This window comes from Quercus lobata, chromosome 11, assembly GCF_001633185.2.
Source record: "Quercus lobata isolate SW786 chromosome 11, ValleyOak3.0 Primary Assembly, whole genome shotgun sequence".
Classification (NCBI taxonomy): Eukaryota; Viridiplantae; Streptophyta; class Magnoliopsida; order Fagales; family Fagaceae; genus Quercus; species Quercus lobata.
In genome coordinates, this window is record NC_044914.1 from 19,281,676 (window position 1) to 19,425,854 (window position 144,179).

Here is a 144,179-nt window from a genome sequence, read left to right on the forward strand (position 1 = left end):
GCAATGTGTCCAAACTTGCTATAAAGACACATCATCTCTTCTTAAAATTATATATAAATATATATATATATATAATTTACTAATTTCATATATATTTTTTGGTATTTGCTGTTCACACTTGGCCATTTGATAATGAACAATATAATTATATAAAATAATATAATAATAACAATCACTTCCCCATAAAGTTTGCATAAAACCTTAAAAAAAAAAGTTTTATATAATTAATTAAAGGAATTCCACCTAAATCCAAGCAAGCTTTTATTGAACAATTTGATCCTTGATTCTACATCTAAGATCAAACTTGTGCGCACATCTACCTTTAACCAATGTCAAAGGTGTACTAGCTTAGACATATTCTTCTCTTGGACTTTACCAAGATCCAACTTGGCTTTGATACCAATTGTTGCGCAATACCAAAAGCTCTAACACACAGAGATAAGAAAATAAAACATTCACAAGAGACAACAATATTTAACATGATTTGGCCAATTCCATGCCTATGTCCATGGGCAACACCAACCAAAATATCCACTATATCAACAAAATGGATTACAACGATATTAATCAATACTTACAACTCACACAAACCTCACCAACTTAAACTCACATCTTGTGTTTCCGAAAAGTTAAATAACTTTATTATTATCTCATTGAAATAAAATTAAATTTGGTATACTTTTGACTTTCTTCCTCCAACTTAAAAAGTAACATTAAAAAAGTCAAGATTTTTCAACTTTGTCTAGTTAAAACTGATAATCTCAACGTTTTAACTTTTTACATACTACATAGCACTCTGTATATTATATCATATAAAGGCGGAGTTTGGATCCACATTTTGCGTCCACGTTTTTAGCAATTGCGCGTTTTTTTTTTTTCCTTCTTCTTTTAAATCAACGCCTGGTGCACTGTTCATGGGACATAAACAGTACACCAAGGCATATGAACAGTAAAAAAAGGGTGAACAGTAATTTTTACAAATTTAAAAATTATTTTACTACAGTATTTTCAGTTTTTAGTTTTCAACAAAATAAGTTGTATTCAAACGGACCCAAAGTTTAACTTTATACATGTTTAGAACTATCTTTTTTGATCCATTATGTGACGATTTATAAAAAAATTCATATGTATTATTTAAATAAACTAAGTCATGTGATTAAAATTACACATAAATAGTTTTTTCAATAGTCATATAATGAATGGAAAAAATATAGTTCTAGAATAAATTTGGAGCCCAACTTTTTTCTATTATGTATAACGTTATTTTAATAGCTGATAGATGGCATAAAGAACTTAATATTTTCAACAATTTTGAAGTATGAAATTGTAATACTTTTTAATCCATGTGAAAAATTATATTCTCTCGTTTGACGTAACCAGAGGGTTTGGGTCAAGAATCAGTTGGTTGGGGAGATATTGGGCTACGACTCTTCGTAGCAATGAGTCAGGCCAGCTAGGTTACTGCCTAGGTTAGGACATTACCATGATCTAACATTTCTACTCGAACTCGGGCTAGCCTACCATTAACATGAAATTGGCAGTCCAAGACTCCAAGCCCAATTCTACGTTACACCATGTATATTTGGTGCAGTACTGTATGTGCTTAATTTGCTAAACAATTTGAAGTTTCTCTTTACTTATGTTTTTCAATGGGAAGCCTCGGAAAATCATTAATTATTAAGTACTTTCGAAACACGAAGAATGGTATTTTGAAAATACCTAAAAATTACTAAAAAGTCTTTCGGATATGAAAAAACAAGAGCTGGTCAAATGGTATTTTTGCTATAGGCAAGATTTAGGTATAGTACTTAGGTGTTGTTTCTTAACTTCTCCTCTTAAGGTTCTGCTATGTGAATTTTTTCTCATGGGATGAAAGTGTATTTTATAGTTACATAGTCACATGGCTGAATCTTAAGAGGGGTATTTTTGTCTTTTTACTATATAACAATTTAGCTTTCTTTGTTTAACATGACCGACATTTTATAAGCACATAATTAATAATGGCTTTCATGTTAAACTTATGGATATGGTGCAGTTACTCGAACATGACTGATGCTATGAAAGAATCCAAGGAGGCATGTTCATATTTCTTCCTTAATTTATTTGGTTTCTGTTTATTTATTTATTTATTAATTAACAACAATGTGCAACGTAGCTGGCTATGATTAGTGTGGAACGTTAGCACTTAGCACTATATTCTTGAACACTTGGTTTCATGCAGTTTTTCAAGCAAAAATTGTAAAGTTGCCAATTGCTCCTTACTTTTTGCAGGTGTCAGAGCAGGACAATTAATTCTACATATGTTGAAAGATATTTAGTGATTCTCATTCTAACTAAATATAGTAATATACTTAAAAGATTAATTACAATTTTAAAATCTTTTTTATGCTTTAGAATTTTCAATTTTTTTTTCTTATATAAAAGTTGTGAAAATATATTTGAAATGATTTAATTTATCTATATTTTTCTGATCAAAATTGCTCATTTTTACAAATTTGTTCATTTTTTTCGTATTTTATTTAATTATTAAATACTTTGCGACATCATTATAGTTCAACGTTTGGTCAAAACCTAGATTCAACCTCTCTTTTTCGATTTTTTGAACAATTCGGTTTTTAAGACATTGGTGAAGTTCTCCATCAAATTTCATAAGTAAGAGACATTTTTTTAAGCATTTATATACCGGTTAAAGTGACTCGTGTCTGTCTTTCTGATATGATAAATTGATAATCATAAGCTTTTATTTATATTTAGAAGAAAAGGTAAGATGATAAACATAATTCATAAGTTAATAACAGTTGGTTCTCCAAAAAAAGAAAAAGAAAAACGTAGTTCTTCGATAGAATATAATGATATATAACGTTATTCCAGCTGCTTGTGGAAATTGGTTGTGGATTATAGAGGCATAGGGAATTTCTTAATATCTGTGGTCATTTCTCAATGTCCCTCGTAATCTTATCTACCCAGTGCCCTAGTTTAGTTTAGGAAACTAATTTACTTCACAAATTAATTACAAGCTTCCGTAGCACGAATAGCTGCCTGTAGCCAGAAAGGAAAACATTCGAGAAACAAGTTACTGGGGCTTTGAGCTCCTTCTTCACATGGAAAATTCTGCATCTTAATTATTAATCCTCGAAAGTCAATCAATAATATCTAACGAAGCTCCGCATCTGAGAATAAGCGTCCTAATATGTGTTGTATATTCTATATATAGATATATACATGGATAGGTTGTAATAATGTTGTTTGAGTTTGAAAAATATTGTTTCATAAAGTTGTTAAAGTGAAAATTCAAGTCCTGAAATTTTCTAAGTGAAAATTCGAAATTAAGCATTTTCGATCAATCAAAACTTTGGCTCGATAGATCGAAAATGGTAAAGAAAAATCCTGGAGTCTTTGGATGTCTTGATCACTTTTTCGATTCCTATTCGATCGATCAAAAAGAGCACTCGATCGATCGAAAGGAACCTTCGACTGATCAAAAGTCAAAAATCAAGATTTTCTGCAAAATTTTTCTAGTGACTGTTCAGAAAGGTTGAAGGGATTTCAAGCCTTATGAACTGTTTTATGTAACATTTTAACTCTTCATACGTATCTTTTGATGAAATATAACTCCATGGGTATAAATAGAGGATTATGATTTTAACTCTTCATACGTATCTTTTGATGAAATATAACTCCATGGGTATAAATAGAGGATTATGATTTTAACTCTCCATACGTGCCTTTTGATGAAATAAGGAACTCCACAAAATAGTAAGTTAGAGAGAAACACAAAAAATCTTGTGGTTATTCTCCAAAATTGTTATCTATAGAACCCAACATCTTGGTTGTATCATGAGTCAAATTTGCGATAACCTTTTAGTAACAATAGTGTGGGGGGGCAAATATTGTCCAAGGAAAACGATATTGTGCCTCCAAGTTATTTATTTTCTGTTTATCTTTTGTGTTAACCTTGTTCTTCCATTATTATTTTGTATAATACTCCCAACAATATGGAGCTCGACTATGGATTTTTCAGCATATTTTATGTATAGTTATAGTCAAAAGACTAAATAATTTGAGACGGTTCAATTTGGTGTGACCACTAAAGATTGGGTTTAGTCTCGTGCAATGAGAGTCATGAGACTTCTTATTTTTTTTGGTTTAGTATTATAATTTTTCATTCATTTATCTCTTTTCGTGCACTAATATGTGGTGAATTTAAGTTTGCTGAATGCCTAGAGATTTTTCTGTTCAAAATAAAGAGAACGAAGAAGAAGTAAGAAAAAAAATAGTGTGTATGTTTAAATTAAAAAAAAAAAAAGGAGTTTTCGAAAAAAAAAAAAAAAAGGATAAGAGATGATGAGGAAAACAGGCTATTTAAATTTCAAAATAATTAAAAGACAAGAAAATTGTAAATTGTTGAGAACCTGGGTTTTGTGGGAGGTTTTAAATTGTGAGTTTTTATATTATGAATTTGTCCCTCTTAATTGAAAACCGGTAAGAGAGTTGAGAGGGAATATTTTAGGATATTCAAGACTTAGGGTACACAGCTTAAACGGCTTGGAAGCCAACTTAGAAGCCCCTTAAATAGGTACTAGCATAAAGTAAGATAATTTCTTTATTTTATTTTTAAAAAATCAATACCTTCTTTTTTTAGAGTTTAAATGAGTGTCAAAATTTATTCATTTTTTTACTAAAAAAACAACTCATTAAGTGATATTCCCTTAACAAGTTGGATTTTTAACTAAGCTCTAGCCTTGTAGTCATCTCATCATATTATCTAAAAATTTTCGTAGTAACTAATGGTCAACTATCAGCATCATACTTTAGAATTTATATTAGATTTAAATTTATCAAGATAATATTTTTTACTATAAATTTCACAACAGTTGAGACTTAAAGTTATAATTAATTTTTATATAAGCTCACAAGTGACACCACTTTATTATATATTAATTATAACTTAATTTTTGTGAAAATAAATTGTAAAAAAAAAATAAATTATGGTAGTAGACTTATTATCCAATAAATATAGATGAAAGATTCATATTATTAATATCGATAAAATACAGTTAACATTCTAACTAATTTGGTCACTAAACGTACTTTGATCCTTAAACCGTTACTCATTTTCTTTCCTTTCTCATAGTGATTAGAGACTAAGTTAGTTTTGAAAAATCTTGAATCTAACTGGCATTAGTCCTAATCTTAAGGGTGTTAACTAAATTTTACCCTATTAATATTTGGTAAAATGTTCTGGCATGATTATTTTTGCAACTGTACTTCAACTCCTCCTGGTGAGTACTTACATATATGGTGAGTACTTACATATATGCCAAGTGTAGTCAAATGGAATTTTTATGATAAAGGGTTTTTTCTTTAACCCTGAATAAATGTAGCAATGGGTTTCAGATTTTCAATTGTAAATCAATTAGAAGGTATATTAAGAACTGTTGCACATAGGATTAAGCAAATTGGAACCCACATATTTAAGAGTAATAAATTAAGCTCTAAAATTTCAAAAAGTGGCAATTTTAACCCTCCAATTTTAGAGTAACATATTGAGCATTCAACCTATATAAAACCTCAAATATGTCATTCAACTTAATTGAGTTGAGATGTAGGGTGTATTTAGATACCGCTTATTTTGCTGAAATTAAAAAATTATTACTAAAAGTATGGTAAATAAAGGTAAAAGTTAATTGAAATGGTACAGTGAAGCCTATGAATAATGCCAAAAAGTGCAGTAGGGCCCATGAATAGTAGCAAAAATAAGCTGAATAATGAAATGATTTTCATTTTTCATCAACACCCAAACGCACACTTAATGTTACTTTTTGAAATCTCATGGTTTAATTTGTTACTTTTGAGACTATAGGGTTTAATTAATTATTTTTTTAAAACCTTAGTATTTAATTTGTTACGTTATAGGTTTTAATTTGTTACATCTCCTAAATTTTAGGGTTTTACATGCAATTTTCTCAACCAAAAAAAAAAAAAAAAAAAACCCTACTTTCTATTTTAATGACGATGGGACAATGATAGTTAAAAATATAAAGAAAGAGTAGTGTTCAAATATTACAATTAAAATTTGATACATCTTACAAACTTATATGTCAATCTTTTAAATATCATACAAAAAAACAATTAAAATAATAAAATTCTTTTGATGTTTTAATATTTTAATATTTTAACATTTTCTATAATGAAATAAGTTATTTTATTTGTCTTTATAGTTTAGTGGTGTAATAAGTGCTAGTTTGGCATCTAGTTTTGGAAACAAACTTTTTCCAAGTATAGCTTCTTCTTAATTTTAAAAACTAGTACAATTAAAGAATCAACATAGAGAGTGGTTTTCGGTTTTATAGTCAAACGGATGGTATAATAAATAAATAATTATGAAATTATAAAAATAAATAAATAATTTTATAACTACTCCTTTTAGCTAAAAAAATAATTTAAATAATACTGTAGTAAAACATTAAACATTAAACATTCACTTACCAACTTTTGGACAGCACATAACAGAATTCAACCAAAACAAAACAAAAAAGCATATACAGGCAGCCGCAAGCTTCTTTAAAGCATACCTTAAAAAAAAAAAAAATTCTTTTTACATTTATTTTTCAAACATTCTATTTTCAAAAAGCTTAAAAAAATGATAACAAAGGGATAATGTGTCATCAAAATAATTTATATGTATATTTTAGGAAAAATAATTCAAGAACAATACTGTTCCGTAGACTACAAGAAAACATAAATTTTGATATTTATTTTGCAGTTCAAAGGTTGAGCCCCTCCACAGGTAAAAGCGATCAATAGTTTTTTAATTCACAGCAAAAGTTGTTCTCCAATATCGATTTTCTTAACATTCCCATCATGTTTTAAAGTTTCCCTCCAACTATATTATTTTATAGTACCTTTGGCAAGTCATCACAGCAGTGACCAACCAAAACTATAATTCCAAGGGCAAGGGGAACCTAGCTTTCACCGAAACCAGTACTTCACAAATCTGGCAATGGAAGCATTTGGCTTCTTTTTGTATCTCCTTCTCTTCGGCTTCGCATGCTCAGAAACCAGTTTTGTTTACAATGGATTTCACCAAGCCAACTTGAGTTTAGATGGAGCTTCTTTTGTGAGTTCCAATGGCATGCTTTCCATAACAAACGATTCATTGAGGCTTCTTGGGCATGCCTTCTATCCATCTCCTCTACAATTCAAGAAAAATAACGCAAACAACTTATCCACAGTTGTGACCTTTAGCACTAACTTTGTTCTTTCCATCATTCCCAAGTACCCTGATCTTGGAGGACATGGTCTTGCTTTCATTCTCACTTCCACCAAAGAACCAAAGGATTGTCGTGCAAACCAATATTTGGGTCTTCCAAATGTTACAGGCAAGACGGAATCTTCTTCTTGGGTTTTAGCCGTGGTGTTTAACATTGTCCAAAATCCTGATTTCCAAGATATCAATGATAACCATGTCCGAATTGATATATCAAGCCTAATCTCAAACATATCTGAGCCAGCAGCATACTACAACTCCACAAGAAAAGAGGATAACTACAACAATTCCATCATACTCAAGAGTGGAAACCCAATTCAAGTGTGGGTTGATTATAAAAGCCAAGAGATGTTGATCAATGTATCAATTTCTCCTCTTGGCTTGCCAAGGCCTTATTGGCCTTTGATATCATTCCCCATTGACCTCTCTACAGTGATTGATGATTACATGTACATGGGGTTCTCTGCTTCCATTGGTGTGCTTGCAGCAGCACATAATGTGCATGGTTGGAGCTTTAGAATTGGGGGGAGGGCACAAGACTTATATCCAAAGGAGCTCCCATCTCTTGTGACAAGTTCTGAAGAGGTAGTGCACAGAAAGAGATTTGTGTTAGCCATCACTTTAACTATTATTATTTTTGTGATATCTGGTGTTGCTCGTCCTGCACAGAATTAAAAGCCAAGATGAGATTTTGGAAGACTGGGAAGTTGAATATGGAGCTCGTAGATTCAAGTATTCTGAACTCTTCTCTGCCACACGGAGTTGGAGAGAAAAATATTATTGGGTCAGGAGGATTTGGGAGAGTTAACAGGGGGCTAGTCCCTAGCATTGGAATAGAAGTGGCAATAAAGAGGGTTGCTAATTATTCATGCCAGGGAATGAAAGAATTTGTTGCAGAAATAACGAGCATGGGATGCCTTAGGCATTGAAATCTTGTCTAATTACATGGGTGGTGCCGTAGACAAGACAAGCTCCTTCTTGTTTATAACTATGTACCAAATGGGGCCTCGACAAGCTTTTGTTTGATAGTGAGGAGCAGAGGAAAATTCTATCTTGGAAGCAAAGATACAAGATCCTCATCGGTGTTGCACAAGCATTGCTCTACCTCCATGAAGAATCTGAACAAAGGGTGGTTCATAGAGATGTTAAGCCAAGTAATGTACTTATAGATGCAAACCTCAATGCAAGGCTTGGGGATTTTGGCCTGGCTAGAACTTATAAACACTGTATCAATCCGCAAACAACTCACATTGTGGGAACACTAGGGTACATAGCCCCTGAATTTACAAGGACTGGGAAAGCCACAACAAGCACAGATGTGCATGGTTATGGCATACTTCTGCTAGAAGTAGCATGTGGAAGGAGACCGATCGAGCCAAAAAAGAACCCTGAGGAACTACTGTTGGTGGATTGGGTAAGAGAACTACATTCTCAAGGAGAGATCATAAGAGCAGTTGATCCAATACTGGATGATTGTGACCCAGATGAAGTTGAGCTCGTGCTTGTTCTTGGTTTGCTCTCCTCTCTTTCACATCCTGACCATGGGCCTAGTATGAGAAGAATTCTTCAAATCCTACTGGGAGATGCTAGCCTTCCACCGCTACCACCTGCCATTCACCTCGAAGAGTCTAGGATGATGGAATTCAGTTCGAATTCTCCAATGATTCTGATCCTTCTAGTTATGGCATGACCTAGCCTCATCATTGAGCAGCAGTTTCAAAAGCTTTGACAAAATTGTTGCTAGTCCACATGCACCGGTTATTTTATTAGTATTAAAAAGGTAAAAATAAACTCAAGATACTATCAATTTCAAAAATAAAAACTTACAACATAACAATGAATGTGATTGACCACATCATAGTGTAGTAACTAAAGTTCCTACGTACTTTTTTTAATTTTGTATTTAATTTTACTACACCAATTTGTCGTTGCTAAAAGTTAATTTCCTACCACTTTTTAACAGTGGAAAAAAATTCCCTCCATCTCATTAGCAACAACCTATTAGCAATGTCACTCATGTGATCACTAATGTGTGCCCAAGGCCGGCCCTTCCACTAGGCCAATTAGGCCATTGCCTAAGGCCAAGTGGAAGAGGGCTCCAAAATTTTGAAAAAAAAGGGGTAGTAGAAAAAAAAAAAAGTTTCAAATGAAACTCCAAAAAATCTGATACATCCTTGTGACCAAAGAACAAAAAATCTGGAACATCCTTGTAAACATTGATATCCAAAAAAATTCTTTGGTCTAAACAAAATCAATTATTTCAAAAATATCATCCTTAACCTATAGACAAATCAAAAATCAACTGGATAAAATACAAATCCGGTCAAAAAAATTACCCACAAAACAATCTCAAATCAATACAAATCAAAAATCTCAAATCCCTAAAATTTGTTCATACCTTTTCTCTTTCTCAGTCTTGCTCTCCGCATCTCTCTCTCAGCTCTTGCTCTCCACATCTCTCTCTTAGCTAGATGATGATAGTTTACAAAAAACTATTTTAAACTTGAATCTTTTCTCAAACATGATGTTTATTATGATATTGATGGTTTAGATTTATTTTCAGAGTTAAAAGTTTTAAAAGAAATTTTACAAATAAAAGAGTGTACTCCAATTGACATACTAAATTATATAAAAATGTTAGATTCATTTCTAAATGCATACATTGCTTATAGAATTTTACTAACAATACCTTTTACAAAGAAGTTTTTCAAAATTAAAATTAATAAAATCATATTTAAGATTGACAATGTCTCAAGAAAGATTAAGTGGATTAGCTATATTATTGATTGAAAATGAGAAGTTGGAAGAACTTGAATACAAAAATTTAATTAGTCAATTTACAGCTCAAAAAGCAAGAAAAATATATTTTAAATGAAATATATTATAATATAAAAATATTAAATAAATATTAATTTAATTAATACATAAATATTAAAAAAAAAAAGACTCCATTTTTGTTCTCGCCTAAGCCCCCAAAATGTCTAGGGCCGGCCTTGTGTGTGCTTATTAGTTACAACCATAAATTATTGTCGCAAATATGTGGTTAACTGTGACGACTTTTTGGTCGTGGCTAAAGACTAAAATTCCTAGTGAAATTTGGTTTTATTTTGAAAAAATGTACAAAAATTATTTAATAAATCATTAAAGAATTCATTAACAAAAATCCATATTGGGAATGACTTCTCAAACCTATTTAAAATTATTTCCAATACATTTGAAATCAATCCAAATTCTCTTAACGGAATTTATAAATAACTCAAGTATAAATCTTAATGAAAATTTTACTATTTTCCAAAAATTGGGGTTACATTTCAATTTTCAATAACTTTTCATGATAACCAAATTTTGACAACTTATTTGAAAAAGATCTATAAAATGCCAACAAACAAACAAACAAAACAAACAAACAAACAAAGAAGAGGGTGTTTGGGTTGAAACTTGAATGATCAAAAAGAAGTTTCATCAAGCATGACCAAATTTGGCTTTGTCCCACATCGCCTAGTTTGCTTGGTGTGCGTGAGTATATCAACAGCTCCGTGATTCTAAGTGTCACTAGCAATTTTGGAGTTGACGTATTGTTGTATGTTTGTGTTTTTTTTTTTTTTTTTTTTTTTTTTTTTTTTTTTTTTAAGTATGACCAAGTTTAACTAAAAAAACAAAGAACTAGACTGTTTGGGTTGAAACATGAATGATCATAAAGAAGTTTCCATCAAGTATGACTGAGTTTGATTATCAAAAAAAAAAAATGTATGACTGAGTTTAACTAGGCTTATGTTTATATGATCTAGTGGTAGACTCAGGTCAGTTTATATACTATTTTACTTGCTCACTAGTCATCATGTTGCATGTCCAATCGGCGGCGAAAATGGCCAAATGGCCATCAGATTCTAACTATTTAGTTAATAGACCCATTTTGAAACTATATAGCATATTAGCAATTCGAGTTTGAGAGTCTCGATTTTGGAATCCAAAATCGAGTCTCTCAGACTCGATTTACAAACAAATTTTTTTTTTTTAAAAACTTTGAGCCTCACCTCACCGGATCGGATCAGATCACAGAGGGAGAAAGAGTCAGATCAGATCAGGGAGAGGGAGACTAGATCAGAGAGAGGGAGACCAGATCAGAGGCCGCACGACCTGGGTCGCGCGACCTGGGCAGCGCGATGCCGCGGCCAGGCCGTCGCGCGAGCCCCAGGTCTCGTGCGACCTGGCCGCGCGCGAGCCCCAGGTCTCGTGCGACCTGGCCGCGCGCGAGCCCCAGGTCTCGTGCGACCTGCCGCGCGCGAGCCTGACTCGCGCGGCCAGGCTCGCGCGCGGCCAGCTCGCGCGCGGCCAGGCTCGCGCGCGGCCAGGGGGCGCGCGGCCAGGTCGCACGAGACCTGGGGCTCGCGCGACGGCCTGGCCACGGCGTCGCGCTGCCCAGGTCGTGCGGCCTCTGATCTGGTCTCCCTCTCTCTGATCTAGTCTCCCTCTCCCTGATCTGATCTGACTCTTTCTCCCTCTGTGATCTGATCCGATCCGGTGAGGTGAGGCTCAAAGTTTTTAAAAAAAAAATTTGTTTGTAAATCGAGTCTGAGAGACTCGATTTTGGATTCCAAAATCGAGTCTCTCAAACTCGAATTGCTAATATGCTATATAGTTTCAAAATGGGTCTATTAACTAAATAGTTAGAATCTGATGGCCATTTGGCCATTTTCGCCTCCAAAATCGGCCAGTCAGTTCAGAGATTCTAAAAGTTTTGTGGTTTAGTTGGTATATTCTTATGCATAAAGTGCTTGAGAGTTCAAAGCAATGTATACATTTATAATTATTAAAATAAAAGATTATGTTAACGAATGCTCTTAGAGCAATTGTTAATAAATCATAATAAGAAAATTTTGACACTACTTTTATAAAAAATATAAAAAGCTATCAAACATTTATTGTTTTATCATTCTTTTTTTCGGGAAACGCTAACAAGTGCCTCTGGAGCATTAGTTAACAATCCAATTAAAAAAAGTTTTTATAAACAAAGAAAAAAATTAATATTTTAACTTTTTTTTTTCATTTTTCATAAAAGTGATGTCAAAACTTTCCTAAAATGGATTGTTAACAAATACCTTAAGGACACTCGTTAGCATTCCCTTCTTCTAATAAAATATTTCTAAAAATAACTCCTAGATATGATAGTTAAATCTGTAAATGGCCCGTGGATGCTATTTCCAAACCGCCACCCCGTATTTCACCATTTGGCACTAGAAAACTTTATACCTCACAAGTTTCAATAGCAAACCATCCAACTTCAAAGTTGACACTAGATAACTCTTACTTCACAGGCTTCAAAGGGGCATGGAATCTGTTTACATGTAATCTAAAAGGAAATCAGTGCGCTTTTTTCGTCAAAAAAGTGAATGGTGGGTTTGAGCTCATTTCTACTTGAAGATAACTCCGCATCCCAAGAATACCAATATGGATCAGCATGGAGAAATGTGGATTTTTTTCAGTCAATGGTTAGAAACTCAATTATATTTCATTATTATCTGTGTAACGTAATCATCTACATGACACAACTTGCTCTCGTAGTTTATTCATTAAAAAAAGAGGAGAAAAAAAATGCTCATAGTTTTGCGCAAGGAACTTCTCTTAGACATCTAGTTTTGGGCAAAATTTGGTAAATAGTATATTTTTCAAAAAAAAATTCGATGACTAGTACGCATTTGAACTTATTTAGTTAGTTGGACTGTTTTTGGAACTAGAGTTTGTGAAACTCGAGTTCCAACCCAAACTCGATTTACTCTTGGATTCATCTGACTTGGATTGAAAAAAAAAAAAAAAAAAAAAAACAACATGGAACTCAAGTTCCATTTAAAAAAAAAAAAAAAAGATTAACTGCAAGGAACTCGAGTCTATCAAACTCGAGTTCCAAGCGAGAAAAAAAATAACTCCAAGGAACTCGAGTTTGCTAAACTCCAGTTCCACCTTTCTTTCTTTTTTTCAATCCAGGTTAGATGAATCCAAGAGTAAATTGCAAATTCCAAAAACAGTCCAACTTAATAAATTGTTTCATCCGCATGCTATTTTGCTAATATTTTTCCAAAAATATGTTGTTCAACAAATTTTGCCTCTAGTTTTGCGTAGCAATATGACCATGCAAGCAAGCAACCCATAATTCTTCTTTTTGAGTATGGAAAAATGTGTGTTCCTCGATTTTTTCCTTGTCAAACTTCCAAGAAACTAACAAGTCCCTAAGAAATTCAACTCTTCCCATGTGGTCGCCAATAAGTAGTTTATACCAATAAGATCAAGGTTCGATTACAACCTACAAATTAATCACGTAGAAAAGGTAGCTGAAAACTGTTTATATGGTTAGAAATATCATTTCAAACATTATCTGCTGCAACTAGTCTACTACAATCATTCTTTTCATTTCAATTTTCTACACTTTCTCTACCTCTCCAATTATCTATATATGTCCAAACCTGTCCCTTTCCATTATAGGACAAAGGCTGTGCTTAGTTTCCTTTCTTAGCCAGGTATTTTATTCCAATCCAAATTTTTGATACCAAATAGCTAAAACTAGAATTTACCTTCACACGCCCATTTATACATTAGGAGGCTTCCCAATCCAAGGTGTACTTCCCACACCAAAAACAGCTTCAAAAATCTGAAATGGAAGCATTAATTGGCTTCTTTTTGCATCTCTTCATTCTAGGGTCAGTAAGTTCAGAGATTGATTTTGTGCATAATGGATTTCTCCAAGCGAATTTAAGCTTAGATGGAGCTTCGTATGTGAGATCCAATGGCCTATTGGTCATAACAAATGATTCCACCAAGGTCCTTGGGCATGCTATCTATCCATCTCCTTTACAATTCAAACAAACCAAAAACAACAATAAATCGACAGTTTTGACCTTTAGCACTAACTTTGTGTTTTCCATTGTTCCTAAGTACCCTGAATCTTGGAGGACATGGTCTTGCTTTTGTTCTCATGTCCACCAAAGAACTAAATGATTGCCTTCCAACCCAATTTCTAGGCCTTCCATATAATAATACTACTAATCAATTCTCCACTCCAACTCTAGCAGTTGAGTTTGGTACTGTCCAAAGTAGTGATTTCGAGGACATTAATGATAATCATGTAGGAATAGATATATCTAACCTGGTCTCAAACATAGTCAAGCCAGCAGCCTATTACAACACCACAAGCAAAAATGATAAGAATACCATTTTTCTCAGGAGTGGGTACCCGATTCAAGTGTGGATTGATTATAACAGCCAAGAGATGTTGATCAATGTATCAATATCTCCTCTTGGCATGCCAAAGGCGGATTGGCCTTTGATATCATACCCGGTTGACCTCTCTTTGGTTATAGATGATTACATGTACGTGGGGTTTTCTGCTGCAACTGGTGCAATCTCAGCCACGCATAATGTGCATGGCTGGAGCTTTAGGATTGGGGGCAGGGCTCAAGACTTAGATCTGTTGAATCTCCCATCTCTTTCGAATGCAGGTACTGAAAAGGTTGTGCAAAGAAAGGGATTAGAACTACGTACCACTTTAGCTAGTATTACTATTGTCATTTTGGTGATAGCTGGAGCTTTTCATGTCCTACACAAAATCAGAAATGAGAATGAGATCTTAGAAAAGTAGGAAATCGAATATGGAGCTCATAGATTCAGATACTCTGAGCTCTTCTTTGCCACAAGGGGGTTTGCAGAGAGAAACCTTATTGGGTCTGATGGATTTGGGAAAGTCTACCGGGGGGGTGATCCCTAGCACAGGGCTGGAAGTGACAATAAAACGGGTTGCTCAGGATTCAAGTCAAGGAATGAAAGAATTTGTGCAAAGAAAGGGATTAGAACTACGTAGTACGTAGCACTTAAGCTAGTATTACTATTGTCATTTTGGTGATAGCTGGAGCTTTTCATGTCCTACACAAAATCAGAAATGTGAATGAGATCTTAGAAGAGTGGGAAATCAAATATGGAGCTCATAGATTCAGATACTCTGAGCTCTTCTTTGCCACAAGGGGGTTTGCAGAGAGAAACCTTATTGGGTCTGGTGGATTTGGGAAAGTCTACCGGGGGATGATCCCTAGCACAGGGCTGGAAGTGGCAATAAAACGGGTCGCTCAGGATTCAAGTCAAGGAATGAAAGAATTTGTTGCAGAAATTACAAGCATGGGACGATTGAGGCATCGAAATCTTGTGCAATTATATGGGTGGTGCCAAAGGCAAGATGAGCTCCTCCTTGTCTATGACTATGTCCCATGTGGAAGCCTCGACAAACTTTTGTTTGAAAATGACCGCCAAAAGAAGAAGATACTCACTTGGGAGAAAAGGTACAAGATCCTCAATGGTGTTGCACAAGCATTGCTATACCTCCACGAAGAATGTGACCAGAAAGTGGTTCACAGAGATGTAAAGCCCAGCAATGTTCTAATAGATGCAAATCTTTATGCAAGGCTTGGGGATTTTGGCTTGGCAAGGATATATGAACATGGGAATAATTCCCAAACAACCCACATTGTAGGTACACTAGGGTACATGGCGCCTGAACTCACCAGGACAGGCAAGGCTACAACAAGTACAGATGTGTACGGTTATGGTATATTAATGCTTTTAAGTAGCATGTGGACGGAGGCAGCTTGAGCCTCAAAAGAATGCCGCAGAACTGCTACTGATTGACTGGGTTAGGGAACTACATTCCAAAGAAGAGATTACCAAGGCTGTTGATCCTACACTAGATGACTATATCCTTACATGAAGTCAAGCTCGTACTTAGTCTTGGTTTACTTTGCTCTCATCCTCATCCTAACTGTAGGCCTAAAATGAGAAGAATAGTGCAATTTCTACTAGGAGATGCAAGCCTACCTCCCCTACCCCTTGACATTCACCTTCAAATTCCGAGGGCAATGATGGAACACTGGAATGTCTCCCCAGATGATTCTGATCCTTCATATAGTAGAATGACGACATCTAAGAGTAACAGTTCCACCAGCTTTGACAGGAAAGTTTCTGTTAATCAAGGTACCAGGGTTACCTTCAAGATACTACAAAATAGAAGAATGAAACATGACTTTCTGTTCTTTTGATTCACTGTACTGTGTACCTGAAATGGCTAAAGAGATTTCTTGACAGTAGTAGGAAACTAAAGAACTCATGTCATTTGTGTATCTGAATTTCACTCTGCTTCGTTTTGCAGCATCTCCTTTCTGTAATATTTACTGTCATATTTTTTGCTTTTGAGCAGAAATCTACTGTAATTGATCAAATAGAAGGGAAAAGGCAAGCCGAAACTAATAACCAATTTGAATCTATTACTGCTAACAATTTAGGCCTATTTGAAGGTTAAGAATGTAGGGTTTATACTCTTATTTTATAAGTGATCGGTAGGATAATAAAAAAAAGGCTTATTTCAATTTACGCCCATTTGAAGGTTAAGAATGCAGGGTTAATTGTTTAATTTATACTCTTATTATATAAGTAATCAAGGCAATGGAAGGGTTGCTATTACCTTTAGGTGAAGAATGCAGATGTTAGAATCCATACTGGAATATATAGCCATGCCCATTGATGCAACTCAGAGCATCACGGTTGGGTTGGAGGCCAACCTCAGAATGGCATTAGGGTTTTGGGCTTAGCAAGCTGCACACACAAAACTAACCCCTGCGCTACAAATCAAAGTTCCAAGATGCAAATGAAGAAAATAGAGCTAATTCAAATTGGTTTTTTTTTTTTTTTTTTTTTTAGTGCACAGATAATTAGAGTAGCTAAATTAATTTGATTTTCTTCTGTCATGGACAAGCTAATATACGCTATGAGACGGTAAATTCATGATAAGTGATGATAGAACACTAACAGATCTTGTATACAAAAAATGAGTTCTACCATATCAAAAGCAGTGACCATTGCCACCATCAATGTTAGATCTTTTACTGGAAGTTTGTGGCATCCAATAAAAGGCCCAATTTTTTACATGGAGTATGTCAACATGTGCTCCTAGGGCAATCCTTAAGGAGGATAAAACAGTCCCTACTACGTTGGGAAGAAAGTGGCTTTGACTGCTAAGAAAAAGTGGTTTGACTGTATTGAGAATTCTACCTTGACAATTGCCGTTAAGACACTTAAAAACAGGTTAGGACACTTAATAACAGGACCCTTTTTACATCCGCCCAAAAATTTCAAAGATCTAAGTGTTTTTGAACTTTTAGGAGAGAGACATTATGTTTCTACGTACTCTTAAATGACTAGGCAACCATAAGATGAACTCATCAGTAGTTTCCACCCTAATTTCTATTTGAATTGATGCATCATGATTTCAGTCTGACCTGTGAAGCTAACCAACTCCCTCATTTCCTCCAACCATATTATTAATCTAAAAATTATGTGGGGCCTTCTACCTTGCTTGTCACCTTCTCCCTACCAGTCAGCTAGAGCATATTATTAAGAAATTTGTGTGCATAAATTTTGGCGATAGACAATAACATTACATATTATTAATCTTCTTTTCTCCTTTTTAGCTTTCTGTTTTTTTTTTTTTTTTCATGAAAACTAAACCACATTGTTTTGTGCACTTAACAGTAACACTAACGGAGATAGAGAGGAGAGGACCAAAACGAAAAGTTTTGAAAAGTGTAAAGGTGACATTTTGGAGGGAGCACAACCAAAATTATTTTAGATTTCATTTTTGAATTTTTAAACTAGATTTCGTTTTGAGGAAACCCTTAAAAACACCTATATCAAGGAAAAAAAAATTAAATTCTAAAATTACAAAAACTACATGAAAATATCATAAGTAACAAATGAAAAATAGACCCCTGTTTTACATTAGATTTTTTCCAGTTCTTCTTTCCATTCCATACCAACCCATCCTCTCTGCATCAACATTGCTCAAATTTATAACACAGGGACCAAATTAACAACAATCTAAAACTTGGTAGGCCTATTCTTGCATTTTCAAGGCATACAGCCTGATCATTACCCTATAGATTGGCACTCATAAAACAAGATTGGCACTCATAAAACAAGGGGAAAAATTGAAAAAAAAAAAAAAAAGTGTTTAAAGTTGCATCAAAAGTGAAAGAATCACATAAAATTTTTGGGTTCATCAAAGTTACAAATATGACTAGTCATCACAGAATAAAAACAACCTAATCTGCACTCATTTACTCCCACATGTATAACTTCATTTTCACTCATAATTGAGATCATAAGTGAAATATTACTGATATATTATTATCCAATAGTGAAATTCTATAATCTAAGAATCATATGAAAGGGAACGCAATTAAATCAGCATTAACATTAACATTGAAGGTGAATTAACCCATAGCATAATAAGAAGCAAACTAAAGATATTTCATATATAGTATACTTATAAAAATTCTTGTAATGACTACCGGATCATTCTTCTTTCAGAATTATATAATGGAGAAGCGTCAACAGTAAACTAACAAATGAATAATGTCATCTCACACATCTAATGTCATCTCCTCTATCTCCATTTGCTGTCTTGAAACTTCCGACGAACTTTCTTTACTGCTATCTACATTTTTCACGATTCCATAAACAAAATACTTATGTTTAACAATGATTTGAGGAGATGTTCTAAGGTGATTCATCGGAGGAGCGAGCTTCCAATTGCCGGAGTTGTTAAACATAAGTATTTTGTGACAGAATCGTGAAAAATGTAGATATAAGAGCCCAGTGCAGAAGTTCTCGGAAGATTCAAGACAGCAAACGAGATAGAGGAGTCTTTATAGATTCTATTTCTCTTTCCCTTTCCTGAGGAAGAAGATGAACGCATATGCTCATAGCTAGCTTTCTGTTTCTATTCCTGATTTAGGGTTTTTGGCTTTTCGATTCGATTGAGAGCGAGATGTTTCGAATAGGAGGAAACTATGCCGCTTAAAATGGTGTAATGGGTTCGGTTCGGTCGGTGTAAAAGAAGAATTTTTTTCATCAAACAGAGACATTATTGGAAGACAAAATCAGTACAAAAACTAACAAGAAAAGCAACCAACACAGACTCTGTTTTCAACACAGAATACAGAGCAACACAGGAAAAAAAAAAAAAAAAACATAAAACACAAACTAAGATTAAGGAAACATCACAAAACTATTTCCCTTTGCTTTCCCATATTTTCTCAGCACCCAAACACCAAGCAAACACAAAAAATATACTCAAAATCATGTATATATATAGAGAACATACCAAAGTAAGGAAAAACCTATTTCCCTTTGCTTTCCTACATTTTCACCAAGCAAACACAAGAAAAATATACTCAGAATCAAAAAGATTGTATTTTCTTTTTTTTGGTTAAACGTTTTTGGGATTCTTGAACTTAGTTTCTGAGAGACTGGAGAACGGTTACAGTTTGAAATGAGAGAGAAGAGATAAAACGTAGGGTTAGTAGGGTTATATACAAACCCAAAACGACGTAGTTCCGTTAAAATAAGGAGAACCTGGGTTACAAATGTGAAACACGTGTCCTTGCCATTAGGATAACAGGATCTAGAGAAATGATATGTTTACAATATTTTTACAACAAATCTTAAATGACAAGTTGTTAGTGAGTCATTAACAATAGTTATTATTTATTATTTATTATTATTATTGTTATTATATTATTAAAATATTTTTTAGCAGATTTAATTAATTCTTGCCAAGCTGGCTTTGTCCCAAGAAAAAAGACATCCTAGCAGTGATAAACTGATAATAATAACATCATCGTAGTGCACCATTTATTTCAGTAAAAAAAAAACAGTTCTCCTAGTGCAATCAATTATAAGATCATTCTTACCAAAAAAAAAAAAAAAAAATTATAAGATCATTGTTTAAGATGTATCATCAGTGAGCTCGATGTTTTTATTTTATATTGTTTAGAAAATAACTTTGAAATACATTTTTTCAAAAAATAATTTCAATAGATATCAAATTGGTTGGTAATTCAACTATAAATAACCCATTTAAAGGTAATTCGACATGTAAATATCAAATATGATAGAGGATGGGAAATGGTCAAAAGATTAAGATTTGGACCGATAAATGGCTTCCTAGATCCTACCCTATTGACCTTTAAGGTCACTTCTCCTTTAAATTTGGTAGAGGAAGATGCACGTGTATGTGAGTTGATCAATTGTGACCGTGGGGAGTCGAAGGCTCAAGTGGTCAAGTTTGTATTTATTTCACATGAGGCTAAAACTATTCTGGATATCCCTATTAATTCAGCTCTTTCGGAGGATTTTGTGATTTGAAATGCTATACCTAATATTAAGTTCTTAGTAAGGAGTGCATATTTATACTCTTATTTTATAAGTGATAAGTAGGATTATAAAAATAAGGCTTATTCCAATTTAGGCCCATTTGAAGGTTAAGAATGCAAGGTTAATTGTTTAATTTATACTCTTACTATATAAGTGATCAAGCAAATGGAAGGGTTGCTACGAACTTTAGGTGAAGGATGCAGATGTTAGAATCCATACTTGAATATATAGCCATGCCCATTGATGCAACTCAGAGCATCACGGTTGAGTTGGAGGCCAACCTCAAAATGGCATTAGGGTTTTGGGCTAAGTAAGCTGCACACACACAACTAGCCCCTGCGCTACAAATCAAAGTTCCAAGATGCAAATGAAGAAAATAGAGCTAATTCAAATAGGTTTTTTTTTTTTTTTTTTTCCTAGTGCACAGATATTTAGAGTAGCTAAATTAATTTGATTTTCTTCTGTCATGGACAAACTAATATACGCTATGAGATGGTAAATTCATGATAAGTGATGATAGAACACTAACAGATCTTGTATACAAAAAATGAGTTCTACCATATCAAAAGCAGTGACCATTGCCAGCATCAATGTTAGATCTTTTACTGGAAGTTTGTGGCATCCAATAAAAGACCCAATTTTATACACGGAGTATGTCTACAGGTGCTCTTAGGGCAATCCTTAAGGAGAATAAAACGATCCCTACTACATTGGAAAGAAAGTGGCTATGACTGCTTAGAAAAAGTGGTTTGACAGCATTGAGAATTCTACCTTGACAATTGCCGTTAGGACACTTAATAACAGGACCTTTTTTATATCCACCCAAAAATTTCAAAGATCTAAGTGTTTTTGAACTTTTAGGAGAGAGACATTAGGTTTCTACATACTCTTAAATGACTAGAGGGTCTGTTTGGTACATGTGTTTAAACACGTTTTCAATTTTTAAACAGCATTACACGTATTTCCATATACTTTTTCACCTATACGTATTTCCAAAAAAATTAAAAACTGTTGTTTAAACACACATACCAAATTGATCCAGGTAACCATAAGATGAACTCATCAGTAGTTTCCACCCTACTTTCTATTTGCATTGATCCATCATGATTTCAGTCTGACCTGTGAAGCTAACCAACTCCCTCATTTCCTACAACCATATTATTAATCAAAAAAATTATGTGGAGCATATTATTAAGAAATTTATGTGCTTAAATCTTGGCGATTGACAATAGCATTGCATATTATTAATCCTCTTTTCTCCTTTTTAGCTTTCTTTTTTTTTAAATTTAATTTCTTTTCATGAAAACACTAAACCACAATGTTTTGTGCTCTTAACAGTAACACTAACGGAGATAGAGAGGAGAGGACCAAAACGAAAAGTTTTGAAAGTGTAAAGGTGACATTTTGGAGGGAGCACAACCAAAATTATTTTAGATTTCATTTTTGAATTTTAAACTAGATTTCCTTTTGAGGAAACCCTTAAAAACACCTATATCAAGGAAATAAAATGTAAATTCTAAAATTACGAAAACTACATGAAAATATCAAAAGTAACAAATGAAAAAATAGACCCCTGTTCTTCATTAGATTTTGTCCAGTTCTTTCCATTCCATACCAACCTATCCTCTCTGCATCAACATTGCTCAAATTTATAACACAGGAACCAAATTAACAACAATCTAAAACTTGGTAGGCCTATTCTTGCATTTTCAAGGCATACAGCCTGATCATTACCCTATAGATTGGAAGTCATAAAACTAGGGGAAATTTTGAAAAAAAAAAAAAGTGTTTAAAGTTGCATCAAAAGTGAAAGAATCACATACAATTTTTGGGTCATCAAAGTTACAAATATGACTAGTCATCACAGAATAAAACAACCTAATCTGCCGCCATTTACTCCCTTATACTTCATTTTCACTCATAATTGAGTTCCTAAGTGAAATATTACTGATATATTATTATCCAATAGTGAAATCTATAATCTAAGAATCATATGAAAGGGAAATAGGAATACAATTAAATCAGCATTGACATTAACTTTGAAGGTGAATTAACCTGTAGCACAATAAGAAGCAAACTAAAGATATTTCATATATAGTAAGCTTATAAAAAATTCTTGTAATGACTACCAGATCATTCTTCTTTCAGAATTATATAATGGAGAAGCGTCAACAGTAAACTAACAAATGAATAATGTCATCTCACACATCTGATGTATTCAGCAGTATTTTGGATCAGGGTCACTTCGTTGAATCCGTGGATGGCTTTGTCATGACTTCGTGTGAACTAATCTGCTCATGTATTTGTCTGAATTTCTCTTTAAGCCTCTTAATCTGAGAAAGCACTAGCACATTGGTCAAACAAACGAGAGGAAAAGGGCAAATGCCAAGATTGACAGTCAAGGAAAAAGATAAGGAAAGATAATTGCAATACCCTTTTCAGCTCAATCTCTGTATCTCGCTTCTGCAGGCCTAATGAGTGTTGTCAGTTAGTGATGTCAAAAATATTATCCAAGTCGTCTTCAAAAGCAGATTCCAAGTCCTCTCGGAGGAGTGCAGGCAACTTGTCTACAACTGGCATTAAAGGGAAGCAGTTGAACTGCAAAAGATACACAAATAAGAAATAATGGGAAAAGAAAAATGAGGCCTAGAAAAGAATGCATCAAGATATTTTAAAGAAAATCAAATCATTTCCCCCCTCTCTGTGTTGTACATTTAGTTTCACCAGCAAGTTGTGATAAATCAACAAATACTTTAGCTAGTAAACAGCATAGTTGGGGAAAAAAACTAACTACATAAGGACAGAAGCATGACATGTAATAAAATGCAGAAAATAAAAGCAAGCAAAACTGACAAAATAAAATAAAATGTTAGCATTCAGAAACAGGCTTGAAATGTCCATCATCCAATTAGCACCGTCTCCCTCATCACTCAGTTGTTATTATTTCCATTGAATTAATCTAGCAATGACCAGAAATCAGGATATATATAACCAACGTTTAACTCTGCAGATGCCAAGAAATATTCTCTTACGCCATGAAATATCTGTTGTACCAAAGCATAAACAATCCTTTCAGATGATGGAGCAAGCCTCCGATTCCAAAGTGTACTATCTAGAAGATCAGCCAACTTGTTTCTGATGTCTGGATAGAAGAGCTTGAGTCAGTACCCAAGGCCAGATGACTGAGCTTTACATCTGCCCTTGGCTTAGAGTCCTGCTTCTCATAGGCAACGGATCCCAATGATGAATCAGGGGAGAGACCAGCAAACAAAGGATTACCACCTGTGTTGGACTGTTCTGTTCCTCCAAAAGAGTCTAAAAATTGACGTAACCCACCCCGATTCTAAAAATTGACATCAACAATGACATGATTAGTAGAGAAAATTAATTGCAGAAACTAGCTACATTTCACATGTTCTTAACTTTTAATATAGCTATTGAGAGTCACATCGCAACAAATAAATCATGTTTTATTCTGTTTTCTTTACCAATCAAAAGCACAAACATATCCTCTCCATATGCACTATACAAAAGCCTACATTATATACACATGTGAGATGTATACTCTTTCTTTAGCATATGAAGGCATGTGCAGACATGCAACGGCAATACTCTTTTCTTTAGCATTTGAAGGCACAAATATATCCTTTCCATGTGCACTATACAAAAACCTTAAATTAAACAAACACATACATATACATAAACATATAAACTTTAAAAAAAAAAAAATCAAAATATATAATATAAAATAAACAAGCAAACAAAATTACTACATCACTAAAGTGACTAAAAAGAAACAAGTTACTCATGCTTATGTAAAATCCAAGAAATGGTTATATACTAAGCATAGGCTAGTATCAAAAGGAAAGCAAAACCATTTGAAATGCAGCGCCGCACAGCACAAGAGGGGTTGGATTGGCTATTTTCATGGGCATTTGAATGCCTTGTAAATAAACGATATTAACCTTATTGTGGAGGGACCAAGTGATGTAACGGGTGGTGCTTATTAAATCCTCCATACATCTGCAGCAAAACATTTTGAACAATGAGAGAAGATATCAGGGGCAAACACAACAGATGATTTTTAATAAGCATCATGCACACGCAATATCCTAAAACATCTTATGAACACCTGAGCATATGGGAAACGTGGAAAAGACAGAACCTAGGATATTCTTTGATAAAAAAAAAACTTTCATATGTACTCTAGCGGAAATAGGAGGAACTTGCTTGATCAAAGAAAATAGGCAACCTATATTATAATCACTACTGCTCATAGACGACATTAAAATTCCATATTTTCTGTTTATTTCAGAGAAAGAATGATGGATTAAAAATGATATTGATTTAATGATTCCATTCATCTCCAACAATCAAATGAGACCCAACAAAAGGGTAAATTTTTAAGTATGAGTACTCAAGAAAACATAACAAAAACAAGTCACTCCAGTGTCACTTTCAATAAAAACAAGTCAGTGGTAATCTCAATCAAAATTCCCCAAACCCCAATTCTTCAAAACTGTCCTGTACACTAAAAACTTAGGCTTTTCTTTCATATCTCTTCCTCTCTGTACACTATATATACTGTGACAATGAAATGATAACAAAATAGAAGTTGGTCAAGAAAAACTTGAATAAACAATCCCAATTAATCAAATACTACATAATAAACCTATTTATAGTATATACTCTACAAGAACATTTTGTGGAGAAGAACGAGCTAACTCATTGCAAAAAATTTGTGGCCCTAAGCAATTGCCTATCTTGCCTAAAGGAAGGGCCAGCCCCGCACAATAGCAAGCTCAAAATGAGCTTAATTCAAGCTTCTTTGGAGGACAACAAAGAAATATACCTTTCTTAAGCCAAATATTCTTCCAATTAATATTTGCTTGTCAATCAAGTTTAACCACTACATATATACTGTGCAGCCAGGTAATTTAGTAACTACCATCCAAAATTTACAACTATAACTAGTTTCCAAAATTAGAACTGCTTTCCTCAAATTTATATTTCGAAAACAAATTAAAAGACTCAAGATTTAAGTTGCTGCTATAGGAGTTGCTCACACACCGGCATGGAGGGTCGGGCCATCCCAAATTCGTTTAGCAATGACTCATTGCAACTATTAAGCAACGTTATTGCAACACCTTGAATAAAACAATAATATACCTAATGCAGCATAGTTTCCTCGGACGAGAACTTTCTTTACTGCAGCGAGCTTCGAATCGCCAGAGTTGTTTAACATGAGTATTTTGTTGACGGAGGAAACTATGCCCCTTTAGGTATTTTGCAATAATGTTGCTTAACAGGTACAATGAGTCATTGCTAAACGAATTTGGGATGGCCCGACCCTCTAAGGCGGTGTGTGAGCAACTCCTACAGCAGCAACTTAAATCTTGAGTGTTTTAATTTATTTTCAAAATTCAAACTTGGGAAAACAGTTCTAATTTTGGAAACTAGTTATAGTTGTAAATTTTGGATGGTAGCTACTAAATTACCTGGCTGCAGTACAAAAAGTTCTTGTCGGAAGTTTCAAGACAGCAAACGGAAATTGATTGATTCTGCCTCTCGAGGAAGAAGATGATGGTGTAGAACGGATCTCCGGAGCCAAAATACCAAACCATGACATCCTAATCTTGCAATAACCATCATCTTTTTGAAAACACGATACATTCACCACGCATATGCCCGAGGAAACTAGGGCTGTCCACGGGTCGGGCGGATCGGGTTTGGGGTCAAACCGTCACTTGACCTGCTTAGGTCGGGTGAACAGATTTCTCACCCGTTGTTGACCGAATGGTCAGATGAAACCGTTTGTCTCGATTCTTCAGTTGGGCGGGTCGGATTCGTCGGGTGATCGGTTTGAAGGAAAAGAACAAAAAGAGAGGAAAAATCAACCAAAGAAAAAGCTTGAAATGGCAAAAACTGAGCTTGGAACGGAGATAAGGAGAGAAAAGAGAGAAGATAAAAAGAAAAATGAGATTTTGAAATCATACTTGAGAGATAGGACACCCAACACATGTTAACAAATAGGAAGCTAAACTCATCGGCAAACAGGAAGTGAAACTCGTCGGCAATGGTCATGGATGGTAGGGAAGAGTCAAGCTACGGTTTGAACTTTAAAGAGAAATTATGAATACGGAGCCATTAATATTATTGTTTTCATTTGGTTATTTAAGATAAAATTGCATTCAGCCCAGCAACTGCAATAGGACAAAGCTATTAATGCTCACGTGAATAGCTATTGCCTAACATTGATTCAAAGTTCAAAGTGACGTGAATAGCTACTGTCAAACAATTTTTAAATAGTTAATTTTGTGGTGAAAAGCTATTGATATTGAATAGCTACTGACATAATAAAACTTTTTTTATAGTTAATTTGTGATGAATAGCTACTGTCCACTGACGTGACAAAATACAAAAGTCTATTTAATCATGGAGAAACTGGGTTGAGATCCGTGCAATAGCTAGGGTATTATTACATGGTATGCAATAGCTACAATATCAGCCATAAATTAAATCTAATGTTCAGAAAATTGACATATCATATGTACAAGCTGCCAATCCGCATGCTTCAAATTTCTCCTATTTCTCTCCTCTTTTCAGTTTTCACTTCAGCACCTGTTTACACCCCAAATTTGAATTTTAGAAACTCTCTTCTTTCCCTCTCTTCCATCAAGGTTTTTCTCTCTGCCTCCCTCTCCCTGACGCTCTTCTCTGCTCTTTTCTCAACCCTGACTGTGCCTCTAGCACAACCATTACTCCGCCTCGCCGATTTGACAAGAGTGGGCTCGGTCTCGTCAGATTACTCCAAAATCCACTAATCTCTTTCCGCCTCTACCACCCACGCTCTACTCTGAGCTCTTCTAAAAGTAGTAGTGGGTGTCAATTTCAACGGCTTGTTGTTTGTCTACGTTGAAGTCCGATCGTTAGGTTTTGGTTTGGATCGGTTCTTGGAGCACACTACTTCAGTTGTTCCAGTCATTTCTAAAATTCATTTTCAAAAAATCTATTTAGCGGCTTTTTGCGTGTGTTTTTGGGTTAACGGAAAATGTAATGGTTGCAGAATTATGCATATAGTTCTAAGTTTGGAATTTTATGAGTTTTAATTAAAATCCAGTTCTTATATTGCCTGCACCTAATAAGATGCTTGGAACATATATATGGGAAAGGCCTAGTCTTCTTGGACAGACGAGGCTTACTTTTTCTGCAAACCATTGTAATTTCGTGTAACTTTTGCCATATAGTCTACACCCCCTCTGATTTTCATAGTTCACTGTGTTTTATTTTGTAAGATGCTAGAAGACATTTACATGATAGTATGATACTGATAGAAGCTCTTAAATTTCGAACTGTACGGATGTAGATGTCTCATTCCTTTTGCAATTTTTGGTGAAAACATTTCAAACATGCATGAACTATGTCACATTTTCAACCTCACTAAATTCCAACCAGCCCCATATGTAGATGAAAGGTCCCATATATAAACTATTTATGAACTTTGCCACTATTTCAATTCAAGCATTGACATGATGTTCATATTGCATGTTTAATCATTTATTAGCTTTTTTGTGAATATCATTATCAAGTGAAAGAGAGAGCCATTAATGCATTGGTGTTGTTCTTTCAAATCATAAAATAGATGAGATGATCCAGATGTTTGAAGCCTATATATAACATCTGAAGGGTAATTTTATTGTTGAATTTCGAAGGGTTATTATTAGGTTCCTAATGATGAAAGTTTGAACCTTGTGGAGCTGTCTGTTTGAGTGTTTAACCAAAAAATGAATGTTCAACACATTGAAAAATGCTTTTGAGGAAAAATTTTGACAGCATATATTTCATCTTAGGTTGTTAAAAAAAAGCATGCTTTAGATAGTTAGCAGCTGCATCCAACATGAAAAAAGAAGAAACTAAATAGAGTTTTTAACTTGCAGTTGGAGGTAATTATGCAAATTTGACTTTAAAGACTTGTAGATAGGTTGTTAAAAAAAAAAATGCTTTTATTGTCTTGAATGATCCGTATTGAGTGTCACTTGGTTGTACAGATTTTCAAGTTCAAAATTATACAAAATGGACTTTTTTAAATTTTCACTTGTCCTGGCATTCCTAGAAATTGCTATAGATGTAGACTACAGGCCATGAAGTTTGTTTTTGTAGTGTCTAAATGAAATTGGTTCTTTAATCTTAGTCTTTATTTATTTAATTTCTAGGCACTTTGGTTACATGTTTTTTATAACTTACAGTACTTTCACAACTCGACTAACAACCATCATAGATCATTATTGTGCTTTGAAACTAATTTTCTTATGTTCATGATGGTTAGGACTTAGGAAATTGGGTGTTAATCGTTACCATACTTTAAAGACTTCGCTCTTACCAGTTACCAACTTATCAACAAAAATACATAATTCTTAGTTTTCATGACGATGAAGCTTTTAACTTGCATTCCTTCTTCTCTTGTCCTTCAGAGATAGACAAGTTCTACACAGACAAGTTTTAGAAATGTACCCTTCTTGTGCGTGGAGTTGAAGTTTCCAACAAGTTAATTTTCAAGCACACAAGACTTTTTTTTTTCCTCTTTTCTAATGGAAATATGTATCATGATGGTTGAAAAAGTTATTTATTATCAGCTATAATATTATTATAACCTTGTAATCAAAGTGTATACTTCAATAAAATTCTTGTTATTATGGCTGAGCGAAGTGTACAATTCAATATAATTTTATTTTTGTTTTCTTTTGAATCATTGGATGGTAGGAATGACTTTAAAATTTGACCATTCTCTTCAGCCATTAAGGATTAATTCTTCTTTTGGTTTACAAAAGTGTAGTAAAAAAAAGAATAAATATGAGAACACAATTCAAAAGTGCTGGCACTATCTATTTTAGGCAATTCTTTGCCGATGGATGTGTATATTTTATTAGAACTCTTATTATTATTATGTTCTTGTAATCAAAGTTTACATTTCAATAGCATATCATTCATTCATGGATCAAATCCTTTTCTTGTTTATCTTTCCTCTCATGTATCAATTTGTGACTGTAATGCAACATCAAAATTGTTCTACTAGTTCAACTTGAAGCATTAGAAATTAAAATTAAATCACACAATCAATTGCATTTGCTAAATAATATCAATAAAGGATAAAAACATGTTAGTACATTCTCTTGGTTTGAATTCTACATTCTTGAAAGATTGTTGTATAAATAAATAAGGAAACTTTTATGTGTTAAAATTAGAGAATACATTCAATGTTTCACTAAAACTGAAAATTAGCCTAGGCTGACTTCAAGATACACGGCGCTTCAATTGATCATGGAATGCTTCAAAACCTTTTCTCACAAGATACATTAAACTTTTAGCCAGCTAAAGCTAAATTTTTTTCCTGTTAACAAGAATCAAACCACAACACTTCTCTAATTTTATTACTGCAGCCCCAAGAGAGAAAGCCTCTTATACAAATTAAATTTGCTGTAACATTGCTTATTCAGGAGTTGATATGCCAAAGTTGGTTTCCAAATTGTTTTGAGGAGTTCTTTTACACGCACACCTCACCAAGCAAAACACAATAGTCAGCTAGATCTTATAGAGATACACATAGCTTTAAACCAATGGCCTTTCATGCTTTCAAATCATCAAGATTAGCATTCACAACAACTGCCCTCCCAAGTATGGAATGAGATCCAATGAACAGTATCTACAAGGAAAAAAACGTTAGAGAGAAAAAATTAAGATATTCATGCCATCAGTTTAGGTAAACTAACAAGTAATAACACCCATAGTGACACCAAGGAATTGTAAACGGTAATAAAAACTTAAAATAAATAAAATTAATCCCATTTTATTTTGAAGACTTGTTATACAGAGTCTCATACTAACTGCCCTCCCAATTTATTGTGTGACATATCTAATTTGTGCCTCAAATTAAAATGCAATAAAAAGAAGAGAAAAGATAAATTTAGTATAGATTTGGCAGCCAAAGCATGATACTATAAGTCTATAATTGACATAAATGGATTACTTGGTTGTCCTTAATAGAAAAATCAGCTACTCCATAAGTGTGAATCGAAGATATACATGAGACCGCAATTAATTTCCTGTATAATAGCAAATGAAATCACATTCTGCTATAACGTTACCTAAATCACCAGCGTGATTCAGTTTATCATTAGAGCTCCATGATCCTTCTTTAGTGGATTGAAAAGGGGCCTAACATAAAAATTCTTTAAGTCATCAATAACATTCTCCAAAGTTACTATACATTACTAAGCAATACAGTTTTCAAAGCACCCAACTAAAGGTATTTCATGTCTTGCGTCTTGACTATATGTGTACATTCCATCTGAAACTTGCAATTTTCAATCTACCCTACAAATATAATTATAGCTAAGCTATACATAAAATATAAAACACTTTCTCAATGATATCATTTAACATCATTGCAGATTTATGAAAGATATCATTAATTTTTTTCAACCAATCAAATAATAACAATAAGAATAAGAAAAAGAAGACTATCTCCCTGTTTGGAGCATCTTAAAAATCAAATTATTATTGGAAATCCATTAACAACAAATAGAATGCATCTTGAAGTTAAGCACTAGCAGCTAAGGATTCTTCGAAAATTTATTTAAATACAAAACAAGAAAAAGGAAAGGGAGAGAGTTAAAACCATTGCACTATTCATAAGCTCAAGTGTGCAACCTCAGGTGGAAAATCTGCTACTGATTGTGTGAAAAAAAAAAAGTCCACAGTCCCTATTGTAGGGATGTGAGAATACCACATGAGAGAACAATTAGTACCTAAATATGAATAATTACTACCAAGAGAAAATTACTGTGAAATAAATCATATTTTGTTATCATTTCTAGTAAATTTTTCGCTATTCCAATGCTATTAGTTTACTACCAACCAAGAGCACTAAAAGTTTTCAATGTCTATTCCCATCAAAAAGCATGAAGGACTAAAGTAAGACTCACCTATTAGATATTTGCTAAAACAATTTAGGGCAGCCAACAGACCACTTAATGCAGTTAACAAATAAATGGTTTTTCATTTTTGTGCTATTTTGAATACAAAATCATAGCTTTTATGAGAATAATTTGTCTACTGTCTGCCTAAGATAAGTTCTAAACAATAATACACTAACTTGAAAATCCAATTTCCAGACACATAACATCACAGTTTTTTTTTTTTTTTTTGATAAGTACATAACATCACATTAACATAAAATTCCAAAAAAAAAAGAAGGTAGAATATAAAGAGATAAACTAAAAACTCTATGAAACATTTTAACAAACACCTTCAGTGCCTACCCAAAAACCAGATTTAAAAGTGCCAATAATAACAATTATTGCTAATATCAGAAATCCAACAGCTGGTCTAATTTAGCTCATGTAAAGAAGTTCTTGCACACTACAGGCTAAAAACATTTGAGAACTAGAAGCATAGGATTTGACCACTATAGTCTATAACATCAAACTTGTAAAATAGATATTTTAGCTATCTCCCTTGTAGCACTGATTATCCATTTTTTTGATTCTGCTCTCCTCTTACCCAATGATGTGTCTATTTTATATAAGTAATTTTACTTCGATTCGATGTATACAAAAGAGAGAACTCACCTCCTTGTGATTGCGAAGTCCGATGTAGGAAGCGGCCTAGGAATCGCAGATAAATCTGGTTGGCACCAGCGGCGACTGTACCAGCGGGGATTTTAGGGATTTTTTGATGAGAAAAAGACCAGTGTCGTCGGAATCGCCGATCTGGCCAGTGGCTATGCTGCTTCAGAGAGACATTCACTCGAGTTGAGACAGCTTCACACTTGGAGACAGAGAAAGAGGAAGAGTGTGAGTGTGATGCAGCGTAGGCATGTAGAAACAGAATCTGTAACACACAATTACTACAACTCTTCCACGAAACCTAAGTTCCACAAGAATACTAGGCTAGTAGGCAAAATAATAGATAAAACATCTCTAACAAACTTTTATTAATCATCGCATAATAATAATAATCAACTCCTCTATAAAGAGTATTTATAAGAATAGAATTTCTCCTACTCCTTTTAGGAAAAGAAATAATAAACCTACTTCTACTTGAAAAAGGAAAAACAATTAAAATCCTAATTCAACTAGAAAAAAGAAAACAACATAAAATATTAAAATATTTTATTCTTCCTTAACCAATCTGCATCATTCTCTCGGGGTTGGGGAAAACTCGTCCTTGAGTTTTGTGGCAATCTTCCACGATCAATTGGAACCCCGAATAATCCTCTCCATCCTATTCTTCTGTGCAAGACAAGACGAATCAGTATGCTACTTATCAATTTTTTCTCACTCATAATAAATCTTGATGTACGGATTTTTATTCTTGACTTCTTTTGCCACGGCGAGATATGTGAAGCAAGTACTAAAAAAGAATCCATGCACACATCCAAAAGCTTCATATTTCCTCATCGACAAAGATTACTTAAAATCACTCGTTCACGTCTCTTGTTGACTTCTATCAATTCTTGTTCAATAAAATCCTCCCAAAAGGGATCAATAACCTTTTGTTTTTGAATGTCGAAAGTCTCATCAACGATGTGAGTTATGGGCTCATCTTGTATGTATTTTTATCAAGCTCAATCTTTTCTCCTTGACTAAAATCTTCAGGATAGTCATCATAAATTGGTGGAGAATCCCAATCTACTAGACAAACTCTTTCAATGTATTCATCATCCTCTTCGATATCGTAGCCCTCCTGCTCAATATCAAGATCCTCCTCCTCCTCCATAAAACATGGATTTGGATGGTAGTTTTGAGGTTGACTTCCAACGGCTAAGGTGGTGAGCTGCTTTAAAAGCGCATCAAACCACTCCTCTATTCGTTGAAAGAACGCCTCTAATTGCGCATCGCGTGCAACCTCATCGCATTCATACACGTCATCTATGGCAACAGGTTTTCCCCCACGTACTCCTCTTTGTGCCATCGTAGGAACCTAGCCTGGCTCTAATACCAACTGATGCAGCGTAGGCGTGTAGAAGCAGAATCTGTAACACACAATTACTACAACTCTTCCACGAAACCTAAGTTCCACAAGAACATTAGGCTAGTAGGCAAAATAATAGAGAAAACATTTCTAACAAACTTTTATTAATCAACGCATAATAATAATAATCAACCCCTCTATGAAGAGTATTTATAGGAATAGAATTTCTCCTACTCCTTTTAGGAAAAGAAATAATAAACCTACTTCTACTTGAGAAAGGAAAAACAATTAAAATCCTAATTCAACTAGAAAAAAGAAAACAACATAAAATATTAAAATATTTTATTCTTCCTTAACCAATCTACATCAGAGTGTTTGGGGGTTTGGTTTCAAATGGTAAGTTTCAGTTTTTTCTTTGCTTTTGCTGATGGGTATAAGTTGGGGCTGCCGTGACAACGGGTTGAAGAAGAGGCAGTGATCAAGGAGGAGGGCAACTGCGCAGGAGAGAGAGAGAGAGAGAGAGAGAGAAAATTTTCATTTTATGAAATTATGAACTCATACCCATCAGGTAAGTAGAAACAGTGGGCAGGCTTTGAAAATTTTTTAGGGTGAAAATCTTTTTCTTATTTGGTGAGGTGTCAAAGTTTTGAGTCATTAGATTAAATGAAGGGTTGAGATTTGTGCTATTGCACACCATGCAATACCTAGGGTATTGCATGGGATCTCATTCCGGAGAAACTTACCCACCCACGTGAAAGTGAAATTAAATCTGCAAATGGAGTAGTAGTTTTGGTCGGGTCGGTTGCTAAGGTTTTCAAACTTTTAAATCGTCACTCGAACCGAAACTTCGGTTTTTGTAATAGTTAGACCCTTATCCGACTGACTTAGGATCCATTTGGATACAACTTATTTTGCTGAAAACTGAAAACAGTGTAGCAAAATGATTTTTAAATGTGTAAATAGTACGTGGGACCCATTTTTAATATTTTTCTGAATAAAGTGGTTGTGAGTCCCGTGAACAATGCATAAACAGTGCATAAATAGTGATGAACAGTGACTTTGTCCCCTAAAGCTGAAACGCGTGCAAAAAAAAGAAAAAAAAAAGGAAACGGGAAATGACTAAACGCAGACGCAGAATAAGTTGAATCTAAACACTACCTTAGGTATCTAGAACCGACTGTTGGGTTTCGAGTCGAGCGGGTTCAATCGGTTTGGTCAGGTCATCCAACCGATTGGACAGCCCTAGAGGAAACTATGCTACTTAAATAGACTCGTGTGATTCAAAAAAAAAAAAAAAAGACTCGGGTGGGTTAGGGATTGAGAATTAGAGTGAGTCATTAACAATAGTTATTATTTATTATTATTATTAAAAAAAAAATTAGCAGATTTAGCTCCGTTTGGATTGGCGTCTGCGTTTTTTGCTTTTTTTTTTTTTTTTTTTTTTTACCAGCGCCTCTTGCACTATTCATTGGATATGAATAGTGTAAACAAGCAAATGAACCGTATTTTTTATGTGAACAGTAACCGAAAATTATTTTTTTTATTGTTTTCAATTTTCATCAAAATAAGCGATATCCAAATGCACACTTAATTAATTCTTGCCAAGCTAGCTTTGTCCCAAGAAAAAAGACATACTAGCAGTGATAAACTAATAATAATAACATTATTGTAGTGCACCATTTTTTTCAGTAAAAAAAAAAAAAAAAAAAAACCAATCTCCTAGTGCAATTAATTATAAGATCATTCTTACCCAAAAAAAAAAAAAAAAAAATTATAAGATCATTGTTTAAGATGTATCATCAATGAGCTCGATGTTTTTGTTTTTGTATTGTTTAGAAAATAACTTTGAAATACATTTTTTCAAAAAATAATTTCAATAGATATCAAATTGGTTGGTAATTCAATTATAAATAACCCATTTAAAGGCAATTCAACATGTAAATATCAAATATGATGGAGGATGGAAAATGGTCAAAAGATTAAGATTTGGATTGATAAATGGCTTCCTAAATCCTACCCTATCGACCTTTAAGGTCACTTCTCCTTTAAATTTGCTGGAGGAACATGCACGTGTATGTGAGCTGATCAATCGTGACCGTGGGGAGTCGAAGGTTCAGGTGGTCAAGTCTATATTTTTTTTCACATGAGGTTGAAACCATTCTGGATATCCCTATTAGTTCAGCTCTTCCGGAGGATTCTGTGATTTGAAATGCTACACCTAATATTAAGTTCTTAGTAAGGAGTGCATATTTTATTATTTTTTTGGTAAACAAGGAGTGCATATTTATACTCTTATTTTATTCCAATTTAGGCCTATTAAGTTCTTAGTAAAGAGTGCATATTTATACTCTTATTTTATAAGTGATCGGTAGGATTATAAAAATAAGGCTTATTCCAATTTAGGCCCATTTGAAGGTTAAGAATGCAGGGTTAATTGTTTAATTTATACTCTTACTATATAAGTGATCAAGGCAATGTTGTCCGTTATTCAAGCTATCAATGATGGGGTCTTTGGTGGTGAGATTGGTCACATTGTTCAGAATATTTGGGAAGTCTCTTCTTGTTTTAACTAGTGTTCCTTTCATCATCTGAAAAGGGAAGGCAACAGAGTTGCCCATGAACTTGCAAAAGTTGCTAGGATCACTATAAGTCAAAGGTCTGGGAAAGAACTATTCCAAGCCTGTTGAGCATATTGTGATTGAGTTATTCTGCTTATAAAAAAAATTTTCAGGAAAACGCCGCTATAGGCCCGAAAAAGTGGTAGATTGCTGTATAGTTCAAAAAAAAAGTTTCTGAGCAAATTATTTCCAAAATTGATGGTAATGGGCCATTTTTGCCGATGTTAGAATCCATACCCCTGCGCTACAAATCAAAGTTCAAGATGCAAATGAAGAAAATAGAGCTAATTCAAATTGGTTTTTTTTTTTTTTTTTCCCCCTAGTGCATAGATATTTAGAGTAGCTAAATTAATTTGATTTTCTTCTGTCATGGACAAACTAATATACACTATGAGACGGTAAATTCATGATAAGTGATGATAGACCACTAACAGATCTTGTATACAAAAAATGAGTTCTACTATATCAAAAGCAGTGACCATTGCCACCATCAATGTTAGATCTTTTACTAGAAGTTTGTGGCATCCAATAAAAGGCCCAATTTTTTACATGGACTATGTCAACAAGTGCTCTTAGGCCAATCCTTAAGGAGAATAAAACGGTCCCTACTACATTGGGATGAAAGTGGCTTTGACTGCTTAGAAAAAGTGGTTTGACTGTATTGAGAATTCTACCTTGACAATTGCCGTTAGGACACTTAATAACAGGACCCTTTTTACATCTGCCCAAAAATTTCAAAGATCTAAGTGTTTTTGAACTTTTAGGAGAGAAACATTAGGTTTCTATGTACTCTTAAATGACTAGAAGGCAACCATAAGATGAACTCATCAGTAGTTTCCACCCTACTTTCTATTTGCATTGATCCATCATGATTTCAGTCTGACTTGTGAAGCCAACCAACTCCCTCATTTCCTACAACCATATTATTAATCAAAAAAATTATGTGGAGCATATTATTAAGAAATTTATGTGCTTAAATCTTGGCGATTGACAATAGCATTGCATATCATTAATCCTCTTTTCTCCTTTTTAGCTTTCTTTTTTTTTAAATTTAATTTCTTTTCATGAAAACACTAAACCACAATGTTTTGTGCTCTTAACAGTAACACTAACGGAGATAGAGAGGAGAGGACCAAAACGAAAAGTTTTGAAAGTGTAAAGGTGACATTTTGGAGGGAGCACAACCAAAATTATTTTAGATTTCATTTTTGAATTTTAAACTAGATTTCCTTTTGAGGAAACCCTTAAAAACACCTATATCAAGGAAATAAAATGTAAATTCTAAAATTACGAAAACTACATGAAAATATCAAAAGTAACAAATGAAAAAATAGACCCCTGTTCTTCATTAGATTTTGTCCAGTTCTTTCCATTCCATACCAACCTATCCTCTCTGCATCAACATTGCTCAAATTTATAACACAGGAACCAAATTAACAACAATCTAAAACTTGGTAGGCCTATTCTTGCATTTTCAAGGCATACAGCCTGATCATTACCCTATAGATTGGAATTCATAAAACTAGGGGAAATTTTGAAAAAAAAAAAAAGTGTTTAAAGTTGCATCAAAAGTGAGAATCACATACAATTTTTGGGTCATCAAAGTTACAAATATGACTAGTCATCACAGAATAAAACAACCTAATCTGCCGCCATTTACTCCCTTATACTTCATTTTCACTCATAATTGAGTTCCTAAGTGAAATATTACTGATATATTATTATCCAATAGTGAAATCTATAATCTAAGAATCATATGAAAGGGAATACAATTAAATCAGCATTGAAATTAACTTTGAAGGTGAATTAACCCGTAGCATAATAAGAAGCAAACTAAAGATATTTCATATATAGTAAGCTTATAAAAAATTCTTGTAATGACTACCAGATCATTCTTCTTTCAGAATTATATAATGGAGAAGCGTCAACAGTAAACTAACAAATGAATAATGTCATCTCACACATCTGATGCATTCAGCAGTATTTTGGATCAGGTTCACTTCGTTGAATCCGCGGATGGCTTTGTCATGACTTCGTGTGAACTAATCTGCTCATGTATTTGTCTGAATTTCTCTTTAAGCCTCTTAATCTGAGAAAGCACTAGCACATTGGTCAAACAAACGAGAGGAAAAGGGAAAATGCCAAGATTGACAGTCAAGGAAAAAGATAAGGAAAGATAATTGCAATACCCTTTTCAGCTCAATCTCTGTATCTCGCTTCTGCAGGCATAATGAGTGTTGTAAGTTAGTGATGTCGAAAATATTATCCAAGTCATCTTCAAAAGCAGATTCCAAGTCCTCTCGGAGGAGTGCAGGCAACTTGTCTACAACCGGCATTAAAAGGAAGCAGTTGAACTGCAAAAGATACACAAATAAGAAATAATGGGAAAAGAAAAATGAGGCCTAGAAAAGAATGCATCAAGATATTTTAAAGAAAATAAAATCATTTCCCCTCTCTGTGTTGTACATTTAGTTTCACCAGCAAGTTGTGATAAATCAACAAATACTTTAGCTAGTAAACAGCATAGTAGGGGAAAAAAAACTAACTACATAACGACAGAAGCATGACATGTAATAAAATGCAGAAAATAAAAGCAAGCAAAACTGACAAAATAAAGTAAAATGTTAGCATTCAGAAACAGGCTTGAAATGTCCATCACCCAATTAGCACCGTTTCCCTCATCACTCAGTTGTTATTATTTCCATTGAATTACTCTAGCAATGACCAGAAATCAGGATATATATAACCAACCTTTAACTCTGCAGATGCCAAGAAATATTCTCTTATGCCATGAAATATCTGTTGTACCAAAGCATAAACAATCCTTTCAGATGATGGAGCAAGCCTCCGATTCCAAAGTGTACTATCTAGAAGATCAGCCAACTTTGTTTCTGATGTCTGGATAGAAGAGCTTGAGTCAGTACCCAAGGCCAGATGACTGAGCTTTACATCTGCCCTTGGCTTAGAGTCCTGCTTCTCATAGGCAACGGATCCCAATGATGAATCAGGGGAGAGACCAGCAAACAAAGGATTACCACCTGTGTTGGACTGTTCTGTTCCTCCAAATGAGTCTAAAAATTGACGTAACCCAGCCCGATTCTAAAAATTGACATCAACAGTGACATGATTAGTAGAGAAAATTAATTGCAGAAACTAGCTACATTTCACATGTTCTTAACTTTTAATATAGCTATTGAGAGTCACATCGCAACAAATAAATCATGTTTTATTCTGTTTTCTTTACCAATCAAAAGCACAAACATATCCTCTCCATATGCACCATACAAAAGCCTACATTATATACACGTGTGAGATGTTATACTCTTCCTTTAGCATATGAAGGCATGTGCAGACATGCAACAGCAATACTCTTTTCTTTAGCATTTGAAGGCACAAATATATCCTTTCCATGTGCACTATACAAAAACCTTAAATTACACAAACACATACATATACATAAACATATAAACTTTAAAAAAAATCAAAATCAAAATTTATAATATAAAATAAACAAGCAAACAAAATTACTACATCACTGAAGTGACTAAAAAGAAAAAAGTTACTCATGCTTATGTAAAATCCAAGAAATGGTTATATACTTAGCATAGGCTAATATCAAAAGGAAAGCAAAACCATTTGAAATGCAGCACAGCACAAGAGGGGTTGGATTGGTTATTTTCATGGGCATTTGAATGCCTCGTAAATAAACTATATTAACCTTATTGTGGAGGGACCAAGTGACGTAACGGGTGGTGCTTATTAAATCCTCCATACATCTGCAGCAAAACATTTTGAACAATGAGAGAAGATATCAGGGGCAAACACAACAGACGATTTTTAATAAGCATCATGCACACGCAATATCCTAAAACATCTTATGAACACCTGAGCATATGGGAAACGTCGAAAAGACAGAACCTAGGATATTCTTTGATAAAACAAAAAACTTTCAGGTTCTTCACAATCGCTATAATCAATGTACACCACCATCAATAGAATTAAAAATATGCATGAGTACAAAATACAAATTACATCCTTGTGGATAGGGGTTATTTTAAGTTACCTCCTTAGCTATTTAGAAACTGTCACTAAACCTCCATATAGGTTAAAATGATCACATTTTTTTCCCAATTGATAGATCCCTCATCATGACATGTCACATGATGGAATCTAATCCTTAGAATGGGCGGGAAAATAGCTATTATACTTTCAAATCCAACATCAGTAGTTATTTTTCTAGAGTTGGCCAAATGGGGTGGGTGGACCACTCTAATTTTGAGATAACCAAATCGGCTGAGTTCCAAGAGTTGTCTTAGGAGTGGACAGTATGTTTTTTCACAACATATATGACACTGATCTCTAACACTCCATAATGATTTTCAATGCAAAAAACAACATTTTTGCAGTGTATGTCCATAAACAAAAACTTTAGAAAACACTGAAAGAAATGGATGCAATGCCTTACATTTTACGTTAATATTCCCAAAGACATGAAATAGAGAAATTGACACGAAATTAATTCCTGGCAGTGAATACTTGGAGAATGGATAAAAAGGAAAATTTTCTCATGCTCAAAATTTCACTGTTGTCTATAAGTTCATTAGCTGTAAAGGATTTTATAAATGCAGACATCTACTTTGATGTTTTAAAGCAGATATTATTTATCGAGACAAGGGCCATTGCTACCTTCTAACTATGAGAATAATGTATTGGCATGTTACATATATATAAAAATTCAAGACTAATCAAAATAATATAATTGTAAAAGAGGCAACCGGTTACTTTTCATGGCAAGCTCTTTCAGTGGATTCAGCAAAGTTGTTAAAGGCAGTAGCAACACGTCTGAGAAACACTTCATGGCCACTTAAATACTCGCCATCTTTCTGTTGAAACCAAAGAATACAGGATGAGTAAATTATAATATTATAATTTTGGACAAATTAAAAAATGATATTTCTGTGGTCTATAAACATAAGGGACAAAAGCCATCAATCCACAAACAGACAGAGCCCATACTTGAAGAAGATAAACAGAGATAGGAAGCAATCTCTTCAGAATGTGCAGCAGTCTACCACCCAACTGCAACAGAAAGTGAGAAATATTAGCTTTCGAGAGAAGCAACAATAAGGGAGCTAAAAACCAAACCTTGTGATTTGTGAGAAAGAAGAAAAATTATGCAAATTATTCAATGAATGCATGCACAAATCTTTATTTGAAAGGGTAATTATCAAGGAATATAGTCAATCTCATCCACAAATAACATGAATAGATGTAGTAGATGGGGATCAAAACAAAACAATAAGAGATATTGGTCAAGAAAATTTTGACTCACTAACAATTGACAAATGCCAAAAAGTTCTAGTTCAAATGGATTTCCTTCTTCCATAAGGAGTGTAGGTTAATGTTAAGGGTTCAAAACCTACTTCAAAATAGTAATAGTAACAAAATTTTGACTAACATTAAGCCATCGAATAAGAAGATCCTAAATTATTTGAAGGTTTAATAATCATCCACATGCCCTTTTGGACGTTAATTCAATGACAAGAAAAAATTTAATCTTATCTGGTACATCTTGCTGAGTAATCATGATCATCAAAACAATATCCTGAAAATATTAAGTCATTATAACACTAAATCCCACAAAGAATTCAAGTCTGGTTTATGAATTTAATTAATTAGATTACTCTGCCAGGTAATTTTACTTCCCACTCAAACAGGTACGCTAGGAGGGATACTATCCCCATACTTTCTTCAGTTTTATCTTCTCTTCTTCAATAAATCACAAAATCTATAAATACAAAATTAAAAAATTGAATAATATTCATGATCTCAGCTATAGCTAAGGAAAATTTTTATAGATCCACCATAAGACGAGATATGCTATACAGTAAATATTGGCAATTAAGAAACAAGAAATCCATAAAAGGGGTACAGCAGTCTATAGCTGTTATGAAGAGAGCAAGCCCACCCTTTTTCTAAAGACAGGTGTCACTCTCACAAGGCACCCCCTTGGGATATGTTACTCTCTCACCCTCTGGACCTTCTCTTTCGAATATCTTAATCTACTACTGAAATTTCATTGATGAATTATACTTTCAAAAACATAATGACACCAACAGCTTTATTCCACTGCGTGTGACATTGCTCACAACACCACAAAAGTCAAGAAAAAGAAAAATATTGAAAGGTAACAATACTGATCACCTGATGAAGAAAAGGTTCAAATGTGTCCCTAGCCTTTGCAACAGCTATTACACAAGCAGTCCTGATTTCTCACAAAAAGAAGGAAGAAAGAAAAGGGACAGGTAGAAAAATTAAAACAAATATTTATAAAAGCTAAAATATTAGGAACCCATTGGTAGAACTCACTCTTGAAAACCGGCTTGCAAGGAGAGGGTGCCCAAGAGTTTGTAAACACATGGTTAAACTTATACTTAATCCATGTGGGACACTAGGATCATAACATATAAAAAAATATCCCACATACATGATGAAATTAGAAAACCATCATTACCTTGAGTAGTTTGTTCCATCATGAATATCTTCTACACCACAAGCATTTACAATTTCTTCCCGCGTAATTGGAGGGCATTTAATGCCCCCAACTACAAAACGAAATTCAGCCATGGCACGATGATACTGTGCACCCCCGTAAAGACGCATTCCCGCATTCTACACACAAATGAAACCCTTCTATATGAATTTTCTTGAAAATCTAAAAAGTTTGTGAAACAATAAATCTTATCATTCGATATATAATAGTTCACTAAATACTTATCCACATATTAGTATTTTTTAGAAGAAAATCTCTTTATATTTAGATTAGGGGACCCATTTAATTCTATAAATTAGAATGTTACATATGCAGTACTCCATCTCACATTGGACATGTATTGGGTCAATCTAAACTATACAAGTAATTACGAGAAGCTACAATTGTGATTAGTCCTTTTGGATAACATATGTGGCAAACAAAAGCCTCATGGATTTGAGTGGAGGGAGATTTCCCCTACTCAGGATTTGGAATGGAAGTCACCACTGACTGGGAATGTGATAGCATCATGCAGGCATGTACTGAGTTTCGCAACAAGTATATATTAGGTCGACTTAAGCTATATAAGCAATCACGGGAAACTCCAAATCATGACTAGTCTTTTTGTGGAATCACTCAAATGTGGCCAGTATATCCTCAGGTCGTGACAAGCTACAGGGTAGAATTTATAAAAGCAACTCAACTCACTCAACATAGCCTTAATCCCAACTAACTGGGGTCGGCTACATGAATTTTTTTATGATGCTCGACCATGTTAGGATCAATCTTCCTAGTTACATCCTTAATAATCATATCTTTCCTCATAACTTTCCCCCACATCATTTTTTCCCTCCTTTTGCCCATTTTGCTCCTCCAAATTAACATAAAAAGAATAGACTAAACAAGAATTCAAGAAAAATAAAATATGACACAAGTAAAATACACTATAAAAGAGAAAGGTACACAGCTTTTCAGCTAAGTAACATGTGTTGAGTTATGTGGCACTGAAATATATAAAAGCTTCAGCTCATAAAAATGTCTAATGGCAGACAATAGTATGCCTTACAGGTATTAGCTTGTGAGGAAAATGAACACCATCAGAAGCAACAAATGCCCCTCCATTAATTCTCTCGTCTTGTAGTGTTTCACCTATAATAGAAAGACACTGATTATCAGAATTGAACAAAGCAGAAGGAGAAGAAAATGACAAAACGTTCAAAAGTAAAGTGTAATTTCAGTTTCAATGACAACAGTGTAATGATAATATCAATAATATGATTTGAGTTGTCCATGGTAAGCAACAACAAGATGATTTACCAAATTTATCTGGAGGAGCAACAACTGTCCCTTTCAATAGCAACGACAACTGAGTAATAAAGCGTAGTTAGTTCAAATGGATAATTGTGAATAGGGATTTAATATTGTAACGTCAGCAATGCCAATATCAGAGATAGATATGTTAGTGCATGTGGGTGCAAATTATGTCAATAGTATTGAAAGTGTTTTTTTTCCACATTTCATTTGTGGTGCTGTTTTTCATTTTTTTTACTATTTTAGTTTTTTTTTTTTTTTGCTTAATATATACATTGTGTGTTGTATGGAGGAACTCTTTATTAATATTTTTCATATTATGTGGACTTTAAAGTACTCTTCAAGTACAAATCCCACCACAAACTAAGAATTTCCTGAATAATTCATGCACTGTCTTTCCATTGCCAGACTCTATCCTTGTTCAAGAATATGAAGCCACCTACAAAAATTAGATATTGGCACGTGACAGGACTAATAATTAATATGACTACTAGAGACTGATAGGGCCCTAATTGAGACCTTGGTCAAGAATAGATCATGAAATGCTCGTCCTTTCTCCTTTAATTTCACTTCATCCAGGGTGCTGCACATAAAAATAAGATAAAATAAAATTAATTAATAGATAGAAAGAAAGAAAACTATAATAAAAGATTCATTTACAATTATTATTGGTAAGTTACACATGAACCTAGTGAGTCTTGAACCCACCACCTCACCTTCCACACTGTTATTATAGAAGGAGGAAGCTCCATTTAGGCAAAATTTAAATCTGTCTAATATTGCCTTCAAACAAACAATTATTAAAAAAAAAAAGGTAAATTTCAGTAACTTACCTTAAGGTTTGAGCTAATGCCAATCAAGTCCAACACATTTCAAAATTGACCAACTTGGTCCTTAAAGCCAATTTAGTCCTTAAACACTGTTAGTGCCGTTAATTATTCTAATCCCGCACTTCTCTCTCTGATTCTCTCTAGATCTCTCTCTCTCTCTCTCTCTGATTCTCTCTTCTCTCTTCTCTCTCTCGTCTAACCTTTGCAGAAGCCATGAGCTTCAAATCTTTAGTGATTTTCTAGGTATTTTTAATGATATTAATTCGCTCTCAGAGTTCACAGATACCACAATAAATTTGGGTTGTTTGCGAAGGTAAACAAAATGAGAGTGAGATATGGGTTTTGGTGGAATTAAGACACGAGAAAAAGTTAAAAATTGAAGGTTTTGTAGAGACCCACATAGTTATATTGGAGTAAGCAACAGCTTTTGTGGGTTATATTAATAAAGATTTGATTTTGTGGGTGTCATTTTGGATCACTGCAAAATCTGCTGTTTGGAGGGTTTTAGCAAAAAGAAAGTGAATCCATGTTAGCAATTGAAGATTTTGCAGAGACCCAAATAGTTATATTGAAGAAATCAACAGCTTTTTGATGGGTTATATTAATAAAGATTGGATTTTGTTGGTGACTGAAAAAACCTGTTGTTGGCACAAAAGAAAGGTGTAGGGATAGTGAAGATTTTAGCAACTTAGCTCGATGTTCTATGGCTGGGTTTGGTATACACACAGAGAGAGAAAAGAGATGGACGAGAGAGGAGAGAGAACAGAGGGGTGAGAATAATTAATAGCACTAACAGTGTTTAGGGAACAAATTGGGTTTAAGGACTAAGTTGGTCAATTTTGAAATGTCTTGGATCTAATGGACATTAACCCAAATCTCAGGGTAATTTAACTAAAATTTACCCTAAAAAAAAAAAATGTTTTATGAGTTAAACTTGAGACCTGAGTTCCCGATTAATTTCATTCAGCTTTCTTGTTGTGTTGTTGTACTCCTTTTCTAGAAGTGGAATGATCAGTGGAATGCTATCCATATACCTTGCAAGCATAATCTTAGCAAATATTTAGCCACAGAATATTGCAGGAAAACTAAGAGTACTTTGACTAGAATAGGGGCAAAAAATAAAATGTAAAAGGAAGAAATATATGTACCTTTTCCACAGCAATTCTTCCAAGAATAATCTGAGTTTGCTTACACCTATTCTACTTATTTCTGCCTTTGACAGTGTCCTGCCCAACTTCTCCTGCAAAGATGTAACATCTTCCACCTCTCTCAAGGATATTGCCTGCATTATAATATTCACTCATGTTTTGGAACAACATTAGAAATAAAACAAACAAATAACCTTTAACATATTCACATATCAATATTACAACAATAGACACCTCACATGTACAAAACAACCAACAAGCATTCTGTGCTCAACTCAACTAAATGTCAACCCCAGTTGATTACTAAATCTTTTAACAACTATTTGGGTTGGTTACATGGATCATATTTTCTGAAACAGCTTTAATGATCACAGCTTTCCTCACTAGCTTCGCAATGTCTTTTTTTGCCCGTAACTATCTTCAATGTATTTATTGGTAATAGTTGCACAGGAATGAAGCATCACAAGTGAGTCTTGATATTGTATCTTACCCTTTACTTTAAATACCCGACTAGACAAAAAACTAGAAAAAGAGTGATTCCCTGTATTCTAATCAAACCTAACCAACTAGGGTTTAACCGGTGGTCGGACCAGTTACGTCATAAATAATTCAACTAAAATAATAATTTTTAATACTATAAATAAAATAAATTAATACTCCCTTTTTCCCTTTTTGTTGATACTCTATTTCATTTAAAATGTCTCAAAATATTTTGTGAGCTCTCACAACATATTTTGAGAGATACATTTCATTTTGAACTTATGAGAGAAATTTGTAAAAAATAATTTCTTGTCAATTAACATGTAAATTTTCAATGTGGTTATTGGTAATAGTTGATTGGGGGACTTGTTGATTTGTAAGAACTTATTGAGAGTTTCATATTAGGAAAATAAAAGAAAATGCTATCTCTATTAATACCACATTCCATCACGAGTTTTGAACATTAAATGTTTAGACTAGCTTTTTTATAGGTATAACATTCTTTTCAATGTTAAGTTTGTTATGCAGCTCATTTACTCCCTCGATAAAAGAAGCAATGCATATAAGCTTAACTTCTTCTTTTTCTAGTGGGATGAGTCAAAAAAATTATAATTATTAAGACAAAAACAGGTTCTAGTGGAGGTTTGACCAGTTGAATAGTTTTGAAAGATGGTTGGCTTTTTTTTGTTTACCTATCAAAAAAAAAAAAAAAAAGAAAGATGGTTGACTTTTTCAGTTTGAGTGTGGATAGGACCAGCACACAGTTAAGTCGGTCGAACAAGCTGGTTCGGTTCAGTTTTTAGAACTATGAAGCATGCTATTTTCCAAATGAATATGGGTTATCATGCAACTAGAAGCATCACTCCCCTTCTGTTAGTAAACTGTTGAAGTTTTCAGGAAAAATTAACCTAATTAAGTTGTTCTTATGGCAAATCTTGAATTTGTTGAATAATGCTTCATTCAGACAGCATACTTGACTAAATAGCATCGAAGCAGATAAAGAAGCCAACACTGACAGAACAATTATTATAACTATCATGCATAAGCAATTTGAATGAATTTGATGCAAAAAGACCAACAGAATTCTTTTCTTTTTAGATAAAGACCAAACAGAATACTGAAAATGTATATGTCTAGCATAACTGGTTTAATAGCTTAAGGTGAGAGAACCACCAAAAATCAACTACAAAAGTAGAGGAAATTTGATGATAACATCAGGCAGACTATAGGAACATGGAAAAACTTCCGCAAGTCTTAACACTACCATTCAAACATCAACAGATTAGAGTTGCTAGATAAGGTGAGTAGTTGTAGGCTAAACCTGTTTAAACTCATCATTTGTTCTGTAAACTGAATCATGTTCAGAACCAACTCTTCCTGAAGGCACAGATGTGAAGAAGGGAGAATCACCCAATATGAAGCCATCAAGTGTACATGCAGGCGGTGAAAGGAAGACTTCCACATCTGAAGAACGTGCGAATTGGGGTATTTTCGTATCAAGCTTGGTCGAGACAATTACTGTTCTTGAAAGCTCAGGATCAATCTGTAAAATATCATTAAAACTTTCAAGCTTTTAAACTTGTTTATCGATATATACACTTTCTATATGTGTAACTGAAAACTAAATTCAAATTTGTAATTGTTTGCAGGATTGCAAAACTTTTGCCTGAAGGTAGTAGACTCAGGTAGGAATAGGGATAATATCAGGGTTTTTCTTTGTGACTTGCCCCAAAAAATAATTGCAAACTCAATAACTCCAGGCAAAAGAAGACTGTTGTCATTCTATAATACTAGCCCTAAGACTATTCTGCACTTGTTATTAGATTTTCAATTAAATTGTCCATTGGGCTGCTGTGATGAGTAGATGCAAGGTGAACTGAACTAGTTTAAGATGGGAAAAGGAGATTGATTGGTGATAAAACCATTTGAAGAAGAAGGATGCAAGATGCAGGAGCAACCAAGTCCAAAGCAAAGTGAATCCACTAGTTCGCTTGGTTCTCTCACTAACTAGCATGGGTCCAGTTTCTGTGTCATAGTTATGTTTAGTTTCATACTATTCATATTAGCTACTCTTTGGTCCATGCTCTTTTAAAGATTCCTGTGACTAAATGTTTAAAGAAGGATGAGATCTTATTGATTAGTACAAACAGTCTCTTAAATAGTCATTTTAGGCAACATTGTGTCATCTATTTTATGAAAATTCATCAGGCTATTTCTTGCACTGTTAAGCCTAGAAACTGGTCTTTTCTAGTTCCAACTTCAATCTTTCTTTCTATATTTTCCTATGAAGATGATCTGCTGTCCTAGAGCACTCTCTCACACTGTCCTAATCAAACTAAGTGCAAAGTAAAGTATACAATTATAGGGTAAAGTAAATTAAAAAATGAAAAAGAAAAAAGAAAAAGAGAAATGGACGTACTTGCATAACAACCCTACGTGTAGTTGCATTGCTCCAGTCACAACAATCTTCAAGACATAATATAATGAACTCTTTGTGCTGCATTTTAGCTCGCACAAGGGATTCCACTGCACGAGCTTGACTCTGCCAAGAACAGAACGCAAAAACAATTACCCTTACAATCCAAATTTTTTATTTAAAAAGAAAAACAGTGGTTGAGTGTATTGCGTTAAACCTGTAGCGCTCGATTCTTTCGACCTGGAGCAGGAGCAATTAGTCCAGGAGTGTCAATAATGGTAAGGTTTGGACAATGCTTATATTCCACTTTAATGATTATTTCCTTAGTTGAGAATTGACAAGGGTCGCGTTCCAACCTCATATTTTCAGCTTCAATGTAGGCCTACAGAACAATAACAAGAAGAAAATCACACTCTCACGTGGATAACCAATTCAAATTGGAGAATTCTAACAAATTTTAAATAATAATAATAGTAAAAAGAAGGCAAATAACACATTATATTATAAACTTTCACCATGTTCCCCCAAGCAATGCACAATTGACACCCTCGTTTCAAAAAATTGTACCATTCTACTCCAAACGATCTAAACTAAGAGTTAAATTAGACCAAAATTGCGATTTTTCATTGCAACCAATAAGGGTATTTTCATAATTACATCCAGTTTCCATCTCATTTAACTCCCAATTTAGACAACATGAGGCACATTGATACAATTCTTTCAAATCAACTGTCAATCATGATAGATTTCACTAGACGAAAATTAATAAGGCTATTTTCACCAAAAGTCTGTAGCTCAATTGGTTGACATGTCCTCACCCCTCCCCCTCCCACATTGGTACAATTATTTCAAATTGGGATGTCAATTGTGCAAAGTAATAGTTTACATGTGGGTGAAAATTTTAGAATAAAAAACTATAGTTTCCGTCAAGACCCTTGTAGAATTCAAATCATCCCTCCAACATTGTAACTATTGAATTATCAAAAATAAAAAATATAAAAAGAGAGATAGAGAAGAAATGTGACCTGAATTTGTTGAAGAGACTTTTCATCAGCAAGCGTGGAGTCGGAATCAGAGACAAGGCGGCAGAGAGGGAGGCTGCAAAGAGGGTTATACTTCATGTGGAGAGTAATGGGGCGCCTGGTCTTGGTGCCGCCGCCGACATGGTTGAACTGGAAACCCATGAGTGCTTCCACCAGTGCGCTCTTCCCGTCCGTCTGATGACCCACCACCAACACCGCGGGGGCCTCGAATGGGGTCTCGAACTCTTGAGCCAGACTGTGTAGCTCGTTGTAAGCCTCGTACAGCCTCCATTGCCTCTCCACTTCCAGTTCCAATTCCGAGTCCTCCATTGTAGCAGAAGAAGTAATGCCTAAGGAGTCTGACCCATCTTCTTCACTTCCCTCCATTCTCATTTTATCACTGACACGGAGTCCAGACTCAAAAGTGTGTTTACTCAAGTTTTTACTGTTTCGAGTTTACTCGTGGAAGCAACGTACCATATCCATCGATATCCACTTTTTCTTTCGGCCCGCCCGATATATCCACTTTTTTATCTTTTCTATTTTTAAATTTTAGGCAAAATCCATGGGAAAATGGCTATTTGATTTGATCCGTTTATTTTTGGAAACCACAGTGTGATTAATTTTTTTAATTTATTTTATTATTTAACTTATTTTTATCTCTATTTATGAGTTTATTGTACTTTTTGATACTATACATAAGTTCATTGTATTATTTCAACTAATTTTTATCTTTATTTACAATAATTTCAATAAAAAGTTTTCAATTTTAACAAAATAAGTGAATTTCAAATAGACCTTACATATTTTGCCACTTAAAATTCTGCATAGTACAAAAACCAAGATATTTTGCAAGATAATTTGGAAAAATGGTTGTTTGGCTAAATAGTTTAAAAATAAAGGGCTGATAAATGAGAAAACGTTCTGTCCCAAGCTGGTAAAAAAGAGGTTATTTATACCACCAATCAGAAGCTGTCACGTCATATATTTAATGCGGCCTCAGTACACTCTATCATAAGGATTGTAGCTCAAATAAAACCAAAATCATCAAACACGTTTTGTTCAAAAGCCCTTACTTGAAGAAACAGCACCCGCACCAACGCCTCTTTTTCTCTGACCAATGGAGCCCCTCCCTGCCGCTGGAGCCGCCACGACATCGTTCTGAGCTAGTGCCCACGCACCCAAATACTGCGTGGACAACTAGGTGACGATACTGTTCGACAGTTGGACAACCAGTTCCTGGATCATCAACATTTTTCTAGATAGTTCTTAGTCTGAACGGATATGTGGACATCAACAATTATGTCTGGTTTACAATGTTACCTTGTCTCTGTTCTTGAATGATTTTTTTTTTTTTTAATTATTATTACTGATTCTGCTAGCCTGTTACTGCCATAATATCTCTTTGTTTAACAAAAAAATAAATAAATGATACATAGCATATTTACTTGATAGCTTCATTTAAATTTCACCAAGAGACTTCTACTATTAATGAGAAATTTCTATTGATATAAAAGAAGATTTACAAAGAGACAATATAACTAACTGCACTATTGAAAGAATTGAATCCACCAGCATTGTAGCTACTAACAAAGCTTTCTAATGAGTTATGATGTCTTTTTTTTTTTTTTTCTTGTCCAAAGAAACTTAAAAATAAAAATCAGGTAGCACAACAATCAGCTCCCTTCAGTTGGCTGGTTGGCTCCAGGAGGTTGATAGCTGCCCCTATTTGAAATTCATTGAGAACTTTTCTCAAGCACTTGGCGTACATTCCTTTTAAACCCAAAACAGAGCCACACATTGAAAGAGCAAGCTACCACCATTACAAACAACCAAAGAAATATCATACAAAATCACAAAAATGCAACAAGACTATCCCATATTTTGGTTCTCAACGCAACAAGACAATCAACACTGTTCTGCCATGCATCACAAACTACCCGTTGAATCCCAACCACCCAATAAGTTATCTATCCACTCGTGCCACCACCAGCACCACCAAAATCTGAGAACCAGATTTGGGTCAAGTAGTGCTCCGTATCTGCACCGTTGCCCACTTAAAAATGGTCGGAGAAGTCCATGCCCAAAACCCAACTCCGGATACTTGAAGACCACGAGGATTTTGAAATTTATTTGAGGTTATGAGTTTCTATAAAATCTGGGTTTTCAAGTTGAAAGGAGAACCATGATTATGAGAAGGAATAGAGAAATCAATTTGAAAGTCTCTGATTGTGAAATATGGAGGGAAAAAGAACGAAAACCAACTTTGGCTCTGGGTTTTTGCTTTATATTTGTGTTTGTGGTTTAAATTTTTGTTTTTTTTAGCTCTGTTGGTCAGAGGAGAGGAGGCATTTGTGCTGGTGCTGTTTCTCCAGGTAAGGGCTTCTGAACAGATCGTGTTTGATGATTTTGGTTTTATTTGAGCTACAATCTTTTGTGATAGAGTGCACTGAATTCTCATTGAATATATGACGTGACAGCTCTTGATTGGTGGTGTAAATAACCTATTTTCTGCCAGCTCCGGATAGAACGTTTTCTCCTCTAAAAATACATGTAAAAACACACGTAGAACTTGACATCAATAATCTCGAGTTCCAAAACAGGAATATTTTGCTAAATACTTAAAAAATAGAGATGTTTTGCAACAAACTTCAAAATAAATGGTGTTTATCCATTTTTCCCTAAAGACCATTTTGGTAATATAGTGTCACCATAATTTGGTCGCATTTTGATAGTAGTTAATTTAGTCCATGCTATTTTTAATTTGTAGTAATTTGTTATATAATGTCAACTCATTAATAGAAATTAATTGCAAGTTGATTGAAAATTGAAAATAGTACTGTAAGGACGCGATTTTGTAATGAACCTAAACAGTATTGGGTTCGCACGTAAAAAGGCCCAGACAATATGATTTGTAGAGAGTGGGTGTTAAGAACTAGATTAACTGTGGTCCCTCCTAAAAAGATTCACTCTCAAGCACGTTCAAGGTCTAAAGTTGATACAACGAACGTCTTCTTTAGTGACCAGTGCAATTCTTTTTCTCTCCTCTTACTTTCTTCTTTTTCTGTTTATGTCTTTTTCTCCTTTTCTTTTTTTTTTCTTTTTTTTTTTTTTTTTTTTTTGATCCCCCTTTCTTCATGCTCTTCTTTTAGTTTATATACTCCCCTTTGCGTTTCATCCTTACCGCACACGTGTAGGTTAGGTCCGGAGGATTTCTTTCTGTCCCATCTGGCACCTCCTGGAACTTCCTATGGGCAGCTGTAAGGCTGCTTCCTTACTGTTCAGGTATCACCTCCACATTAATGCGGCCAGAGAGTTGGTTGAGAGGTCATTAATGCGGAGGCAGCTGGAGTTACAGATATTTGTTTGCCTTATCTCTTTCATCCTTAGTCGGTTACTCTATCCTTTACGGTGACCTAATTCTGAGATCTGGTCGCAATAAGACCACGTCCCGATCGTCCTCGGACGCGATCGTCCTCGGACGCATACTGCCGAGGAGTATGGTGTCCTTAGACGGATACACATCCTCGGATGGGCCACGGGCCCAACAATCCTGAATCAATTCTGAACCCTATGGGCCTATTGATCGAACGGTCCCCACAATAGCCCCTCAAAATCCTACTTTTCAACTCCTCGGGAGAGAAGGTGGATTTTGACGTCATAAGCCTGCACCTGTGCGTATTTTGGGGCATGCCCCTGACGCTTCAGCACCCCGATTTTGGCAGCATTAAATTCTGACAACCCCCTTGTCTCCCACATTCGACGGTGGGATCTAAATCAGACGGTAGGGGGCTTCCCTTGTTTTGTGAGCGGGAATTTCACCGCTCACAATCCTCACATGACTATAAAGGCGCTCCCTCATTAAACCTGCACCTGACCTTCGATGATTATGTGGTTCCAGAGCTTATACATTGAATCTGCTTTCTTCTAGTCTTCGCTATTCTCCTGGCGACTACAAATAATCGTACGTTGTCCGAGGTCCTTCCTTTGAACCTGTAAGTCCTCTTGAAGTTTTTACCACTTTTGTTTAAAGCCAAAAAGTCTTTTCTACTAAGTTTTTTAGAAAAATGGGGAAACAGAAGAATCCCTTTCGATGTCTCGTTGAATCCGAGGAGGGTATTAGAAACTTCCGCTCTAAGTACAATATCCCCCCAACGGTAGGGATGAGGTATGCAGCCCAAGGGGAGTGGGTTGATGCCAGGCAAACTGGGGAAGTAGTTATCCCCATGATCGCCTTTATTGAGGGCGGGATGACTATCCCCATGGGTAGTATCACTAGGGGTTACCTCAACTTCTTTAGGCTATCCACCACCCCATGTGCTCCCAATATGTTTAGGGTCCTGGGAAGCGTAGACGATCTGAACCAGAGAATGGATCTAAAGCTAACCCATCATGACGTGAATTGGGTGTACAACCTTCACCGCCCAGCTAACCAGGGCTATTATCTCAAGTCGAGATATCCTGAAGTAAGGCTAATTCAGTGTCTCCCCACTTCAAATAAGAACCTAAAATAGGATTTCCTTATTTTTTCTGGGGAATGGCATGATGGTCTACCTTGCCCGACAGTAGAGGGAACACCAGGTGGGTGCGAAGTTATAGACCTATACTATTTAGCTTGCGAACACATTTTACTTACCTTTATTATTTTCGTGTCTTACGACTTTAACTTTAGAATCAACGATTTTGCAGATAGACACTACACGAAGCCCAATCTCAGATTAGTCAATAAAGCGAGCCTAGACAGGTTATTGAAAGCTGAAATATACGTGAACGAGGCTGATGGTCAGCTCCGGGCAGCACATTTAATTCTTGGCTATACCCCCCTTTCTTTTGGCTTTCAGGCGCCGAAGTGCGTGATTAGAGCACGTGATCCTCGGCTTCACCGTATCAATGTTGCCTACGAAGGGTTTGTCGTTCCAGAGGGTATTCCACTTCCCAAATACACACCTCGCACAGAGCCTCTTTTCGTGGCCAGCATCTCGACGGGACCTTCTACACCCTTACCTTCCCTTAAGAAAAATGGAACCAATAGGGGAAGGAAAAAGGGAAAAGACGAGGAAACTGTTGTAACAGTATCTGAATCCTCGGAAGATTTCGGGATTTTTGATCAGCCCACAAGCCCCGAGGAAAATCCTGACGAGATGGGAATACAAAGGAAACCCCAGAAAAGCTTGATGGAGCTGATGGAAGGTCAACCAGGGAAGTCTGCACCTGTCAAAACAATACCATCCCAGGCTTCATCTCTTCCAGCCAGGTCTCCTCCTCCAGCTCCTCGCCACCCTCCTCGATCATCTCCACAACCAGCGCCGCCCAGCGCTGCTGAGCAGAAAAAACGCAGGGAACAGAAGGGTAAGGAGGTGGCAGACGCGAGCAAGTCTCATCCCATTCGAGAGGAGGATGTCCAACGAGCTGCAAAGCAGCAGAAAACTAAGCACCCCGCTACGCGGGGCCAAGAGAAATCTGATTCCCCACATCCTGAGTCACAAGCATGGCTGTCAGCTCCTATGCTCGGTGGGGAGCCCCTGCGAGACGATGCCTCTATAAGGGACTTTAACGGCGGTATTGGGTGTCATGTAGCCTCGGCCATAGAGGAGGCCTTACTGCTCCCGAAAGATATGGCTGAGATAAAAAATATGAGGAAAAATCAAATCATCCTTGACAACAAACGATACTTGGGCATGGTGAGAAGCTGTCTTTTACACTGTTTCATTTTATAACTGTTACTCCCTAATGCGCACTTTTCATTGACTATAATGCTAACTCCCCCCCCCCCCCATTTTTTACAGATCATCCAAAATACTTTCAAGCTAGATGAAATGCTCAATGCTTGCTCCAATCAGCTAGATGGTGAAAGGAAAAGAAGGGTAATGGCTGTACAGACCTTGTCCAAATCTGAACAGGATTTAGTCGACGCAAGGAAAAAACTACAGATCGAAGAAGAAGCTCGCAAGAGTGTTGAATCGACATCAGAAGGCTACCAGAAGCAGGCCAAGGAACAAGCAAAGCTTCTGCGCGAGGCGAATGCCGAGCTGAAGAAGACTCAGGAGCAAGTTCTTGTTCTTAAGAAGCATCTAGAGGAAACTCAGAAACTAAGGGAGCAAGCTGAAAAGCTCAAAGAACAAGCCGAAAAAGCGAGAATCAACTCCGAACAGGCAATGAATGAAGCCGAGTAGAGGGGCTACGAAATTGGGATAGCTGAAACTGAGAAAGTTTTAAGAGCCGAGGTTCCGAAGGTATGCCGCATCTACTGCGCGAGAACTTGGAGCGAGGCTCTTAACCATGCTGGGGTTGAAGCCTCATCTGAACTACGTAGGCCAGAGAACGTATATCACCCCGAAACGATACGCCCCTCAGCTCCTCAACCCTATCAGGCTGATACTCCTCCTCAAGTTATTAACCTTAACGAGGAGGTTTTGCCTCGCAATTCCCCTCCTCGCGGCCAACCGGGATCGTTTGAAGCGGGACTAGCCCCTCCAGGAGCTTCCCCAAACAAATCCACCACTGCTTCGGAGGCAGAGACGACCTCACAGGGTTTTCAATAGGAATTGGACTCCACAGTTCTACCAACTGGGGGCATTACCAAAACCAAGGATGGAATCGCAACCTCGGAGGCAAATCTACCCTCAAGCCAGACCCCGCAGATCCAATTGAAAGTAAAAAAGTAGAAACTGTTTTGTAACTCTAAATAGACACTTAATAGAGGACTTTTTCGCTTACTTTCTTATCGTTCTGACGGTTCCATGTTATCTTTACACTCATTTACTTTGTCGTCGTAATTTTGTATGGGTTCATTTCAACCACCTTTTTCATTGTACGCCAATCTTACGTCCGAAGATCTCTCTTTCTGACTCCTTAATGAATGTTCATAGGGCATTTATTTTCGTCCAGTTTATGATTTAGAAAACTCATCACAACTCTATTATCATTCAATAATTCAATACGCCACTTAGAAGGTCAATTTCTTCCGAGTTTGCGGTCCGAGGATTTGGCATAACTTAGCCTTTGTTCCATGTTTTAATATAAATCACGGGATGTTAATTTCCACTAAGTTTGCGATTCGAGGACCTGGCATAACTTAGTTTCTGTTTAACAATTCAGTATGAATGATAGGATGTTAATTTCCACTAGGTTTGCGATCCGAGGACCTGGCATAACTTAGTTTCTGTTTAACAATTTAGTATGAATGATAGGATGTTAATTTCCACTAGGTTTGCGATCCGAGGACCTGGCATAACTTAGTTTTTGTTTAACAATTCAGTATGATAGGATGTTAATTTCCACTAAGTTTGCGATCCGAGGACCTGGCATAACTTAGTTTCTGTTTAACAATTCAGTATGATAGGATGTTAATTTCCACTAGGTTCGCGATCCGAGGACCTGGCATAACTTAGTTTCTGTTTAACAATTTAGTATGATAGGATGCAAGATTTTACAGGATGCATAATTGACGTAAGTTAAAAGAGAATATTTGAATTGAAACTTCTTTACTAATAATAATACCTTTTGAGATTATTTACATTCCACGAATGGAGTACAAGTTTTTCATCTAGGTCCTCTAGATAGTAAGCCCCTATTCCTGCTATAGAAGTAATCCAATATGGCCCCTCCCAGTTGGGTCCCAGTTTTCCCCAATTTGGATTCTTAGTGGCCCCCAGGACTTTTCTCAGCACCAGATCTCCTATGGCTAACGGCCTCATCCTCACATTGCTATCATAGCCCTGCTTGAGTTTGTGCTGGTAGTAAGCTAGTCGAACCATCGCGCTCTCCCTTCGTTCTTCAATCAGGTCTAAACTTTTTCCCAACATCGCATCATTATTACTCGAAGAGAATGCACTGGTCTTTAACGTTGGGAATCCAGTTTCCAGGGGAATGACGGCCTCGGCCCCATAGGTCATGGAGAAGGGAGTTTCCCCCGTCGAACGTCGGGGTGTTGTCCGATACGTCCAAAGCACATGTGGCAGTTCTTCCACCCATTTTCCTTTCGCGTTATCCAGTCTCTTCTTAAGCCCGTTGACGATGACTTTGTTAACAGCTTCAGCCTGCCCATTGCCTTGCGGATAAGCTGGAGTGGAATATCTGTTCCTTATTCCCAGTTCTGAACAATACTTTCTAAAGGCATTGCTATCGAATTGGAGCCCGTTGTCCGAAACAAGAGCTCGTGGGATTCCAAATCGCGTAACAATGTTCTTCCAGACAAATTTCTTCACATCTACGTCCCGAATGTTCACCAAGGGCTCAGCTTTTTTTGTTGAGAAAAGCTAATAATTACTAGTATTAATTGACCAATCTATATATATGTGGCCATGTGGGGATCAAAAGCAACCACTATGGGAATAATGATAACAAAAATGACTTACACAATTAATTTATAAAAAGAATGGCAAATATTCCACAACGGGAGATCTAAATAGCAAATTGAAAGACGAGAAGGACCAAAAAACCTTTTATAGATACAAAAACAAGATTCCCAAAGTACAAGAGATAGGATTAAAGACTAAAAACTCTTAGACATATTTCTCTATTATAGCTCTCTATCTCTCTTGTTTTTCTCTAAGCTTTCTTACTTGATTTTTTATGAATTCCCCTCTCCTATTGCACCTCTCCTTTTATAGGCATTTTTTTCTTCCCTTTCTCCACAATTGACTTGTTTCCAACTGGATTTGGGGATACTTGTTCCATCACCCCTTTTTTTAGTCATTTTTTTCATCATGAAATAGGACTTTTTAAAGGGTGTTTTCACTGTTCAGGCCAGCCAATCGGCATCTAATGTGGTAGAGATTAGGTAGAAACACCTCATTAACGTGGAGGTGATTACTCCAGTGGTCCTTATCTCTTCATGGTGTTTCCGAAGGTGAGTTTGATAGAGGGTGTCACCTCGGTCCAGAGGGGAACTGGTCATCCATGATTCTTGAAGTATTCACTATAGGAAAGGTTCTGCTTAGTACCTCGGCAATGGACCATGGCAGCAGAAGTTAGCCCGGATCTCCACGAGATCTTTCCCAGGGAGTTGTCTTTTATTCCCCAAACCACTTTATTCATACCCATGCCTTTGGGCCAGTCCATCTTTCAAGAAATGATCTATTGGGCCTTTGGCTCGCGGCCCGGGTTCATATTCTACCTCCCACAATAATAATAATAATAATAGGTGAAACCGAGAGAAACTCAAATTAGAATTCCAAATTAGAGTTCCAATTTTGCGCCATGTATCAAAAATTATTTATTCTTAAAGAGTTTTATTTCTTAATTTTAGAATCTAATGTGAGACCACATCATAAATATTCATCTAAGTGAATTATCAAGTACAAAAACCAAAGAGTCTAGAATAAATGAATGGTAAAAAAAAAAAATGCTTCACAATAATTTTAAAAAAAATGGACAATTTACATTTTATACCTAATAATATCCTTACAAATTTTTTTTAAAAGTTAACAAAATATAAAAATGACTATCAATAGTATTTAAATTATATATATAAGAATTATATTATTCATCTTATTGTATATCTTTAAGTGTATCTATGCATATGTATAGGGTTACAAACTAGTATATATTAATAGCCAAAACTTAGAGAAAATCCAATTAGATTTTAATTAGTTTCTTAATTTTGCGCCACGTTCCATATTTAATATTTTATTTTGTATCAAGTGAATTATTGAGTGTAAAAATCAAAGAGTTCAAATCCAATTAGATTCTAAATTGGATTTCAATTGGAATCCAATTTTTCACCACATGTCTATCTAGGTTTTCAATTTTTAATTGTATCTGTGCATATGCACGGGACTATACACTAGTAAAATAGTAAAGACCATGTTTTCAAACTTCAAACTTTTCTTTACAAACACATAGTCTTTAACTAATAATAAATAAAGAAAAAGATTAAAAAAAAAATTTACCTTTTAAATTGGTGAATTTACACTTTCATTCTTTTTTTAAGTTTTATTTTTATCATTTTTGTCCATAAATAATCTATTTGTTGTCAATGGTAATCATCCGTCCATCCCATTGACAACTTGCCATTAAATCCTCTAAAACAACATAGTTTTTGCAAATTAATTTTAAGAAATTCTCTCTCAACTCTCTCATTTCTTTTTCTCTAAAAAAAAAAAAAAAAACTCTCATTTCTTTTATTCATAATGAATATAGCTGCGCTTTCTTTGTTCTTTTCCTCAATTTTTGTTGATGAGAGAGAGAGAGAGAGAAATACAATTGTTAAAGTGACTGTACAGAGAAGAGTTTCAAAATAATACACAATGTTTAATTATGAGTAGATTGATTTTCTCTTGGAGAAAAATTGGTTGCTGATCTTGAGTAACGGTAGGAGAGCCAAATTTGGCACTAAGTAATGGTGGAAAATGTTTTCCTCCAAACTAGTTTGGAGATAAATCCTCCAAACTTGTCCTATATCTTTCTATTGGATATGAATTTTAAAAATCTAAAGCATGTTCTTATTATATTTTTCATACTTACAAAATTTCAAGAAGATCAAAGATCAATAGTTATATAATTAATGACATGTTTAAATTTCAAGTTTTTTTGTTAAAAAATTATGCATAAAAAATAAGTTTATTGATTAAATAGTAAATAACATTGGATTTAAATGAAATTTGACATGTGTATTAAGAACATAAAAAACATGCAATTCGGCAATTAGATTTTCAAAATTCAAATCAAATAAAAAGATACAGAAAAAGTTTGAAAAGTTTCTTTCCAAACTAATTTAAAAAGAAACCTTGTTAGTATTGGTAGAGGATTTGTTTAATTTATCTAGGAATGATTGATTTCCAAATTTGTTTCTATGTTGTTCTTTCCTTTTGTATATTACTGAAATCCATATCACCAACTATAATTAACCAATCAATTAATCCCAAACCAAACAAAATATTTGTATCACTCCAATGTATGAGTCCAAATCTTCACTCTCACTTTCCCTGCTCCACTTTATGTTTTACCAATAAAAACCTACAACAATTTCATCTATTTAATTAAATTCTACTATTATGCATTATCATATTTCATCTATCTAAAATACAATAAAAGAATCCACCACCACCCCACCACCAACTTTTGCCGGAGCTGGCTACTACTCTATCAATATCACCGGTCATGGACAACCACTAGATTACTTCTCTATTTTTGCTTTTTTATTTTCTTTTCATTTTCATTTAGTTCTCTCTTTTATTTCCCCATTTTTATATTATGGTCAAGTTGGTTTGTCTTTGGTTAATTCGATGAATTAGTTTCTCTTTGTTGTTAGGATTTTATGATTTAAGCAAGACTTAGGTACAGTATTTAGGTGTCATTCTTTAGGTTCCCCTTTTAAGATTTTGCCATGTGATTTTTTTTTTCATAGGAATAAAGTGTATTTTTTAGTTAAATAGCCATATGGCTGAATCTTAAGAGGAGAACCTAACGAACAACACCTAAGGTACTGTACCTAAGTTTTGTCCTTAGAGCATTCGCATAAGTGGATGTAAAAATTTTGTAAATTTTGCCAAAAAAAAAAAAACATACTTTTTCTATTTTACACCCCCATTTTTACAAAATAATCACATCAGTTTGTCTAGTCTACACATTTATTCAATAAAATATTTATCTTCACGCTTCTCTCTAGAACCCTCTCACAGACCCATCACAACCTAAACCACCATCAACGATTAATCCACGCCCACCATCAACCCACCTAGCCACCATCATCAACCCACCAGCATTAACCCACCATCATCAACCCACCATCATCCAGCACCATTGTTAACCACCATCATCAAGCACCATCACCCCAAAACTGATCAAACAAAGAATTAAAAAGATCAAAACCCCAAAAACCCACTAATCAAACAAAAAATCCCAAGACTAATCAAACAAAGAATTAAAAAGGATCAAAACCCCAAAACCCACTGATCAAACAAAGCTTTGGCGGCGATTAGTGGTGGCACGGTGAGAGCTTCGGCTAATGAGCTTCGGAGATCGCATTAGTGAGTGAGCTTTGGCGACATAGTGAGAGTGAGCTTGCTTCAGAGATCAGTGGCGGCTTGCTTCGGAGATCAGTGAGGTGAGAGTGAGGGACCAGAGATAAAAAGAGAGAGAGGTCAGAGTGAGAAGCACTAGAGAGAAAAAGAGAGTGAGGTGAAGGAGAGAGAAAAAATTAGTAAAATATTAATGCAAATCTATTGTAACCGTGCATATATGCACGGTTATTGTAGCACTTTTGCATTTATGTACAATTTTACACTCGTTGATGTGGATGTATTTTTGGTTAAAATGAACTATTTTTTGTATTTTGCAATATTTTGCAACCGTTGATGTGGTTGCTCTTATGATTTTTGCTTGGGTTTGAAAGATGGGTTTTGGCATGGGTCTCGTTGGTCATTTTTTATTATCAATACTAAAAGCTAGTTTTACCAAGAAAGACACTACCACTGGCTTCCATGTTCGTTCTTAGCAGTAGCTCTATTCCAGTACCTAAGGCTGGAGGAATGGAGTCGTTGAAGTTAAGGCATGAAAATGAAAATGGTCTGGGTGGAAGCTTTATAGCACTATTTCCTGAAGTCTCATTCGCTGGCATAACTCAGATATCTCCAAGTCCTCATTCTAGAATCTAGATATGGTGGATTTGGCGTTTGAGTGGGCCGCGAGATGTGGGTTTATAATAGTAAAAAACCAAACATTGATAAACTAGAAATTAGATCAAGATAAGGAATCAAACTCTCAATAAAACAAAAAATAGAATAAAAGGAGTGATGAATCAGAAAGTCATCCATGGAAAAAGTGAAGAGAAAATTCCAGAACAATCCAGACCAGCGATATTTATGGTGTCGGTGGCCAGCACCGATAAAGGTTGATGGTGGGCAGTGGTGGTGGACTGGTGGTGGGAGGAGTTGGGTTTATTTTATTTTATAGGGAAATTATACTTTGCCAGGTTGTCCAAAAAACACTCGGTTTTAAAATTAGCATTTTACCCACCTTAGGTTAGCTTTATTTGTCTTTCATTTCTCACCTTTATTAAAAATAAAAGTAAATTTTTATTTTTGTTATCCTTTTATGTCTGTCTCCTCTCAAAATATAAAAAACTAAAACATTAAGAAAAAGGGAGATTTAAAAGCTAATTTTGTAAAAATTAAATCATAATTTTTACATCTTGTTTTCTTTTCTTTTTTTTTTTTGGTAAGAATACATCTTGTTTTCATGCATTAACTTTTAGATCTTCTAAGTGTGAGTTTGGATAGTGGCAAGTTACACGTTTTGCGCATTTGCATTTTTTTTCTGGGTCCCGTACACTGTTCATGGGATCCGCAAGTACGAAATCTGGCAAAATCAACTTTAAAACTGGGTCCCACTGTACTATTCACACATTTAAAAATTATTTTACTATAGTGTTTTAAGTTTTCAGTTTTTAGCAATAAGTGGTATCCAAACAGACTCTAAATGACAAAAACAAGCAGAGCCAAAAATGGGTCATATTTGTAGTCTTTAGCCCTTACGGAACAGAACACTAACAGCCCATCCAAAAAAAACCAAGAGCTTTCAAATTACAATCTTTCCAAACTAGCTCCTAGTGGCCCACACTTTATGCTTAATAGGTAATATGTATAAGCCAGGTGAAAATGGCCAAATACCACCATTTTGCAAAATTTGTAGCAATTTATCACTGTTTCGAAACTAATTAGCAATCTAACACTTTTCTAGTACTTGAGTTTGACAAACTCGAGTTTTAAATGGTACTCAAGTTTATGAAAGTCGAGTTTGTAGAAGTTCTACCACCGTGGCATAGGTTGAGCTGGCATTTGGGATTAAAAAATGCCACTTGGTACTCGAGTTCCTAGGACTCGAGTACTGTGTTAGTGTGGTACTCGAGTTTCTATAACTCTAGTATGGCTCGGGTATAATAAGCGAAATAAGTGAAATCATCTAGGTTCATACTTGAGTTTCATGGAATCGAGTACTGTGTTAGTAGTACCCGAGTCCACTAAACTCGAGTTTGGCTTGTCTATGATGTAGTTATGTTGCTGAAAATGGAACCGTCAAAATTTATTGTAGGTTCCGGCTTGGAGAGCTTGCCAATGTTCTCAAAGCTTGCCAATAAAAGTTGGGATGGTGGATATATTGTAAAATGACATTGTATAATTAATAAAGTAGCTTTTTGGGATGATAAAATAGGATAGGATGACATTTCCTGATGCGAATGCTCTTAGTGGTGCTATATCTAAAAATATTTAGCAATCAATTACAGCAAACTCTTATATATACCGGTGCACGGGTGCGGATTCGAGTTCAGGTGCGGGTGCAGGTGCGATGCAGTGACTCAGTAATTTTTGAAAAGTAGGGTATGGGTGTAGCGAGATACGTTTATTTATAAATTATTAAATATAATTTTTATTAATAAATTATATATATATATATATATAATTCTTAAGTTTTTATACTGTAGGAGTATTGGGCCCAAGAGCTCATTTTCTATATATATATATATATATATATATAATTTTTTTTTTTTGAGAAACATTTTCTATGTATATATTAAGCCTAAGGCCCAAGCCAAGGACGAGGGGTTGTTCGAAGAGGATTAAACATTGTTAAGGGAGCCCATGTTAGTAATTAAAGAAGTTAGTTTTTATCATAATAACACAGGAGGTTGGGCCGAGGATGAATGCCTCCTCGGCTGACCAAAGCTGAGGTTCGTAGAGGTTGTCTGCCGTCCAAGGGAATGTTTTAGGAAGTTCTGCTAGTATCAGTAATCGTTGCAAAAACAAAGGACAGAGGGGAGTCCTAAAATATCTAAGGAGAAAGCTACTACCACCGCATTAAATTCTTTGTAGTTAACTCTCACATTAATGTGGAGGTGATATCTAAACAGTGGCTTTTAGCCTTACAGTTACTACATAAAGATTTTAGGAAGGTGCTGATGGGACAAGTATCAAACACCAACCATCTGGTTTGCACGTGGAGGGTAAAAATGAAAGGATAACAGAGTATAAAAGGAGAAGGAAGTAATGAGACAAGTGATGGAGAAATCTAGAGAGAAACACTGTAGCAATCAAGAAGTAAACTTGTAATCAAACCTAAGAGAAATATATAAGAATTGATCTCCTCGGACCGTGCCGAAGACGATTTTCTTTAGTTGAAATCAATCTATCTTTCTATTTTTGTCATTTGAATTCACTTTATTTGTCATCCAACTCATTTTAACCCAGTTTTCTAACCCCTTCTCTATAAATTCATTGTTTTGGACTTTTTGGGTCTGGGTCCATCCATCATTTGGGCTAGGGATCCAAATCAAGTCCTTACATAATAATAATAATATTATTATTATTATTATTATAAAAATGTTTTTGTTTATAAATAATATTAATTAATTTTGGCTAGAGTTTAATTTGAGTTAATTTAAATTGCATTGAGATGGGCTTAGAGCATTCACAGTAAAACATCTAAATTATTTAGCTTTTGGTAACTCAAAACACTACTTTATTTATTTTAACAACCCACTTTATAATACACCCACAACAAAGCTTTTATTTTAGCATTCAACACATTAAAATAATACTAGCCTCTGAGGGTAAAGATTAATAATTTACATTTATTATAATTTGGAATTTCTACTTTTTCCAATTAAATAAAAAAAAAAAAAAAAACCTAAGGGTAGGATTTTTTTTTTTTTTTTAAAGGAGGATAGAAGAAACAAATACATCATGATGAAGTAAAAAAAAAAAAATGAATACATGGGGTGGGTTTTGTAAATTAGAGGAGTTTTAAAACTAACAAAAGAGTAATCCTATTTTATAGGGAATTAGTGAGTAGAAGTAAGAATTTAAATCAATGTAAAAGTGGGAGTTTATTGGAAGCAGAAAAACATTTCAACGTAGAAGTAGGAATTTATTATTTTTATCAATTTACTATTTTAATCCCATTTTTAAGTTTTAGGTAGGGGTATTTTTGACAAAAAAAAGTAATAATTAACTTTCTTTTTTCAATTTACTATTTTAACCACATTTTTAAGTTGTTGGTTAATTAATTTAGGAGTATTTTTGACAGCAAAAAAAGTAATAACTGACTTTCTGAATCCTCTTAATATATATATATATATATATATAGATATAGATATAGATAAACACCCCAATAAATTAATATATTCAATACAGTAAAGTCCCATCGCAGTCCACCCAAAACCACCATCACCGGTACTACAACCTCTGCAAATCAGAACCCCCACCATTGCTCTACCAGTCACAACCACTACAATGGCAACCACAACCCACCACAGAAGGGAAAAAAAAAAAAAAAAAAAAAAAAAAACCCACGAACCTAAGCTCCCAAAACCCATCCACCTTCCTGTTCCATCACCATCACAAGATCTCAGCCACCACCAAATCCAACCCTTCAAATCAAACCTAAATGCCGACAACCTTGGAACCCAAATCCGACCCCTGAAATCTAGTAACCCACAACCCTGAAACCCACCAAAAATCTTCGATCTCAACAGCCAAAATCCACCAAATGCCAAACGTCGATATCCAAATGCCGATCTTAACAGCCACCGATCTCAAACACCGAAACCTAAACGCCACTGCTCACCGATCACCACCACAAAAGAGAGAACAAAAAATTATAAAAAGAGAGAGAGAGATATCTTCAGCCATAGCTTAAGAAAAGGAAAAAAAAATGCAGAGGAGGTTGGCAGAGATATGGAGAAGAAGAAATGAGAAGGTTGGGGAGGAAAAAAGAGAAAAGAGAGAGAGAAATGGGTTGGTCAGAGAGAAGAAAGAGAAAAAAAGAGAGAAAAAAATTTAAAGAGGAGAGGAGAGAGAAAGATATAAAATATATATATATATATATATTTTTTTTTTTGAGCTACAATGGGCTGTCAAAGATAATAGCCCACTGGAGCAATAAAGCAAAACAATTTAGGAGCTGTTTGGATGGCTTTTTTTCATCACTCAATTTCCGTTACTCAATTTCTATCACTTATCACTCATCATTCATCATTCATCACTCATCATTTATCACTCATCGCTCATCACTTTAAAATACCCTACCTATTTGGCACCATCACTCACTTGTTATCACTCAATATTTTTCAACTATTTGTGGGACCCACACATTGACCCAATGTTAGTTGGCTTTTCTCTCTCTTTTTTTTTTCCCTGCCTCTCCCTTTCGTTTTCCCCTGTTTTTCTCTGCTTTTCTTTTCATCCATGTTAACACATTTTTTAATCAAGCCCACCATGATCCTTATTTTCATGTTTTTCCCAGATCTACAATATAACCAAAAAAAACCCAATGCTTTTCCCCTTCATTTTCCCTTGACCCAATACTTTTCATGCTTTTCCAAAAACCCAAAAAAAAAAAAAAAAAAAACCACCACTGTAGCCGGCACTACAACCCACAGTGACAACAGCAACAACAGCAACATCAATAGCAGTGACGACTTCGACATCAACAGCGACGACAACTTTGACAACATCAACAGTGGTGACAACATCAACAACAGTGACAACTTCGACGAACTTGAGAAGGAAAAAAAAAAGAATGGAAACCCAGTGAAAAGGAAAGAAAAGAAGGAAAAAAAAAGAACCCAAGCCCAGAAACCAAACCCAGAAACCAACGTGAAAAGAAAAGAAAAGAAGAAAAAAAAAGAAAAGGAGAATAGAAAAGAAAAGAAGAAAAAAAAAGAGCCAAACCCAGAAAGTGAAAAGAGAAGAAGAAGAAAAAAAGAAAAGAAGAAGAAAAAAAAAAAAAAAAAAACCACACCCAGAAAGTGAAAAGAAAAGAAAAGAAGAAAAAAAGAAAAAGAAGAAGAAGAGGAGCAGGTGTGTCCTAGACCCGTGAAAGACAAAAAAAAGAAAAAAAGAAAAAAAGAGAAAAGAAGATAAAGAGAGAGCAAAAAGTTTGGCTGTGGGACCCATGTGTAATTTTAATTAGAAAAATGTCATTGAAAATAGAGTTATAGAAACTGAAAATAGTTAAAATCTGTTTTCAGTTTCCATAACTCATTACTCAAAAATTAGAGAATTGAGTGATGAAAATAGAGTTATGGTGGTGCCAAACGGACTTTTAGTTATGGGTCTCACTATTTTTGAGTTATGAGTTATGAAAATTGATGATCCAAACACCTCCTTAGCAACTGGACAAATTGGCTCCTTTGCTGTATGGGGTGTTTTCAGTGTTTGGGTTGTTAAAACTTAAAGTGACTAAATAGTCATTTTAGCAACCTCACTGTGTGTCATCAGTAACACATAATGCTTCTAACATTGTGAGTGGGGTTTTTTTTTTTTTTTTTTTTTTTTTTCAAATAACATTGATTTTCAAACAATTTCATTAGTTAGCACATTTTCAAAACTATTTAAAAAACTAACATCTCGAGTGTAATAAACTCCATTTTGGAATGCTAAACTCGAGTCCAGCAGACTCGTTTTCTATCAAATTGAAATCACGCCTTACAGACTCGATTTCGATACTCAATCAACAAAAGCTCGATTTCGGTACTCACTCAACAAAACCAAAAACAATGAAGAACATAAACACCAAAGAACATTGAAGAAACAACCAAATCAACAAACCCACAACGAAACCAAAAGTCCAAGCAAACCCACAGCAAATTCAACAAACCCAAGCAAACCCACAACGAAATCAACAAACCCAAGCACCTGATCAATGCCGTGATTGTGGCTTGGATGCTGACTTGGAACTTAGAAATCAAGCTATCGTCAGATTCTTCTTCTTCTTCTTCACTTATTCTGAATCTTTTGTGTATTTCTTTTTAAATTGTTTTTGATCGTGGGGTTCCTCTTCTTCGGTCAAATCCTCCATCTTCTCTGTCAGATTCTTCCTCTTCTTCTTCTTTCTTCTTTCTTCTTCTTCTTCTTCTTCACTTGGTCAGATTTTTCTTTTTGCAATACTGAACTCGAGCTCTATAGGCTCGATTTTAAGGTCCTTGAAAGCTCAAAATCGAGTTCATTATACTTGATTTAGCACTCCAAAATCGAGTCTAATATTCTTGAGTTGTTAGATAACAAAATAGTTTCAAAAGTGTGCTAACTAACAAATAGTTTGGCTTTTAATGTTATTTTCCAAAAAAAACCCTTGTGGGTGCTCTTAAAACACCAAGTCCTAAGAGTCCGTTTGGTACATGTGTTTAAAAACTGAAAATTGTTGTTTAAAAATATATGTGAGAATACGTGTAGGTAAAAAAGTGTGTGAAAATACGTGTAATATTGTTTAAAAATTGAAAATTATTGTTTGAAAACACAAACCATACACCAAACCTCTAAAACTCTATTTTCTATTTCTTTTTGTTTTCCTTCCTCTCAAGTCCCACCTGCCAACTCACACGTGCCTTGTCATTGCCTTGTCAATAGGGGTGTCCAACCCAACCCGTAACCCGACCAATCCGACCAACCCGCCCGAACCCGAACCGGCAACCGTTCGAACCGACCACTCTGACGGTCGGTGACGGGTTTCTGACCCCAAGACCTGACGCCGGCAGGTCGAGTGGCGGGTTTTCTTCTCCAAAACCCGAGCCACCCGACCCGACCGACGTTATATATAAATCTGGCAATATCCGGCGACATTCAAGCGAGATTGGGTGAGATCCGACGAATTCGAGCGAGATTTGGTGAGATCCGGCTACATTTGAGGAGATCCAAGCGAGATTTGGACCATATTTGGTGAGATCCGGCGAGATTCGAGGAGATCCAGGCTGATTTCGGCGATTTTTGGTGTAGATCTACTGGATTTTTGCAGATTCCGACGACATTCGAGGAGATTCCGGCGACATTCGAGGAGAATCCGGCGACGTTTGCAGGATCCGGCGACTCTCAACACCGACCGACCCACCCGAACACCACCCGAACCCAAAACCGACCCGACCGAGTGACGCCGGCGATCGGTTTCGGGTCCCTCCGCCTTTCACCCAACGCCGGCGGGTCGGGTCCGGGTTGGGTCCAAAACCGACCCGACCCGACCCGTGGACACCCCTACTTGTCAATGCCTTGGCAACTCAAATCATTTTCTTTTAATTCCCAATGCTCTCCTTTAGTTCTCCACCGCTTCTTGTACCATTTGTTATTTCAATTTCTTTGCTTTCCACCACCTTCTTTTTCGTTATTTAGAGCCAGGTGATCCGAGCTCTCTCGTCTAACACCAACCCATATTCGGTCATCTTCTTCATCTTTATTGCAGAACCATTTAGCCAGTTAATTTTTGTAATTATTTTATTTCATTTTCTACCTATCACCTCCATCTCTCTTCCTAATTACTTTATTTCATTGCCGTGTTTTTTTACTTAAAAAAAAAAAAAAAAAACCTTATTTCAGCCCGTATTGGACCAATTGGGGGTAGTTTTGGCCTGTTTCAGACCGAATCGAAAAAAAAAGAATTTGCCTTGGACGCACGTGCAGCCTCATTGACGCTGCACGGCGCATCCGTGTGTGTCGGAAGCCCGTGCTTCCTATATTTAGGGTGCGTTTGGATACCGCTTATTTTGCTGAAAACTGAAAACTGAAAACAATTAAAAAATATTTTCCGATTACTGTTCATTAATGAAATCATTGTACATTTGCCTAATTGCACTGTTAATGTCTCATAAACAGTGTAAGAAGCGCTGGATTAAAAAAAAAAAAAAGAAGGCAAACGCACGAAAATAATTCCTATGTATACTTTTATTGTAGCAACCGATTATAATTGAAAAATAATTTTTTTATTACATTCTCTCTCTTCTTCTTTAAAATATTCACTCTACTCACTTCTCTCTCTTCTCTTTGTCTCTCATCTCTCTATACTCTATCTCACGTCCCTTTTTCATTGTGGTCCGACTTTACAGTGGTGGTCCTTGATCTTTACAGTGGTGATCGTGTTCCAATCTTTGCAGCAGTGGTTTTCCTCATCGTGGTCTACTCTTCGTGGAAATGCTTTCGATCTGGTGTCGGTGTGGTGGCCCGATCTGGGTTTAGGGGTTGGTAGTGTTTTGAGTGTTGGGTGTGGTGGTTGTTGGTAGTGTTTGGGTTTTTGAGTATGGTGGTTGTTGGTAGTGTTTGGGTTTTGGCCATGTGGCTATTGGTAGTGTGGTGGCTATTGGTAGTTTGGGTTTTGGTCCTTACAAGTGATTCATTGACTTGAATGATCCGAACAGAAAACATAAGTAAATTTATATTCATCACTCATACTAAAAAAAAAAAAGAAAAAAACCTTTAATAACATAAAAAAAGAAAGAAATTTTATTAAGAACCTACCAACAATATGCTAAGAATGTGACATAATTGTCACTATAGTAACTCCTTTTTTTACACAAATTCTCCTTCTAAAGCATCACCAAAGGGAACCTAATGGATCAAAGTGGACCGAAATGAACCGAATGGTACAAAATAGAGTGAATGTATTGAAGTAGAGCAAACTGAACCGAAATGCTAGTTGATGTAGCTTAATAGGAGAGTAGAACCAATAAATGCAACACTTTAACTTTTAAATATTACTAGTTGCAAACTTGCATGATATGCAAAAAAAATTGATGATTTGTCTTTCTGTAAATGAAAAATGAAAATAGTAGATAAAATTTATAAGTGTTAATCCTAAACTTTTCTTAAAATGATGTGATTATTTTTTTAATAAAGTATGATTGATACAAAATATTAGATTTTCTAAAAAATAATCATACTTTATTAAAAAATAATCACTTCATTTTAAGAAAAGTTTAGGATTAACACTTATAAATTTTATCTACTATTTTCATTTTAAGAAAGTGTAATGTGTGGTTGGAATTTGTTTTTAGTGTTCCTTACAAACAGTTCATCCTCCATACTCTTGAATGGCCTAAAAAGGAAGTAAATACAATAATTTTTTTTAACAAAAATAAATGAGGTCATATTGCTTTGTTGTATAGTTCATATTATTTTAATGTGTTGTATGTTAAAATAAAAATTGAGATGTTGGGTATATTGTAAAGTGATATGGTATAATAGATAAAGTAACTTTTTAAATGATAATTAGCCATTTTTATGCAAACCTGGATGTGAACGCTCTCATGACATTTTTTTATTTTCTATAAATGAAAAATTATATATATATATATATATTCTTTTTTATTCAAGATTTTCATTTACTCCTATAATGAGCCAATTTTCTAACAATAATATAGTTGAAATTAAATTTTCCAATCATGATAGTCACAAAGGAAGGAGAAAAGCAAAATTTTCTTACCATTCAAAAACTTCAACTTCTAGCCCTCTAATCACCCTCAAAAAAAAAAAAAAAAAAAAAAAAAAATCTTCTAGCCCTCTATTTTAGTGTTGTCTTAAATCCCAAACCACTACATTATCATTGAATATTATAGTACTATCTATCTTAGAAGTATACAAAAGTATAACAATGACATTTCTTATTGAATACATTGCTTATCTCAATACATTCGTAAATAACTTCCAGATTAAAAATATACCAAAATGAAGATGTTTTGCAAACAAAACACAAAATGTCATTATGAATTTTTATTCAACAATGATCAAGCTTCTATATGTATCATTATAAAAATTATTTTTTAAAAATAAAATAATCAAAATCCAATGAAAAAGTCAAAATATGTCACTTCTGATTATTTTTGTTTGACTAACTATTGTTTTTGCCTGATTAAGTGCCGCTATAGATTACTTTAAAAACAACTATTTAGAGTACTTTTTTCACAAAAACCACAAAATTTTCCATCCAAGAGGAAATTAAAAAAAAAAAAAAAACTAGCAAAACCTCATAGTTCAACATCTAAACCGATCACTATATAAAAATATTAACAAAAGTAAAATAAAATCACTTTCCAACCAACAACTCTTAAATGTGACTGCACTTTATTAGTAGGAAAAAATTCCCAAAACAAAAGCTTATCTAGAAAAATCAATCACACAAATAATTGAACTTAACAAAGGATTTAGCCTTTTGAGAGAGAGAGAGAAACTAACAATTAGATAGCATGGTCACACACAAAATATATTTCATCTTAAAGTATGACATAACATATGCCAAAAATCAATTTTGATATCTTATACTTGATAACGCCTTAAAATGTATATTTATTATATATTTATGTGAGTGTTATCTCCTTATTATTATGCTGAATTTGTATAATTAAGCTATGATTTGCATTAGTCTCTACTATTTATCTTTACATAATTTCTTAAATAAGATGTCATTCATTGTGTGTGATTTTCTACTTTCAAGAAATCATATGAAAATATGAGCTTACAAGAGTTTGTAAGAGAATGTAGGTTAAACTAGAATTAAAGAGGAGTTAAAGGACCGTGCTTAAATGTCTAAGGAGGTGCAGTTGGAGTACTTGGTTCGTTTTTCATGTTTGAAAGCTTCAAATTAAGGAAAGAAATCAAAGAGGCATAATTTGAAAAAAAAAAAAAAAATCAGATTTGAGCATTGATCAGTATTTTGAGCGTATCTCTCTTCTAAAATCTAATTGACTTAAGCTAGATGGGTTGGAACAGTGAATTAAATATTTACAAATTTCCAATTTTTACTTTTTCGAAATTCACACTTTTTGAAGGCCGAAATTAACTCACAAGTTGCTGCTGAAAATTTAGACGAGAATTAAATAGTAAAAAGTTTTATTTTCTTTGTATACTTTTAAGTTAAAGTTTTGAAGGGGGGCTCTAGAGAATGAATTTTGGAGAGAGAATAAGCTCTCAACTAGGGCTAGGGGTTATGTTTTTTTATATATTGTATGATAATCAATTGTGATTCTTTCTAAGATTTTAGACAACATATTTGATTGTTCAATTAGATTTCTTTTGATGTTTTAGTTCTTCCATGCTTTCAATAAGTTCAATCATGTTTTTTATTTATTGTTTAGATGAATTTCTACTAGTTTCAAATATAAATCAAGTTTTTAAAGTGAATGAGTTTTTCTGAAAAACTATTCTAATCACATTATTAATCTAGGTTATCATACGTTTTTGAACTGTCTCAATTCAACCGAAACATTGGTTTTTCATTATCTAAGAACAATCAATTATGAAATATATTTTTTCTTAGATAAAAAAAAATTCCATATCAATATAGGGAAACACCTTGATGCCTTGGTATTTAAAATATTGATTTAAACCAATTGTTATTTAATTTTTAACAATCACCAAGCAAAAATTATTTTTTCATCTTCACCAAAAGTGTTGTTAAATTACACTGTCTTTGAATTTACCCCACTTCTTATGGTTCGACCTTGGTACTCCGAGAATTACATTGCTACAATCTCCTGCACTTGGGAGTGAGTAAGCAATACTTCCTATGACAAATGGAATTCACAAAAATAAATAAAAGCTAAGTCTTCAATTTATGGTGAAAAAATTACATATGAAATAAAAGGAAAAAAGCTGTAAAGGACTTTATAGCATCCTTTTGTCAAGGACTTTAAGAGCATAAAATTTGAACTTTATAAATTTGATCTTATAGCTATGACTTTATAATTTATAGAGGCACTCTCTTCTACTTAGAGAGAGAGAAATGGACCGAAGTGGTCAAAATGGACCAAGTTGGACCAAATAGATCGAACAAAAGTATGGTTGCAATTTGTTTATAATGTAATGTGTGGTTGGAATTTGTTTCTAGTGCTCCTGCAAATAATTTATCCTCTATACGTCTTAAATGACCTAAAAGGAAGCAAATTTAAGTAAATTTATCAATTATAATAGAAAAAAAATGTGTGACTTTAATAATATAAGAATAAAGTAATTTTATCAAGAACTTACCAACATTATATTGAGAGTATGACATAATTGTCAATGAAGTAGCGTCTCTTTCTACACAAACCTCTTATCCCAAAGCATCACTAAAGTGGATTGAAGTATATCGAAATGGACTGAAGTGGACTAAACGCTATGCTGATGTGGCTCAATAAGGGCGTAGTAACAAAAATGCTATATTTTAGTTTTTAAATATTATATAGATTATATAGATTCTCTCATGCTAAAAAGTTATTCTCTCATTGAAGTTGCATTGGCCATAGGGTATAATATTGAAAAAGTAACCTTTTATGTATTTATTCTTTTCAGTACAAACTTATAACTGAAATGAAATAGAGAAGGAAATTAAATAGAGGTTCCCATTTTCCACACTCATGGTACAATTCAGACCCCAAATGCATGACTATAGAATACAACATCCAGTCCAAATATATACATGTTCTATTACACAATATTACTTAAATTCAATTAATTTAAAGCAAAGAAACAGCCTGGATAAAATGAAAATGGTGTACGTAGTCAATACTTTACAACATGATAGAATGAAGTGCAGAAGCATCAGGCAAGAGTTTCATAGCCTCAGCTTAAATAGCAAATTCCCAAGCAGTAACATAAGTAAGTGTCATGGCCCAATTAAACCAAGCCTTGTTAACATTGACATGACTGGTTTCAACTTCAAGCCTTTCTTCCAAACATGGCTGCAGTCATGAGGGCTGTCCAATCTTCAAATCCCATCTTTGATCCAATTCTCCTATGCCACATGCTTGCCTCACCAACATCATAACCTTCTTCTTCCATAGAATTTTTGAAACTGATTAAATCATCAAAGGTCTTCAAGCAAAATTGAAATGATGTTCCAAACCCTCTTGTTTCTCAAATTCACCACCCATAATAAAACCTATTTGGGAAGGCTTTTGGAACCACTGCACATGGAAATCACTCTCATCTCAGACCTCCAAATAATCACTCTCAACAAAATTTGTAACAAATATAATATCTATAACTGCTATTCAAGAATTTACAAATAGAAAAAATGGCAAATGAGAAGGGAAAAATAGTCGCTCAAAGAAAATTCACTACATAACTATGAATTCAAATGGAAACATGAAAACTTTCCAACTTTTACATGTGTTTGTATCTATATCACGCAATGAATGCATTCTATAGCTCAATTGAAGTGCTACTATCTCCCCACTGGGGAACAAGATGGAGAGATCTCTAATGCACATCACTCATGTCTTAATTATCAAGCCAACCAAGAAGAAAGAAATGAATGCATTCCATGATCATCAATAGATTAAACATGTGTATTTCATGCTTATACGTTTGCAATATGATGTGCATATCTTGCAGTTGAACGCATTGCAAGGAACCCCCAGCCATTTATAGCATCCACCCATATTTATTCAGCTTCATGAAGAACAGAATGTTCACTAGTCATGTTATATTTCTTTGGATGTTGTTTTAAACTCAAAATCCACAGCAGCAACTCCAACATATTTCAGTGTAAGTTTTTCTATACAGTTAAAATTACCTACAGTAATAGGAAATAACTATATGAGAGTTAAAATTATTAACCAAAGACTAAATCTCAAGTTGACCACAAACTGGAGTACAGTAGAGCATCAGAAGAAAGTTGATCTTGAAATTATGAACAAACGATAGTGCTTACTTGATAAAATAAATTTGACGGTCTCCTACAGGCATGCACACACACACACAAAGAGAGAGAGAGAGAGAGAGAGAAATCAAAGGTTTTTAATTAACCTAAAAGAGTACATATCAAATGAACCAAACAAACCACATAGTGCTCACCATCAGACAAGAGTGTAGAGAGCCATAATAGGCCTAAGCATAGGTACATGTTCGAACAAATATAGAGACAAAAGTGAAGGACTGTAAGCCTAACATATAAGTGCCATATATACACTCTTCTTCCATATCAAACACAACCTCTCTTTCAAAAACATTAGTCTACAATATATTTTGGCGTATGATAAATGATAACAGATGGAAGATACACTATAACTACTACAAATGAGAAGTTAAACAAAGATAACACTAGGTTTTACCTATGCCTCAATTGCATATGAGATCAACTGAAATGTCACTCCTCAGAAAATAATAGCAAAAGAGTTTCTTAGATGAATAGGATAAATAATTAAGCACATACCTAATGGACAGGTTCTTCCCTTCCAAACTCCAGGATGTGAGCAATTTTTTGCATTTGTCCCTTGTTTCCTGTTGGCACCCTTTCAAATGTTTTCTTTGTGATTGTTTCTGCATATTCAAATTGCAAATAAATTGTCCAAAACATCAGCAACAAAAATAAGGGGGGAAAAAAACTAAAGTAGATGCTATGGCCATTTATGTAAAAGCAAGATATGGATAATTAAGAATTTTATAAGATTCTTGTAATTAGTATCTAGTTGAAACTCCAAAAAGAGCTTTGATTCTGAGGCAATCTTGTCTCTCTCTCTCTTTTTTTTTTTTTTTTTCCTCACTATCTTGTTTGCATTATTCTGCAGATTTTTTAACCATATCTAGATATTCCTTAAGCCTAATCTCAACCTCGAAATCCAGATACCCAGTCATTAATGCGCTAAGATGCCTGATACCCCAAATCATTGGAAAAGATCTGCTAATTTATATTGCTACACCTAACCAAGAAGAAACAAAGTTTAGAACACTAGGGACAACAGAAAAGGAGATACCATTGTATGACACCTAATTCTAAAGGACAATGCAACCTCCATTTTTCCCTTGTTAGTATACCCTCCATAATTCAACTCATTTTCTTATACCCGTATGAACAATGCCAAGCAAAGATTGTAAGCTATAAAACCTTAGTTTCCAAATATAGACACAATAATTCATTGTTTTTCTTAACATGGCAACTCCAATAAACCAAGAAAATATTTGAGACTCGCATACATGGCAAGAAAGTAAAAATGAGGGCGATTGCATTTTAAGACATCACAAGCATAGATAATACAAATCTTAAAAGAGAGAGAATAAAAAAGGAAAATTCTATAAACTAAATAATGATATGCAAATCTTCACAGCTCTTACCCTTTCTTATGATATAGTCAGAGAACCCTAACTACCTATGAAGCATTTCGATAAATGTTTGGTGATAAGATATGCATCAAGTGATTGTCAACTCACCTATATCATGAAGCTGTAAAAAATTAGCATACTGAAGTTGTCAAAAGTGATTTTCAACCAACCAAGTAAATCCTACAACAAGAGCTTGTTTGCTAAGCTTGAACTCCACTTCATTGTCAATGGTAGCTCTTCTTTGATGCTAGCAACTGCATTTCTGTATGAAATACCAGAGTTAGCCAAATACTGCTCAACCTTTATCTTCCACATCTACAATATGGTAAAAAAGATAAAGCATTTGGCCTAGCATTATGTTTGTATTAATTATACCATTAGCATAGAACAAACAACCAAAGAAAGGAAAGGGAACAAGAAAGAATTCATGCGATATTAATATATAAAGGGATCATGATTCACGAACCAAAAATATTGCTGTTACTCAAGCTGTTCAAGGGATGACTTGGGTTTGTTCCACCCATAGAGCCAACCAACACAATTTGCTTCACTCTCGCAACCTTGGCTGACATATAAATCATATGACTCAGAAAAAAGAAAAAAACTGCAGTAAATAGAAAATTTTTTTTTTGAGAAACAGGACCAAGTCCACTGATATTATTTAAGAAACTGAGCAATCTGCTGAAACAAACAAGTCTACATCAAATGGAACATACTCCGTCCAAACTATCAAAGGGAAAGAAAGCCTTGCACTCTGGGCTAAAGCATGCGCAACCATATTGCCTTGCCTAACAATATGAGAGAAAGAAAAACTCCTACGGGAGGTTACATGAATTAAAATGTCTCTAACTAAATGACCAAAGGATGAGGAAAGTATGTCACCATTTTGTAGCGCCTTTATTCCAATTTCTAAGTCACCTTCAAAGTGGCATTGTTGAAGGCCAATTTCCGTCGCAAAGAGTACTGCCTGTCTAGTTGCAACCATCTCCAAGCAGTAAACAAAATTTGACTAAGTGAAAAGGAGGAAAGCAATACTCCACCAGCGTCTATTTGGTTTTTCTGTCCAATCCAATCAACTTATGAAGCAAAAATATGCCATGAACAGTAGGACGAATAACAGAAAACAAAAACATATCGCCATCCAAAGATCAGCAAATGTATTAATGACCTGTTTAGGATATGCTCCATCTTCGAAATAGAACCCAGGGCTTCGACCTTTGCTTGGATCAAAGTCAGGTTTCATCTTCAGCATAGTGCTTATGAGAATTACAAGAGCATCAATACCTTGGATTGTAGGAACTATGCTGCCTGCATCCCTTATAGCAATCTGTTTATGCACTTAAATCAATAAACCAGCTAAGTAAATCATCATATGTGATAAGTGATAACAGATGGAAGATGCACTACAACTACTACAAATGTGAAGTTAAACAAAGATAACACTAGGTTTTACCTATGCCTCAATTGCATAGGAGATCAACTGAAATGTCGCTCATCAGAAAAAAAAAATAGCAAAAGAGTTTCTTAGATGAATAGGATAAATAATTAAGCACATACCTGATGGACAGGTTCTTCCCTTCCAAACTCCAGGATGTGGAGCAATTTTTTGCATTTGTCCCTTGTTTCCTGCTGGCACCCTTTCAAATGTTTTCTTTATGCTTGTTTCTTCATATTCAAATTGCAAATAAATTGTCCAAAACATCAGCAACAAAAATAGGGGGGAAAAATACTAAAGTAGATGGTATGGCCATTTATGTAAGCAAGATATGGATAATTAAGAATTTTATAAGATTCTTGTAATTAGTATCTAGTTGAAACTCCAAAAAGAGCTTTTGATTCTGAGGCAATCTTGGCTCGTCTCTCTCTCTCTTTTTTTTTTTTTTCCCTTCCTCACTACCTTGTTTGCATTATTCTGCAAATTTTTTAACCATATCTAGATATTCCTTAAGCCTAATCTCAACCTTGAAATCCTTATACCCAATCATTAATGGGCTAAGATGCCTGATGCCTGATACCCCAAATCATTGGAAAAGGTCTGCTAATTTATAGTGCTACACCTAACCAAGAAGAAACAAAGTTTAGAACATTAGGGACAACAGAAAAGGAGATACCATTGTGTGACACCTAATTCTAAAAGACAATGCAACCTCGATTTTGCCCTTGTTAGTATACCCTTCATAATTCAACTCTTTTTCTTATACCTGTATGAACATTACCAAGCAAAGATTGTAAGCTATAAAACCTTAGTTTCCAAATATAGACCCAATAATTCATTTTTTTCTCTTAACTTGGCAACTGCAGTAAACCAAGAAAAAATGTGAGACTTTCAAAATCAAACCATATAACCTACTCTTTTGAATATATATCGCTTATTTTAATTTGTAATAAAAAAAATGAAAGGCTTGCTGTAATCATCAATTCCCAACCATCCCCTTAAATCATCTTCATTAAAAAGATTTGTCCATTTCATATAGATGAATTGCATAATATGCATCTAAAATAAATTCCCAATTAATGGAACTTCTAGACTCATATAAATGGCAAGAAAGTAAAAATGAGTGCGGTTGCATTTTAAGACATCACAGGCATAGAAAATACAAATCTTAACAGAGAGAGAATAAAAAAAAGGAAAATTCTATAAACTAAATAATGATATGCAAATCTGCACAACTCTTACCCTTTCTTATGATATAGTCAGAGAATCCTCACTGCCTATGAAGCATTTCGATAAATGTTTGGTGATAAGATTTGCATCAAGTGATTGTCAACTCACCTATATCATGAAGCCTTAAAAAATTAGCATACTGAAGGTGTCAAAAGTGATTGTCAACCAACCAAGTAAATCCCGCAGCAAGAGCTTGTTTGCTAAGCCTGAACTCCACTTTATTGTCAATGGCAGCTCTCTTTGATGCTAGCAAATGCATTTCTGTATGAAATACCGGAGTTAGCCAAATACTGCTTAGCCTTTATCTTCCACACCTACAATATGGTAAAAAAGATAAAGCATTTGGCCCAGCATTATGTTTTTATTAATTATACTATTAGCAAAGAATAAATAACCATAGAAAGGAAAGGGAACAAGAAAGAATTCAAGCGAAATTAATATATTAAGGGATCATGATTCACGAACCAAACATATTGCTGTTAATCTAGCTGTTCAAGGGATGATTTGGGTTTGCTCCCCCCATAGAGCCAACCAACACAATTTGCTTCACTCTTGCAACCTTGACGGACATATAAATCGTATGACTCAGAAAAAAGAAAAAAACTGCAGTAAACAGAATTTGACTAAGTGAAAATATTCCATGAACAGTAGGATGAATAACAAAAAACAAAAACATATCGCCATCCAAAGATCAGCAAATGTACTAATGACCTGTTTAGGATATGCTCCATCTTCAAAATAGAACCCAGGGCTTTGACCTTTGCTTGGATCAAAGTCAGGTTTCATCTTCAGCACAGTGCTTCTGAGAATTACAAGAGCATCAATACCTTGGATTGTAGGAACTATGCTGCCAGCATCGCTTACAGCAATCTGTTTATGCACTTCAATCAATAAACCAGCTAAGTAAATCATCATATGTGAAGAAATTGTATCTAGAATGACCATTCTTATAAATAAGAAAAAGAAGGTAATTAGCACTTAATTGATGAAAACTGCAGAGTCCAAAAGTGTTAAACAAGAACCAATTATGAGTAATGAATGAAGGTAGATGCTCTAAGCTCTCATCCGTTTGTTTTAGTTTTTCTGTAGAAAATTTCTAGTTTGAATTTATACTGGATCAGACCACCAGCAGATTCCATATATACATATGATAAAGGCCTTCTGATGATTCTCTACTTCCCCAAGATAGAGGTTGGGTTAATTGAAGACTTATTAATCTGTTTATACTTTATATAGTTGCCAAAGTCACAGATTATGCATATATATAGTCTGTGAAGTCTGAAAGTGTAATCATGATACATGAGAGAAATTGAAATTACTAACATTTCTCATTCAAGGAGAAGAAAGAAGAGCAGAGTAACAATCGAATTCATGTTTGTACAGGAATTGAGACTAATAATTAAACTTGTACCGTAAAAAATTGATAACGAACCAGATACATCTGCTCCCAACATTTGTTCAGGATATGAGTAATTCAGTAATTCATATTGTGCTTCCAAAATTTCTGTGTATGGAATTGCAAATAAATTTCCCAAAACACTAGTATTGAAGAAGATAAAGATGTTAAAAAAGAAAAGCAAAAAAAAAGTTGAAAAAAGACATTGAATTACATACCAAAAATTCCCAAGCAAATCATCCATATCCAATGCTGCATTGGAATAAAATGGGACGTGAGCAATCTTGTACCAATCCTCGCCATTTTCCTCTTTGCATCTTTGCTCTAATTGGGGACAATTGAAGATTCTCAGCATCTGTAAAGAGGTTAGGCGACTCATTCCTTCGGGTAGTGATGTCAGATTGGGGCAGTTTTCAATTACAATCTTTCGAAGTGATGTGAGGTTACCGATCCATTCCGGTAAAGTCAAGAAACTGGGACATGCAGAAACTTCGAGCTTTTGGAGAGTGGTAACGTGTTGAAGATACGCCGGGAGAGATTCCAGTTTTGAAATTCCTGTGAAAACCAAATTCTGGAGGCACGTAGATGTAGGGAGACGACATTCTGTGTCGTCACTGAGCTGATCAACCAACTCGCAGTATGCAATTGTCAAAATCTTAAGGGAGGGGAGATATTGCATAAATCGAGATAGAGATGTTAGCCTGGGGCACTGCGAAATCTCCAATCTCTCAAGAGAAATCAAATTTTGCAGCCACTCCTCTGGCAGAGACTCTATGTCCTGGATGTTTTCCAAAGTCAACCAGTGCAATCCGGAGAGAGGAGAGGAGGAGGAGGAGGATGGTAATAAAGAAGCCTCTACCGTATTCATCGTCATCGCCATTGTCTATTGCGAAGGCTTCCAGCTGGCATTTCTCAAAATAAGCTGATAAAGATTTGGAAACAGCGGCATGCAAGACAGTTTATCGCAATCCAGTATATGCAAGAATAAAAGACGAGGAAAGTAAGGTAGTGATATCTGTTGCTGATATTGGTGACTTGATGATGTTGATGTTGTTGCCACATCACCGTTATCAACGATATCCCTCCTCCACCACTTCTTTAGATTAGGACAATACTCGAGAATGAGTGTATCAAGGGATGGGAAAAATGTTGTCCCTGATGATCCCATTGAAGCAATGAAATCTTGGTCTGATATGTACTCCAGACCATCCATATTCCGAACATCTAGTACTTTGAGAGATGGGAGTTGGCACAAAGGTGGCAAATGTTGGCACTTCTTACAACTCTCTACATATAATTTAACTAGATTTGTTAGCGATGAAAGCCAACTTGAAAATCTTACACCCCTGTATCCCTCCACTCTCAAAAGTTTTAAACTTTGGTGTGGTTGGAGACCATCTAACAAACTTTCATCATCATGATCAGCTTCTATGCCAACATCATCGTTCGGATTCCATGCTAATTCCAACTCACTGAGAGCTGCTTCTCCTTCAAATTTGCAACCTTACCCTTCGAGGTAGCATCTATCACCCATGCCAAATTTTTAATCTCTATTTTTCCTCTCAATTCATTTAGCTTGTTCAATTCATCTAATTCACCGTAGTGCTTGGAGGAGCCTACAAGGTCCTTACGCACAACAAATAAGCTTAATGTTTGAAGACAAGTCAATTGTCCTAATCCACATGGCACATGAGTCAAATTCTCACAACCATTTATGTGAAGGTGCTTGAGCCTGTCCAACTTTTGAATGTCTTTTGGCAATTCCCTGAGCTTTTTACAAAGAATAAGCTTTAATGTTTGCAAATTTACCAGTCTAGTAATAGATGTAGGGAGAAATTCAATATAATTGTAGGAAAGGTCAAGGTAGCTCAAGTGCATCATCTTACCTACAATTTTTGGCATTTTTACCATTTGTAAGCCATGTAGGTCGAATACACGCAAGTATTTAAAAGTCGAAATAAGTTTTCTAAGAGTTGATTCTTCCACTCTTCCCTCAATGCTGGCCAAATGTACCAAAATAGATGTACCGTCAAATACTGATTGTTCACGGCTTGCTCAATCAAAACTAGTCAAATAAGGATAACTTGTCAAAATAAATGTGCGTATCTTGTTTGCTTTAACCAACAAGGTTAAATTCTCCTTAAAGAATGAAGAACGGTAAGATGGAAATGATAGATGACAAACTTTTTCATTGACATTTTTTGCATTAGAATCAAACAGTGTACACTCAATCCTTGAGATTGATTGTGCAAGATCATGGATTAAATCATGCATTTTAAAGAACATATTCCTTCCTTGATCTTCTACTGCTTCTTGGAAGAAAGACCTCCAATGTAGATCCATGAAATACTCATTAGCAACATCCTCTAATTGTAGATTTTCTTCTGATGATTGGATAAATCCTTGTGCTATCCATAGTTGTATCAATGTAAACTTATCAATCAAATAATTTTTGGGAAATAATGAACAATATGCAAAACAACACTTTAAATGTGATGGGAGATAATTGTAACTCAATTTTAAAACAGGTATAATACCATCTCTTAGCTGAATTACATTTGGGAGTTCATTCTTAATATATAACCATTCAGCTTCGGTTTTTTTGAAGTATAATACTCTTCCTATTGTCTTTATAGCAAGAGGCACTCCACAACATTTTTCTACAATTTCCCTTCCAATTGCTTCTAGGTTAGGATTGACAATCTCTTGCTTTTTTCCCAATGTCATTTGCTTAAATAATGACCAAGATTGATTCTCTAATAGGCCTTTTAAAAAATATGGTGAGACTGTGCTAGTAATATCTGCAACTAACTCAGTCCGTGTAGTTACTAGTACCTTACTTCCCTTTGAACCACCCAACAAAAGTGTTCTCAAACTACACCATTTTTCTTCGTCCTCATTCCACACATCATCCATCACAAGTAAGTACTTTTGGTTAAGATTTTTGCGAAGCACATCTTGCAATTGATCCATTTCTAGGTTTTGAGGTTTTTTTTTAGTTGCGGATTCAATTATCTTTTCAACAATGGCTTTTACGTCAAAGACATCAGAAACACACACCCACATCTTTAACTCAAAATAAGCCGTGACCTCCTCATCGTTGTATACATATTGAACTAGTGTGGTTTTCCCTAGCCCTCCCATTCCCACTATGGAAATGAATGAAACATTCTCTTCCGTATCAAAGTCTAACAATAGATCTATAATGGCCTTCTTATCCTTCTCTCTCCCAATAACTTCTTCTTTACGTACAAATGAGTGAGTTTCCCTCCCCCTAGTCACAACCCTTGTCTCTACAGGACGATCTTCCAACTTTAACTTGAAATTTTTCCTATCTTTTGCTATATCATCAAGCCTCCTTCTCATAGCCTTTATTTTGGGAGCCATCTTAAGACCAAAAGCAACTTGGTTTGAACTTGAAAAGAAAGTACTTACCTCACTGTCCATCACTTTTTGCTGCAATACATGAGTGGAGAACTCGCTCAACAAGTCATCAGCATCAAAAACTGCATCTCTGAGCTTCAAGAGCCAGTCCTTGACTTGGTGGCTCTCGTCCTGCTGCTCCTCTGCATCATGAAGTACAGCACGAATAGTGGAAACAGTGCGATTCATTTTTTCGAGCTCAACTTTGACACCCCATATCGATCCAATCTGTTGGAAAATGGAGGATCCCGACCGTTCAATGATTGACCGCACAACGCCATGGAGGATTGCATCGGCCATTTCTTCTTGTTGGATGAAAGAAAAAGCTGAAAGACAGACAAGAAAGCTGAAAGCAAGGATGAAATGTAGGAAAACGAAGATTAAAGTTGCTGTGAAAAATTATTTGCCTTCAACAGTTTTGTAAATGGCACCACTGCTCAATAATGGTTTTTGATTTTGCGTGCAAAAGGCGAATAAAGATTGCCCCACTACCGTCTACTCCATAATGGTTCTGCGTAAGAATAAAGAGCAATCTTTCTTTTCTTTTTTATTTTAAGTTTTCTTTAAAAAGTAAATATATAAAGATTTTTTTTTTTTTTTTTGGGGGTGGGGTTAAAAGGAGATAATATATAGCAAACTAAATGGCCACGGAGACCAAAGTAGCGGCTACAAGCCTACAATAATACAAACCATTCATATCTGAAGCAAGTAAGGAATCAAATAGTTTAGCAAAAAAAAAAAAAAAAAAAAGTAAGGAATCAAATTCTACAGAGGTAGGGGGAATCAAAAAGAACAAAATCTTCTTGCATAGAGCATCCTTTTTTACCAAAAGGTTGGCACGTTTGTTTGCTTCCCTAAACACATGAGCCACCTTGGCCTGAGGAAGCCTGGCTAGAAGAGTAGTTTTAGTGTTTTCTAGATTAAGAGCACTCATAGTGCTGGTATATTAAAAAAATGACGATATTTTAGTCAATCAAGTGTAAGATACACCAAAATCAAATTATGTAAAGTTATGTAAAAATATATGATTGTTATAGTAATCGAATAAATTTATACTGACACCATTCATTTTGAATTTGATTTTTTATTCTTTTTTTACATACCCTGAGAATGAAAAAAGAGTGAATGACAATTCTTATGGGCGAAAAAAGATAAAAAAAAAATTTTTAAAAATCAAGAAAATTTTATATTTTAATGAAATGTAGTATAAAATAAATAATTTGAAGTAAAGTATTTTGAAAAATGAGTATGTAAAATTAAAAAATGTAAGTTCTTATGTTAAAATAGACACAATTGTGGGTCACGAGATTTGATTTCTAAGACAGTGAGAGAAGGAATTCATGAAGAGTGGCTTAGAATTTTTTTTATATATTTTTTTAATTGTGTTTCATATCCTAGGAGTGTTTTTCTAATGGAAGTGGATGAGATGAGTTATGGAAGGGTAACGGAAAGTGAGTAAAATGACACTTTTTATTTTTGATAAGGTAACATTTTTTCAAACCACAAGTAAGCACTTTTAAAACAAGCCAAAACACATGCGAGTAAAATGTAGTTAACCATTTATTCTCTATTTCAAATGCTTAGAGGTTTAATGTTTTATGAACATATTTCTCTCCATTTTATTTCTCTCTACTTCATTCATTTCACAAATGAAAGAATGTGAAATGGACGAAATAGATCACTTTCAAACGAGGCTGGTTAGCTTCTCAGAAAATGGCAAAGTTGTCCCTAATTCCAGCCTCAACATTTTCATCATAGGAATTGTATCAAATGAAAGCGAGAGAGACCGCCTTTGAACCGCTGAAAGAAAATAAAGTTTAAAGGCAGGGACATAAAGCAAATAAAAATATTTTTTGGGCCCCAAACACTGTCCAATAGAACTCTGACGATGCAATATAATATATGATATGGGACCAAAATCTAGCGAACAGTGTCCCAAATCGCTCTAAAATTGTACATATCCAGTTATCTGCCGAAAGATGAATAGATTAATCTTCTTTTGGGATGTGGCTTGGCATACTTTAGTGTGGTATTGGTATGACACAAAGGTATTGTAGGGAGTTTAAACGAAATTTTCAGATATGTAAGATACAAAAATAGAGAAAAAATATACGTTAAAGAAAAATAATCGCACAAGATAGTATTTACGTGGTTTGATAATTTGCTTACGTCCACGAAGTTGCAGAAATTTCACTATTCTTAGGAAAAAATACAAAATACGGTAGTACAGTTTTCTCTCTAAAAAAAACATTGTGTGCAATGGACCTTGACAAAGTTAATCTGATAACTCCCAATATCAATCTACCAAGAAGAGTCCATTCATCATCTTTCATAGTATTAGGTTTCTTCCCCAAAAGTAGCAGATGCAACTTCTTCCCATAGAGGTAGTCCTCAATCTGCATCCTCCAGAATCCAAAGTCTGTGCCATCAAATTTTTCCATTCTAGACGCCTTTCCTGTTTCCTCTACCATTGCTTCCGCTCAAACTTAACCCTAGGCTCTGATACCAATTGTAGGGAATTTAAACAAAATTCCCAGATCTGTGAGATGCAAAAATAGAGAAAAAAATAAATGCCAAATAAAAATAATCACAAAAGACAGTATTTACGTGATTCGGCAATTTGCCTACGTCCATGGAGTTGTAGGGATTTCACTATTCTCAAGGAAAAATATAAGATACGGCAGTATAGTTTTCTCTCTAAAAAAACAACATAAAACCCTAATATCAAAAACGATAGTTTTATATTCTGTACACAGAATTCATAATGGGCTACAAAATGAGCGCTATGATTTGGGCCTATTGGCCCAAACCTCCGCTCTATGGACTAAGTCTCAGAAAATCTCTCATTAAAAACCATAAGAATATTATTTCGGTTTGGGCCATAATTTGGATCAAACACAACTAGACTCCACAAAGCCCAATAAAGTATGGGACCATAATCAGGTCACTCTTTCTGAGCAGTGGTGCTAGCCACTACAAGATGCTCCTCTTTTCATACCATTCTTTTTTAATTCTCTCTTCTTTTCACAAAGCCTCATGTACACTCTTAAGTCTTAAGACTCTTAAAAGGAATCTGTAGTGGAATTATATTGGTCCACTGTAGTTCACTTTATCTACAAACAATTGGCAATGGCATGCAATTACAAACTTACAGTATATGGTTCTTTATGCCTGGAACCATAGTACATACCTTTTTGTAAAGTTGGTCCGAGAGAGCATAGATTCCTATCCCACAACCTTGAAGAATATATTGACATTTCAAGATTGAAGTTAGAGTAATGTTAAGAACATCCAATTTTTTATTTTATTTTTTCAAGAGAAATCAAATTTTGCGGCCACTCCTCTGGCAGAGACTGTGTCCTGGATGTTTTCCAAAGTCAACCTGTACAAGCAATGCAATCCGGAGAGAGGAGAGGAGGAGGAGGAGGAGGATGGTAATAAAGAAGCCTCTGCCGGATTCATCGTCATCGCCATTGTCTGTTGCGAAGGCTTCCAGCTGGCATTTCTCAAAATAAGCTGAAAAAGATTTGGAAACAGCGGCATGCAAGACAGTTTATCGCAATCCAGTATATGCAAGAATAAAAGACGAGGAAAGTAAGGTAGTGATATCTGTTGCTGATATTGATGACTTGATGATGTTGATGTTGTTGCCACATCACCGTTATCAACGATATCCCTCCTCCACCACTTCTTTAGATTAGGACAGTACTCGAGAATGAGTACATATAGGGATGGGAAAAATGTTGTCCCTGATGATCCCATTGAAGCAATGATATCTTGGTCTGATATGTACTCCAGACCATCCATATTCCGAACATGTAGTTCTTCGAGAGATGGGAGTTGGCACAAAGGTGGCAAATGTCGGCACTTCTTACAACTCTCTACACTTAATTTAACTAGATTTGTTAGCGATGAAAGCCAACTTGAAAATCTTACACCCCTGTATCCCTCCACTCCCAAAAATTTTAAACTTTGGTGTGGTTGGAGACCATTTAACAAACTTTCATCATCATGATCAGCTTCTATGCCAACATTATTGTCCGGATTCCATACTAAGGCTCCGTTTGGATACAGCTGAAAACTGAAAACTGAAACTGAAAACTGAAAAACACTGTAGCGAAATAATTTTTAAATGTGTGAATAGTATCGTGGGACCCATTTTTAATGAAAAAGTTGCTGAAAAGTGAAATTTGTGGGTCTGTGAACAGTACACGATGTGCTGTGATTGGTACAAAAAAATTTGAAAAGTCAAAGTTTGCGGCTACTGTTCATTGAACAGTGTATGAACAGTAACCGCAACACCCAAAACGCCCCAAAATGTGTGAAAAAAAAAAAAAAAAAAAAAAAAAAAACAAAACAAAACGCAAACGCAGGATTGGGCAGAAAACGCCCAATCCAAACGCACTCTAATTCCAACTCATTGAGATGCTGCTTCTCCTTCAAATTTGCAGCCTTACTCTTCGAGGTAGCATCTATCACCCATGCCAAATTTTTAATCTCTATTTTTCCTCTCAATTCATTTAGCTTGTTCAATTCATCTAATTCACCGTAGTGCTTGGAGGAGCCTACAAGGTCCTTACGCACAACAAATAAGCTTAATGTTTGAAGACAAGTCAATTGTCCTAATCCACATGGCACATGAGTCAAATTTTCACAACCATTTATGTGAAGGTGCTTGAGCCTGACCAACTTTTGAATGTCTTTTGGCAACTCCCTAAGCTTTTGACAATGAATAAGCTTTAATGTTTGCAAATTTACCAGTCTAGTAATAGATCTAGGAAGAAATTCAATATAATTATAGGAAAGGTCAAGGTACCTCAACTGCATCATCTTAACTACAATTTTTGGCATTTTTACCATTTGTAAGCCATGTAGGTCGAATACACGCAAGTATTTAAAAGTCAAAATAAGTGTTTTAAGAGTTGATTCTTCCATTCTTCCCTCAGTGCTAGCCAAATGTACCAAAACAGACGATGGAGTGTCACCTACTGATTGTTTATAACTTGCCTCCACAAAACTAGTCAAATAAGGATTACTTGTCAAAATAAATGAGTGTATCTTGTTTGCTTTAACCAACATGGTTAAATTCTCCTTAAAGAATGAAGAATGGCAAAATGGAAATGATAGATGACGAACTTTTTCATTGACACTTTTTGCATTAGAATCAACCAGTGTACACTCAATCCTTGAGATTGATTGTGCAAGATCATGGAATAAATCATGCATTTTAAAGTACATATTCCCACCTTGATCTTCAATTGCTTCTTGAAAGAAGGACCTCCAATGTAGATCCATGAAATACTCATTAGCAACATCCTCTAATTGTAGATTTTCTTCTGATGATTGGATAAATCATTGTGCTATCCATAGTTGTATCAATGTAAACTTATCAATCAAATAATTTTTGGGAAATAATGAATAATATGCGAAACAACACTTTAAATGTGATGGGAGATGATTGTAACTCAATTTTAAAATAGGTATAATACCATCTCTTAGCTGAATTACATTTGTGAGTTCATTAATATATAACCATTCAGCTTTGGTTTTTTTGAAGTATAATACTCTTCCTATTGTCCTTATAGCAAGAGGCACTCCACAACATTTTTTAAAAATGTCCCTTCCAATTGCTACAAGGTCAGGATTGACAATCTCTTGCTTTTTTCCCAATATCATTTGCTTAAATAATGACCAAGATTGATTCTCTGATAGGCCTTCTAAAACATATGGTGAGACTGTGCTGGTAATATCTGCAACTAACTTGGTCCGTGTAGTTATAAGTACCTTACTTCCCTTTGAACCATCCAGCAAAAGTGTTCTCAAAACACACCATATTTCTTTGTCCTCATTCCAAACATCATCCATCACAAGTAAGTACTTCTTTTGGTTAAGATTTTTGCGAAGCTCATTTTGCAATTGATCCATTTCAAGGTTTTTAGGTCTTTCATTAGTTGCAGATGCAATTATCTTTTCAACAATGGCTTTTACGTCAAAGACATCAGAAACACACACCCACATCTTTAACTCAAAATAAGCCGTGACCTCCTCATCGTTGTATATATATTTAACAAGTGTGGTTTTCCCTAGCCCTCCCATTCCCACTATGGATATGAACGAAACATTCTCTTCCATATCAAAATCTAACAATAGATCTATAATGGCCTTCTTATCATCCTCTCTCCCAATAACTTCTTCTTCACGTACAAATGAGTGAGTTTGGTCCCTCCCCCTAGTCACAACCCATGTCTCTAAAGGACGATCTACCAACTTCAACTGGAAGTTGTTCCTATCATTTGCTATATCATCAAGCCTCTTTCTCATAGCCTTTATTTTGTGAGCCATCTTAAGACCAAAAACAAGTTGGTTTGAACTTGAAAAGAAAATTCTTACCTTATTTGTCATTTTATCACTGTCCATCACTCTTTGCCGCAATACATGAGTGGAGAACTCGCTCAACAAGTCATCAGCATCAAAAACTGCATCTCTGAGCTTCGAGAGCCAGTCCTTGACTTGGTGGTTCTCGACCTGCTGCTCCTCTGCATCATGAAGTACAGCATGAATAGTGGAAACAGTGTGATTCATTTTTTCGAGCTCAGCTTTGACACCCCATATCGATCCAATCTGTTGGATAGTGGAGGATCCCGACCGTTCAATGATTGACTGCGCAACGCCATACAGGATTGCATCGGCCATTTCTTCTTGTTGGATGAAAGAAAAAGCTGAAAGACAGATAAGAAAGCTCAAAGCAAGGATGAAATGTGGGAAAACGAAGATTTTTTTTTTTCTTTCTTTCTTTTTTTGAAAAGAGTGGGAAAACGAAGATTAAAGTTGCTGTGAAAAAATATTTGCCTTCACCAGTTTTGTAAATGGCACCACTGCTCAATAATGGTTTTTGATTTTGCGTGCAAAAGGCGAAGATGCCCCACTACTGTCTACTCCATAATGGTTCTGCGTAAGAATAACGAGCAATCTTTCTTTTCTTTTTTATTTTATGTTTTCTTTAAAAAGTAAATATATAAAGAGTTTTTTTTTTTTTAGGTAAATATAGCAAACTAAATGGCCACAGAGACCAAAGTGGGGCTTTGGATTTAGCGTTTCTGTTGAATCTTGCGTCACGTTTTCCTTTTTTTTTTTTTTTTTTGCTTTCACACGTTTAAGGGAGAGACAAAATTTACTGTTTATGATACAAAAAATACTGTTCACGTACTATTCATGTACTGTTTACGTATTGTTCACGGGTCTCACGACACTATTCACACATTTAAAAATTATTTTGTTACAGTGTTTTCAGTTTTAGCAACAATAAATTCAATCCAAACGGACTCAAAGTAGCAGCTACAAGCCTACAATAATACAAACCATTCATATCTAAAGCAAGTATGGAATCAAACTCTACATGGGGGGTGGGGGGGAATCAAAAAGGAAAAAATCTTCCTGCATTGAGCATCCCCTCTTTAACGAAAAGGTTGGCACATTTGTTCGATTCCCTAAACACGTGAGCCACCCGGGGGGGGGGGGGGAAATCAAAAGGACAAAGATTTGGGTGCATGGAGCATCCTCTCTTTAACGAAAAGGTTGACACATTTGTTCACTTCCCTAAACACGTGATCCACCCGGGGGGGGGGGAGGGGAATCAAAAAGGACAAAATCTTCCTGCATGGAGCATCCTCTCTTTAACGAAAAGGTTGGCACATTTGTTCGCTTCCCTAAACACATGATCCACCCTGGGGGGGGGGGGGGGGGAATCAAAAAGGACAAAATCTTCCTGCATGGAGCATCCTCTCTTTAACGAAAAGGTTGGCACATTTGTTCGCTTCCCTAAACACGTGATCCACCCTGGGGGGGGGGGGAAGGGGAATCAAAAAGGACAAAATCTTCCTGCATGGAGCATCCTCTCTTCGCCAAAAGGTTGGCAGATTTGTTCACTTCCCTAGACACATGAGCCACCCTGGCCTGAGGAAGCTTGGCTCGAAGAGTAGTTTTAGTGTTTTACATATTAAGAGCACTCGCATTCGCATAGTGCAAGTATATTAAAAAAATGACAACATTTTAATCAATTAAGTCTAAAATACACCCAAATCAAATTATGTAAAATTGTATAAAAATACATGATTGCTATAGCAATCGTATAAATTTATACTGACACCATTCATTTTGAATTTAATTTTTTATTCTTTTTTTACATACCCTGAGAATGAAAAAAGAGTGAATGATAATTCTTATGTATGAAAAAAGATAAACAATTAAAAAAATCAAGAAAATTTATATTTTAATGAAATGTAGTATAAAATAGATAATTTGAAGTAAAGTATTTTGAAAAGTGAGTATGTAAAAAAAAAAAAAAAAAAAAGGTAAGAATAGACACAATTTTGGGTCACAAGATTTGATTTCTAAGATAGTGACAGAAGGAATTCATGAAGCTTAGAATTGTTTTTTTAATTGTGTTTCATATCATAGAACTGTTTTTCTAATGGAAGTGGACTAGATGAGTTATGGAAGGGTAACAAAAAGTGATTAAAATGGCACATTATATTTTTGGTAAGGTAACATTTTTCAAACCACAAGTAAGCACTTTTAAAACGGGCCAAAATACATGTGAGTAAAATGCAGTTAACCATTTATTCTCTATTTCAAATGTTTAGACGTTTAATGTTTTATGAACATATTTCTCTCCATTTTAATTCTCTCTATTTCATTCATTTCACAAATGAAAGACTGAAATGGACGAAATAGATCCCTTTCAAACGAGGCTGGTTAGCTTCTCAGTAAATGGCAAAGTTGTCCCTAATTCCAGCCTCAACATTTTCATCATAGGAATTGTTTCAAATGTCAGTGAGAGAGACCGCCTTTGAAGTTTGGACCGCTGAAGGTAGATGAAGATGAAGGGCAGGGACATAAAGCAAATAAAAATAATTTTTGGGCCCCAAACACTTTCTAATAGAACTCTGACGATGCAATATAATATATGATATGGGACCAAAATCTAGCGAACAGTGTCCCAAATCGCTCTAAACTCGTACATATTCAGTTATCTGCCGAAAGATGAATAGATTAATCTTCTTTTGGGATGTGGCTTGGCATACTTTAGTGTGGTATTGGTATAGCAAAAATGTATTGTAGGGAATTTAAACGAAATTCCCAAATATATGCAAAAATAGAGAACAAATATAAGTCAAAGAAAAATAATCACACAAGAAAGTATTTATGTGGTTCGACAATTTGTCTATGTCCATGGAATTGTGAAAAAATACAAAATACGGCAGTACAGTTTTCTCTCTAAAAACCAACATTGTGTGTAACAGACCTTGACAGAGTTAATCTGATAACTCCCAGTACCCGTTTGTCAAGAAGATTCCATTCATCATCTTTCATAGTTTCAGGTTTTTCCCCCAAAAGCAGTAGATGCAACTTCTTCCCATAGAGGTAGTACTCGATCTGCATCCTCCGAAATTCAAAGTCTGTGCCATTGAATTTTTCTATTCCAGACGTCTTTTCTGTTTCCTCTGCCATTGCTCCCACTTAAATGAAATTCCCAGATCTGTGAGATGCAAAAATAGAGAAAAAATAACACCAAAGAAAAATAATTACACAAGACAATATTTATGTAGTTTGGCAATTTGCCTACATCCACAGAGTTACAAGGATTTCACTATTCTCAAGAAAAAACACAAGATGCTACAATACAGTTTTCTTCTAAAAAATAACATAAAACCCTAATCTCCAAAACAACAGTTTTATATCCTGCGCACAGGATTCATAATGGGCTACATAATGAGCGCTACGACTTGGGCCTATCGGCCCAAGCCTCCGCTTCATACACTAAACCTCAGAAAATCTCTAATTAAAAACCGTAACAATATTATTTCAAGTCAAGTCATAATCTGGATCAAATACAACTAGACTTCACAAAACCCAATTGGTATGGGACCATAACCAGGTCACTCTTTCTGAGTAGTGGTGCTAGCCGCTTCAAAATGCTCCTCTTTTCATACCGTTCTTTTTTAATTCTCTCTTCTTCTCACAAAGACTCATGTACACTCTTTTAAGTCTTAAGATTCTTAACCACCAATACGGCAAATAAAAGGAATCTGTTGTGAAATAATATTGGTCCACTGTAGGTCACTTTATCTATAAACAATTGGCAATGGCATGCAATTACAGACCTACAGTGTAAGGTTCTTTATGCTTGGAACCATAGTACATACCCTTTTGTAAAGTTGGTCCGAGAGAGAATAGATTCCTATCCCACAACCTTAAAGAATATATTGACATTTCAAGATTGAAGTTAATGTTGAGAACATCCAATTTTTTATTTTTTATTTTATTTTTTCAGCTAAAATATTGTATTTATCCTTAAAGTTTTCATAAATTTCATTTTTTTGTCCCTAAATTTTAAAATGTTTGTTTTTCGCCTAAAAACTTGAAAAAAAAAAAAAATCACTTTCTGACCATAAATTTTAGGTGGAAATATTATTTTCATCCTTACATTTTGGCTTCATTCTTATTTTGGTCCCTACTTTTTCATTTTACCGATTTTAATCCTTAAAATGAAAAACGTGTTTTGTAAGGGTAAGGGCCCAAAATTGTATATTGGGCCTTGGGCCTTGGGCCTTGACTGAGGGCATTGATTGGTCCGAGGACTAATAAACAGTAGTGAAGGTGTCAAGCTCAGAGTCCCATAAGTAACGTACAGACGGAGAAGTCGAGAGAGGTGGGCTGAGGAGGAGTCTCTTCTCGGATAGACCGAACACAGATCAAACGTATGTCCTATCACTCAAAGTGACCTTCCAGGAAATTCCGCTGAAGTAGACGTGCATAATGAGCGTACTAGAAGAATAGGAGCTAGGAAATACCTAAGAGAAAACTGCTGCCACCACATTAAATATTTTGCAGCTAACTTTCTGGCCACATTTATGTGGAGAAGACCCCTGAACAGTGCTGTCTTGGCTATCCAAACTCATAGAAGGCTAGAGAAGGTGTCCGATGCGACAAGCACTCGAGTAGGAGCCTGGATGATCAACAAATGGAGGATCAAGATCATGAAAAGAGGGATATATAATGCAAGGGACCCCTGGGGAAGAGGGGATTGGAAAAACAAATAGAAAAAGACTGTAGCATCAAGAACTAATCCTGTAACCCAACCTGAGAGAAATATATAAGAACTGACCTCCTCGAACTTTGCCGAGGATGATTTTCTTTAGTATATAAACTTGTTTATTTTCATTCTCTTGCCATTTGAATCTATTTTGGTGTTTCTCTAATTCATTAAACCCCAGTTTTTCCAACCCACTCTACAAATTCATTGTTTTGGACTTTTTGAGCCTGAGTCCATCAACATTTGGGCCAAGGGCTCAAATCAGGTCCTTACAATTCTATTTTAGTCCCTACCGTCATCTCACTAATGAAAATTGTTTACGTGGCAGATAGAGTGCACTGTTGGCATACTAAATGCTGACATGGCCATCAAAATTTAAAAAAAAAAAATTTATTTGACATTTTTAAAATGCCACGCCAGATCCACATTAGCATATAAATTAAAAATATTAATTTATCAATTTTAACTAAATAAAAAAATTAAAAACAGAATTAAAAACCAAAAATCACATGATTGAGATCTAAAATTATCTTGAACAAGAACAAGACCCAGAAAATTCAAAACCCAAACTTGAGATCTGGGTGGACTTTAGAATCGTTTGAAGAAAACAAAAGTAAGAAAAGAAAAAAAAAAAAAAAGTACCTAAATTCTAAAACACACACAGATTCAAACACACACAATAGACAACTTGCAATCTTGCAATGGCAGTTGGCAATAGTATTAAGCTATATAACACTAACTGATTAGCCTTCCAGTTTCAAGTATTGGAACCTAGAGTGTAACAATTTAACTATCAGAATGAGTGTTTCTAGAATCAAACTAGCTAGAGCATTAAATGAACAGTGGAAACCAAGTAAAAAAAATCAGATAAATTGGTTCTGTAGAATCATTTAAACACACACACGCAAAGCCAAAACCCAGAAATCACATAGATTGGTTACAACAAAAGATTTTAAAAAAAAAATCTGAATGTGAGATGAGGGGAAAAACCAATATCGAGCAGAAAAATAAAAACCAGATCGGCATTTTGAATAACAAACTTTGCAGCTGAAACCACATTGTTCTTCCTAATCACCAACTCTCTTGCTAAACTCTGACACCCAAAATTTTCAAAACTCAAAGAATACAAACCCAAAAAATTAACACAATTAACACAAACCCAGAAAATAACCACAAGATATGGGCCACAACAACAAGATCGGAGGAACAAAAAACCAGCACTCCCAATACATCAAAACCCACATACAACAACCCACAACTGCCGCCAGCCATACCGCCACCAGCAACTAGACATGGCAAAACGGGTTAGACCCGTTTTGACCCGACCCGTTTGACCTGCAACCCGTTTGACCCGTAACCCGATTGACCCGTTTAAAAATGACCCGTTTTGACCCGCGACCCGATTGACCCGCGACCCGAACCCGAACCCGACCCGCACGTTTTGCCACGTTTACCAATGTTGAGTAGATTTAGATTGAGGTGTAATTTTTATAAAATATTTACTTATTCTTTTTTACTTAATATGTTATGTACTCCATTATAGTTTGTTATTTTTTACTTGCCACCTTTATTTTCTCTTCCTACTTTAAATAGATTGAAGATTATACCAAGATTAGTTTCTAGAAAGCTGAAACAGGAGTTGCACCAAATTTGTCAATTCAAGTGTTTAGTGGTAATTGGTAACAATATCACTAGTGAGAATCTAATCACAATTAAGGAACTCATAAACAATTGACAGATTGCATCTATTTCCAAAAAAAAAAAAAAAATGTTTGAAAAATACGGGTCAACTCGACCCGACTCACGACCCGACTCAACCCGCGACCCGTTTGACCCGCAACCCGATTGACCCGTTTTAAAAATTACCCGTTTTGACCCGTGACCCGTTTAACCCGCAAACCCGATTGACCCGACCCGAACCCGACCCGACCCGCTCGTTTTGCCACGTCTACCAGTAACCGATCTCAGCATCTCTCTCTAACCTGGATCAAACCGATCTCAGCCTTTCTCTATCTCTAACCCAGATCAAACCCATGAAATTAAGATACAAAACCTTTGAGAGAAAAAGTTTCAGTAGAGAGAGAGATACATAAATTGGAAAATGAAAGTGTGGCCGTGTGGGGGTTTTATTTTGGATTTAAGTTTGTGTTGTTACTTCTCACTCGTTGAGATTAAAGAAGCTACTAACAATTTTGACAAACATTTATTTTTCATTTTTTAAATATAATATGTTTTTGGGCTTTGAATTTTCTAGGTTTGTGTTCTTCATGTCTTGTTCAACTTAGATCTCAATTCATATTATTTTTGGTTTTTAATTCTGTTTTTAATTTTTTTTATTTAGTTAAAATAGATAAATTAATGTTTTTAATTTATATGCTGATGTGGATGTGACGTGGCATTTTAAAAATAACAAATAATTTTTTTTTAATGGCCACGTCAACTTTTAGTGTGCCAACAGTGTACTCCGTCTGCCACGTAGACAATTTCTATTAGTAAGATGATGGTAGGGACTAAAATAGAACACGTTTTTCATTTTAGGGACTAAAAACGGTAAAATAAAAAGGTATGGACCAAAATAGGAATGAGGCTAAAATGTAAGGACGAAAATAGTATTTTCACCTAAATTTTAAAATAAATACTTTTTCATCCCTAAATTATTGAATTTTTTAAACTCCGTTTGCCACGTAGACAATTTCTGTTAGTAAGATGATGGTAGGGACTAAAATAGAACACGTTTTTTTATTTTAGGGACTAAAAATGGTAAAATAAAAAAGTATGGACCAAAATAGGAATGAGGCTAAAATGTAAGGACGAAAATAGTATTTTCACCTAAATTTTAAAATAAATAATTTTTCATCCCTAAATTATTGAATTTTTTAAAATCCTTTTTTTGTCCTAAAAAGTTAGGGAGCCAACTTTAAAAAGTTTAGAAATGAAAAATGAAATTCATCAAACATTAAAGATGATGCATGAATCTTAGGTGAAAAAGTGAAATCATTTGCTTTGCTACAAGCAAAAAGCTACTTTGTTTTAATATTGTTGGTTTTTTAATGTCTTAGATATGTGATACGATGCTTTAGATTGAATTCTCTCTCTTTGTCAAAGGTCTTATAGCTGAATTGGCACCTCCCATGCACAAAGTGTTTAGGGGTCTATGAGGGAAATGGTTCGAGCTGCGGGGTTAGCAGCATATTGTAATTATCTCTCAAAAAAAAATTTCTCTATTTTTTTTTCCTTTTTTTATAAGAATTAAATTCCCTCTCTTAAGTTTCAACTTGGTTAGTGATATGAAGCAGCAATATTTTTGTTGAATGGTAATTGTAAGGACGCGATTTGCAGCGAACCTTATCAGTGTTGGGTTCGCACGTAAAAGGGCCCAGACAATATGATTTGTAGAGTGTGGGTGTAAAGAACTAGGTTAACTATGGCCTCCCTTAAAAAGATTCTCTCTCACGTATATTAAAGGTCTAAAGTTGGTACAACGATCGTTTTCTTTAGTGATCAATGCAATTCTTCTTCTCTACTTTTTTTCTCCTCTTTCTGGTCTATGTTCTTCTCCCTTTTCTTTTTATGTTCCGATCTCCTTCTTCATGCTCTTATTTTAGTTTATATACCCCCTTTTGGGTTCCATCCTCACCGCACACGTGTAGGTTGGGTCCGGAGGATTTCTTTCTGTCCCATCTAGCACCTCCTGGAACCTCCTATGGGCAGCTGTAAGACTGCTTCCTTACTGTTCAGGTATCACCTCCACATTAATGCGGCCAGAGAGTTGGTTGAGCGGTCATTAATGCGGAGGCAGCTGTAGTTTATAGATATTTATTTGCTTTATCTCACTCATCCTTGGTCGGTTATTCTATCTTTTATGGTGACTTAATTCTGAGGTCTGGTTGCAATAAGACCACGTCCTGATCGTCCTCGGACGCATACTGCCGAGGAGTAGGGTGTCCTCGGACGGACACAGAACCCTACCCCTGTGATGTTGACTACCATCCCCTTCAGTAACTACCTTATGACCTGACTTGGCCTCCTCGGACGGGTATGCATCCTCGGATGGGCCACGGACCCAACATTCCTGAATCAATCCTGAACTTTATGGGCCTATTGATCGAATGGTCCCCACAATAGCCTCTCAAAATCCTACTTTTCGACTCCTCGGGAGAGAAGGTGGATTTTGACGTCATAAGCCTGTACCTGTGCGCGTTTTGGGGCATGCCCCTGACGCTTCAGCATCCCGATTTTGGCAGCATTAAATTTTGACAACTCCATTGTCTCCCACGTTCGACGGTGAGATCTAAATCGAACGGTAGAGGGCTTCCCTTGTTTTGTGAGCGAGAATTTCACTGCTCGCAGCCCTCTCATGACTATAAAGGTGTTCCCTAATTAAACCTGTACTTTCCCTTCGATGATTACATGGTTCCAGAGCTCATACATTTAACCTGCCTTCTTCCAATCTTCGTTATTCTCCTGGCGACTACAAATAATCGTACGTCGTCCGAGGCCCTTCCTTTGAACCTGTAAGTCCTCTTGAAGTTTTTACCACTTTTATTTTAAGCCCAAAAGTCTTTTCTACTAAGTTTTTTAGAAAAATGGGGAAACAGAAGAATCCATTTCAATGTCTCGTTGAGTCTGAGGAGGGTATTAGAAACTTTCGCTCTAAGTACAAGATCCCCCCAACGGTAGGGATAAGGTACGCAGCCCAAGGGGAGTGGGTTGATGCCAGGCAAACTGGGGAAGTAGTTATCCCCATGATCACCTTTATTGAGGGCGGGATGACTATCCCCATGGGTAGTATCACTAGGAGTTACCTCAACTTCTTTAGGCTATCCCCCACCCAGTGTGCCCCAAATATGTTTAGGGTCTTGGGAAGCATAGACGCTCTGAATAAGAGAATGGACCTAAAGTTAACCCATCATGACGTGAAATGGGTGTACAGCCTTCATCGCCTAGCTGACCAGGACTATTATCTCAAGTCGAGATATCCTGAAGTAAGGTTAATTCAGTGCCTCCCCACTTCAAATAAGAACCTAAAGGAGGATTTCCTTATTTTCTCTGGGGAATGGCACGATGGTTTACCTTGTCCGACAGTAGAGGGAACACCAGGTGGGCGTGAAGTTATGGATCTATACTATTTAGTTCGTGAACACATCTCATTTACTTTTATTATTTTTGTATCCTACAACTTTAACTTTATAATCAACGGTTTTACAGATAGGCGCTACACGAAACCCAATCTCAGATTAGTCAATAAGGCGAGCCTAGACAGGTTATTGAAAGCTGAAATACACGTGAACGAGGCTGACGGTCAACTCCGGGCAGCACATTTAATTCTTGGCTATACCCCCCTTTCTTTTGCTTTCCAGGCGCCGAAGTGCGTGATTAGAGCACGCGATCCTCGGCTTCACCGTATCAGTGTTGCCTACGAGGGGTTTGTTGTTCCAGAGGGTATTCCGCTTTCCCAGTACACACCTCGCACAGAGCCTCTTTTCGTAGCCAGCATCTCGGCGGGACCTTCTTCACCCTTATCTTCCCTCAAGAAAAAGGGAACAAAAAGGGGAAGAAAAAAGGGAAAAGGCGAGGGAACCGTTGTAACAGTATTTGAATCTTCGGACGACTTTGGGATTTTTGATCAGCCCACAAACCCCGAGGAAGACCCTGACGAGATGGGGATACAAAGGAAACCCCAGAAAAGCTTGCTAGAGCTGATGGAAGGTCAGCCGGGAAAGTCTGCACCTGCCAAAACAATACCATCCCAGTCTTCATCTCTTCCATCCAGGTCTCCTCCTCCAGCTCCTCGCCACCCTCCTCGTTCATCTCCTCAACCAGCGCTTCCCAGTGCCGCTGAGCAGAAAAAGCGCAGGGAACAGAAGGGCAAGGAGGTGGCGGATACGAGCAAGTCTCGTCCCACTCGAGAGGAGGATGACCAACAAGTTGCAAAGCAGCAAAAAACTAAGCACCCAGTCACGCGGGGGCAAGAAAAATCTGATTCCCCACATCCTGAGCCACAAGCATGGTTGCCAGTACCTATGCACGGTGGGGAGCCCCTGCGAGACGATGCCTCTATAAGGGACTTTAACGGCGGCATTAGGTGTCACGTAGCCTCAGCCATAGAGGAAACCTTATTGCTCCCAAAAGATATGGCCGAGATAAAGAACATGAGGAAGAATGAACTCATCCTCGACAACAAACGATATTTGGGCATGGTGAGAAGCTGTCTTTTACCCTGTTTCATTCTATGACTGTTACTCACTAATACGCACTTTTCATTGACTTTAATGTTAACTCTTTTTTTTTTTTTTATAGATCATCCAAAATACTTTCAAGCTAGATGAAATGCTTAATGCTTGCTCCAATCAGCTGGATGGCAAAAGGAAGAGAAGGATAATGGCTGTACAAACCTTGTCCAAATCTGAACAGGATTTGGCCGACGCAAGGAAAAAACTACAGGTCGAAGAGGAAGCTCGCAAGAGCGCTGAATCGGCATCAGAAGGCTACCAGAAGCAGGCCGAGGAACAAGCAAGGCTTCTACGCGAGACGAATGTCGAGCTGAAGAAGACTCAGGAGCAAGCTTTTGTTCTTAAGAAGCACCTAGAGGAAACTCAGAAGCTAAGGGAGCAAGCTGAAAAGCTCAAAGAGCAAGCCGAGAAAGCGAAAATCAACGCCGAACAGGCAATGAACGAAGCCGAGCAGAGAGGCTACGAAGTTGGTATAGCTGAAATTGAGAAGGCTTTAAGAGCCGAGGTTCCGAAGGTATGCCGCATCTACTACGCGAGAACTTGGAGCGAGGCTCTTAACCGTGCTGGGGTTGAATCCTCATCTGAGTTACGTAGGCCAGATAACGTATATTACCCCGAGGCGATATGCCCCTCAGCTCCTCAACCCTATCAGGCCGATGCTCCTTCTCCAGTTATTAACTTTAACGAGGAGGTTTTGCCTCTCCTCCTCGCGGCCAACCAGGACCGACTAAAGAGGGACTAGCCCCTCCAAGAGCTTCCCCAAACAAGACCACCACCGCTTCGGAGGCAGAGACGGCCTCCCAGGGTTTTCAACAGGAATTGGACTCCACAGTTCTACCAACTGGGGGCATTACCAAAGCCAAAGATGGAATCGCAACTTCGGAGGCAGACATACCCGCCAGCCGGACCCACTCGCCAGCCGGACCCCGCAGATCCAGTTGAAATTAAAAAAGTAGAACCTGTCTTGTAACTTTAAATAGACACTTAATAGAGGACTTTTTTGCTCATTTTCTTATCGTTCTGGCGGCTCTATGTCATCTTCGCAGTCATTCACTTTATCGTTGTAATTTTGCATGGGTTCATTTTAACAACCTTCTTTATTGTACGCCAATCTTGCGTCCAAAGCTCTCTGTCCGACTCCTCAATGAATGTTATAGGGCATTATTTCCGTCAAGTTTATGATTAGAAGATTTATCACAACTCTATTACCATTCAACAATTCAATACACAACATAGAAGGTTAATTTCTACCGAGTTTGCGGTCCGAGGACCTGGCATAACTTAGCCTCTGTTCCACGTTTTAATATAAATCGTAGGATGTTAATTTCCACTAAGTTTGCGATCCGAGGACCTAGCATAACTTAGTTTCTGTTTAACAATTCAATATAAATCATAGGATGTTAATTTCCACTAAATTTGCGATCCAAGGACCTGGCATAACTTAGTTTCTGTTTAACAATTCAATCTAAGTCATAGGATGTTAATTTCCACTAAGTTTGCGATCCGAGGACCTGGCATAACTTAGTTTCTGTTTAACAATTCAATATAAGTCATAGGATGTTAATTTCCACTAAGTTTGCGATCCAAGGACCTGGCATAACTTAGTTTCTGTTTAACAATTCAATCTAAGTCATAGGATGTTAATTTCCACTAAGTTTGCGATCCGAGGACCTGGCATAACTTAGTTTCTGTTTAACAATTCAATATAAATCATAGGATGTTAATTTCCACTAAGTTTGTGATCCAAGGACCTGGCATAACTTAGTTTCTTTTTAACAATTCAATCTAAGTCATAGGATATTAATTTCCACTAAGTTTGCGATCCGAGGACCTGACATAACTTAGCTTCTGTTTAACAATTCAATATAAGTCATAGGATGTTAATTTCCACTAAGTTTGCGATCCGAGGACCTGGCATAACTTAGTTTCTGTTTAACAATTCAATATAAATCATAGGATGTTAATTTCCACTAAGTTTGCGATCCAAGGACCTGGCATAACTTAGTTTCTTTTTAACAATTCAATATAAGTCATAGGATGTTAATTTCCACTAAGTTTGCGATCCGAGGACCTGGCATAACTTAGTTTCTGTTTAACAATTCAATATAAGTCATAGGATGTTAATTTCCACTAAGTTTGCGATCCGAGGACCTGGCATAACTTAGTTTCTGTTTAACAATTCAATATAAGTCATAGGATGTTAATTTCCACTAAGTTTGTGATCCGAGGACCTGGCATAGCTTAGTTTCTGTTTAACAATTCAATATAAATCATAGGATGCAGAAGCACAGGATGTATGATTGACGTAAGTTTAAAAGAAAATATTTGAATTGAAACACTTTTATTAATAATAATACCTCTTGAGATTATTTACATTCCAAGGATGGAGTACAGGTTTTTCATCTAGGTCCTCTAGATAGTAGGCTCCTATTCCTACTATAGAAGTGATCCGATATGGCCCCTCCCAATTAGGTCCCAGTTTTCCCCAATTTGTATTCTTAGTGGCCCCCAGGACTTTTCTCAGCACCAAATCTCCTATGGCTAACGGCCTCATCCTCACATTGCTATCGTAGCCCTGCTTGAGTTTATGCTGGTAGTAAGCTAATTGAACCATCGCGCTCTCCCTTCGCTCTTCAATCAGGTCTAAACTTTTTTCCAACATCGCATCATTATTACCCAAAGAGAATGTACTGGTCCTTAACGTTGGGAATCCAGTCTCGAGGGGAATGACGGCCTCTGCCCCATAAGTCATGGAGAAGGGAGTTTCTCCCGTCGAACGTCGGGGTGTTGTCCGATACGTCCAAAGCACATGCGGCAATTCTTCCACCCATTTTCCTTTCGCGTCATCCAGTCTCTTCTTAAACCCATTGACTATTACCTTGTTAACAGCTTCAGCCTGCCCGTTGCCTTGTGGATAAGCTGGAGTGGAATATCTGTTTCTTATTCCCAATTCTGAACTATATTCCCTAAAGGCATTGCTATCGAATTGGAGTCCGTTATCCGAGACAAGAGTTCGGGGAATTCCAAATCGTGTAACAATGTTCCTCCAGACAAACCTCTTCACATCTACGTCCCTGATGTTAGCCAAGGGCTCGGCTTCAACCCATTTAGTGAAGTAGTCTGTGCCGACCAGCAGGTACTTCTTGTTTCCTATGGCTTTAGGAAAAGGGCCGACAATGTCTAGTCCCCATTGCGCAAAAGGCCATGGGCTTGAGAGAGGGTTAAGAACTCCTCCCGGTTAGTGGATATTCGGGGCATATCTCTGACACTGATCGCATTTCTTAACGTACTCCTGCGCTTCTCTCCGCATATTTGGCCACCAATAACCTTGCGTGAGGGCTCGGCATGATAGAGACCTTCCTCCTGTATGGCTTCCACAAATGCCCTCATGCAATTCTTCCAGGATTGACTCTGCTGTCTCAGGTGGCACACAGAGCAAGTATGGCCCAGAGAAGGACCGTCTGTATAACTTTTTATCCTCGGATAACCAGTACCGAGGAGCTCTCCTTCGTACTTTCTCAGCTTCCAGCTTATCTTCGGGCAATATGTCACTTTCGAGAAATTTTAATATGGGATCCATCCAGCTTGTCGACGAACTAACTTGATGGATTTGGCAAACCTCCTTTTCTGGTGAAGTGGGAGTACACAAGTCTTCGACGATAATCACTCGAGGGAAATTTCGTACCGAGGAGGTGGCAAGGGTCGCCAAGGAATCAGCGTGGGTATTTTCACCTCGTGAAATATGTAATACGTCGAAAGACTCGAACTCCATTCGCATACGCCTAACCCGGTCCAGATACCCTTGCATCCTTGGGTCTCTGGCCTCCAACTCTCCGGTCACCTGGCCGACTACCAACCTCGAGTCTGAGAATAGTTTCACTGCCTTTCCCCCCATTTTATGGACCATGCTCATTCCCATTATCAAGGCTTCGTATTCTGATTCATTGTTAGTAGCCGAGAACCCCAGTCTTAGCGACTTCTCGATGATGACCTCTTCGGGGGATATCAACACCAATCCCAATCCAGCTCCCCGTTGGTTTGCGGCCCCATCCACGTACACTTTCCATATAGACTCTCCTTGTACGGATATCAGGCCAACCGATTTTTCATCCATGTGATCTTGATTCCTACTAATTTCCTTAGGGCACTCAGCGAATTCAGCTACCAGATCAGCGAGGACTTGACCTTTTACAGAGGCACGGGGCATGTATTTGATGTCAAAAGCACCCAGTGTGAGCTTGAAAATAATGCGGAAGTTTACGTGTTGCATGGACCACCGCCAGTATGGCCTTTTCTAATGACAGATATCTCACCTCGGCTTCATGGAGGGATTTACTTACATAATAAACTGGCCTTTGGACGCCATTGTCTTCTCGTATCAAGACGAAACTAACTGCGTGGGGAGCTATCGCCAAATAGGCATACAACACCTCATCCACTTCAGGGCTAGACATGATAGGTGGCCTGGACAAGTAATCTTTCAACTGCTGGAATGCTTCAGCACACTCCACGGTCCATTCGAATCCTTGCCACTTATGTAACAGGCGGAAAAAAGGACGACACCTCTCAGCCGACCTGGAGATGAACCGGTTCAACGCAGCAGTCATCCCAGTCAGTTTCTGCACTTCTTTTGGATTCCGAGGAGCTTGCAAATCGTTAATGGCCCTAATCTGGTCTGGATTCACCTCAATTCCTCTATGGGTCTCCATGTACCCCAAGAACTTCCCGGAACCTACACCAAAGGTGCACTTCGAAGCATTCAAGCGCAACTTATGTTCTCTCAGTATCCCGAAGATACTAGTGAGGTCCTCCAAATGTTCGGACACTACTTTACTTTTTACAACCATATCATCGATATAAACTTCAATATTTCTGCCCAGTTGTGGCTCAAACATTTTCGTCGTCATGCGTTGGTAGGTAGATCCAGCGTTTTTCAAACCGAAAGGCATCACCTTGTAATGGTAGTTCCCAATCGGGGTCACGAAAGCAGTCTTTTCTTGATCGTCGGCGGCCAACGGTATTTGGTGATACCCTTGAAAGGCATCCAAGAAACTCATCCTAGGGTGACCCACAGTCGCATCCACCAACTGGTCAATCTTCGGTATAGAAAATGGATCCTTGGGACAGACCTTATTAAGATCCATGAAGTCCACGCACACCTGCCATTTTCCAGTCTTTATTTTTACTACCACCGTATTGGCCAACCATTGAGGGTAAAAAACTTCCTTGATAGCCCCAGCCTGTTTGAGCTTGGCAACTTCGCTTCTAACTACCTCGGCATGCTCCTTCGATGGTCGCCGAGGGGGTTGCCTCCTGGGGACAACGGCAGGGTTCACGTTGAGTCGGTGACAAATGAAATTTGGGTCCACCCCTGGGGCCTCGTACGGGTCCCATGTAAAAACGTCCACATTGGTTCGGAGGAACTCCAGCAAATTCGCTTTCTCTTGCAAAGGCAACTTGGCCCCAACCCGGAAGAATTTTTCTGGATCATCAGCGACAACTGCCTTTTCCAGATCTTCACACTCTACCCCATTGGTTGGCACTTCTAAGCCTGATACTGGGGACTTTAATTGCTATAACTCATTATCGACGGTAGCCGAGGTTTCTGCCTCTGGCCGATGCTGTATAGCCGCTACTTGGCATTGCCGAGCAGTCGCCTGACTCCCTACGATCTCCAGCACTTGGTCTCCGGATGGGTACTTCACCTTCTGATGTAGGGTGAACGAAACCGCTTTAAGGGTGTGAAGCCAAGGTCTGCCCACAATAGCCGTGTACGGAGAAAAAACATCTACAACAATAAAATCCACCTCCACCACGTCCGTGTTTGACTGCATGGGCAGCCTGATTATCCCCATAGGAGTGACCAACCTTCCCTCAAAACTCACTAGAGGGGAATTATAGGTTGTTAAGTCCTCTGATTTCAAACCTAGCCCTTTGTACAAATCTGGATACATCACATCCACAGCGCTTCCCTGATCAACCATCACTCTTCGGACATCATACCCGCTAATCCTCAATGTTACCACCAAAGCATCCTCATGGGGCTGTATGGTCCCAGCCAGATCCTCATCTGAAAAACCCAAAATTAAGGGGACACGCCTCTTGGCTCTCTTCAACGCCTGAGAATGATCCTCGGCCGGGGATCGGGACACCGACAACACTCTCGAGGGGCAAGATCCAGTCCTTCCCGGGGCCGCAAAGATAACGTTAATCGTACCCAGGGGGAGCCGTGATGAAGCATCCCCACGCACCTCGGAACCTACTTGGCTCGCCCTTCCGCTGGAGTGATGCAAGAGTTGCTTTAATTTCCCTTCACGGACCAACTGTTCCAAGTGGTCCCATAAATTCCTGCAGTTGTCTGTCGTGTGCCCATGATCCTGATGGTAATGGCAATACAAACTCGGGTTGCGTTTTCTAGGCTCTCCCGCCATCTTGTTCGGCCATTTGAAGAATGGCTCGTTCTTTATCTTCTCCAAAACCTGCTGAACAGGCTCCCGAAATACTGCATTAACAACCTGGGCGTCCGCCGAGCCCGACTGCCCAACAAAGTCCCTCCTCGGTCGACTGTTATTATAACGATCCGACCTGAAATCCCTCATCTCCTGAGGGATCATCTTGGCCTTTCCTTTCCCCTGAAGTTGATCTTCCTCTACCCTTTTGTACTTTTCTATTCTGTCCATCAGCTGGCGCACACTGGTGACAGGTTTACCCGTCAAGGATTTCCTCAAGTCGTGATCAGCTGGGAGACAGGCTTTGAAAGTGGTTATAGCCACAGGATCATTCTTTCCCTCTATTTCGTTAAACATTTCCCAGTACCTATCCGAATAGCTCTTGAGAGTCTCGCCCTCTCGCATAGACAAAGTCAACAAGGATCCCAAAGGCAGAGGAGTCCGGCTGCATGTAATAAAGGGAGCACCAAAAGCCTGAGTCAGTGTTTTGAAAGATCCAACAGAATTGGCCCTTAAGCCATTGAACCACCTCATCGCCGTTGGACCTAGACCCGATGGAAAAATCTTGCACATCAAAGCATCATCCCTGGAGTGAATAGCCATCTTCTGGCTGTAATAACTTACATGTTCCACCGGATCTGAATGGCCATCATACAGAGAGAACGTAGGTTGATGGAACCGCCGAGGATGGGTAGCATCGTCTATGTTTCTTGTAAAGGGTGACTTGAAAATTTGACTCAGGGCTTTGTTCATGGCATCGTTTCCCAAGCCCCTGCTAGTTGGACTTCTACGCCTATGCCTATGGCGATGTTCCTCTTCATAGGAGAAAGTATCGCTTTGCGGAGTTCTCGACCTCCGCCTGTAGCTAGTTCCATCCGACTCCCTGGATGATGGTTTAGAGCAAGGTGGGGAACGTTCCCGCCGTGCATGGCGCAACTCTCTCTTCAAGTCTGCGATCTCACGTTGCAGATTCCCACCATACTTCGCGTGGGAGACGTGACTCTTCCCGCGTGAATGGCTCCTGGTGGTATGAGTTGTATGTACACTCCCCTCCCGGACTTCCCTCCGTTCGGGACTCCTTCGAGGACCACCATGCTGAGAGCCCCTTGACTCCGCCTGATGCAGGTTGACATTATCCTGATGCGGTCCCGCTGCGGGATAAGGTGGTTCCACTCCTTCCATCGGAAACGTTGTACCAGAAGTTGTACAAGCTAACACAAGCTCTTCCCACAAACGACGCCAATTTTAAGGACACGATTTGCAGCGAACCTTATTAGTGTTGGGTTCGCACGTAAAAGGGCCCAAACAATATGATTTGTAGAGCGTGGGTGTAAAGAACTAGGTTAATTATGGCCTCCCTTAAAAAGATTCTCTTTCACGTATATTAAAGGTCTAAAGTTGGTACAACGATCGTTTTCTTTAGTGATCAATGCAATTCTTCTTCTCTACTTTTTTTCTCCTCTTTCTGGTCTATATTCTTCTCCCTTTTCTTTTTATGTTCCGATCTCCTTCTTCATGCTCTTCTTTTAGTTTATATAACCCCCTTTGGGTTCCATCCTCACCGTACACGTGTAGGTTGGGTCCGGAGGATTTCTTTCTGTCCAATCTAGCACCTCCTGGAACCTCCTATGGGCAGCTGTAAGGCTGTTTCCTTACTGTTCAGGTATCACCTCCACATTAATACGGCCAGAGAGTTGGTTGAGCGGTCATTAATGCGGAGGCAGCTATAGTTTATAGATATTTGTTTGCCTTATCTCACTCATCCTTGGTCGGTTATTCTATCTTTTATGGTGACTTAATTCTGAGGTCTGGTTGCAATAAGACCACGTCCTGATCGTCCTCGAACGCATACTGCCGAGGAGTAGGGTGTCCTCGGACGGACACAGAACCCTACCCCTGTGATGTTGACTACCATCCCCTTCAGTAACTACCTTATGACCTGACTTGGCCTCCTCGGACGGGTATGCATCCTCGGATGGGCCACGGGCCCAACATTCCTGAATCAATCCTGAACTTTATGGGCCTATTGATCGAACGGTCCCCACAGTAATCATGGGTAAGAAGAAGGCAAAAATACCATTTTGGTCCCTCCATTTTGGGGTCACAGTTAATTTAATCCTTACATTTTGGTAACAATCAATTTGGTCCCTTTTATTTTCAATTTGCAACTAATTTGGTCTCTATCGTTAACTCACTAATAGAAAGCGCCTAAATGACAAGGGTGTGCATTGCTGGCAAACTTGAAAAACTTTTGTGGCTACTAAATTAGCAATTAAAAAATGCCACATCAAGGTTCTCTCTCTCTATTAATCGCTCTTTCTATTCTTATTCTTCATGCAGGGTTTTTGACCAATTTTTATTAACCGATGACATTTGTGGTAGAGGAACAATCAACGAGTAGGAATGTTTGTAGAAGGTTTTAACATTGAAGTGAGGTTTTAACCATGGTTTCAGACCCGAATTAGGCCATATGGTCCGACCTAATTAACTGGAAACCAGATTGTACAGTTTGACCCTATTTGGTTGAAGGGGTGGAAAACTGAGAAGATAGAAAATGGAGAAGAGATGAAAACGTGGGAGAATAGAAGAGATTTAGGGTATGCTTGGTAAATGTTTTTTCCCCTTATTTTCTGTTTCCAAAAACAATTTTCTATTTTTGAGACTAAAAAACTTGTTTGACAACCCAAAATGGACAGAAAACAAAAATTGTTCTCAAAACTCAATTTGTGAAGGAAACTGAAAACATGCAAAAGGCTGTTTTCAGTTTCTAATGTTTAAAAGTCAATGAAAACACACATTAAATTTAATGAACCTGTCTCATTTAATAAGTTAGTATTAGAGTTCAAATCCTAGTAACAACATATTTTAGTATTTTTTATTTTTTTCTTCAAAAAAACGATCTTTTTAATTTCAACTAACCAAACATATTTTTTATTTCAAAAATACAAGAATTTTTTTTTCTTTATATTCCCAAAAACAAGTTTTTGAAAATAAAAAATAAAAACTATTACCAAACATAACCTTAATTTTCTCTCATATGTGTTTGGTTGGGAGGATAGAAAAATGGAGAAATGGAAAATTCATTTGTTTGGTTGAGAAGAAAACTGAAAGAATAAAAAGTATAGTTTGTGTAAATTTACTCTTATGCCCCTATTATCTATCTATATATATAAATTTACTCTTATACCCCTACTTTTTCATTATTATTGTATAAGAAAAAATAATAATGTTTTCAGTTTAAAAAATATATACATCTAAGCAGCAAAGTATTTTCAACCCTCTTTTAAAAAAAATTATCAACTAAAAAGAACCAAAAAAGAAAAAGAAAAAAGTTTAACCCTAATTTAAATATATATATATATATATATATATATATAAAATGCAAGTAATAGTGTCATTTATATGTAGGGAAAGGTTTTGATACATACTTGTATCCAACAATTGCTACATATAGGGGTACATGGTAGCAAAAAGAAAGGGACATGTATTCAATGATCATGTGCAATGCATATGACCAGATGAACCTTAGACACATGTCAATTTCTTTTTGCTACAACATACCCATGTATGCGGCAAAACATTTCCCTTATATGTATACATTCCTGCAAGTGGCACTATGGCAACAACAAGTTAAGGGTGAGAATAATAAATTGAATAGAAAAGCAAGCACGAATAGACACCAATACCACACCACATGTCAGCATTAATAACAAATGAGGGTACCCATATCATTTCACACTAACACATCTTTTCTCTCCTCCAGAATTTGGGAGGATTTGTTTTTGGTGGACTCAGAGAGAAAACATTCAGGCCCCACTAAAATCCATCCTATCTTCCCTCTCTACCAAGCAGCCAAAAATTATCTTTTCTCTCCATTTTTCTTATTATTTTCCATTCTCCCAAAAATCACTTCATACAAACGCACCATAAAAACAATTCTATGAAGAAAAAAAAAAAGTGAACCATTCGAACTGCGATCAAAATGTTGGGGTTTAAAAATCGTAGTTGGTTCTCACAGTTCAAGTCAAAGCTTAATATGTGTGTGTGTGGGGGGGGGGGGGACACAAGGGGGGAGTCGCCATCTAGTTTTTGCAATGGTCTAGGAACCATATATATAGCGTTCTTTCGAGGAATGACCTTTTAATCTTACTTCTAGAAATTTGGGTTCAGAGTTTAGGTATGCTCTTTGGAAGGTGTTAGGCACTCAAGATCGTCTAACCCTAAGGTTGGCCTCCCATCATTGTGTCTTATACCTTAACCCTATTAAAAACTAACTCAACACCTATATCTTGGACTCATTCACACACTAACATGCATCTAGCATACAACATGACATCTTTCATCCCAAACAAACATACTTTATCTATCCACCAAACAAAAGAGAGCCAAACATACAAAAGAAACCCTAGCATTCATCTAAAGCAAGCAAATCATTTTATGAACGAGGCATTAACTTCATATCTCAAAGGAGGATTTAAACAAACAACATGCATGTTCATGTGAATGCATGACTTATCGTACTTACCTTACAACATCTTAGCACCTATGGCATCATGAATGGGTATGTAAACGCATAATCATGGCATCAAAATAAAAGATGAACATAAAACCCTAATCTAGGCATGTGATAGCAAACAAGCATGTGAAAGAGGTAAACAAGAGCCTATAGAACCTAAAACATATAACAAAAAAAGGGCTAAATAGAACAAACATGTGAAGGCAGAGACAAAACAAACAAATAAAAAATTAGGGTTTCAGGGCAATGACATCATGCACGCTAGAACAGGCTTGCGTGCATAGGTAAGATTATGCGTACACAAGTCCTTGCCCAAAAAACCTAAAAACACAAAAACATGCGTAGGCAAGATTATGCGTATGCAAGTCCTTGCCCAAAAAACCTAAAAACGCAAAAACAGAGTAGAACTTTAAAATGAAAATCTAACAACCTAACGTGCACGAAACATGAAACGAACGAAGAAACTAACTTAAACAAAAATACACAAACATAAAGTACGCAAAAAACAAGATTAAAACGCAGAAAAGAAAGCAGAAAAGAAAAAGAAATAAAGAGAAAGGGTTAGACCCAATACCTTAAACAAAAGCTTTCCAAGCTTCATTTTGACCATTCCCCTCAGTCAAGTCTATTCACAAACCAATAAGAAAGTGATTAGCAATGTCAAACTAAAATGATTGGGGTAAAAAAAGTTTCCAATTAAATAAAATTGACTTGAGGGTGTTTTGTGAAAAACTCCCTTTTGATTCACTAGTTTCTAGTAAATCTTATATTTTCTTGTGGGATTTCTGTATGTTTTGAAAATGTACCATGTAAGGCTTTTTGTAGTTGAAAAAATGGGGTTTGAAACGGCTCATAGACAATGTAGGATTCATTCCAAACCTCAGCCATTATTGTAAAAAACTTGTTTTTTTTGTACTTCTAAAACCCTAGTTGCGTACATAGGAATATGCCTACGTACGCATGTTTTGACCCGCGTATGCAAGCCGCAACCTACGTACGCAAGCCAAGGGCCACTTTGGTTATTTTATTTCCTAAAATAGATTTTTGCTCATTTAAAAGGTTATATTTTCCATTTTAACACTCCTCAAGTCAATTTAATATTTGATTGGGTTCTAAATTGGCCTTAGGCTTTAGAGTTCAAGCATCATTGGAGAACGGGGGCTCGAGTCATAAGGGGTACAAAATGCAGTGTCTACAATATGTGTGTGCGCGCGTATGTGTGGAAGGTCCCATTTTTAAACAAAGTGAATGCAACCAATTAAAATTAGGCACATGTAATACCAAAGAGCCATACATGGTGGTGACACATGTTCTATACATTAAGCCTACACATTTCCTTGAGTATCTACACACTCTTTAATCCTATTAGATACACACTCTAACCCTTACAGGTATCTTCTACCGAGAACAACTTCTCGATGACTCGTGATGTACTTAGTTTCAGTAAAGCCTCCTTTAAATAACAAATTTATTGTAGGAAAGTCAACAGAATCGTATTTTCATAACAAATTTATTGTAGGAAAGTCAACAGAATTGTATTTTCACCCACTACAATATTTTATTTATTTATAGGCTTACAAAAGTTGATCTCCATTGTTGTAGCTTCAAAACACTGTAAGATGTTTTATTCTTCTTCTATTTCTCTCTCTTCTCTGTTTTTATTTTTGCGTATTTTCCTTCTCTTTCTCTCTCTCTTCTCTCTTGTTATTTATGTGTTTTTGCCTTCTCATTTGCTCAACTTGACTGTCAGCCACAACCTATATTCTTAGGCTTTGATTTTAAACTGGTGGACAAAACAATCTTTTCCTTTCCCACTCTTCTAGGTCTCTAGCTTTAGTTTATATTTTATTTTTAAAATTTCATTGGGGAATGGATGAGTACTAGAATCTTAGCCCATGTTTGGATTTTTTTTTTTGTCACTCAATTTCCGTCACTCCTCACTCCTCACTCATCACTCATCACTCTAAACTACCATGTTTGTTAGGCACCATCACTCACTTCCCATCACTCAATATTTTTCACACTATTTGTGGGCCCTATACTTGTCACTCGGTGCAGCTTTTTCTTTTTTTCTTTTTTCTTTTTTGTTTTTTCTTCACTACCCAAACTCACCGAACCTAGTGAGAAAAAAAAAAAAAAAAAAAAAAAAAAAAAAAAAAAAAAACCCAGAACATGAAGACCGCACCAGTGAAAGGTGAAGAAAAAAAAAAGAAAAAGAAGAAGAAGAAGAAACTCAGAACAGATCGAACCAGTGAAAAAAAAAAAAAGAAAAAAAAAGGAGAATCGAACAGCTAACCCAGGAGAAGAAAGGAAAAAAAAAAGTCAAAAGGTATGGCTGAGTACTGTTTGTGGGTCCCCTATGTGTGTTTAATTATAATATTTTCATTGAGTTATGAGTTATGGAAACTGAAAACAGCTAAAATATGTTTTCAGTTCCATAACTCATAACTAAAAAATCAGAGAATTGAGTGATGGAAACAGAGTTATGGACTTTCCAAATAACCTTTTTGCTATGGGTCTCACCATTTTTGAGTTATGAGTTATAGAAACTGATAATTGAGTTGTGGAAATAGGCCATCCAAACAGCCCCTTAACTTTTTTTTTATTGGTCTCTCAAGTCTCAACAAAATTTTAGTTGGCAAACAAACATTGTCCGCCACTGTTCAAGCTTTTAAAAAAAAAAAAAAAAAAAACTTTTATATTGGGTTTCATTTTTTAAAAAAATGGTTTATTTGATTGGATAGTCAAATATTTGGAACTATTTTAGGCAATTTTTCAATTTTTATTAATTTAATATATTTTTTATATTTTGAATAATTATTAAATTAATTATGACATCATCACAGTTCAACCTTGGTCCAACTTCAAAAACCTTGAACCTCTCATGTTTACGGTTTATTGAACAGTCCAAGTTTGAAAACCATAATTTTGGGTAGGGTGGTTGATGTTTTCTTCTTTTTTTCTTTTTATACCGATGGCTGGTAGTGGGTATGGGATTGTAGAGTTGAGAATAGAGAGGTGGGGTTTACTAGGTTGAGAAGAAAGATGTGTGGGTTTGTTGGTTGCTTTTGCTTCAAAGAAGAGAGAGGGGGAGAAGGAAGAGAGAGAAAGAGACATAGAGGAAGAATAATGAAAGAATATTTAAATGAAGTGGTAAAAAATTAAAATCTTTGACGTTGGGTGTATTATAAAGTAAGGTGTTAAAATAAGTGAAGTATTTTTTGAGTTGCCAAAAGTTAAATTATTTAGCACCATTATTGTGAATGTTCTAAGTTGTTGTTGTATTTTTTTTTTTTTAATTTAAATAATTTTAAATCTCCAATATGCCTTTTTAATGAACTGCATGGTGAACCTAGTGCTTCCTTCTCAAAACTAGCAAATGTCAACAGAGTGTAATTTAGGGGTTCATCCATTCACATATCGTGTTAAGCATATGCATAACAAGAGGAAATAGACATGCATAAGCAACTTTCTTAATATACCTTGACAAAGTGAGGGAAAATCATCATTTTGGAGAATTAGAAATATTGAGGTAACAAATTTTTAATAATACACAATAAAGTATCCATAGCATACCAATATGAGTGTCAACAACTTATTAACTTTAACAATTGTGACAAATATTGTGTTTATAGCAATTTTTGTTTGATATGTGCAATACAGATCAATGATAAGGCAACACTTTTGTACAGTAATGGGACACAATGTAGACAACGAAACATGCGATGAATTCAACATGTCCGAATGGTGTCAAGTGCAGTGCACTCTAATACTGGACCCAAACCAAACCCCATTAACCATAACAATATCAAATCCAGTTCTCAATGGAAGGACAATGAGCAAAAGGAAAAAAGAGGACCGCCGGGGGGGGGGGGGTGGGTGTGTGAATTAATTAACTAATAAATCAATACATTATGAAACAGAAGAGGATACCCTATCTCTAAGCAAAGCTTCAACTGCTCTTCTCCCAGAAACCAAAGCCCCATCAAATGTAGCCGAAGTCAAATAATCACCACACACATACACGCCCGACCCAACTCTTGGATTTTTCATCAAATCCGTTGGTGGACATTGATTCGGTTGTGCATACCCAATCCGATACGTTCTCAAATGCCTCCACAACCTCACTATTGGCTCCCCAAACCAACCCGAAAGCTCTTGAACAACCTCAGCCGTCAGATCATAATCGGACATATCCTCAAACATCCCAATCAACGACACTGATATCAAAGCCTTGTCTGGTGGGCCATAAGAAGGAGCCACGTTGGTTGCGAAGAACATGTTACTCACAATCCCCTTACCCGACCCGTTTAGAAACAAGACGGGTTCGCGAACCGGGACTTGGGTCCGATCCGCACTGAAATACAAACAAACCGTGGTTCGAACTGGTTTTGGATTTGGCTTTGGCTTTGGCTTTGGCTTTATCTCTCCCAAAAGCTTAAGAGCCTCAGGTTCTTCAACTGCAATTATGACACCAAGTTCGCTCCTCAAAACGTCACCGTTTTCTAACCTCAAACTCGGCGGCGATTCAGATTCGGATCCATCGAAATCGATCGAAACAACCTTCGAATTGAACAAGATGGAACCGGGTGGCAATTTGTCCCCTAATTGTTGTGGAATTGCGGCAATGCCATTGGCGGGAAGAGCATTGTCACCGAGAGCAAGACATTTGAAGATAAAATCGAACAACCTCGACGAGGTTTCAAGCTCTTTGTCGAAGAAAATCCCACCAAAGAAAGGCCTAAAGAACCTCCCGACAATGGAGTCCGAGAACCCGGTTTTCCTCAACAGATCAATGGTGGGAATTTCGTTTGAGGTGATAATTTCCTCGTCGGATTTGGTGAGAACACGAATTATATTCGATGCAATAAGAAGCTTATCGAGAAGTGATCCAATTGGGTTTTGGAGGGAGTTTAGGGAGTCCCAGAAATGGCGTAGAGGATTTGCAACGGTGTGGAGTTTTCCGTCGTAATAAACTTGAGCGCCTGAATAGAACTTTTGGAGGTTTAAGGCTTGGTAGTTGAGGAGCTTTTGGGCTTCTGGGTAAGCAGTGATGAAGATTTGGAAGCCCCGGTCTAAAAGAAAGCCGTCGAGGAAGTCGGTTCGGACACGGCCGCCGACGGCGTCGGAGGCTTCGAGGAGGAGGAAAGGAATGTTCTGGGAGTTAAGGTGAGTGGCGGCGGCAAGACCCGCGAGGCCGGCACCGATGACTATGACACCGGTTTTGGAGTAAGATGAGGATTGGTTGGATTGTGGGGGATTGGAAGAGAGTGGCAATGATGCTTGGGGTTTGAGTCGGAGACTACGGTGATGGTGAGTGTGGGTGTGGGTGTGGGTGTGAATGTGGATGTTTTGGGGTGAGAGTTGAGGCAGAGAGAGGAAAAGAGTCATTGGTTTGGATTGGATTGGATTGGATGAGGTTTGGGATGCTTTTGTTATTGCTTGATGGCCACTGCTGTGCATTGCGTGCTTCTATCGGCGCTGGTTTTGTTTTTGAACCTGCTCACGTGCCTTATCTGTCCACGTCGGATTAAGAACGTGACTCCTCTACGTTTTTTAAGGTGAGTTTTATTTTTACAATTCTCTTTCAATTCATTTACTTTTTACCATTTCCTTTCTTTTCTTTTTTGTTGCACCAGGTTGAGAGTAGATGAACATATAATATGTGAAGTGTCTGTTTTAAATTGTGGTAGGAAGCAGAAATTTGGGGTTAAAAGTTTGGCAAAAAAAGAAAAATTATTATAGAAAAAAAGAACTATAAAAGCATTTTCATCAAGAATGTCAAATGCCAAATATTTGGCATTTGACACACCAAACTCTAAAAAATCACATCCATCAAGTGTTTTAAATGTCATAATATTTGTTTAAAAAAAAAATGCCATAATATTTGGCATTGATGAACAGTACAATCTCATATTTGAGACCGCACTGTTCACCAATTGTAAAATTTATATTATTTTTTTATTCAATGGGTCCACTTTCTTTTCTTCTTATTATTCCTCTTTCTCCCTCATTTTTTTTCTCCACATTCTTGAGTTGGCGCCTTTTTGGTTGGAGTTGAGATTGGAGAGGCTAGGCGAATGGGGTGGTGGTTATTTTTGTGGCTAGGGTGGGTTTTGGCTGGGGTTTTGCAGTGGGTTTTGGGTGTAGAAAACTAATTTGAAGAATGGAAGAACAAGGGAAGGGTGGTGGGTGGTGTTGCTTGATGGGTCTTTCTGGGTTACTGTTGGTGTTTTTTTATTTTTTATTTTTTATTTAAATTTTACTCAGGTTGCTGGGTAACGGTGGTGGGTTTGTGGTTGGTGTGTTGTAGGTTGAGGCAGAGAGAGGATGAGAGGGAAAAGTGGGTTGGTGTGTCGTGGTTGGTGTGCCGTGGTTGTGTTGTGGGTTGAGGCCGGTGGGTTATGCCGTGAGTGTTGCTGTGGATGACGTTGTGGATTGTGCCGTGGTGGTGCCGTGGGTTTGTGGTGGCTTTGTGTGGGTTTGTGGTGGCTTGGGTGATGAGAATAAAAAATGATAAATAAATAATATTTTAATTAAGTGGTTAAAAAAATAGAAGTTTTGATGTTAAGTGTATTAAAAAGTAATGTGTTAAATGGTATAAAATTGGGTTTTTAGATACTAAATGCTAAAATTTTTAAAACTCTTGATAGCATTTGAGAAACTACAATTGTAAAGAGTTGAAAATGTTATATGCATTTGATTTTGATCGTAGAAGGAATACTAACTACTATTATTCAATATATAAAAACTAGTACTTATCAAAGAAATATAAATAAAAAACTTAAGAGCATTAATCATAACATAAATAATTGCGTTTTTCCACTTATTTCATTTATTTCCTTTGAGGAGTGCTACGTCCACAACATTTTTACAACAAATCATAAATGATAAGTTGTTATTAGTTTTAATTTGAATTTACAACTTAAATTATTTTTTTGTCCACCAATAACAACCTACCACTTAGAATTTGTTGTGAAAATATTGTAGACATAGCATTTCTCTTTTCCTTTGGCCAGCGAGTTCATTACAAATTATTTGATGATTCATTCAAAAGATCAGCAGCTAAATTTATACCAAAATTTCTAATCAAACCTAAACTTAGGTCTCTCTAATCGTGAACCACAAGAATCCAATAGCATCCAGACTCAGCTAGGAACTCTGCAACAATACTAACAAGTAACAACACTAACGTTAACATAAACAATTGAAAATCAGTAAGTCTTATTGATTGAAAATAAGACTCAAGCACTACTGGACTCCTCATTCTTTTTTACATCACCATCTCACTCCAAGTAGTCAACTGCTTCCAGAGTGGAACTAACCGCTTCCGCTCCATGGCCCATGCACATCCCACTTGCACTTCATGCATATATCAAAGTAATAACATGTGTCCAGAATTCAATTTTTAGTTGTCCCAAATTACTTCTCCCATTTTAAATGTCAGTGATCCTTAATTCCCTAAGTTAAAGGTTTAAATTTTTTATAGTTTATAAGGACAATTTTAAAGTTTACATAAATTTTCCTTTAGAAACAATGTATTAAATGATACTCACTTAAACAGTTAGATTTTCTAAAAATGGACAAACAAAATGGGACAAAAGTAGTTGTAGTCCATGCAATTTGTTCCATATATGATATAACCAAATCACACCATGCTGTTCTCCTACCTCTGCAAGTAAGCTTACAAACAAAAGCATAGAGAAGATAAAGTCCAGAATTAGGAAAACTGCATTCAAGTCCAATTATCCAAATGTGATTTGTTTGTAAGGTAGTATAGTAACTGTCTCATCAGCAAAATGAGACACAAGTGTGTACCTGGCCAACTAATATGACTATCAGTCTAATTCCAGTTACCTGCTATATGAGGAAATGAAAGCTGGATACGTGGAAAACAGAATATTAGGAGTCCCAAGTATAGTATATATTGTTCCTAGAGAATGTGTATCATATACCTTGCTCATGAGACCTGTTAAGCAAATGAGATCACTACTCTGAGCAAATTTCAGCGAACACCGGCAGTCTCTTTCTCGGGGGGCCATAAAGAACGCCATGAATATAGGCATCAACATCTTTCTGTGATGGAGGCTCTGCAGTTGAAGAATGTGGCAGTACAACCTCAATGCCATCATCTTGGGGTGACCAGTCATCTCTGCTGGTGATGATGGAAATGGTGGTGGTTGGGATTTTGCAGCTGGTGTCGTCTACAGGTAAAGGTAATTTGGTAGGTGATTCTGTTTGGATTGTCATCCCTCCTCCTACTGCCATGATCTGATTAAGAAAGCGACTCTTTGACCTGTTAATGCTTGAGTCAGATTTGTTCCTTGCAGAGAACCGAGGTGGACGTAGCTCTTCCTTTCCGTGTGCAAACTGCAAATTCAAGAAATTGTTTTATCAATACCAAAACAGTCTCTGTATGTTTGCATCAAGCCATCAAAATGATGAATGATGAGGTTGGGAACTTTGGTTTCATGGTACAAGTTAATTGCTTTAAGCAGGCTAGGATGCAAGAAACTCATTCCTTGGAAAAATGCCTCTTGACTATATACTCTATATTGAATACCAAAAACTGATTACATATAACACCTGCTTGCCTATTTATAATTAGAAAATGATGCATGCCATTGGCCCATTTTAGTGTTAGGACAATTATTCTCGTTATTATACATTGTTTAAGCACATTACCCATTTCACGTTTTATGTGTACAACATGCATGAAATCATGAATGTTGTGCATACAAAGTGTAAAACAATAAGTGTGACTAAATATTTTTCATTAGTGTTATAGGTTCTTACATATGATTGGCTCTTATGCAAATAATTAGACTCCAATGTATCTAATTAATTAGGCTCCTAGCTTATCCTTTAACTTTTCTATAAATAGTACAAGCTTGTTTGTTACAAAAGCTTCAAGTACTAGTATAAATACATAAGGTAGCTATAGCTAAAGAATCACTGCATCACAACAACTGGCATAATTCACAATGAGGGAATTGAATCAGAGAAATGATAATTCTTTGTAGTATGTACCCCAAATCAGTTTAGTCCTAACCATTTGAAAATAAACACTGAGTGATAAAATGAAGTGAAGTGAGGTAACCTGGCATTTGAAGCCATAGCGGCAGGTTCCAGATTCCTCCCAAGAGCGGCAAATGTCAGTCTTGTTCACACTCCTCCCACCTGATGACGAGGAGGAAGAGGAAGGACTAGAATCAGTAGCAGATATAGAAGACCTAGAGAACCTTCCAGCAGTAGTTCCAGTAGAGGGGAGAAAAATCCCATCCATGACAAGGGTCCCGTCCTCGTCAACCTTGATCGGCGTCACGGCGTAATGAGTGGGGGAATTATTATTAGGCGACCAGGCAATGTTATCCAGCGGCGACAGAGGGAGAGGCGGAGAACCGTTCCTTTTACGGAGGTACCTGAGGAGCGGTGGCAGCGGAGGCCGTGACGGTGACAATAACTCTCCTCCCAATAGCAAGTGGTGGTTGTTGCTGTTGTTCTCCTTGTCCATCTGTGAAACGCTGACGTTTAGGTTGCTGGTACTCTTCAGCCGAGCCATTTTTTGGAATTTGTGGACCAGTCCTGATTCCATTCACAATTTGCAAAATTCACCTTAATTTCCATCAAATGCAATTCAAAGATCATTTTTGAATTCGTATCTCACATTAAAAAATCAATCAATTGTGATTCTGAATTTCTATTGCTTGCTTTCGATTTTATATTTAAAATTTTCCCGCCAAAATCTTCTTCTTCTTCTATGAAAGGCGATCTGTTAAATTTAAGTGTTCTTTCAATGAATTAAACAAGAAAATATGAAAAATATATATATATATATATATATTTTAAAAATTAAAGAAAATAATAATTTTGAAGATGCAAAAGCATTTCGGTTTCCCGTAGAAATTCGATGCTTTGAACAAGTTCGTTTCTATTCTGTTATTTTCACAGAGAATTTTTCTTACAGATGATCGATTTTCAATTTAGGTCTTGAAATTAATAAATTTCAAAAGCATAAATCACAGTATTTGCACTCAAATTACATTTCAAACAAGCAACAATCAACAATACAAAATTCATCGAGAAGCTGAACTAGAACATCACCAGGCCAAAAAAAAAAAAAAACAGAGAATCGGAGAGAAAATTGAAAAGAAAATTTGAACATATAACAGAATTTCGTTTTCCACTAGAAATTCGATGCCTTGAACGAATTCGATTCTCGTAATGTTTTTTTTCACAGATAATTTTTCATAATTCATACACATGATCGATTTCGAATTTAGATCTTGAAACTAAACAAAAAAAAAAAGAAGAAGCATAAATTACAGTATTTGCACTCGGCAACAGAATTCAAACAAGCAGCAATCAATGATTGCGAAATTTGTCGAGAATCTGAATTTGAAAAGAAAAACTAATAAGGCTGAGAAATGGTGAGGTAGTGGAATAGTACCTTGAAGTTGAAGGCTGTGGCTGAGTTTTGAGTGTTCTGCTACGGAGAGAGATTTTGAAAAGGAAATGTGGTCTTTGCTTTGGTTTGGTTTTGACCTAATTGGAATTTCTCCGATGAGTTTTTTGAGAGAAAACTACGATCTTGGACTTAAAATTTGGGACTGAACAGAGTATATATAGGCACTGAAACTACGCGGGCAAGGAAATAGTGAACACCGTACAGAGCTACTAGAATTTTCAAATTCAAAAAGAGAGAGAGAGAGAGAGAGAGAGCGTTTACAATTTATGCCTTGTGGTTTTGAGTTATCATAATTTAGTCCATAAACTTTTAATTGCTATATTTGATCACCTATGGCTTGATGTCTAAAATTATCAGGGTTCTACTTCTATTTTTAAGTACTCCTAGCAATTTCATTTTAATACGAAGTTTGTGGCCAAAATGTAACAATTGAAAAGGCTTGTGAGACTAAATTGCTATTGGGTCAAACCATAAGAGGGAATTATTTGTCCAAAAAATGAAAGAAAAAAAAATTGTTAATTTGGCGAAATCCTAAAATTTTCATTTAAAAAAAAAAAATTAGAGGGTTAAATATAGTAATTGAAAGTTTGTATACTAAATTATGGCAGGCTAAATCCCAAATAAGTACATTTAATTTATTCAAAAAAATATTTATTAGTGGTTCAAGTATTATCTCCTTCATCAAAAGCCTTATAATTCACCTGATACCTTTTGATACTTTACAACAGAAACATACAAAGTTCAAATTCTCTATTTTCCATGATTATAACGAATTATAAATAAATAAAAAAAATAAAAAACAAAAACAAACAAACAAACAAATTATTGTCCCTTCAAGGATATTTGATAAAAGTTATTCACAAAACCAAAGGACAATAGATCGTTCTAAGCCTAAGGGCATGTTTGATACAAAATAATAGATCTTATAATGAAATAGTTATTCATATAGATTAACTATTCAGTTTCATTTTTATTACAAGGAATAGTTTTTCCTCAATTTTGAGGAATAATTATTCCTTGCTAAAAGGACTATAATACCTCATCCTTAATATGCATAACAAAATTTTTTTCTAAAACTTGTAATCCATATTAATTTGAAAATTGAGCAATGATGTGAATAAAATTGTAAATGAACTAAGTCATTTATAAACAATTTGGACTTGACTCGATAAAAAGCTTATTCATGTTTGTTTATTTATAAATGAGCCAAATATGTACCTTCATTTTAGGCTTATTTAATAAACAAGCTAAGCCCTGAGCCCAAGCAAAAAATATATTCATGAACAAACTCATGAACAATAGGGTTTGATAAAAAGCAAGACGAGCTTAGCTAGGTTTATGAGCTTGGTAATAAATTTGATATAATCTTAAAAAATAAACTCATATCTTATTAAGCTTTTAATAATTTGGGAGTTAGGACCACATGTTCAAACCAAATGGAATTGATAATATGCTTAATATGAACTTGATAATGTATTTGTATTGGATCTTGAGCTTAAAAGCTTGATATGGAGCTTGAATTTGACTTAACTATTAAATCAAGTCAAGCTAAGACAAGCCAAGCTCAACCCTTTAGACTTTCTAACAAGTTCAGGCTCAAACATAGTTTGTAGTCTTGGTTCAAGTTCAAGCCAAGTTTGAACATTTTACATTTGTTGTTGACTTGAATTTGAACATTCAATACTCAACAAAGCTCAATTTATTTACAGCCCTTGTGAAGTTTAATAAATATTCATTTTTAGGATAATTAAGTCCCACAATAAATGAAAACATAATTGTATAAATAAGCTATTTTATAAATACAAATTTGGACTTTTATTTCAATTTTACAACTATAAATAAGAATATATATTCCATTATTACAACATCTTCAATATTCAACATCAAATATTACTTGTATTATTCCTAACATAATTTCCAAAGGTGCCTTTAGATTAGACTTGCAAAAAGCCCGGCCCATTTGAGAATGAGACGAGACTAGATATAGCCCTATGAAATTTGATACTAGAGAAGGGTAGGGAAGTCAAGATTAATTTCGGGTAATTTGATACTATTTGAGCTTGCAAAAGGCCCATTTAACAATGAGACGTGTAGCTTGAGCGAGCGTTTGGATTGCAATTAAAATTATAAATTATTTCACTATTCAGTTTATTTTTGTTACTATTTATGGGCTCCACTACACTTCTTGGTACTATTTATGGTTCCATTGTACTATTTCAATTAACTTTTACTTTTATTTACAATACTTTCAATAATAAGTTTTTAGTTTTAGCAAAATAAGCGGTATCCAAACAGAATGAATTAAATTGGCAATTAAGAGATATGAAATCTTTATTTATTGTTATGTTGGCAAGTTTGCCACTAGCAACCACAAGTCTTGCAGTAAGCCATTGCATTTATGGTGTCTGCTTCGAATAATTGTGGTATTTATCATTAGAACCAAAATACTAATTAGTTTTTGATATAGACGAGAATTAAATCCTAAATTTTTTTTTTTTTAACCATAAGAAACTTCATTAGTTGAGTTAACTAGAACCAACATATACAGTATCACCCATTTATTTTTACTCCATATTCAGTGTCACCATGACTTGTTTCCTTCCTCTAGGTTATTTAGCAAGGCTAGTAACTTTAAAAGACTTCATTTTTCCGTTTGGTTTTGAAACTTCAGGTAGCTCCTATTCCTAATGCAGGAATTAAAATTGAAATTCCATGGCTATGGTCAATGCAGTCACTTGCATGGCTCAAGACGGGGTTTTTGTGATGGCCCAGCGGCAATGGCATCATTTGTTTTGTTGAAAACAAAACAAATGCTTAAAATCCCGCTGAGCCTAATGGCCTGTTTGGAAGTTTAAAGAGGGAGGAGAGTAGAGGGGAGAGTAGTGGGGAGGAGAATAGAGGGAAATGATTATCCTCTACCTTGTTTGGATGTTTTTAAAATTAGTAAAGGGGAAGGGAGAAATTAGCCCTTCTTCTTTGGATATTTTAAAAATTAGGATGAAGAAGAGATGAAATGATTTAAATAGACAAATTTACCCTTATTTGATTTTTTTTTAAATTAAAATTTTCCTCCATTTTCTCACTAACCAAACGGAGAATAAAGAACATTCTAATCACAGATTATCACTAAAATACATAAACTATATCAATTTTCCTATAAAAGAATCCAATGAAAGATAAAACACAAGAAAATCAAGAACTAGAATTAAAGGAAAAAAAAAAGGGATCCACAGAATTATCTTCAAGTGGATTGGTATATGCCTTAGCTTGTGAAGGCAGAGTTGCCGAGAAGACAACTACCACGAGACACAAACATAGATACTGTTCGGCCATATTTCTTTTTCTCGAGAATCAGACTAGGAATTCTTGGCCATATATAACACTCTAACTTGCTTTCCCAAGAAAATAAAAAATTTCAATCCAAGGCAACCAAGTAAGTAATTGTAAAAAACTTGTATACATAACAGTTTTTAACTACAAGTTTCTGTAATTTTCCTCTGTTTTCTCAGAGTCCAAACAGAGTAGAGCAGAGTACTGCTAAAAGTACCAGTGCACATTGATAAAACACAATCCAGAACACAATTCCAAACAAATAAAAAAGTAAATTGAAGTTCAGAAATACATCATGAAAAATAGTGAAATTTTGGACCTCCAAAGCCAAAAGAACACTGAAAATCAGACAAAAACAATCACAGAAACAGTCACTATTTAGACGATTGAGATTCAATTTTTTTTTCATTCATCTTAAATTTTCTTAAGAAACAAACAAAGATTATTTATATAATCAGTTTGTAATTTTATTAATTTAGAAAGGGTGAATGGGGGAATTTATTTGGTCAATAATTTATCTACTCTACTCTCCCTCCAAATCTCTCCAATTTGAGGGAATTAAAAATAAGAGAATAGAGATAATTGAAACCCCTCTAAACCCCTCCAAACCCCTCTCCCTCCTTCTTTAAAAAACTTCCAAACAAGATAATTGAATAATTCTCCCCCCTTTTACTCTACTCCCCCTCCTTTTATAAACATCCAAACAGGCCATAAAGCAGGTGACCTGAGGCCAGATTTGGAAGGCTGTTTCAACAATTAAACCAAATTTCAAATACTCGAAGCCCAGTTACAATAAAAATACCATAACATTAACATTAACCCCATTAATTGACACAAACTATAAATGAGTCTTTGAACAAGCACCAAACCTTATACACAATTCAACAAAGAAAAGCCCCTAATTCACAATAAAATCTACTAGTTGACTCGAACAACTTCAGATCCCATCAATTGCATTCTTCAGATTCCCACCAAACAATGACATGAGACCCCCACCGTGGACTCTCCCCTCTGGAGCAACAAAGTCAAAGCTTTTACTCCCAGCACTACTGCTGATGCCAATGCCACAAACTTTGGTCCCTCCCTCTGTCTTCTCAGCACTCAAGAAGCTTGTATCAGATGAAAATGACTTCATTGATTGAGGAACCAATACCTGTGGGGGTATAAGTTGTTGTTTTGCTGAAGTTTCAAGCGACTCAATGCAGCTGGGGACAACACAGACTCCAGAGGAAGAACTACTGTTTTCAAATCCACTCCCTGTAGTTGTTGAATCACTAGATACAAGGCCATAGAAGAGTCCTGGTGCAATCATACCTTTCTTGTTTATCTCCCGCTCCTGGACCATGCTACTGTGAGCAGCACAGAGGCCACTCTTACCCCTTGCGAATTTCTCACATTTGCCCTCTCCCCAAGTGCATCGCTTTCCACCACCATGAGCCTTGCAGTAATCTGTGCTCCCTTGAGCACTCTTGCCACAGTTTTCAAACTTGCACCGCTTCCCTCCCCCATGTCTAACGCAACAATCTGTTCGGCCACGTGCACTTTTTGTGCAGCCTGGCACAGCACATCTCTTTCCACCACCATGGGCAACACAAAAGTTTGTACCTCCATGGACACTCTTTGGGCAAATCCCACCACCATCAAAGAGGCAGCGCTTACCCCCACCATGTCCCTTGCACAATGGAGTACTCCCTTCTGCGCCTTTGGTGCAACCTGCAAATATGCATCGCTTTCCACCACCATGTGCCTTGCAATACATGGTACTCCCTTGCGCACCCTTTGTGCATCCGTCAGACTGACAACGGCGTCCACCCCCATGAGAGATGCACAAACCAGCCTGTCCTTCAGCACTACGAGTGCAGCCATCGACCTTACACCTCTTACCCCCTCCATGTCTAATGCAAAGGCCTGACTTGCCTCGTGCAGCTTTGCTGCACCCACCTGCATACCCACATCTTCTGCCACCACCATGTGCTATACAATAATCCGTCTTCCCCTCAGCACTTTTAGTGCAACCCAAGTGTTGGCACCTCTTCCCTCCACCATGGGCCTTGCAATAGGCAGTTCGGCTCTCAGCACCCTTGTTGCATCCTGGTTTCTGGCATCTCTGACCACCCCCATGACCAATACAAAGACCAGATGCCCCTCGTGCACCTTTTGTGCAACCCAAAAATTTGCATTTCTTAGAATTGCTGGTTCGGTGGTCTGAAGATGTTCCGGTAGTTGCTTGCTCAGAGATGGTGCCCATTGAGTACTCTGTTGTAGAGGACAGTTCATAGCTCGACTGGGGCTTGGTCCCGAGCTCTAGAAGTTCAAGTTCCTGTGTTTGCATTGAAACCTTGGCATTGTCTGTTCTTGGAGCAAAAAGAAGTGATGGCATATAGCCACCTGATTTCTTTGCTGAGGTAGAACCCTCATCAACAACAGGAATCATAAGATGATTATCTTCAACAGATACTTGGTTTGGGAGAGGGAAGGTATTAAAATCAGCCTCTGTTGAAACTGAAATATCAAGAACACTTGAAGAATCATTAGTACCTCCAGAAAGACTGAGTTGTAGGATTGAATCACCCTCAGATGATACCCTGTGAGGTAATGTGGTGGTGGCTAATCCTTTGTTCTTCTTAAAGCCCACATTATTATATTTATCAGAGTATGCACTTGGTGTTGGGCCCAGTCCAAGTACCAATCTGCAGCCGTCATCAGAAGCATTGGATAAGTTAACCCCAAGATTGCTTTGGTTACACCCATATCTAGCTGTGTCATTGCCTCCATAGCCAAGGCAGTTCAGGCGCAGAGTAGTATCACCTGAGGTGTCATTTTTTATGGAAGCTCGATCATAAGATAACAGTACCCCCTTCTTGTTCAGATCCATTCTCTAAACAATGTACACTACAGTTCTAAAAGGCCCAACAACAAAAAATAATTTACAACAAGCTACCAGAAGTTCTATATATCACCGCCAAGTTAAAACATATAAGAAATTCCAACACGCTACGTCCCCCACTAACAAAGCCAGATGTGTCTGCTCTGTCCATCTTTAGTATATGTTGGCACCCAAAGCTTCAGTGAAAGCACGTTCTTTATAGAATATCTGATAACGTTTCTTGGATAGAACCCTTTAAGTAGAATGGTAAATACGGAAATGCAGAAATCTTTGGAGCTTCTTGTGCTCCTTGCTGAAAAATCATAAAGCTTCATCAACCCTGACAATGAATAAAAAAGGAGACTGCATTAGAAAATAATTAATCAACCAATTCAAAGGAAATTAATGTTCTGCTCAAAGATACAAACCAACAACAAACATATTAGTGGTGGAAATTTAGTTTGCAGGTCTGAGTAGAAGAAAAGAAGAAAGACACCAAAATCTCATTTTAACATAAACACACAAAAATCTAAAGGTTGCCAGTAATTGGCGAAGAACCTTATTAATTAACAAGGGTCTAAGCAAAACTGATGGTAAAAAATTATAACCAAGTTTCGAATGCTAGTCATCAATCAACCTGTAAACTTTCTATCCCAGCATGTATTACATTATTATCTGAACCTTCCTACTTCTGCTAGATTCTACCAAATTGAAAATTTGAAAACTACTGCAGACTTTCTAAAAATGCAGTTCATGTTCAACAAGACAGGTCTGGTACATATAAACATTACATCCACTGTTAGTTTTGAATCCCATCTGCTTGCTTCTAAGTTCCTCAGTATTATACAGAAATTATTTAAAAGAGAAATATCAGCCATAAGGATCCCCTAGTTGTTCCTAAGTGACGTTTGGCTATCCAAGGAATGTCAGCTTTATAGATTAAAAGACTATACTACCCACATACTAAAATTCTTATGCTCCTTTTATGAGCTTTTTAATGAAATTTATTTACTTATAAAAGGGGAAAAAAAAGATAAATAAAAGATGCCAATGACCTTGTCCTTCTTTTGGCATTTCGGCTTACCAGTTGAAACCAACAGGAGAAGTCAGGATTTCAAGCCACCCCATGTTGTTATTCAGATAGGAAGGAAAGATGGTAATAGCTGTTATCTAAATATAATAATTTTTTGAAGGAGGGTGTGGGAACACAACTACATCAAAGATAATTCTGATGCCGACTTAATTCCACGCCCCATTCAACAAAAGATACACTCTGAGCCTTCTTATTAACTCTGACCAGCCTATATAGTGTAAATAAAATGAGTAACTTATTATATTGAAAATCAATCACAAAGTTGATGAAAAAGATAATTAATCAAAAGAAAACGAGTAGAGAGATAGCTAAAATGTTTTCTACATGATCAAGCTGTGACAAAAGCTATAAACCCATAATCATTGAGTACCTGTTTATATACATGAATAATTTGCGCATATGTGCCAGAAAGAGTGGAGGGAAGATTTTTTAAATTCTTTTGAGGATAAGGATAGTGCATGATTTCATTAAAAGTAACCCAACTTTTCCTTTAAAAAAGAGAGTTGCACCTTAAAATATGCAGAGCAAATCAACTAAAAGCCCACAAAGAAAATCTATGGCTGTTTCTCTATGGAATGTGACCACATAAAAATCAAAAGCTTCAGACTCGGAGGGTATAACAAAAAGCACTTCAATATCTAAGTATTAATTTTGTACCCAATTTACACCACTTTCAACTTCATCTTTCAAAAAAAATAAGTAAATTAACAATATAGTTGTGAATTTTTTTTTTTTTTTTTTTTTTTTTTTTTTTTAAGTAACATCTTTAAACTAACAAAAAAAAAACTGCTGGATTTTTCTCCAACAAAAACGAATGAGAAAAATACACCTAATCTTTTCAAATCTATATACAAGGAAGGCTTAATCCATCCATGAATTTCATCAATACAAAGAAAAATATGTTTTTGTTATGCTTTATTCAAGTCATTTAAACTAACAACTGAAATACAAATCCGTCTCTTCAAATACTTCTGTACAAATGAACCATAAATGAATTCAGTATATCAGATTTTAATTAACACCATCTTGTTTAGCTGAATATTATTAGAATACATATATAAAAAATTCATAGCAAACAGAAGAACTAAAAACCAACAGACTCTATTGCAGACCTCTTTATCAATATCAAAGGACAAAAACTCATTAAAAAATTCAAGTTAAATCAAAAGCTAAACATTTTAAGATCTATCCAGGGACCCCAAAACTCAACTACTACTAAAAACTATAGAACAGAAACTCAAGTCCTATCAACACCATATATATGTGTATACATATTGGATGGACCAAGTCAAGAACACAACCAGATCAGAGATGTTAAGAATTTGATACCCAAGATCATTTCCACCCACCAAAGTAAAAAACAAGAACAAAAACTCAAAGACCCATTAATCAAAAATAGGAGAACAACAAATTTCTGCAAAAAAAAAAAAAAAAACTATAACAGAAACTGAGAAGGAGCTCTGAGAATACCCAACCTGTCATATTATCTTTAACAATTCCAAACCATAAAGTGAAAAAAGACCAAAAACAAAAACAAAGCAAAGCAGGTAAAACCCAAACCTATAAGAAATAAAATTATCTCATAGGGAAAACAAAAACAGTACTTTTGAAATAACACACAAAAAGTTTCAGTAAAATAAATAACAGCTACGGATTAAAAGGAATAAAACAGACATGAATTATTAGCAGATATACCGTGATAATCAGTTTATGGAAAACCCAGAAAAAGCTGGCGGATCTGAGAAGCGGCTGTGGACATCTTAAAGCTCAAAAACCCCCCACAACACCAACAAAAAGATGAGGAAGAAGAAGAAGAAGCGATTTGTTGTAATTGTAGGTGTGCGCAGAGAGAGAAAGAGAGAGCAAATGCAAAAGCAGCCAAATTACGTAATAGGCTATTAGGCTTTATTAATTAAATGGAAATTGATTTGGGCGGCTCTATTTCTTTTATTATTAGTTTTTGGCTCTGTTTTTTTAAGCTGGGGGCAGCCACGAGTAGAGTCAAGAATTGTGAGATACCAAAAATGGCCTTGTTTGTCCCCTCAGGGTGGTCTCGGGGGTAGGTTCAACAAACTTATCATAAACTCGTCATAAACTCGAAAGTCTCAAGTTTTTTTTTTCTCTATTATTTTTAGAGTATCTCATGGATAAAAAAAGTAGTAGAGTTTAACCATAATATAGAGAGTTTGAGACACCACACTTCAAAAATATCTGGATTGTAGATTCAATTGACTTGAAAAATATGTTGTAAATTCAAAATTCTCAAATTTCATCTACCATATCATCAATCAATAAGGTTTCTAAAGTATCTTACGGTAACATCTAACTTTTATTTATAGCTTTTTAAAACCTCACTTTCTCCTATATTATCTTATTTTTTCAAATTATGAATACACTTTAACACATTTTTAACAAAACGTATTAAGCAAAAAGTTAGATTAATTGTTACCGAACGGACACCAAAATGTCATTTCCATACCTATTTGATATAAAACAGGCCTTTGTTTTGCTCTTGAGTGGGTTCACAATACAAACAAAGCCAACCCAACTGTCAAATGGTTTTGAAGGTGCATACTTTTAGTTGAAAAGGATATATAACGAAATGTCCGAATTGCCATTATTAAATGAATATTCAACGATGTTGAGAGAGGGTTGTTTTGTCTATCGTGGTCAGTTTCTACTTTTTTTTTTATAATAATATCTTTGGGGGGTAGGGCGTGGCGGAGAGAAACTAGTGGACGAGGAGAAGAGTGGAGGCTTGGTGGGGGCGCCCATAACACAAATCTAACAAAACAACAAACACAAAGTGCGCACAAGCAGCAGCAATCTTATTATATTTGATGATTTGATATATCTATGATAGATGGTGTGTATTGTAGTTGGAGAGTATTACTTTACTACTACTTTTACTGTATGTCGAAAAGTCTTATTAACGAATCTATGTGAGCTGGCTAATTGGGCGCTGGCTTCTCTAACTGGCTCACATGTCAACGGCTTGGTTTGTTCACAAACGACTGACATATCTTTGCGCATGCCATTGCCAATGCATCTCTATGGGGACACGGTTATTTTTTTTCTACCTTTTTATAGAATAAATTTAAGGACACGTCTAGTTTATTTTATATGTTGACGGGGTTGCTGATAAGCATATGACACAACTTTTGGTACCATTTTGTCGTAATTGATTACGAGTAAAGAAAAAAAATGATAAATTTATGTAAAAATAATTATTTATTACACATAATTAACTATATTAAAATTATAATTGATTTTATATAGATCCATCTTTTTTTTTTTTTTTTTAATCATTCACAATTGACAAATTTAGCCAGTTTAAATTTAGATGTTTAGAGTATTATTATTTTTTTAATTTTAGTATTAGTAATTTGTCTCAATCCTCTTATGACTTTTAAAAAAGGGAATTTTTTTTTTCTTTTGTTGGCAATATAATCTGGGCATCAAGCTGAGGCCTTTTTATTTTATTTTATTTTTCGTTTTTAACTTATAATGAAATTTGTTCCTAAAAAAAAAAAAAACTTATAATTAAATTAAAATTTTATGTCTTACTTTACCTTGCCTTAATGCCATATAGTCATGTAAGAGTATTTTAATATGTTTATTTCTAGTTTTGTCTTAACTTCTTTTTAACTATGTTTGTATATATAATATAACCAACTAAAATTTAATTTTTTTTGTATTAGCAACATTATTGTTGAGTTACATCATGCTTTACATCATCATTGGAGAGGAGAAAAATCACCAACGTCCAAAAGGAGAGAAAGCCAGCTTTGTCCATTAAGCCAACATCGTTCATGTGATGAACGACTACATCATACATTAAATAAGTTCCCCATAAATGACATGAGTAACGGTTAATGAGCCAAACAGGAAAAAGCGTAACCGACGAACCAACAGACTAAAGACCATTGAAGTCTATAATGCCTCTACATTCATTACTGATGAGTGTTAATTTATCCAGATCGTCCATCTCTCGACAGATAAATTAAACGATATTCAATGCAAGGCGTAACGTACGGACATCAATGATAGACAAAGCCATAAAAGACATTCATTACCCAAGATAGTTAAGGAGTAATGTACGGGCACCAATGGATGAATAGCCGTTGGCAAAAAATAAAAGCTTGCTTGCTCACTCTCAAGTGCAGGAGATCGTAGTAATATAATTTTCAAAGTACCATGGTCAAACCACAAGAAACAAGGTAAATTCAAAGACAACGTAATTAAACAACAATTTGAGTGAAGAAGAAAAGTACTGTTGCATGGTGATTGTTAACAAGAATAATAATAAAAACTGGTTTAAATCAATAATATAAATACCAGGGCATTGAAGTATTTCTCTATATCGATATGAAATTCTTTGTAATCTAAGAAAATATATATTTCATTATTGATTGTTCTTATACAATTAAAAACTTATGATTTGGTTGAATTAAGACAATTCAAAAACGCATGATAACCTAGATTAATAATGCAGTTAGAATAATTTCCAGAAAAAACTCATTCACTTTAAAACGTGATTTCTATTTGAAACTATTATAAATTAATCTAAACAATAAGAAAAACATGATTGAACTTATTGAAAGCATGGAAAAACTAATACATCAAAAGAAAGCTAATTGAACAATCAAATATATTATTGTCTTAAAATCCTAGAATCACATTGAATATTCATACCATATAGAAGAAACATAACCTCTAACCCTAGCAAAGAGTTTAGCTGCCATTAAAGAAAGGAAAATATAAGGTTTTCTCTCGAAAATTACTATTTTAATTTTCGTTTAGATTTACAGCAGTAATTTATGAGTTAATTTTGGCCTTCAAAAATTGTGAATTCTGAAAAACTCAAAACTGGAAAGTTGTAGATATTTAAGTCATGGTTCCAACCCATCCAGCCTTGTATCAATTGAAATTTTGAGGGGAGAGATATGCCTAAAGGGAAATTATTGTGTACTCCTAGAGAATCATAAATGCGTACTCCCTTCTCTCACATGAATGGTAGGTCCTACTAATTAAATTCATGGTAAGACCCACCATTCATGTGAGATGTGGGAGTATGCATTTATGGTACTCCGAGAGTACCTAATAATTTTTCATGCCGAAAATACTGATCAGTACTCAAATTTGATTTTTCCTTTTCAGATTCTACCTCTTTGATTTTTTTCCTTATTTGAAACTTTCAAACATAGTAAACGACCCAAGCACTCCAGTTGCACCTCCTTAGACATTTAAGTATAGTCCTTTAACTCTTTAATTCCAGTTTGACATCAAATCTTTCACAAACTCCTATAAACTCATCTTTTTCGCATGATTTCTAAGAGTAAAAAATTACACGCAATGAATGACATTTTATTCAAGAAATTATGTAAAGATAAATAATAGGGACTAATGCAAATCATGGTTTAATTATATAAATTAAATATAATAATAAGGAGATAACACTCACATAAATATATAACAAGTAAACATTTTAAGGCGTTATCAAAGCCCGCCATTAATACCAATGGCTCCATATCCCATAAATGCAGATATTCATTTAGAAAATGGAGACAAGGGCTATAAAACCCACACAAACCAAAGCACCAGAGGTATACACAACTCTCATCCCAAAAACTACTCCCAAGTTGAATTCTTTTGTAATATACTTCAATTGAATCTCATTCTAACTTAATCAACAGAGGGTGTTTGGAAAACACCACACCGGTGCACTTTTTTCTCTATCTAACTTCTTATTGCAGGTTCGTCTCAAATTTGATTTTTCCTTTTCAGATTCTGCCTCTTTAATTTCTTTCCTTATTCAAAACTTCCAACCATAATAGACGACTTAAGCACTCCAGCTACACCTCCTTAGATATTTAAGCATAGTCCTCCTTAGACATTTAAGCATAGTCCTTTAGCTCTTTAATTCTAGTTTGGCATCCAATCTCTCACAAACTCCTGTAAACTCATCTTTTTCACATGATTTTCTGAAAATAGAAAATTACATGTAATGAATAACATTTTATTCAATAAATTATGTAAAGATAAATAATAGGGACTAATGCAAATCATGACTTAATTATACAAATTAAACATAGTAATAAGGAGATAACACCCACATAAATATATAATAAGTAAACATTTTAAGGCGTTATCAGTGCTCAAATCTGATTTTTCCTTTTTAGATTCAGTCTCTTTGATTTCTTTCCTTATTTGAAACTTCCAAACATAGTAGACGACCCAAGCACTCTAGCTGCACCTCCTTAGATATTTAAGTATAGTCCTCCTTAGACATTTAAGCATAGTCCTTTAGCTCTTTAATTCTAATTTGGCATCCAATCTCTCACAAACTCTTGTAAGCTCATCTTTTTCACGTGATTTTCTGAATGTAGAAAATTACATGTAATGAATGACATTTTATTCAAGAAATTATGTAAAGATAAATAATAGGGACTAATGCAAATCATGGCCTAATTATTCAAATTAAACGTAGTAATAAGGAGATGACGCCCATATAAATATATAACAAGTAAACATTTTAAGGCGTTATCAAAGTTAGCCATTAATACCAACGACTCCATATCTCATAAATGCAAATATTCAATATTCATTCAAACAATGGAGACAAGGGCTATAAAACCCACACAAACCAAAGCGCTAGAGGTACACACAACTCTCATCCCAAAAACTACTCCCAAGTCGAATTCTTTTGTAATACACTTCAATTGAATCTTGTTCTAACTTAATCATTGGAGGGTGTTTAGCAAACACCACATTGGTGTACTTTTTTCTCCATCTCACATTTTATTGCAGGTTCGTCTCAAGATAAAGCCAACAACTTCATCCATCTGTATTGACAAGGAGAGAAGAACAACACCAAAAGCTATAGAGTCAAAGAAAAACAGCACCAAAAGGTTCGTCTCTAGACGAACACTCAATGCCTTCATCCATCTGTATTGATGATAAGTTCAATTAATGATTTTTTGCATCATCAATCACTATTAAGTAATAACTACATAAAGTCACGACAAAATGGTACTAAAACTAGTATGTAATCTACTTAAAAAGTAACCCAACCCTAGTATTTAATCATGATATTGCTCGTACTAAAATTTCGGCACAAGCATGTTTATTCAAATTCTTTATCATTGTATAATCTTAATTTTAGTTATGTTTAAACGCTTAGCAATTGACGCCATAGATAAGGTGAGATTTCACCTAATTCTATGTTTAGAAATTTTGGGGGAGAGAAGAAATGAAGAGAGACAATAGTAATGTTTATTAGTTTAGAATATTTTAAGAAGGAGAAAAACACTTTCCTCTTTTTTATGTTTGAGGTGGTTCATAATTTCCCCTATTGTCTTTGAAACTAACCAATTTTCTCCCACTATGTTTGGGAAATAATCAAATAACTCTTATTTTTTGCTTTCTTAGTTAAATCTAATGAAATTTTTTGAAGAAATTATTATTCATACACCATAAAGAAGTGAAATTGTCAAGAATTGCATTATTGTTTTCTTGGATTACATAATCCTTTTTCTAGTTTGACCCCCAATTTTATACTCCTAATCCCATCCCTACGTATTTCTTTTCCTTTTCCAAGCATCCTTTTGAATTTCATAAGAAAAAGAAAAAAAATATTTTGATAGTTGATACATAATCTTATATTTCTGGAAGTGCTCCTATATATTTTTACAATTAAAAGAATAAATACTTAACCTTGGGCTTCAAGAAGATGAGGTTACAAATTCAAACCTCTTCTTTTCCTCTAAGTCCAAAAATCATTTATAAAATAATAATAATAAATAAATAAGAACTTCACCCATAATCGAAATTGTAATATTTTTAAATAACAAATAATATTTCACCAACAAATACTCCTAAAATAGATTTAAAAGTAATGTCTATAAGTTTCATTCACCCATCTCCTTTTTCACTTAGCATTTTTTTAAAAGATAATATGATCATATTACGTAATTGTGAGTAGATATTGACTTTCATATGTCCAATTTAGTTAAGGATCAGATACCGCCTTTTAAAGTAGGATTAGAGCTAAGGCTATAAATCAGCTAGGCTAAGTCCAGTAGTAAAAATTCACAATTTTTATTTTATTTTATTTGAACATGAGCTAAGCTTGAGCTAACACCAAACTAGATTACATGCCCAAGTTTGGTTTATTTTCTTGTCAAAGAAGCTTAAGTTTGATCATAAGCTATTTAATTAATTTATTCATTTTCATATGTGCTAAATTTATTTGACTCTTCACAAATCTATGCTAATATTTAATAATTAAATTATAGTTGAAAGTATATTATTTAAGTTACTTAAATAGACTGATTTTTTTATGGACTTATAAAAATTATATAGAATTTTTAATATAAAAGTACTATTTATTTTAATATTATCAAATAATATTTTGATATTTTATAATTATTTTCAAATTTACACAATCCAATTTCAAGTATAAGTACATATGTATTTGTATAGATATTTAGTATATAAATATATAAAATTATATATAATTAAATTAAGTCTCATACTCATGTATTTGTTCATGTTCACTAACACATTATTATGCTCATTCTTTAAAAAAAAAAAAAAAAAAAAAAAAAAAACACATTATTATGCATGAGCTTACTTGTTTATTAATTAAACATAAACTTAGGCTTTGGCTTGATTCATCTGGGGTCTGTTTGGATGGAAGGGGAGTAGAGTAGAGTTGGCAAAATCTAGGCTAATTTTGGGCTAAATCTAGGCTAATTTCGTTAATCCAAACGGACCATTAATAACGAACATAAAGAAAATATTTCCTAAACCAAGATAAGCACCATATTTATAAAGTTAAAAAAAAAAAAAAAAAAACCACTTTTTATTTTTATTTATTTGCATCTTCTACATATTCTATTAAAAAGAAAAGGAAAGTTAAGATAATCTTCCATCATTGTGTATAAAGAAAAGGAAAAAGAGATGGAGGCCCTTGCTCTTTTTAGTGCCTTGCTTTAGGAAAGTTTCCTTTTACTGTTTCTAAAGTGTTCAGGCAAACATTGCTCTAATTGGTCTCTCAAAAGAGATGGAGAGGAGGACTTACTCTCTCCCTTGGTTTGAAAAGTGCTGTCCAATTCTCTTTCCTATTGTTCACTCAGATTTTTGTTACTCAAAATTCAATTGATTGTGTCCTCTATTAGAAACGAAGAGTATATTTACTAATCTCATAATGAGAGAACAAATACTTTTAAAGGAATAAAGAGAGAAATTATAGTGATTCCAAAATATGTCCAAGGGTCAACTTATGTATCTTGTAGAAGTCACTACCTATCATCCTTTGCATGACCCAAAAAAACACACTTAGCAAAGAATACAAAGACTTTGCAAATTTATAAAAAAATAATAATAATAAAACAGCCTAGGGGATGGAACTTTTTCTGCTGATCTCATGAACTCACCATCAATGGCCCTCCTTGTGTCCCAAAATTCCCACCCATCCTCCCCTTAAATCTTATGTCATTCCTGCTACTTTTAGGGGCACCTTTTGTTGCCTCCAAATAAGTCCCAAGAGTCCTCCCTACTCTAGTTAGATATAAAAATAATAATACAAAAGTAGTCATCACAAAAGAATATAATAATATATAGAAATAGAATAACTATTTCTCTCTCCCAAGGAAAAAAGAAGAAGAGTTTCTTAAGAGTCCTCCTGTCTGTCTAGTTGCTTAGATATCACAAACGATAAAGACAATGGTAAAAGTCTAATAGCATAACCATTTCTCTCTCCCAAGGAAAAAAAAAATTCCAAGAGTCTTCTAGTCTAGTTGATATTTAAAAACAATACTCTTTCAAAAAAAAAAAAAAAGACAATAAGTATATAATAATAGTATAAGAAGTATTCATCACCAAAAAAAAATAATAATACAGTAATACATAGTTCACATACAAAAAAAACTATTTCTCTTTCTACCAAAAAAAAAACTATTTCTCTCTCCCTTAGAAAACAAAATAAAATAATATTTTAGGTTGGGTTCCAATTTGCACACTGGCCACTAGCACACCACAAAACACACGCGGGCATAGGCATTGAATTTAGAATCTGGCTAAAGCTACAAGCCGACGGCTAAGCCCAATGGGGGGTGAGACTTGAGAGGGTCTCACTCATCACTCACTCACTCCAATCACTGCGTTCCACTCACAGCCAGTTCGCTGCGTCCATCCGATGTGTTATTCGCGAGAATCTAACAAAAGGGAGAGGTGGCACTTTTTTACAGGCTAGTGGGCTAATAATTGTAAGGGAGAGGTGGGGGCCATGGATTCTCGAAATTGAAAAGTACATGAAAACTCTCTCTCACACTAATAACAACTGCCCAATAAACCCTTTTTAGATCCGTGCAGCCAGCAACGCTGTGCCGCATGACTGTATGAGCGTGTGGTGCGTGCACCTATAATTTGAGCCTAAAACAAAAGAAAATTATAAATTTTCGTCTTATATAATTAATTTTGTCAATTTATTTTATTATTTAATTTATTTTTATTATTATTTATGAGCTATATTATATTTTTTGGTACTATTTATGATTCTACTAAACTATTTTAACTAACTTTTATCTTTATCTACAGTATTTTCAGCAAAAAATTTTCAATTTCAACAAAATAAACGAATCCCAAACAGACTATAAGTATCTGTTTGGAAAAAATTAATTTTGCCAACTTATTTTACTATTCAGCTTATTTTTACTATTATTCATAAGTCATATTGCACTTTTTGGTATTATTCATGAGTCTCACAGTACTATTTCAACTAGTTTTTACTTTTATTTACAGTAGTTTTAGCAAAAAGTTTTTAATTTCAGCAAAATAAACGAATTCCAAACAAATCCTAAGTGTGGATTTTGCATGATTAATTTTTCTAATTTATTTTATTATTTAGCTTAATTTTGTTATTATTTATAGGTTTTACTGCCCTTTTTTATGCTACTTATTGGTCTCATTTACTATTTCAGCTAACTTTTACTTTTATTTACATTAATTTTAGCAAAAAGTTTTCAATTTCAACAAAATAAACAAATTTCAAACAAATCCTAAGTATGAATTTTATATGATTAATTTTGCTAATTTATTTTATTATTTAGCTTATTTTTATTATTATTTATAAATTTTACTACACTTTTTGATATTACTTATAAGTTTTATTTAATATTTTAATTAATTTTTACTTTTATTTAAAATATTTTCTGAAAAAAAAAATTAATTTTAACAAAATAAACTGATCCTAAAAATATTCTTTAACTGTTTTTTCTGCTGTTCTCAAAATGTGAATGCAAACAAAGTTTGGAAAAGTGGTGAGTGAGTGAGTGAGTCACGGAGAGAGAGAGAGAGAGAGAGTCGGTGAGGTGATGCCCAAAATGCCAAATCAATGTTACGTGGAAGAGATTGACTTACAGACGCAACTGCTTATTATTGGACATTGGACAAACCAACCCCCCACAGGCCCCACGCCCTGTGACTGAGCGTGACACGCCAACAACGTCGCCAACCATTCAATTTGAGAATGATCCAAAGAAATAAAACAAAAAATAATCTAGTAAAGCAAGAAAGTATAATTTTGCTCATAACTTTCTACGGGACTAACCGTAAATTGGTAGAGGAAAAAAATGTATATTCATGTGGAAGTGATAGGCGACAATTATATTCTATCATTTAAGAGAGTTGTTATAAATATTGTGAATTTATTTGTGATAATCTTAAAAAAAAAAAAAGGAATAAAAAAAGATTTACTTAAATTTGAATCTTGTTTACACCTTTCAATAGAAATTGAAATGTCATGTTTGGAAAAATCTCTCATACGCCAGGCGTATGAGACTTGCCTCTCACAAGCAGGTGAGCCCCACACATGTGGGACCCACTTACTTGTGAGAGGCAGGTCTCATGCCCCTAGCGCATGAGATACCAACTAGTCATATTTTTATATAGAAAAAATGAGCATGACACACACAATCATACCCCATAAAATACCTAAAATAATATAAAAACTTAAAAACAAGAGAAACGTTGTCTGCATAATAATTTCACAACAAATTTTAAATGACAGGTTGTTACAAGTTGTTATTGGTAGGACAAACATGTAATTTTAGTGATAGGTTCAAATTAGAACTACTAACAATTAACTACTTAAGATTTGTTCTAAAAATATTGTGAACGTAGCACTTTTTTAAAACAAAGCCTAACTTTAGCATGCAAAATACCAGTCCAATGCATTGGAGGCGTCACCAAAGTCTTAAAAATAACTATGCTTCAAGACTAATCATCTTCTATAGAGGGAGGTGGCATCACGTGGAGGAGGACAATGAATTTTAGGTTAGGGCAAAAAAAATTTCCTTTTTATAGTCCATTTGTATTGAGAGAAAGTAGAGTAAAATTGGCAAAAAATTAGCCTATTTTTGACCAACTCCCCTCCGCTCCTCTCCACTCCTCCTTCAATCCAAACGGACTCTTACGCTTTTTAGATTGAGAATTTCTTTTGGGATTTCTTGTTAGGAATTGAGTTTGGGATTTGTTTTGAGTATTACCCTTGACATGTCAATTTGTTTGGTAATTATTTAATAAAAAAATCACATTATTTAAAAAGCCTAGGTATTGACAATAACTGCAATTAACCAAATAATTAATAGTGCTCATTTTTTAATTTAAAAAAAATCAATTATGTTCACTAAGCAAGCTTCAATGACCAATAGTGTATTTTAGCCTTGTTAGGAATATCTAGGCTTAAAATTTCAGACCAAACGATATAAATTTAGTGATTAGAATGATAATAATTTATGTTATTTTCGGTAACATGGGATATGTTCTCATTTAGAATGCTTAAATAGTAAGTTGGCTGTCGGTATAGAATTTGTTTGGATAGGATCCAGAGATACTTAACGTCACTTTTGTTAATGTTATAGCAATTAATAACTTTGTACTTTTCTATGTGTGGATTTATGATCAAGTTGTAGTTAACGTCACTTTTGAAAGTTTGTACAGTGTTATAATAATTA

General features: G+C 35.6%; 11 protein-coding genes, 2 long non-coding RNA genes and 1 pseudogene across 19 annotated transcripts; 5 read left to right on the plus strand and 9 right to left on the minus strand.

The window, feature by feature from the left end:
* The first annotated feature begins 7,003 nt into the window (after positions 1-7,003).
* LOC115966531 (L-type lectin-domain containing receptor kinase S.4-like) lies at positions 7,004-7,945 on the plus strand. The gene has a single exon (XM_031085748.1). It carries the CDS (start codon positions 7,004-7,006, stop codon positions 7,943-7,945), a length of 942 nt encoding a protein of 313 aa, XP_030941608.1.
* An 8-nt stretch (positions 7,946-7,953) lies between these two features.
* On the plus strand, positions 7,954-8,960 carry LOC115966532 (annotated as a pseudogene).
* A 4,958-nt stretch (positions 8,961-13,918) lies between these two features.
* Positions 13,919-14,900, plus strand: LOC115966533 (L-type lectin-domain containing receptor kinase S.4-like). Its single transcript, XM_031085749.1, has 2 exons — positions 13,919-14,091; positions 14,198-14,900. The coding sequence occupies exons 1-2, from the start codon at positions 13,919-13,921 to the stop codon at positions 14,898-14,900; spliced, it is 876 nt and encodes a 291-aa protein (XP_030941609.1).
* Positions 14,901-14,910: 10 nt separating this feature from the next.
* LOC115966534 (L-type lectin-domain containing receptor kinase IV.2-like) lies at positions 14,911-15,901 on the plus strand. Its single transcript, XM_031085750.1, has 2 exons — positions 14,911-15,070; positions 15,165-15,901. The coding sequence occupies exons 1-2, from the start codon at positions 14,911-14,913 to the stop codon at positions 15,899-15,901; spliced, it is 897 nt and encodes a 298-aa protein (XP_030941610.1).
* A 6,616-nt stretch (positions 15,902-22,517) lies between these two features.
* Positions 22,518-26,694, minus strand: LOC115966290 (dynamin-like protein ARC5). Of its 5 annotated transcripts, none has more exons than XM_031085548.1 (5): positions 26,017-26,694; positions 25,688-25,894; positions 24,484-24,541; positions 22,952-23,116; positions 22,518-22,851 (listed from the first exon to the last, which is right to left on the minus strand). In XM_031085548.1, the coding sequence occupies exons 1-4, from the start codon at positions 26,145-26,147 to the stop codon at positions 23,003-23,005; spliced, it is 510 nt and encodes a 169-aa protein (XP_030941408.1). In that variant the 5' UTR covers positions 26,148-26,694; the 3' UTR covers positions 22,518-22,851; positions 22,952-23,002. The 5 variants fall into 5 exon arrangements, 2 of the variants coding, with proteins under 2 accessions (XP_030941408.1, XP_030941407.1); XR_004086383.1 differs by lacking the exon at positions 25,688-25,894 and adding an exon at positions 23,551-23,861 and having other exon boundaries at positions 22,585-22,851; positions 26,017-26,666; XR_004086381.1 differs by adding an exon at positions 23,551-23,861 and having other exon boundaries at positions 22,585-22,851; positions 25,371-26,666.
* Positions 26,695-29,705: 3,011 nt separating this feature from the next.
* LOC115966292 lies at positions 29,706-32,495 on the minus strand. The gene is made up of 2 exons (XR_004086384.1): positions 32,146-32,495; positions 29,706-30,218 (listed from the first exon to the last, which is right to left on the minus strand). It is a non-coding gene; the product is annotated as an uncharacterized LOC115966292 (long non-coding RNA).
* Positions 32,496-37,927: 5,432 nt separating this feature from the next.
* LOC115966289 (dynamin-like protein ARC5) lies at positions 37,928-50,350 on the minus strand. Its single transcript, XM_031085546.1, has 17 exons — positions 49,851-50,350; positions 49,043-49,207; positions 48,829-48,951; positions 47,731-47,952; positions 45,930-46,063; positions 45,723-45,815; positions 44,471-44,534; positions 43,958-44,006; positions 43,707-43,789; positions 42,623-42,780; positions 42,313-42,373; positions 41,125-41,187; positions 40,891-40,991; positions 39,827-39,884; positions 38,860-39,207; positions 38,298-38,462; positions 37,928-38,197 (listed from the first exon to the last, which is right to left on the minus strand). Exons 1-17 carry the CDS (start codon positions 50,238-50,240, stop codon positions 38,105-38,107), a joined length of 2,370 nt encoding a protein of 789 aa, XP_030941406.1. The 5' UTR covers positions 50,241-50,350; the 3' UTR covers positions 37,928-38,104.
* A 24,540-nt stretch (positions 50,351-74,890) lies between these two features.
* On the minus strand, positions 74,891-77,370 carry LOC115968425. The gene is made up of 3 exons (XR_004086744.1): positions 77,281-77,370; positions 76,740-76,846; positions 74,891-75,489 (listed from the first exon to the last, which is right to left on the minus strand). It is a non-coding gene; the product is annotated as an uncharacterized LOC115968425 (long non-coding RNA).
* Positions 77,371-77,734: 364 nt separating this feature from the next.
* On the minus strand, positions 77,735-85,600 carry LOC115968424 (putative disease resistance protein RGA1). The gene is made up of 11 exons (XM_031087824.1): positions 85,518-85,600; positions 81,906-85,436; positions 81,703-81,795; positions 81,003-81,172; positions 80,757-80,894; positions 80,304-80,605; positions 79,184-79,291; positions 78,795-78,953; positions 78,343-78,685; positions 78,093-78,191; positions 77,735-77,888 (listed from the first exon to the last, which is right to left on the minus strand). Exon 2 carries the CDS (start codon positions 85,408-85,410, stop codon positions 83,743-83,745), a length of 1,668 nt encoding a protein of 555 aa, XP_030943684.1. The 5' UTR covers positions 85,411-85,436; positions 85,518-85,600; the 3' UTR covers positions 77,735-77,888; positions 78,093-78,191; positions 78,343-78,685; positions 78,795-78,953; positions 79,184-79,291; positions 80,304-80,605; positions 80,757-80,894; positions 81,003-81,172; positions 81,703-81,795; positions 81,906-83,742.
* Positions 85,601-90,428: 4,828 nt separating this feature from the next.
* LOC115966535 (putative disease resistance protein RGA4) lies at positions 90,429-94,620 on the minus strand. The gene is made up of 3 exons (XM_031085751.1): positions 94,395-94,620; positions 90,676-91,829; positions 90,429-90,470 (listed from the first exon to the last, which is right to left on the minus strand). Exons 1-3 carry the CDS (start codon positions 94,618-94,620, stop codon positions 90,429-90,431), a joined length of 1,422 nt encoding a protein of 473 aa, XP_030941611.1.
* A 7,287-nt stretch (positions 94,621-101,907) lies between these two features.
* On the plus strand, positions 101,908-103,180 carry LOC115966536 (inner centromere protein-like). The gene is made up of 2 exons (XM_031085752.1): positions 101,908-102,405; positions 102,560-103,180. Exons 1-2 carry the CDS (start codon positions 101,908-101,910, stop codon positions 103,178-103,180), a joined length of 1,119 nt encoding a protein of 372 aa, XP_030941612.1.
* A 13,834-nt stretch (positions 103,181-117,014) lies between these two features.
* On the minus strand, positions 117,015-118,913 carry LOC115969297 (15-cis-phytoene desaturase, chloroplastic/chromoplastic). Of its 2 annotated transcripts, none has more exons than XM_031088915.1 (2): positions 117,313-118,913; positions 117,015-117,229 (listed from the first exon to the last, which is right to left on the minus strand). In XM_031088915.1, the coding sequence occupies exon 1, from the start codon at positions 118,864-118,866 to the stop codon at positions 117,316-117,318; it is 1,551 nt and encodes a 516-aa protein (XP_030944775.1). In that variant the 5' UTR covers positions 118,867-118,913; the 3' UTR covers positions 117,015-117,229; positions 117,313-117,315. The 2 variants fall into 2 exon arrangements, with proteins under 2 accessions (XP_030944775.1, XP_030944774.1); XM_031088914.1 differs by having other exon boundaries at positions 117,015-117,224; positions 117,308-118,913.
* A 1,547-nt stretch (positions 118,914-120,460) lies between these two features.
* LOC115969298 lies at positions 120,461-123,981 on the minus strand. Its single transcript, XM_031088916.1, has 3 exons — positions 123,854-123,981; positions 122,504-122,988; positions 120,461-121,773 (listed from the first exon to the last, which is right to left on the minus strand). The coding sequence occupies exons 2-3, from the start codon at positions 122,963-122,965 to the stop codon at positions 121,393-121,395; spliced, it is 843 nt and encodes a 280-aa protein (XP_030944776.1). The 5' UTR covers positions 122,966-122,988; positions 123,854-123,981; the 3' UTR covers positions 120,461-121,392.
* Positions 123,982-127,946: 3,965 nt separating this feature from the next.
* On the minus strand, positions 127,947-133,078 carry LOC115968051. 2 transcript variants are annotated; one of them, XM_031087249.1, is made up of 3 exons: positions 132,856-133,078; positions 131,152-131,368; positions 127,947-130,407 (listed from the first exon to the last, which is right to left on the minus strand). In XM_031087249.1, exon 3 carries the CDS (start codon positions 130,074-130,076, stop codon positions 128,139-128,141), a length of 1,938 nt encoding a protein of 645 aa, XP_030943109.1. In that variant the 5' UTR covers positions 130,077-130,407; positions 131,152-131,368; positions 132,856-133,078; the 3' UTR covers positions 127,947-128,138. The 2 variants fall into 2 exon arrangements, with proteins under 2 accessions (XP_030943109.1, XP_030943110.1); XM_031087250.1 differs by lacking the exon at positions 131,152-131,368.
* Between the last annotated feature and the right edge of the window lie 11,101 nt (positions 133,079-144,179).

Excerpts from the sequence above, each read along its gene's own strand:
- LOC115966531 (XM_031085748.1), top strand. The coding sequence starts at position 7,004 with ATGGAAGCATTTGGCTTCTTTTTGTATCTCCTTCTCTTCGGCTTCGCA.
- LOC115966533 (XM_031085749.1), top strand. The coding sequence starts at position 13,919 with ATGGAAGCATTAATTGGCTTCTTTTTGCATCTCTTCATTCTAGGGTCA. Across the intron at positions 14,092-14,197 it reads GATTCCACCAAGGTCCTTGG|TACCCTGAATCTTGGAGGAC; the intron begins GCATGCTATCTA and ends ATTGTTCCTAAG.
- LOC115966534 (XM_031085750.1), top strand. The coding sequence starts at position 14,911 with ATGGAGCTCATAGATTCAGATACTCTGAGCTCTTCTTTGCCACAAGGG. Across the intron at positions 15,071-15,164 it reads ACGGGTTGCTCAGGATTCAA|CTGGAGCTTTTCATGTCCTA; the intron begins GTCAAGGAATGA and ends TTTTGGTGATAG.
- LOC115966290 (XM_031085547.1), bottom strand. The coding sequence starts at position 26,147 with ATGTCATGGTTTGGTATTTTGGCTCCGGAGATCCGTTCTACACCATCA. Across the intron at positions 25,895-26,016 it reads ACTTTTTGTACTGCAGCCAG|GAGTTGCTCACACACCGCCT; the intron begins GTAATTTAGTAG and ends TTGCTGCTGTAG. Across the intron at positions 23,862-24,483 it reads CTTGGTCCCTCCACAATAAG|AATCGGGGTGGGTTACGTCA; the intron begins GTTAATATCGTT and ends GTCAATTTTTAG.
- LOC115966289 (XM_031085546.1), bottom strand. The coding sequence starts at position 50,240 with ATGAGAATGGAGGGAAGTGAAGAAGATGGGTCAGACTCCTTAGGCATT. Across the intron at positions 49,208-49,850 it reads AGTCTCTTCAACAAATTCAG|GCCTACATTGAAGCTGAAAA; the intron begins GTCACATTTCTT and ends ATTGTTCTGTAG. Across the intron at positions 43,790-43,957 it reads TGCTCCTCCAGATAAATTTG|GTGAAACACTACAAGACGAG; the intron begins GTAAATCATCTT and ends TTTCTATTATAG.
- LOC115968424 (XM_031087824.1), bottom strand. The coding sequence starts at position 85,410 with ATGGCCGATGCAATCCTCCATGGCGTTGTGCGGTCAATCATTGAACGG.
- LOC115966535 (XM_031085751.1), bottom strand. The coding sequence starts at position 94,620 with ATGGCAGAGGAAACAGAAAAGACGTCTGGAATAGAAAAATTCAATGGC. Across the intron at positions 91,830-94,394 it reads GTCTGTTACACACAATGTTG|CTTTTTCTTTCATCCAACAA; the intron begins GTTTTTAGAGAG and ends TCTGTCTTTCAG. Across the intron at positions 90,471-90,675 it reads CTATAAGGACAATAGGAAGA|CACAATGATTTATCCAATCA; the intron begins GTATTATACTTC and ends AACTATGGATAG.
- LOC115966536 (XM_031085752.1), top strand. The coding sequence starts at position 101,908 with ATGGAAGGTCAGCCGGGAAAGTCTGCACCTGCCAAAACAATACCATCC. Across the intron at positions 102,406-102,559 it reads ACAAACGATATTTGGGCATG|CTGGATGGCAAAAGGAAGAG; the intron begins GTGAGAAGCTGT and ends TGCTCCAATCAG.
- LOC115969297 (XM_031088915.1), bottom strand. The coding sequence starts at position 118,866 with ATGCACAGCAGTGGCCATCAAGCAATAACAAAAGCATCCCAAACCTCA.
- LOC115969298 (XM_031088916.1), bottom strand. The coding sequence starts at position 122,965 with ATGGCTCGGCTGAAGAGTACCAGCAACCTAAACGTCAGCGTTTCACAG. Across the intron at positions 121,774-122,503 it reads GCTATGGCTTCAAATGCCAG|TTTGCACACGGAAAGGAAGA; the intron begins GTTACCTCACTT and ends TTGAATTTGCAG.
- LOC115968051 (XM_031087250.1), bottom strand. The coding sequence starts at position 130,076 with ATGGATCTGAACAAGAAGGGGGTACTGTTATCTTATGATCGAGCTTCC.